The sequence below is a fragment of the Pleurodeles waltl genome, chromosome 11 (genome assembly GCF_031143425.1).
Source record: "Pleurodeles waltl isolate 20211129_DDA chromosome 11, aPleWal1.hap1.20221129, whole genome shotgun sequence".
In the NCBI taxonomy this organism is placed as follows: Eukaryota; Metazoa; Chordata; class Amphibia; order Caudata; family Salamandridae; genus Pleurodeles; species Pleurodeles waltl.
Window position 1 is genome coordinate 825,687,083 of NC_090450.1, and position 144,179 is coordinate 825,831,261.

Below are 144,179 nucleotides of genomic sequence, written 5' to 3' on the forward strand. Positions count from 1 at the left end.
TCACCATTGTAAAGCGTTTTTTTCAGTTTGTGTGCTGTGCTTCCAGTTTTTCTTTAATTTCAGGTACACAGCCGCGGGAGAACGTTCCCGCTTAATTCACAGCCGATTCCCTCTAGAAAATTTACTGCAGAAAGGTCTGCTCGCCTGCAAAGGGTCGGGTGGTGTCAGGATGCGCGTTGCGCGTCTTGTTGATCCGTGAGACAGATGCTCATGTCCCGGCAAGGAAACATTCTGCCCATGGCATTGCATACAAGCCCTGACCGCTTCAGAAGAGCCTGATGCCCCGATCCGGGCTCTGTAGTGATAAATATAGTGTGTCATTTGCTGGATCTAAAAAAAGAATGTAAGCTGATGGAGAGAAAGTGGAGGAAATCATATGACCCTGGCTGCAAAAGAGACTATAGGAATATGATTTGTTCCTTTCACCTGGAAATTAAGGCTGCACAAGCCTCCTACTATTCCTCTAGGATTGAACGCTCCTCCCACTCTCCTCAAGAGATTTTCTCTATTTTTGAGGAAATGACTAAGCTTCCTCCGGTTAATAACATAGTAGAGGGTTCTCAGGCACATAGGCGGTCATTCCTACTTTGGCGGGCGGCAGTCGCCGCCCGCCTGGCGGGAACCGCCAGAAGACCGTACCGCGGTCAAAAGACCGCAGCGGTCATTCTGACTTTCCCGCTGGGCTGGCGGGCGACCGCCAAAAGGCCGCCCGCCCGCCCAGCGGGAAAGCACCAGCAACGAGGAAGCCGGCTCCGAATGGAGCCAGCGGAGTTGCTGGTGTGCGACGGGTGCAGTTGCACCCGTCGCGATTTTCAGTGTTTGCCAAGCAGACACTGAAAATCAATGTGGGGCCCCCACGACACCTGTTCCCGCCAGCCTGGTTCTGGCGGTGAAAACCGCCAAAACCAGGCTGGCGGGAAGGGGGTCGGAATCCCCATGGCGGCTCTGCTTGCAGCGCCGCCGTGGAGGATTCACAGGGGCAGCGGGAAGCCGGCGGGAAACCGCCGGCTTCCCTTTTCTCACCGCGGCCTTACCGCCGCGGTCAGAATAGCCCCAGAAGCACCGCCAGCCTGTTGGCGGTGCTTCCTCCGTCCCCTACCCTGGCGGTCTCGGACCGCAAGGGTAGGAATGACCCCCATAGTAACAAACTAGCCTGTTTTTTTTCCAAAATAAAATTGATGATGTCCAGGCAACTCTTCCTAGTAATCTTTTTACTGAAGATGAGTTTGTCTTTGATCCCGACGTTCAGGCTCCTCCAGTCCCACTTTCAGTTTTCCAGCTTTTGACTAAAGAACTAGTAGACAACCACCTTGGCTCCATAAAACCCGGATCTCCTTTGGACCCCTCCCCTCCTTCTATTTTAGCTTTAGGTTCAGAAGTTATATCGCCTGTGCTAACTGACATTCTGAATGACTCGTTGTTACATGGGTATATTCCGCAACATTGGAAACATGCAGTAGTTAAGCCTTTACTAAAAAAAAAAAAGAAGAAAAAAAAAAAGAAACTAATCTTGATACAGCTTCACCTTCCAACTATAGACCAACTGCTCTTGTTTCTATTGCGTCAAAAATAATAGAGAAACATATCAACTCTCAGGTGTCAGGTTTTCTTGAGGAACATAATCTTCTTCACAATACTCAAATGGGATTTAGACCGCTCCCCACAGCACTGAAACAGCCTTGTTGGCTGTTACTGAAGACACTAGACGACGTGTGGATGCTGGTGGCTAGGCAGCAATCATTCTACTGGATCTGAGCGCCGCCTTTGACACAGTAGATCACAAGGTTCTTCTTCACGGAGCCTCTCAAATAGGAATCGAGGGCATCTACCTTAATTGGCTTTCCTCATATTTGAGTCAAAGAACTTTTCAAGTCCTTGATCAAACCTATTATTCTGACACTGTGCCATTGACCTTCGGGGTTCCACAAGGTTCGTCATTAAGCCCCACACTCTTTAATATTTATATGCCTCCCCCCGTGGCAAAGGTCGTGGAACCCCATGGGTTGTCTCTTGTGTCCTATGCCAATGACACCCAATTGTTTTTTTTTCCTTTTCTACTGGGACCAGCTCAGAATCTGCCACTCTCTCTTCGTGTCTGTCCGATGTTGCTAGATAAATGGCGAACAGCAAACTCAAGAAAAATGATGAAAAAAATGAGGTTATGCTGGTAGCAAATTCTTCTTGTCTGAAGCCCCCTGCCTTAGTGTCAGCTGGGCTAAATGATCTTCCCTTGCCTAAGGATAATATAAAGAGTCTAGGTTTTTGGCTGAACTCCAGTCTCACAATGGAATGCCACTTGAAGAAACTGGCAGCTACCTGTTTTTACTTATTGAGGACCTGTAGGAACATGTTCACATTTCTTCCCTTTGTAGCTAAAAGGCTCATTGTCCAGGCCCTGATATTTTCTCGCTTGGACTAGGGGAACGTTTTATTCTTTAGCTCCCTTTCTTATGTTTTAAAAAGCTTGCAGGTGGCGCAAAATGCTGCCACCCACCTTCTAATGGTTACCTCGAGACATCATTCGGCTAAATCTGCTCTGGGGTCCCTTCACTGGCTACCTATTGAACAGTGTATTAATTTCAAAGCCGCCTGCTACGTGCACCGGGCACTCCACAATAGGGGGCCGGCCTTTCTTAGGTGTATTCTAACCCCCTACACTCCCCAGAGATCACTTAGATCTTCTTCCGATTCCTTGATCAATACACTTCGGTTTAATATAGCAAGATGGGGACGTAGGTCTTTTGCCTTCAAAACGGGTCACTTCTGGAATTCTTTACCACTGGAACTTCGACTAGAGAACTTGGAACTTTTGTTTTAGAAAAAGCTCAAGACTTTTCTCTTTTCCTCATAGTCTGTCAGCTTTGTCTGTTTAATGGTCCTGCATCAGCGCTGGGAGGCCTCTGGGTAGCCATGCGCTCTACATATCTTTAATAATAATAATAAACAGTGGTAGAATGCCCAACATGGTCAGTCTTTAAGGCTTTTGAAGCTCTCTCTCTTGATCTGCATATAGCACGCAAACACTTTCTGGGGAATGCTAACTGTGCCCTCTCGGCCAGGGGGCGCAGATCCCTCCTGATCAAAGTTGACCTCAGGTTGGGGGATCTTCCATCTTCCGAGGAGGGGGCAATTGCACAAGGGGACCTATTCCGAGAGCAGTTAAAAGAACTGTCAAGGCTCGCGGCCACTTTCACCTCGCTTGACAAAGCTCCATCATCAATCAAAAAAGCTTTTCAGCGGTACCTTTTTATCACAGCCGGTCGTGGGAGAGGTGGCTTGATCAGTGGGTTCTATATCGAAGCCCCCACCAGAGGACATGCCCTCGCAGAGGCCCACATCTACCCCATTATGGGGAATTCTTCCCCACCAGACAAGGTGAACTTCACAGACAAGCCAAAGGGACATTCCAAGGTCAGCCTCAAGGACCTCAAGCCAGTGAGTGTTCTAGAGGGGAACTTCATACCTGTGGGGGGGATGGCTGGCTCAGTTCACCAAAAACTGGGTATTCCTTACGTCAGTGCTGGGTGCTCCAAACAATTCATGGCTTTCAGGTGGAGTACTACAGCTCCCCGTTCAGCCCTCATGTCCACACCCGTTGGCTTTTTCTCAGTCTCAGGAGGCCCTCGTGGATCAGGAAGTATGAGAACTGCTCCACAAGGCAGCGAAAACCACGACTTCACTTCTTGCAATTCCAATGGAGGGGACAGGTTTATGAGTTCACGACTCAGCCTTTCGGTCTCTCATCGGCCCCCTGGGTGCTTCACCAATATTCTCAAACCGGTGATGGAGCATCTCGGAGCAAGAGGCTTTAGATGGATTATTTACCTGGACGATTGCCTATTGATGGAACAATGTCCATTCAGATTGACAGACCAATTACAATACACTGTTTCCCTACTGGAGAGCCTGGGCTTTCTGATCAAGGCCAAAACAAAATCGCTCCTAATACCCTACAGACAAACAAACCTCCTGGGGTTTGTCATAATTTCTATAGAAAAGACTCTCAGTTTGCCATCCAGGAAGGTTTCCAAAATTCTCAAGGAATTGCGCAAGACAATCTTCAGATGATCAACTTCTCTTTGTCAGATAGCTTGGCTGGTGGGCCTTCTAGCCTCCTCTATTCAAGCAATCTTTCTGGGCCCTCTACATTACAGGGCCCTTCAGCGCCTTAAGACCTTCCATTTACGCAGGGGCTTCTCTTACTCAGAACAGGTTCCCGTGATGACAGAAGTGAAGAACGAGATGCAGTGGTGGCTATCTCACATGGAAACATTGAAGGGTCGCGCCATTTTCGGGTCCGACCCAGATATAGTCATAGAATCAGATGGCAGTGGCTCGCGGAGAGGGGCAAACTGCAGCGGCTGTCACCGGAGGAAATTGGCTTTCGGAGGAACAATCTCTCTACATCAATTGTCTAAAACTCTTGGCAGGGCCATTCGATGTTGGACCAAGGACAGGGTGAATTGTTCTGTCTTGCTCAAGATGGACGACCTGTCAGCGGTCCAATATATCAACCATCTAGGAGGCCCCAGATTCAAGGTCCTGGCAGATCTGGCCAAGGAACTCTGAGGGTATTGCCTAACTTACAATCTGTCACTGTGGAGTACCTTCCAGGAGAGTGGCCTAATATGAGTTTGTGGTTGTTAAAGCCAAGAGTATTTGCTAAACTCGATTCAGTTTTGAGTCCTTTCACTATCAATCGGTTTGCATCTCGTCTGGATCACCAGATTCCCAGATAAATAAGTTAAAAACCAGACCCACAGGCTCTGGCAACAGGCACCTTTCTTCAGGATTGGTCAAAAGCGAAGGGATAAGCCTTCCCTCCTTTTGCCATGATCACACATAAAGAGGCTCAAGTGAGCAGGCAAAGGGCACCGGTGGTCGTGATCACGCCCATTTAGAGATCACAGGTATGGTTTCCAGTTCTTCTGGATCTTTCCTGGGATTTTCCAAACCCTCTTCCCCAGGATCCAGATATTCTGACGGATCCCCTAGGCAAGACTTGTCCACTAGTCCTCCAGGGCCGTTTTACTTTCATGGCGTGGAGGATTACTGGGAGAGATGGAGTCCCGGGCCTTTCATCGGATGCTGAAAGACTGCTGGCCGCAGCCTGACCCGACAGCACCTCCAAGAGATATTAATTTGCATGGGCATCCTTAGCGTCTAAGGGCATGGCATACCATACAGTCAACTCCTATCGATCCGCTATATCTGCAGGTCATTTTCCCATTCAGAATCTTTTAGTGGGAGAACATTCTCTGGACTGCAAACTCCTGAGGGGTATTCGTCTCACTCTCCCACCGCAGCCTAGATAATCCAAATTGTGGGACATCAATGTGGTTCTTAACTTTCTTTCAATCAGCCCCTAGGAAGGCTAACCGAGTCGAAGGTTGGAGCAATGATTTTTCCTGGATTAGAGCAAAGCCCAAGTCCTTGAAAAGGCGTAGGGTCGCCTTGACGGACTTGTACGCTGACTGGACATCCGGGGCTTTCACTAGCCAGTCGTCTAGATAAGGAAAAATCTGTTGCTTCTTTCTTCTTAGGTAGGCTGCGACTGGGGCCAAAAATTGGTGAAGATTCGTAGTATCGAACGTAGCCCAAAGGGAAGGACCTTGAATTGGAAGTGTTTGCCGTTCACCACAAATCTTAGGAACTTTCTGTGTAGTGGATGAATGGGAATATAGAAATACGTGTCTTAAAGGTCCAAGGGCGCCATATAGTCTGCTCTGTTTAGAAGTTGTAGGATGTCTTGTAGGGTGACCATTCAGAATGTTTGTTCTTGAGATATTTGTGTAGCTCACGCAAGTCTTGGATGGATCTCCATAAGCAAGATTTTTTCCGAATGAGAAAAATGCGGGAGTAGACACCCTCCCCTCTCTGGGAATATGGAACAACTTCTATGGCCCATTTTCTCAACATGGTTTCCACTTCTAAGCTGAGCAGACAAAGATGTCTTTATCGAGCCGGGAGTAGAGGCATTAACGGATGAATCCGAATGAACTCTAAGAGGTGTCCAAATGTAATTACATCCAGCACCCATTTGTCCTTGGTTATTTGCTGCCAGCGCTGGATACGATGTTATAATATTCCATGGAAGACTGTAGGGGAAGAGTGGGGGAGAACCGGCTGAAGCAGTCATTATCTACGGGCAGTCTCTTTAGATTGTCATCCAAGCTTACTTTTGTGATAGGGTCTGGTGTAAGCCGCGGGGATGGCTCTCTCTGCTGATACTGTGGTTTAGAAGCCTGGAAAGTGGTGGGGTTCGATGGATATCTATAGTGCTGATATCCTCCACGAAATGAAGGTTGTCCTCTGCCCCTGGCTCCACGAAAAGGCACTTTCCTGTACTGCAGAGTGCCTAACGATCTGGCTGTTTCAGTGTCCGACTTTATAGCCTGAAGCGCGTCATTGACGTGCTTCCCAAAGAGCACCTCTCCGTCATAGGGAAGATCTAAAATTTTCGTCTGAACTTCGGGTCGAAGATTAGTGGCTTTGAGCCAGCCTTGACGTCTTAAAACAGCCGGCCCAGCAAATAGCCTAAAGCCCATGGCTGCAATATCAAGTGCACAATCAATAATTTCGGCCGAAGAACATTGTCCCTCCATGAGCACCTTTTTTGCCTCCATCTTGGAACTCTCTGAGATTTCCTCCAAACATTGAGACACGTCGGACCAGAGCTGTCTATTGTATCTACCAAGGAGCACTAGAGAATTGGCAGCTCTTACTACAATGGCACACATTGAGGAAAAACGCTTTCCAATGTTATCCAGGCGTCTCCCCTCTTTATCTGGTGGTGTGTTTAACGGTGTGGAAGGATTCCTGGAATGCCGTTGCACCGCCTGTCAGATTACAGAGTCTGGTTTCGGGTGGCCTGTGAGGCAAGCAGGAGCATCATTTGTGGACTTGTATGTTTTGTCTAACCTAGGCAGCACTGCAGGAACCGCTGTGGGATTCTGCATTATCTTCAAGCCTTGGCTCCAAACATGGTCAATTATTTGGATAGCACTAACTGTTTTTCTGTGAGGCTCCTTGAAATCGTACATGAAACAAACCTGTTCAGTAGCAGGCATTGATAGATCAAACCGCGTGGCTGCTCCTTCTAGCAGGTTATGAAAGCCACCGATATATTCCGCAGGAGACTCCACAACAGGTGTCGCAAGAGAGGCAGGTGCTGGAATAATATAGTCATCCCAGTCATCATTCATTGTATGGATCTCTCCTTCCTCAGTATCTTCATCCGCGGCGGTTTGCCCCTGCGCAGGCATAGATTGAGGAGAAGCTTGAGGCCTAGGCGGGTTTAAAAGTGGCAGCTGTTGAAACTGCTGAGGGGTTGGTGGTATAGCAGGAATTGTCTCCTGATGCCCCGATGTAGGTAGGGGAAGGATTCAAGCATGTGAATCTATGAAAGTTCCAATACTGGAGTAACTTAGATTTTGATTTAAAGATTGGTGTAAAAGTGTTGGAGGAGTTGTTAGTAGAAGATGGTCTATTAATGAGAGCAGACAAGTTGGTACCACCTGTTTCTTTACAGAATGCCATTTTAGTTGGGGGTCATACAGAAGCTACCATGAAGAAGAGGTGTGCGAAACTGTCCTTTTGGTGGCCCTCCAGGGACAGAGAAATAGACCAAGTGGTGAAAGAATGTGTCTTTTGTTCTAGTTCTGACAAAACAATGAAAGTGCGGACTACACCGTTGGGTCCCACAGAATTACCTGCTGCCACATGGGAGAAAGTAGGTATTGATATTGTGGGGCCTTTCAATACATCAGCCAGCTCAGCTAGATTTGCCTTAGTCATGATGGACTATTACAGTAAGTGGACGGAAGTCAAATTTGTGAGTGAATTTACATCAAAAGTGGGGAGTTTATAAAAGATATGTTTTTGAAGGAAGATTTTCCTGCTAGATTGGTGTCAGACAATGGAGTTCAATTTGTGTCTAGTACAGTAGAACTCTTCCAGAAAAGCAGTGGTGTTTAACATCTTAAAAGCTCACTATATCATCCTCAAACCAATGGCCTGTTTGAAAGTATAAATAGGATGTTGGGGGAATGTATCCAGTGGGCTGTTGCCAACAACTGTTTAGTAGTGAATGCGGTCAAAACTAAGTTATGGTTTTATCATATGCTCCAACACGCATCCACAGGAGTTTCACCATCTGAAATGTTGCATGCACGAAGAGGTACTACATGTTTCTGTCCAGCGTGGATGAACATATGGGTTAAACAGGGCAAATGGACAGATAAGAGTTTGATGTATAAAGTTGAATGTGTACAAGAAAAGGCACTTGGATGAGAGAAATAAGGTTAAAATGCTCAAAATTAAGGATGTTGATACAGTACGTGTGAAGAAACCTGTACACATGAAGAAAGGGGGATTCAAGTTTGGTCCACATGTTAAAGTTTTGGAAGTAAAGGTAACAGTGTACGAATGGATGGTGGTCAGTGGTGGAATCTCAGTCGCATTGTCATGGTGGAGGAGGCGGAAGAAATAAGAGGTGTGAATTAATGTTGTGAGGAGGTTGCTGAGGAGGACGCTGAGGAGGACAAAGAAAGAAAGAATAATGGTGGGTATATAAGATGAAGCAGTATGGTAAAGAAAGTACCCTGGTGTGTCAGGGTGTGATTTGTGTGTGGTGTAAGGTCATTTTAACATGTAATCGGTCTGTGTATGTATTAATGTGATATATAAAATGTTTGAAGTTGTTTAGGTTACATTATTTTAAGTTATATATAGAATTGACAAAAATGAAGATCAAGTATGCTGTTGTAGTTGTTTTCTCTGTAAAGGAAAAATCCATATGATAGCTACTAGTAGAATGCTGGGAAGTGGAACTTTGCTAGGTGTAGTCATGTTCTAGGTTCCCTTAAGAATGTATTAGTACAAACAGTTGGCAATTGGTGACTTCTGTGTGCCACCGGCAGCTCGTTGTATTTTGACAGCAAGTAAAGTTACTGTAAAAGTATCTTGTTGTCATGGTGTTCTTAAATTAATATAAAAACATTGATAATACATTTTTACTCAACTTTAATGAACTAGAAAATAAAGAACAAGTCATCCAAAAAATAGGGTAGATTAAGAAAGTTGGTCAGCAGGGAAAAAGAGTAATCCAAAAAACCTGAAAGACTTCAAAAGCTGCCACAATGGAAGATGGTTTACCTAAACTAGTTAACTGTCCGCTACACAAAGGTTCACTTATATTCTTAGAAACAAACACAATATGGTTAATGACACATGGGAAACCCATCTATAACTTTGAGATTACTGCAGGCACGATAAATATTATTGAATATAGCACAAAGTGATCATATGCAAATAAGACACAATCAGAGTTTTGTCATTACTTAGGACCTTGAGAATGCTCCAATAATTTCAACTTTTTGTATCCTAATTATTTGTAAGAACTATATTCCATTTGATGTAATTGCTTTGCCGTTATTATCCTAAGGATATTGACAGATCGGTGTAAAAAGTAACTAGTGTTGCATGCACAAAAAGATCTTGGAGCCTATTGACAAAGGTATTTTGGAGTATGTAAAATAGTGTTCTTTTATATACACTTAAAAACCTTGGTGCATTGGCCCCCACAACATTTAACGTAGGAATATTCAAGGATTATTCACATACAATTAATAATAATAGAAAGGACTGGCTCTTCACACTTTTTACAGGGAGTTGGCCGATTCGGGGCAGATTGACAAAGGCATTGTACAGTACGTAAAAGAATGCTTCTGTAGCGTTACTTTCCACACTTCTATGAATTGGTCCCCTTGTATCTACCATCTTAAGTTGCACTGAGGTTTGTATCTCTTTGTAAGTTATACCGTCTTGATGAGCTTTTGACAGCTAGCATATCTGTAGTAAACGTTTGAAAAAGTTACAATAAACACAACTAAATAAATATTTAAAATTAAATGTTTCAATACTTTCACTAGATGGCAGGACATGGGCTATAGGTACTTGGATGACTTGTATCCGGGGAAACGATTCCCCACTTATCAAGAACCTCAGGATGCCTTAAACTTGGGCAGTGGGCATTATCTACAACAATATGCCAAAATTGCATTAACAGCAAGGGAAATTTGGAGGTACTTTCTAGAGGTGCCTCCACGGTCTGAGACTTTGCAGGCGATATTGAGTATAGGTGAAGGGGAACATCTAGACCCTCATTTTGCCCGCTGGCCCTATTATGAATTTCCTGCTGGGCCAGCGGGCAGAAACAGCATTTCCACCCGGTGACACAGCAGGAAACAGGCCACAACATTGATGCCGGCTCGTAACCGAGCCAGCAGCAATGTTGGGGTGTGCTGGATGAGAGAGCACCTGGCATGCTTTTCACTGCCTGTCATTCAGGCAGTGAAAAGCGTGACAGGTGTCTATGGGGGCCCTTGCACTGCCCATGCCAAGTGCACGGTCAGTGCACCCTGGCTCCACCAGCCTTTGCACGCACACTCATCTTTGGCACTAAACCAGTTCTTTAAAAGAGATGTAGCTAGTTACTGTGACTGGAATGCTCTTCCACATTTACTCATGACACAACTGGACCTTGACACCTTGGGAAATCACTAAAAACTCACCTAGCCTCCTATATTACCAATAAATCAGATAACGATGGATATTACCTTCCCTGTTTCTGTTCTATCTCTAAACTTGCTGATCCACTTACAACTAAATCTTTAACTGAGGATCTCAACAATGTCATTCTTCTAGATGTCTAATATTTAATTAAAGTACATTTGATCCGTTTCCCGGAATAGCAGTGCTACAGGAAACTAGAATAAAATAAATATTGCCCCAAAGTGACCTCTTCTTGCAATAAACTAGCTTGAGTGACAACCTTTGACAATTAATATAGCTTGGTTGCTGAGGCAACATTTTGGCCTCGCCCAACTTTATTATTTTTAGTCAAAGTTTCTTTCTTTCTGTGTTTATCCATTTTTCAAACAGCCAGAACGAACTGCTGAGTAATTATTTTAATACTAAAGCTCTCTCTTTAGGAAACTGAGCTTTACTGTGCCCAGTTTACAGTAGATTTCATATGGACCAACTCCTGATAGTTGGGAACAGTCTCCTATTATGTTATTTTGTGCCTGTTTTTGTTGAGAGTGGCTGAAACCTGTGCTGAAACTGAGGCAGATGAAGGTTGTCAAGGAAGCTACGGCTCCTCTATCACATACAGCCCATCTTGTGGTTGTTTTTGCATGCCCCAGCTCCTTGGAATGTGGAAGCAGGTGGCACATTAGTGTGCTAACACAACGTCCCACAGTCTTAACAAGTAGGCTGGTCACTCTTTGTCTCATAATGAGGCTGTGGATAGACAGTTCTATATATTTTATGTGTAATGTACTTTGTTTTGTGGTTGTATTATTTCCTATTTAAATGCAAATGTATTTATTTGTTTTGTATTTGACTCAAACCTCACACAAAAAAGTAGCAAATATGTCTGAAATGCGATATCCATGAGGAAAATTAGTTCAATAAGAAATGCCTTTTATGGACATCATATCTTCTTTCCAATACGATAACCTTTAATTACTCTACTTTCATCCTCTGCAGTGACAGGGCTTGTATTAAAGTTGGGCAGTAGTCTGATTTGAAGTAATTCGGCATCCATGTGCATTGGATTTTAAATAAACACCCTGAGATAGGGGAATATTTGCATGAAACAGTACTATTCAGTCTATATCCCTTTTTTAATTAAAGCTCAACATATATTAATCCAAAAAGTCTAGCAACATGTGTGGCCTAGGACTGAACTAGCAATTTCAGAAAAAAAGACTCTAGATCGGACCCAAACTTTGCATCTTTATCAGACTAACATTCAAAGCAAATCATGTTAACACTGCACCCCAGTTCTCTCATCTTCAAAGGATGGAAAGTGTCTAGAGTTGATTTTGTTTGCCGTGTGTGCTACAGAAGAAACTATATAAATCAGTTACTTTTTTATTCAGCAATTAATTTTCTCTTTCATTGAACATCTATACATTCTAATAGTGACTAACATCTCTAAGAAAAATGAAGCAGCCTGAACATCTGGTTATTTCCATGAATATAATTTAAAATATTGTTTAATATATAAAATCCTCCCTCACAAATCAATTATTTTGACAATCATTACAAACCAAGGATTTGGTATTGAGATACTTAGAAAGACTAAGAGAAATGACAAGAAATATTGTCTATGTCTGCCTAAAACCTATCTCCAACATGAAAAGTAGTAAGAGATGAACTGGCTAAGGCACTGTACCCACATCCTATTTGCATACTGTCCAAAGGCAAGAAGTGATGACATTCAAAATAAAACAAAGTAGGTATACATTGTAGACAATGGCTCAGCGACAGGCCTCAAAGAGGTATTATATTATTATTATTTGTAAATATAGTGCTTAATGTTTTGTAAGGTAGAGCTTAAGGCTCCCACTGTTCAAGTGGGAAACCAAATTAAAATATATTTCTGATTTCACAGCACATGCCTTAAATACACCATCTTCTACAACATTAGTCTCAGAAGGCCACTGTACAATGCACAGTTAGAAGGGTGCAGCCTTCAATGCAGACAATTGTAGAGCAGATTCAGTTCTGTAGGGTTATCGCTGGTGGTAAAAGGCATGGTGGGTTGTTTTAAGGCTTTAACAAAGTAAGAAGGCTTCCTTGTTCTAGCAGCATTTTAAGGAATGTTTCAAAGGCCTTGAAAAAAAAATGTTCCCTGAAGTGAGTAAGTTATCTTCCTACTGAGCACCATTTCCAGGTTCTGGATGCTGGGAGGATAAGGTGGTCTCTAATGGGTACCTGCTGATAATCGCCTGCACCTCATTCCCAACACACTGACACCAGTCTTTAAGCTCTTGTTCCAGACTCTGCGCCCCTCGGATGACCATCTCTTGTCGAGACCAGAGCTCTGCTAATATCTTCTGATTCTGTTGAATTTGCTTCAGTCCTGCCCAATCTGACTGAATAAGACAAACTGGAATATTCCGCACTGCTGACTTTTGCCCTTCCATGTATTGATCAAATTCCTCTCGTGTTAAGTTTAAGGATGGAGCATCAAGTTTTTCGATAAATGCAACAGCACAGCACTAAAAACCAAAAAAAAAATTACATGTGTTACTACAACATACAATGTTGAACAAAGCAGTGTATATAAATACAGGCTAATACACTAGATAACAAAAAAAGAACAATGTGTCTCGCATTAACAGCAGAGGGAACAACGTATACACAACTGAATAAGACAGTAAAATATCATCGGAGACAAAATGGACCATAGTCTGACGTGATATTAAAGCATATCCTATTGTGATGCATACTTACACTAAGCAATAATGTGATGATGTGACTCATCTACAAGAGTAGAACAGGTAGCAGAAACAGCTAGCATTGTGCCATGCTTCGGAAGATCTACAAATGGATCCCCACTGAAACCAGAAGGATGGTGACCCAAACCCTTGTAAGCAGCAAACTGGACTACGGCAATGCTCTCTACGCAGGAACCACAGCCACGCTCCAGAAAAGACAGCAATGCATACAGAATGCCTCATCCTGGACATCCCCCGCCACTGCCACATCACTGCCCACCTGAGACACCTACAGTGGCTCCCCATCAACAAGAGAATCAGGTTCAAACTCCTCACCCACGCTCACAAGGCACGGCACAACACCGGACCAGACTACCTCAACAGATGGCTCTCCTTCTATACACCCTGAACAGACAGCTTTGCTCTGCCGACCTTGCCCTCGCCACCATCACACGCATCCACAGAACGACCGCCGGTGGCAGATCGTTCTCCCACCTCGCCACCAAGACGTGGAACACTCTTCCCACCCACCTGCGACAGACACAGGACCTACTTACCTTCAGGAGCCATCTCAAGACATGGCTGTTCGAGCAGTGGCAGCACCCTTCCCCTCAGCGCCTTGAGACCCTCAAGGGTGAGGAGTGTGTTTTAAAAATACTCTGATTGATTGACTAAGTTGAAGAATAAACAATAGGTATCCATTGTAGTAGTAGTGGGATACTATACAACACAGTAAACACAGGTCAAGTGGGCCATAGCGGACAAGATTGCTGACAAGAAAACCCTTACGAGCTTCACGGGCCTTGGCATCATCCTATACCACGTCGCCATTCAGGATTGATTCATGCCTGGAAGTACTGGGCGCTAACTACTGCTCGACTGAACTGTTCTAGGCTCCGAAGACTGACCACATAGGCACAGGCTCAAGCAACATGGCTAAAGATGGCAGAATCCCAGAGCTTGCAGTGGACCCGATACGTGCTTGCTTTTGGCCATAGAATAAATAAAGTGATAAGCTGTCCAAGGGCGTCAAATGACAAAGGAGATACAGTGATCAGTTCTTTACCCTAGCCAGGGCTCTGATTGCTTTCAGATGCAGAATCGAAATAGACAGTGGCCTCATTGGAGTGAACAAAGAGAGGCTATTGGAGCTGCGATCCTGGACATGGCTAATCATGAGGCCTCTTTCTGTTTGGGAAAGGGAGTGTGGCAATGTGCTGGCTGCAGTAGTGGAGTCTGAAAAGTGGCAAGATAGAGTGGTCTAACACGTGCTTAGCAACCACAATCTCAACGAGAAACAAATACAAGGTGACTGCATGCCATGGAGGAGATGGCACTGGTAAGCAGTGCCACCCCATTGTGAGATAAACTGACCCACAACCACCTGGGACCTACATGATTTAGAACACTTAGGACTGAAGGTTATTTCATTTGAGATTCATCTGTTACTCTGAATGGGTCCACTGACTAGTCTTGAATGTATCTCACAAATTACCATCAGCCCCTACGCGAGTGCGCAGGTGGCAGCAAATGTATTTATGATATACTGGGGTAAGGTTGAATAAAGCAACACCAAGCTGACACTTGAGGACAGGAGTTGGGGCACGTCCCTTTTCCTCCAATAACAGAGATGTTTGTCTCTTCCTCAATGCATAACACATTGATAAATGGTGCTGGCCCTCAATCTATAATTGTACCAAGATCTTACAGAAATAACTAATGGGATGGAACTAGAGTTATCATAATACACTTTGTTACAGAATATCATGGGCAAGCCAAGAAAGGTGAAGGGACTGCAACAAATGGATCAAGGCAATACCTGAGCTAATGCCCTTTCGTCACGCAACTTGAAAGGGACTGGGAAGAATAAAGGGCCACAAGCTCAAACACCTGCAACACTGGGCAAAATCTTGAACACCAGCATATTATGTAATCATGTATCTATATATATACTACTCTAATCCTACTGTACAAGAGGGGAAAAAAGTACTCTCTCAAATTTTACTCTGTCTGACCATCCCCCTATACCTATCAATCTGTTCTCCTTCTCCACTTGCTGACTCCTCTCAAACCCATTCTACTTCTATAATCTCCAAAATAACCCTTCGCAGACTCTTCTCTCCTCTACCCCTCCTGGCTCACCCCAAACCTCAGTTTGAGACTATGAACTCACAAACAACCCAACTAAATTCTCCTTTATTTATCGCTCCTTTGACTTATCCCAAACCCCCTTTAACTACTATGATCTCCGTAATACCTTTCTACAGACTCTTACATCCTCCATCTCTCCTTTACTCATACCAAACCTCATCTTACTGCTATGATTTCCCAATTAACACTTCTAGATTCTTCCCTCCTCTATCCTTCCATTATTCTATTCAAATCAACTAACAGAATCACATGTCCTCTGCTCATATTAACTCATACCTCCCTATACTAATACCATACTCATATTTCTCTATACTAATCTACCACTAATCCTTTTGGGTTCTGGAGCAGAGTGCTACTCACTGAAAAGCAATTTGACGCCTCGTCAGGGGTAGTAAGCGCAATATAAATATAACTACAATTGCTTGAACAGAAAGTTCAGCAGTGGGTTATGGTGATCTCCTGCTTACACAGGCTGTTCCAGACAACAATATATTTCCTCTCTGTAGATAATTACTCTGTAGTTACCCTGTCATACTATACAATGCCCCATGCACTGTATATCACTTAATACACCATGAGAGATTCATCAAGCATTACCTATACATATAATTTTCTTTTTTTTTATTTATTATAAAATATAATCACAAATCAATTGATTCGTATACAATATTTAAAAAGAAATGTAACTCATGTCACTCAAATTTAAATATGGCACATTCCCTTAAAAACTACAAAACACTATTATACAAAATTACTAAAAAACACACTTGAAACCCATAAAACTGACAGTTGAGGTTGAATAACAGGACAAGTTAACAGAGTAATTATCTACATAGGAGAACTATATTGTTGTTTGGTTTTGAGAACACTTTTCTCTTTATTGTGAGGAATCGCTCTCTTCTTTTGAAGTACGCAGGCTGAACTACAGCTGGCATGACTGATTACAAACACAGATGCATGAGCACATCACAAATATGGTACCTGGAATTCAGGGCAGAATAACAATTCTCGATTGGGTGGTGGGCCTGCCAGAATTTGCAGATGGCACAAGCTTGGTGCGATTTCTGGAAAACTGGCTGAATCAGACATAGACACTTAATAGGCCTTCAGCCTTCTATGATGCCAAAAGGGTGCAAAGTCCCTGATCGATGACCACCAACTAGGCCTACACTGTCCTAGATCTACAGTAGGGTGCATTCTTCACTGCCGCGACAGACACACATTATAAATGGCAAGGACAGCTGGGCACATTGTATTTAAGAACAGGAAAGTTATGCTGTTATTCAAATAAACTGTAGCAATTCAGACTCAAACCTCCTGGCAGTAAAGCAAGTAATTCAAGACTAGGGGATCTGGCCCATGCTTCTGCTCCCAGCACAAAAATGCTAGTGTATTGGCAAGACACTCTTTTTTGACAACCCAAAGGATGCACGGGAATTGGCGGAGGAACAGAGGGAGGACCAAATGGGAACTGCTGAGGAGTGTACAACTGCATGCAAAAGCCGTGGGCAACAACGTCCGTACAGTGGGCGACTAGGAAACCACCACAAGATCTGGTAAAAGCAGGTAAAAAAAGACATCTTAGCAACGACAAGCACATCCCAAGTTACACAACATACAGTGTAAACAGTACACCTGAGCTCTGGATGACAACTCAGAATCAGGCCTTTGGCTGACCCAAAATGAGGAACTACCGGATCTCACGCCTAGGACACCCAATGATCTGCTACTGCTAAAAGAAGTAGGCCTCTTGCTTTCTCTACAGCCGTGAAAGATAATGCCTTGACACTGGATGGTATCTCCAGGTGTGATATAGGTAAGGTGCAATGAAGAGAATGCTGCCTCGTACAGGTCAACAGGACTTCTGTACTATGGTACTCACTTCATCTCTCACCTTGTGATGCAAGAAGATTGGATAGCACTACATATTAGTTATGCTAGATATTGCGAGGACGACTACTGTTTAATAGTCCTGAGGGATTTGTTTTGTTAAGAGATCCAGGGTTAGCATTAGGTAAACGTTTGTGTGATGTTTGTTTTTTGATTTAGAGATGCATGAAGATGTGAGACTTCCATTGGAATGATGGGCGGAAAGGCAAGAACAAGAAAATAAACACAGAGCAGCTGAAAATAAATCACTGCTCAGAGACAGTCTGCTGAATCTCCTGGGTGAACTCCAGTGAACTCTGTAGATGCCCTACTGTGCAAGTGCCAGCCGGTGAGGTTTTCTCGACCTGTAGGCACAAGCTACAGCAGTGAGATCATCGGAGAGGAAGGGTCGATTTACAATGCAATTGATCCGATTGCATTTGGGGCCCAAAAACAGTGACCCTGGGAGGAGTTAGCAAAGCTCCATTCACTTTAATGGCTGGGGGTTAGGGTGGCCGATAGGACATCGAGGGAGTGGGTGGCAATAATTTGTGGGTTACACAGTGAATCAGGCTGTAGGCAGGGTGCAGTGGGCTGCTCTCCTGGCAGTAACAGGTTTTTAGTACTGTATTTGGCTTCACTTTGAAAAAAACATTATGGAGCTGAGCATGACAGAGCACTCCTTATCTCGACTGTGGAGGCCTAAGAGAGGGAAGTAACCAGCTATGAAAACAACTGCACTAGTGGACTAAGAGGTAAGTGTGCAGTTAAGCTTCTGCCTGCATCAGGGCCATTGTCACTCCGCCACCCCTCAGCCCCCATTAGCAGCTACAGTGGGGTGGGGTTCTTGATGAGCCTCTTCTGTCTGCAGCTCGGCAGACAACAACTCATAATTAACTTGGGAGGGTGAATGAGTGAAAGGAAGGATAGGTGGATGGATAGATGCATGGATGAATGAGTGAAAGGATGGACATAAGAATGGAAGAGTGAAAGGCAGGGTGTATGAGGGAAAGGTAGGGTGGATGGATGGAGTGAAGGGATGGATAAGCAAAAGGATGGATGAGTGAAAAGATGTATGTGAAAATGGATGAGTAAAACAATGGATGGATGAGTGAAAGGTACGGTAGATGGATGTCTGGATGAAAGAATGGATGAAGAGATGAGTGAAAGGGTGAATTGATGGACGGATGAATAGATAGCTAGATGGGTAAGTGAGTGAAAGACTGGATGGCTGAGTGAAAGGGTAAATGGATGGATGGGACAAAGTATTGATGGATGGGTGTAAGAATAGATGGCTCAGTAAAAGGGTGGATAGATGGATAAGCCAAAGGGAGGATGATTGATGGATGGATGGAGTGAAAGGATCAATAGATGTAGCGAAAAGGTGGATGTGTGAGCAAAAGGACGGATGGATAACTGAATGGATGGATAGATGAAAGGGGGTGGATAAGTAAAAGAATGGATGATTTAGTGGATGGACTCGTTTGATGGATAGGTGTCCCTGGACCCATGGCGGCTCTCCTTTATGGGCTCCACAGCTACACTACACCCTCCTTGTTTTGTGGCCCATTTTTATTTTATCAAGAGTAAATAATTATTCACTCTTGATATCATTAAAAAAATGTAACTCCGCTTCGGGTTCAGCAACAAACTGTGGTAGCTAGTGATACTATAGGATTGCTGACACAGGTGCATGAAGGTGCCTATGTTAGCCATCAGAGATACTGTTCAGAGCTAGTGAAAGCCCAGCACTGTGAGCATATGTGTGTGAGTTAAAGTGAGAGAGAGTCAGTGAAGAAATGAGTCACAGTGAGTGTGAATGAGTGACAGTAAGGACCAGTATGTGTGAGAATGAATGAGTGAGTTAGAGAGAATGACAGTGAGTGTTTCTGAGTGTTAATGTGTGTGAGACTAAGTCACAGTAAGTCTAATTCAGAATGAGTGGGCCAGAGTAGAATGAGTGAGACTGGGTGAATTAGTGAGACCAAGTGAGACTGAGTGAGTCAGAGTGAGACAGTAAACATAGTGCAGGAAAGTGTGAGAGACGCCTTCAAGAACAAGCTCTTTGGAACACGAGCGAAGGATTACGCTCCACCACTTTTAAAGGTCACCAGCCGATACTGCTAAAAGCCAGATATATGTATTTATAACATTGAATGTTTAGTGACTAAACTTTGAAGCTAAAAGGCTTAAATCGTGTACGTACATTGTGTAGAGAGACTTGCATTGCTTTCTTGCAAGAAAATATCACTGGAAACAAATGTATTAATTTGAGAAATTGTCAGAAGAGATAGATATTTAGAATGGCATTCTTCATATGCAAGGTGGCTCTGATATGGGTAAAACTTGGTATGCCATTTCCAAGGTGTCACTCGTATACAGACACTGTTGGGTGATATGTATCTGCTGTTGGGAAAATAGATGGAACCGATGTATTGGCTAGTATATATGTCCAAAATGCAGATAAATTACACATTCTTAGAAGGAGACTACAACTGTATTCATGATGTGAACATGGACAGCTCACATACCCCTTTGCCTACCTATCAAGTATTACATCCCACCCACGCCTTGGAGGAATGGTTCTGTAACGGAGACTTTCTAGATTCTTGGCAAATGTACACTCCACTTGCGGGACTATTCTTACTAGCCACATGACCTACATGTTAGGCTATCTCACGTTTATTGTACAACGTTACTCCACTATTAAGCAGTTTGTCCAAAATAGCATAGTCATACAGATTAAATGGGACAGTATTAGGAAAATAACCTGTTTATGATGTTGTTAACCCACATCTCTAGAAGACCCCATATATAGTGATACAATAAAGGAACGGATTCAACACAATTTCAATGAGAACACGTGCTCAACCCCAAATGCCTTGGTGGAATGGCAAAAGCTCAAGATGGCGATCAGAGGAACATATATGAAAAAAAATCTGTATGCGGCGTCAAAAGGGAACTGGAAATTACATCTTGAGAAGCAGAAATGAGACCCTTACTACTGACTGCCTCCCACAGATCAGGCATAGCTTTCAGCTAAGGAGGAAAAAAAAAGAAATTATACATCTTAAAGCGCGCATGATTCCTAGACTACAATACCTACGAGGCTAAGATACATGACAGGGACAGTAAACACTGCAAACTCTGTCGCTGGTTAATAAAGGGAAAGCAAGCCCAGATCAGCGGTATTCATAATTCTGATGGTGTGGAGTTCACACAAGAGATGAATTGTTCTCTTTATGAATATTATTTCACATACAATGACAAGGTTCTTGCTCAACCCAATATAAGAGAACTCTTGGACAGGATAGTGACAGCTGCTCTTACCCCATAACAGCTAGATTTGTTGAAACCGCTTTATTAAAAAGTGGAGATCAAAAAAGCTATCAAACTGCCCATAGAGGTCTATGCTACTTATACTGTCATACTGACTCTGAAACTACTGGCGATACACTCGCCTTCAAATGAAATGTTTGATGTTATAGAGGGAACACTGGCAGAGCCTTTGAGACTTTGAAAGGGACAGCAGCATTCTGAGTGGCACTTCCACGGCCTATGATGGGCAGAATCGCTTTGACCAAAGTGATGGGATTGCCTTGTTTTTCTATTCTCCTTCGTAACTATCCAATCAAATAGTTTTGAGAGCTAGACAGCATGTGTCTCTCATTGATACTGGCCCCTAACAAATGTAGACTGGCAACACGCATTCACAATTCACTCGCTTTATGATGGGATGGAGCTACCATAAGCACTATATGGTGACCAAATGGCTAGCAGAGTCTCTCACTGTTGTGCCCACTGGTTGGAACTAGGAAAAAAGGGGAATAATTACTCAAATGACCTATGCCCTTCATTATAAAATTTTAGTTGTCCCTTAGATATAGCATGGAATTATATACGCTGGGTGACTTGTATACTGATGGATTGTTCATACTCTTCTCAGACCGGGAGAACTCCTAATGGGCAGTTCGTGGAGCATATGACAGTACATAATGTCATAGAGGACCTTTGGGGTGTGGAGCTAGCTGAGGTCTCCGATAAATTACTACGGATAATGTTATATATGTGCAATGAGAGGAAGGTTATCACATTACTTCACCAAGTAATGGTAAGAGAAACTAAAGGGGACTTGGAGGGCCACCATGAAATCTGTTCTAGAGATGTGGGACAAGACCTAGATAAAGTGGAGTAAATATTGGTATTGCTCTAAACTCCAAAAGGATCACAGAACGTAGGATTAAGTTCGTACAATATAAATGTATACACAGAACATGTTAAATTCCTAAAAGGATGCAATATTGTGTAAGCATGTGTTTAATCGTATGGTGTGAACATGTACACACGGAGTGAACTACTGATGGAAATCAATACAAAAACTGGAAATGGTTACGGGGAGACTGAATATGTTTACCCTAGAAACATGTTTACTAGTTATAATGTCTAGACCAAAAAAGGAAGTAGTTGTTATAAAATTCATGGATTTGGCTTTCATTTTGGAGAAAAGCAGCATAGTGAAAAATTGGAAAGCCACAAATGCCGCTTCAGTTGAAATAAGGAAGAGTGGTGATATATTACGTGGAAAACATGGCATTAAGTGAGGAAAACAAAACAACTTAAAGGTAAGATGAAATGGAGAAATAACAGTAAGCTAGCTATCTCAAACTAAGGCACTGCTACCTCATAAAAGACCCATGCCTAGTACTGAGGCCACAAATCTTTAACATGAGTGTCGGCATCACATAATATCTCCGCTACACTCTGCATCAGCAAATCCCTTTTCCATTTTACAAAGGGTGCCCTACACTTGTAGTAACTAATAACCTGAAAACAGACAGCAGCCATCTAACCAGGGACCTCCGGGGAATTTTGTTTTTCATGCTTCGATACGATTAGAGTATATTTTGGGGGAGGAGAATGTTTCTCTATTAACCATTACATTTAATTATTTTCTCATCATTCTGGACCGTTATACTTAAGGCTGGCAAAAGCTGGGACGTACAGACAATACTGAGAAACACGGGCTGACCTTCACTTTTATATACTTTACTTGATGTGCAACATAATTGTTATGTGTGACTCTATTATTTGAAAAACAATACAATTTTTGTTTAAAAAAAGGTGAAGAATATTCTGGTGTCCAAGCTGAATAGGGTGAACGTTCTCCCACTCACTGTCTGCAATTCTGGCAATGTAATTGATTTAAATCCTACATGTACTTATTGCTTGGTGTTTCAAAATCCACCTGAGAAGTAAGCCTTTTACCCTCTTGCAATCCACCTACTTTTGCCAGTTACCTCATATGCCTTGGTTGTTGCAGTAGCTTGTATCAAAGTTTTCTGCTTTTGAGTTGCTATAGAGGGTGCGATGGATGATTTTGCAACTTTTGCACCTGCCATTAAATAGAACTTTGATCATCCAGATCGTCCAAATATTTGTTGAAGGCTCAAATTGGTCTACTTGAAGCAAAGTAATTCTTGTTCCCTGAGATTACCGTATCCAGCGTGCAGACATTGTATATAACCGTGGTGGAGGCCTCACCTTCATTCATAAGTCCTCGTGGTCTTGCACATTAGGCTTCCAAGTGGCTTTCATCTACATTAAATTCCCGATATGCCACTTCCCACTCTCTGCAGCTCAGCCTGGCACCTTACACCTCATCTGCAGGCCTCTCCAACAGAACAATGACTTGACAGATTAATTCTTGGATCTCCTCACTACCTCGTCCATCTAATACAGGCCCCCATCTCCTCAGTGACTTCAAACTCCTAGATAACTCAAGAATCAAATAAGAGACACCTACCTCAACCTCATTGGCCCACTCACAAAGTGAAGCATATTCTCAACATCTTCTCGACATCATCAACCATGTAGCGTAAACTTTACTGCCCTGGGACTTAATCGACTACCTAGCTGTCCCCCATCACCCTGCTCAGTGTCAAACCAATATACCAAGGCCAACGCAATAAACAATAATAAACCTTCACAACCTTCAAAGACTGCTCCATTGACAACTTAAAGCTCAAACTCCTCGATAGTGCTGCCGCTTCTACATGCAATGCTAACATCCTTCTAAAACAACTTCAATGCATTTCTTAAACAAGCATTGGCAATGGCAATAGGTCTGGCTTTAACGGAATCTAGTTATCTCAGACACTTTAATAGCATTCCAATGTCAACTGTGTGCCCCGAAAGGTTCAAGCATATGCAGCTAGATAAATAAACAAAATGATGACAACTGTGATCTGTGAGCAAGCACTTTTTTGGTGGAAGTGCACAACTTCGGCCCAATCAAAACATGTACTCCTAGCTCCCAACATATGCATGAAGACAAAGCCCCTCTCTAGTAATGCTGACCTAATAGTCTGACAACAGCTGTGCGGTTAAACCAGACCATATAAAACACGTGTACACCAATGCTGCAACAAAAAACACGCAAATGCAAGTCAAACTCTTCAGCAACGCAATGCACCAAGCTAAAAGACCTCAAGCACTGAGATTTCTAATACTTGAGTGAATCTCAACAAAGCCCTGTGTCTGCTCTGCATCACATTGATTTTTGATACACAGAGCTGCAAAGAACAAGCCGTCATGGTAGACCTGGAAAGTTGGTAGGGGTGGGGAAGAATGTTGAAAAGAGGACAGAAATCTACTGCTTCATCTGCAAAGAAAAGTGAGAATTATTTTCAGAAATCTAAGACGACGACATTTATCACTCTCCTTGATTTAAATGGTTATTCCTTGTTGCAAGGTCAATAAAAAAATTAAAAAATAACATTTATCTAACATTATGTCGTCTGGCCAAGCTCTGTCGCCATATTCCCTTAATGTCTATTTTTTCAAAATATTCTAATATTCCACCAATTAAACTTTCCTTGGCATGTCCATTGCAACACCAGCGGAGCAATTCTTTTAGGACTGTTTTTACCACATCTTGTGGCTTCTACTTTGGATTTACATCACATTTGCAAGGGTACCATACCCCTCAGCAACTGATCAAACATGTGTATCAGGGGAGCTGACTGCAATCTATTTAATTTTCTCAGAATTATGATATTCATACCACATAGCTCCCCTATCGTATTTCCTACTTACTTTTACTTTGTCTAAGTTCAACCGAGAGGATTTATATCCCCCAGAACCATTCCATTCACACTTTGTAAATTCAGATATGGGGCTCAAATCAATGTTTTCCATTACAGGTAGTCCAAAATAACCTCCAGCCTATCACTGACATATTTACAGTGCTCAGACATTTCCTGTTTCCAAACCTGACATTTTATTTGGTTTTTCTTAAATATTTGTTTTGTAAAAACGTTTGATTTACCACTGATGAAAGGTTGGTGTTCTTGATCTGGGAAACCATTCATTTGTTCAGCACTGCTCTTTGATTAAACCCATTAACCCACTAAACACCATGTTTATCAGTGAGCTCAAACTTTATTAGTCATTCCTCTGTAGTGGATACTATTTTGAGCATCATCACACCATGGTTTTACATTGCAATCTGTTGAGTGTTGTAGGAAGGTGACTCTATTTAGTGTACAAAAATGATATTCAAAGTGCAAAACGTCCAAGCAACCCCACCTTGGTTTATAGAGCTAAATATTAGACTACCTAATTCTATAATTTTTATGGTAGCTTGGTCGAGCAGTTAGGCCATTCTAGAAGAAGTGCTAAGCATTTGCTGTGCACAGTATCAATAAATGTGGACACACACTCAAAATAATAACTCACGACTAATTTACAAAAATACTTCAGATTTCTAGAACATTTTTAAGACCAAGATCATCAAAATTGGGAAGTACTTTTTGAACTACGGTGTTTTAAATTTGAATAATTATGCACCATAGGAATCAATAGAACACTTTAAAAATGCATACAAAATCAGGCAATGCATTTATCAATGTCTCCTTTTGTTTATAGGTCGAAGTCATCAAGATGTTCTATGGATCACCTGGGAATATTCTGTCAGTTCCCGGTTTCAGCAGGAGCAGCTGCTGAAAAGTCCTAGGAGCTGGTGCAGGACCACTGTGGGAGACCACTTGGAAAAGCAATGCACAGGCGGACGGACTTCAAGGTGAGTCCGGTGGGTCCTTTTAGAGTGTAGAGGTCGCAAGGGGAGCGGGACTCTTAGAGCACATTTTTTTTTTTTGGTGCTGGGCCCAAGGAGGCTGGGTGCAGAGCAGATAGGTGAGCCAAGTGCTGTACGCAAACCTGCCCTTGGAAGCAAGAGGCAGGTCACTTTTAGGGTGGACAGCAGGTCAGCAGGGCTTCTCTGGGGGGTGCTTGCTCCTAGTCCTTTGGGAGTCCAGAGTGGACTTTTCTTTGGGGTGTTCAATGTTGAGGGTCCAGTTTACCCTAGGCTATTTCACTGTTCAGCCACTGGAGGTCGCAGTGCCACCAAACTTGGCACAATTGCAGTGTTTGTCCTCCGAGTCCATCGGGTTGATTTTGGTCTGGCGGCTTTGTATGGTTCCTTGGTCGGCGGCCGGTCAGTGAACTGGACTTCACTAGTCTTTCGCTTTTTGGTTGCAGGGAGCGATGCCTTCACTTTGGAGGGAGATATTCGGCAATCTTCGCAAGGGTGGATGTCCTCTGCGGTTTTGTAGAGTCTGTCCAATGTCCATAAAATCCCTCAGCAGCAACTGTCCAATCCTGGTTGCAGCAGGCAGGATTTGGCGCCATTTTCTTTGTGCAGCAGGAATGCAGTTCTTGTACCTTGGGTCTACTTTGTTGCTGGCCTTCTTGTGTCCTTGGAGTCTGATCTGCAGGTCTAAGGGTACCCACTAAATACTGCATTTAGGAGAATCCCTAGTAGTGACCAATGGGCCATCTACTTTAGGGTGGCTACGCCCACTACATGACCACTTCCAGTGGGCAGCGGTCACTTCCCTATCCCCGATAGGCAGGGCAGTGAACATTCCTGGGGGAGGAAGCGTAACCCCGCTACCCAGAAATGACTTTGTTTTCTGAACCCAGAGAGCAAGGTGTCTCACCCCAGGGTTCCAGAATCCTGCCTGGTGGTGGCAAGCTGGTTGTGACTGGCCAGAAACCATGCCAGGGTTAGTTAGCTTTTGCAGGGGGCACCTCTAAGGTAGCTAATGGGTACATACTGGTACCAGTTAGGATTTATTGTTCTGAGTTGTTTGATACCAAACAACCCAGGGTTCAGACTGGCCATCATGTAGCTGGGAAATGCGTACTGACAAGTGTCCCGCACATGCAATTAAAATGGATGCTCGGTACACTTACTATATCCCAGGTTTGGCAAGGACACAATATGGGCATATTGCCCATGCAACTATGCCCACATGTGCAGTATAGTGCACACTACTTAGGGCTGAAAGGCCTGTCAGAAGGGTGGCATACCTATATTGGACGTAGTGTGTAGTAGACATGTCACACAGGCTGTGTAGTACGTTGAGGTTGCATTTTGGGATTCCACCATGACACTCAGCCTGCAATGGCAGTGCTGAGTGCAATTGGATGTATGGTCCCTGAGGGTGGCACAATCTGTGCTGCTGCTCTCAGGGGCCTACCCTTAGTACCTCAGGCCCTGGGTACCTAAGAACCATTTACCAGGGACTTATAGTGGCAGCTAAAGGTACCCCAGGGTTCGTCCCTAAGCCCGACCCTCTTCAACGTATACATGGCCCAGCTCGCTAATATCGCCCGATCCCACAACCTGAAAATCATCTCATACACCGACGACACCCAGCTGATCCTCTCCCTCACCAAGGACTCCGCCGAGAACTACCTCCACAAAGAAATGAAGGCCATCTCCGAATGGATGAAGAGCAGCTGCCTCAAACTCAATTCCGACAAGACGGAAGTCCTCATCCTATGCCCCCCTCCACCTCCGCATGGGATGACTTCTGGTGGCCTACCACTCTCGGAACCAGTCTGACTCCCACCGACCACGCACGCAACCTAGGATTTATCTTGGACCCCTTACTATCCATGACACAGCAAGTCAACGCCATCTCCTCCTCCTGCTGCTTCAACACCCTCCGCATGCTTCGAAAGATCTACAAACCCACCAAAACCAGAAGAATTTACCCAAGCCCTCGTAAGCAGCAAGCTGGACTACGGCAATGCCCTCTATGCAGGAACCACGGCCAAACTCCAGAAGAGGCTGCAACGCATCCAGAACGCCTCTGCACGTCTCATCCTGGACATCCCCCGCCACTGCCACATCACAGACCACTTAAAAAACCTGCACTGGCTCCCAGTCAACAAGAGAATCACCTTCAAACTCCTCACCCACGCTACAAAGCACTGCACAACACCGGACCAGAATTCCTCAACAGATGACTCTCCTTCTACACCCCGACCTCGCATCTTCGCTCCGCCGACCTCACCCTCGCAACCGTCCCACGCATCTGCAGAACTACAACCGGTGGTAGATCATTCTTGCAGCTCGCCGCCAAAACGTGGAACACTCTTCCCACCCACCCGTGCCAGACCAAAGACCTCCTTACCTTCAGGAAACTTCTCAAGACCTGGCTGTTCGAGCAGTAGCAGCACCTCCCCCTCCCTTCTACCCCCTCACCCCCCTTCTCAGCACCTTGAGACCCTCACGGGTGAGTAGTGGGCTTTACAAATTCCTGATTGATTGAAAGGTGTTGCCAATTGTGCTAATGCATCACAACAGTTTTTGGGAAAGTGATTTGACCTAGTGAAACTCGTTAGCAGGGGACCTCGGCAACAACAACGTTGACACTACATCCAATACCAGGCACAAAGTGGGGGGCTAACCATGTCAAAAGAGTCCCTTTCTCGCAAGTGCTGCTGTAGGAGTCCAGGATTTCACTGCTCTCAGATGGGACTGTCACTTGGTTAATCTAATTCTTTTTTTTTTTTTTTATAATTTGAGGATTTATACAGCAGCATATGTGACGTGTCCACATCAGAAACTATGCTTGTACACGGAGGTACTGAGTTCCTATGGACAGGGCAGACTTGTTTCCCTGTTTAACCCCATCGCTGCCAGGCCTTTTCCCCCTCAGGTGCCAGGCCTTTTTTGGCTATTTGGGGCAGTTTGCACTTCGGCCCTCATAACTTTTTGTCCACATAAGCTGTCCACACCTAATTTGCACCCTTTTTTTCCCAACATCATCGGGATCCTAGAGGTACCCAGAGTTTGTGGGTTCTCCTGGAGGAGACCAAGATATTAGCCAAAATACAGCGAACATTTCGTTTAAAAAAAATAATAATAATAATAATGGGGAAAAAAGGCTGCAATGGAAAGCTTGTGTTTTTTCCTCTGCAAATCAACAAAGTGTTTGCGGTGCTAAAATCACCATCTTTTCCCAGCTTTCAGGAACAGGCAGACTTGAATTAGAAAACCAATTTTTCAACACAATTTTGGCACCTTACTGGGACATACCACCATTTTTACTATTTTTTGTGCTTTTATCCTCCTTTCAGTTAGTGCCAGAAATGGATGTGAAACAAATGCTGGATCCCGGACAGCTAAACATTTCTGAAAAGTAAACATTCTAAATTCCACAAGGGGTCATTTGTGTAGATCCTTCAAGGTTTTCCTACAGAAAGTAACAGCTCAAATAAAAATATTGAAATTAAGGTGAAAAAAAAAGAGCCATTTTTCTCCACGTTTTTTTCTATAACTTTATCCAGCTGTGGCAGTTTTTTAAAGCAATATACCGTAACATCTGCTGGTCTCTTCTGGTTGCGGGGATATATAGGGCTTGTAGGTTCATCAAGAACCCTAGGTACCCAGAGCCAATAAAGGAGCTGCACCTTGCAATGGGTTTTCATTGTATACCGGGTATACAGCAATTCATTTGGCGAAATATAAAGAGTGAAAAATAGGTATCAAGGAAACCTTTGTTTTTCCAAAATGGGCACAAGATGAGGTGTTGAGAAGCAGTGGTTATTTGCACATCTCTGAATTCCAGGGTACCCATACTCCTGCATGTGAATTACAGGGCATTTCTCAAATCGTCATCCTTTTTACACACGGTCTACATTTAGCAGGAAAAAAATTAGAGAATACCCGCAACAGGAAACGCAATTGGATACATCACATTTTTACATTGAAATCTGACGTGTTTTTTTGGAAAGTGCCTAGCTGTGGATTTTGGCCTCTAGCTCAGCCGGCACCTAGGGAAACCTAGCAAACCTATACATTTTTGAAAACTAGACACCCAGTGGAATTCAGAATGGGGCTCTCACCAGGTTCTGTTACCCAGGATCGTTTGCAAACCTAATAATTTGGCAAATGAAACACTTTTTCCTCACATTTCGGTGATAGAAAGTTCTGGAATCTGAGATGAGCCACAAATTTGCTTCCACCCAGCATTCCCTGAAGTGTCCCAATAAAAATGGTAACTTACTTGGGTGGGTAAGTCTAGTGCCCGCACCAGGAAATGCCCCAAAACATAACATGGACACAACAAAATTATCAAATACAAAACTACCTGTTTTTGCAGGAGGGGCACCTGCGATTTTGGTCCTGGGCTCAGCAACCATCTATGGAAACATACCAAACCCGGACATTTCTGAAACCTAGACACCTGAGGGAGTCCAGAGAGGTGTGACTTGCATGGATCCCACAGTGTTTTCTTACCCAGAATCCTCAGCAAACCTCAAATGTAGCTAAAAAAAAATAAAAAAAATAAAAATAAAAATAATCAAATTATTCCCACATTTCAGAGTGGGATCACTGACCCGGCACAATTTCCTACCACTCAACATTCACCTCAGTCTCCCGATCAAAATGATACCTCACTTGTGTAGGTGGGCCAAGTGCCTGTGACACTTTTTAGACTGACAAGTGGGGCTGAATTTTTATCTGTATAGATGTGACAATGCAAGGTGGTAGGAATTTTGTGGATTTCTGCAGATTACAGAAGGTTCCATCACAAAAATATGTGGAAAAGGTGTGATTTCAAGCAAAGTTGGAGGTTTGCAGGGCATTGTGGGTAAGAAAATGGTGCAGGATGCATTTAAAGCACACCACCCTGGACTCACCCAGATGTCTAGTTTTCAGATGAGACCTAAGTCTCGTAGATTTTTCTACATGGCAGCGTCCCAAAGTCCAAAAAGTGCCGCCCTCACCATTCCAAGTGGGATGCTTGTGAGAGTTAGACAAGCTCTCATAGCCCAAATGTAAAACAAAACCCAAAATAATCAAATGTTTTCTTACTTGCCGTTGAGATAGGATATTTTAGTGTGCAAGGGGAGAGCAGAAAGACTGTTACCCCCCTTTAGTTGGGTTGGGGGCATAACCATGCCCATACTGGTTGGTAGCCACCACCCCACTATTTTTTTAATTCCCTGGCATATAGCAGGCTTTCTGCCCATCCCCGGGGAGTGGATTGGGGGTAATTGCCTCATCTGCCCAACGGTGGGCAGAACTTTGTCCCCATTTATTTGGGGTGGGGGTATGTCCATCCCCCCACCCTATTTTTTGAAGAAAAAAAAACAGAAAAAAAACTTCCCTGTTCTCTGGTGGGCTTTGATGGTCCTAACAAAAATAGGCCGATCTGCTCACAAGGGGGGCAGAAGTGGCCAACAGTAATGTGTCCCCATGGGGAGCGACCCTTGCCCAAGGGGCTGCCCACCAAACAAACAAACAGAAAAAAAACCTCCCCCCAGATGTCTAAGTGTTTTCTGCCCCCTCCACCCCCACCCCACAAGGGCCGACCTGCCTAATAGAAATAGGCTGATCTGCCCCCAAGAGGTGCAGAAATGGCCTAAAATAAATTTGCCCCCCAGGGGAGCGACCCTTGCTTAAGGGGTCGCACCCCATCTGTAGGAAAAAAGAAAAGAAAATCCCTGGTGCTTAGTGGTTTCGGCCGAATTAAAATAGGCCAGCCTAAAAAAGAATCTGCCGCCCAGGGGAGCGACCCTTGCCTAAGGGGTCGTTCCCACTTGTTTAAAAAAAAAAAAATCCCTAGTGCCTGGTGTCTAGTGGGCATTTCTGCAGCCTGATCGCTTCACGATCGGGCTGCAGAAGTGCTCAGAGAGACATAAAAGGCAAGGAAAAGCCTTTCCTTTCATGTCTCTGTGCCGCCTCCAGCCTCAGGATCGGAAGAGAAATGGAACCATTTCTCTTCCGATTGCGCTGCAGGCCTCTGATGAGGTCAGCGTGCAATCGTGCACTTACGTCATCAGATGTCAATGGGCGGGCAGAAGGGGGGTGAGGGGGCAAGGGTGTAAGGAGAAGCGATTCCACTTCCATCCCTACCCATGGGAGGGGGGGTAGAAGGCTCATGCGGGGAGCGCAAGCGCTCCCCCATGAGCAAATCCCCGGACGTAACGGTTACATCCTTGGTGCCTCAGCCAACGACAGAACCGTTACGTCCTTGCAGGGAAGGGGCTAAATAGTGGGCTACTCATCATACATTTGGATCTCGAGTGGTCGTAAGAACTGTGCAACAGGAGAACAGTTAGTGAAGGGAAATAAGTCACACTACATGGCATGATTCAAGGACAATTTAGAATCCAGTCAACTGAAAATGGATTCCATACAAAATTTTAACTACTTACACCAAGCAAAATCTGAAAATTTGCCTCTCGAGCTTGCTTTTTGTCATCAAAGGGAAGGTGGTCTGTTTGGCCCAAGAATGACAGGGTTTGAGTGCAAGTGAGCTGTGGCTATTAATTCCAAGAGGGCTGCCCGAAAGTATTATGCTGGGTGAGCACTGAAGGACAGTTTGCATGTTGACCGATCTGAGGTACTAGGATGGTACTTGGGGGTTTGTTTTGTCTAAATTGTCGAAGCAAAAGCAGGGCTGGTTAGAAAGACCAATTTCCAAGGGTGAAATTATGGAGGTAATTGAGGCACTGAAAAAGGACTCCTATTGAAAGCAATAAAATAGTGTCAGATGATCTTGCCCATCTGTAGAGATCTCTTCCATATTATGATCTAATTTCTCAATTACCACCTACCTCACAATTCGCCTTATGCAAAGATTTGATCATATTTTAAGTACATATGAGGGCTCTGTGAAGCAGGTTTATCATAACAATTCCTTGGAAATGCATACAGCAATATTGCAAGAGCTCATGATCCAAACAAAATCTCAACTCAATTCATGCATTATCCCTGAGATACATATTTAATGATGAAGGTAAACCCAGTTACCAGACTGGTAAAACAGTATCCAGCCTCTCCAGCCATTAGTCGCTTTTGATAGCAGAACCGTGTGATGTACTGAAGATTAGAATGGAGGCGTGGGGGGTTGGCTCTCAGAACAGCGTAGATGAGGCAAGAGAGGAAATCATCTGCAGTGGCAGGTTCATGGTTGGAAGACTGGATTGCTCTGAAGATGGAGTTGCTGGCCCTTGAGACACAGGACAATTTATCCTGAGGAGCCCTTTTCGAATCAATTTCAATCATTGCTGTAAATGAAAACAAAAACCTGTGAAAATGTTGCTCAGAGTACACTGCACTGTTAACAGCGGAGTAACCTTTATAGCATAGTTCCTACACTAGTTGCTGCTAGATATCCTTCCTTGAGAACAAATGCTAAAGTTTGTTTTAACCAGTTATTTCATTGTTGCCCACCATACATATTATATTAGTATAGATTTATTGTAGACACAAGTTTCACATTTGTTAACAAGACTTATTTATGCAGCATATTGATACTGCTATGGACACGAGAGTGAGTGGGTTTTCCAACTGATATAGACACAGTATATATTGGTACACAAGACATTTATAAACCAGCAGTGGCAAAGCCAATAGGTCTGGCTATGTCTGTCAGCCTATTGGCTTTGTCCACGGTTATTTATTTTGTCCTGCTGTTTGTAAAACTTAATTATTGGTGAAGCAGCCGGGCCCATGTCAATTTAAAAAAAAAAAAAAAAAAAAAAAAAAAAGACTGAAAGCAAAAATATTTTTGACTTAGAAAACAGACACTTCCAGTAGTCTACAGAACTGAAAGGAGCTACTTTGCATGCAGCTGTGCTTCTTGTGAAAGAGCAGAAAGTCATCTCTCACAGCGAAATTAGCCAATGGATGAAGTGGACTGACCCATATAGAATGCTGTAGTGGGTGGAAGAAACAGTTGAAGGACAGAAGAAAAAACTAATGGATGAAGAGCACTGGCTGAAAGAGCCTCTAAGTATGATATATAAAATTTTAGTAATATCAAAATGTCTTGACTAGGTCCTAAAAATGAGTTGAAGAATGAAAGCAGGGAATTAGATTCCTTTTCTATCTGTGGCACGGTGAGATACTTTCCTAGAAAGACCTTTTGGCACACAAGTAGGATTCCAAAAATTAAATGTAAGCTATCTTCTCCCTAAAACAAAAAAAATGATTTTGTGTCTAATCACAGTCAAACACACGACAGACTCCTCTGAATTAGGCTGCAGAATTACCATACTCTATCTAGACTGGGACTGCCTTGAGAGGATCATAAATGTGACTTTTTTAATAACATGTATTAAACTACTTTACAAATATAATGATTCTGTCCTACATTCAAGGAGTTAAGACGTGCAAGATTATAAAATATCAGACATGAGGGCAGAATCTGCTGTCTGGTTGGATGCCATTACTGTTGGAGAAGTGATTCTTGTCACCTAATGTATGCTCTTTTTTCTGTGGGTCAACAAGTTGGGAGTTAAACATTAAGAGATTAAGAAGATGAATTGTTTTCTTGACATTATTTTAAGAGAATAATAATGCACTGTACTTATCTTGCGTATGTGCTGAATCGGAACAGTGTTTATAACCGGCTTGAAAGACATGGAAATACGCATTCTTAAGGGTAAAAGCAAAAAAAAAACTGTCTCTTTTCTTGAAGGAGGGAAAATTATTACTCTTTGAGAGCTATTAGGTTTTTGAAATCTTGCAACCCTACAATGCCATTGGTTTACCCACTTATTTCCACATTCAGCAAATAATGGAAGATACATGTTTAACATGCTATTGTGGCAACAGTCGAGGAAGAAGGTTCAATGCATCATGTACCTGCAGCCACCTCCCTAAACGTACTAAATCGTAGAACCATGCTAGTGACTCCACCCCCTGCACCACGGGGTCCTTTCTTAGGATCTGATCATGGTATCAGAGAAGATGCAAAGTGAGAAAGTCCCAAATGCAGGAGCTTTGATGGTGCAGAAACCAGCCTCAAAACCATTGGGTCTTAAAACTAAGTAGTATGAGACCGTGATGTGGCCAGCATTAGATGTTTGGTCGGGAAATGTGCGATGAATGCACTAAAAAGTCAGTTCAGCAGTGTTAGACCTGACAGCCTTGGGGTGGTCATCCCCTAACTTTTTGGCTGCCTCCCTCCATTTTTCAGACCCTGTTTCTGCTGGTTTTAGGACTCTGTGCACTTTACCACTGCTGACCAGTGCTAAAGTGCATGTGCTTTCTCCCCTAAACATTGTGTAGTAGTTTGTAAAGTAGGCATGTTCTTAACAGTTCATCGTGAATGTTATATTTATCCACGTTTGTTTTATTTCCTCGTGTGTGCGTCTGTGCACGAGAGCATTCCTTTGTATTCTATTTGGAATGCATTGTTTGATTTACGAGTCAGTTGCTTCTCTATGCTTGCTCCTGTCAGCCAGCCTCTCCGCTGCTGGGAACTTTACTAAGAATAAACAAAACATTTTTCCATCTTGCTTTTGGAATTCCATTACAACATTTTGGCAACGAGCGTTCCTAGCAGTGCCAGTCACATCGGAGGAAAATTACGAGTTGGTTGAATTAGCTACTCACTTTTTATTTACTACAACTACGGGACTTTGGCTTCTCTTCAACTGTCAGTCGGTAGGAAATGGATGTTTGTTATCTTCAGCTACCTCCCTGATTTATTGACTTGCTCAGCGTGGGTCAGCAATTAAGGCTGTTCTCAGCTTGTAGCTTTCCTTCTAAGCTACGGGTTTACATTTCAAATTCGGAGCCCTGGCAGCACTTATTTAACAGCCAGTCTTCCGGCTGGAACGTAACTTACGTGACCCCATTTTGTTTTCTTTACATTGTATTCTTCAAATTAGTCACACATAACGAGACTTGAGTTTTGTTTTGCTCAAGATGTCAGAAACCTAATTTCATTATTAAACTATCAAAAAGTGAGTACCAGCTCCTATTTTTATTTTGTTTCTGATTTGATTATATAAATATATATATATACATATATATATTTATATACATTTATTTGTATTTAATAATGCAACAGTGTTGTAATCCACCTCCACCACTACAACAAAATCCAGGGGATGTACCCATGAAGTGGAGCAAATGGCATGGTTTAATTAATTATTTAATACTTTTATGATTGCCATTGATGGAAATTCGTTTTCTGCGACTAGGAAAAAAGGGCTACTATTAAACGTTATTGGCACAGAAGCTCAAGAAATATTTGATCATTTACCTCCACATAAACCACCTGAAGGAACTGATATAAATGATTATGATGTTTTTTCTGAAGCTTTGGACAGATTACAATTACATTTCACATTTGAACCAAATGTAGTTACAGAACGTTTTAACTTTTATTCACAGCACCAATTTTCCACAGAACCTGTTGAAGGATATGTGGCTGCTCTTCGCATTTTGGCTTCAACTTGTGATTTTGGTGCCATTACTGATCAATATATTCGGGATCAAGTTATTATGCACTGTTATAACAAAAAAATTCAAGAACAACTTCTGAGAAACAAAAATCCATCACTCAAAGAAGTAATAGAAGTTGTTAAAGGTATTGAAAGGCCAATACGATTGTGTAAGACATTAAATGATGACAAAGATAATTATCTTGAAGTATGTGCCATATGCAATGTCAACAAAAATAAGTACAGCAAAGGGTACAACAAAAATAACCTAAACAAATTAAAATGTATGCAATGTTGTAGGAAGTTGGCTCTGTATGTGCTATTTCAAAGTAAGGAATAGCATGCACAGAGTCCAAGGGTTCCCCTTAGAGGTAAAATAGTGGTAAAAATAGATAATACTAATGCTCTATTTTGTGGTAGTGTGGTCGAGCAGTAGGCTTATCCAAGGAGTAGTGTTAAGCATTTGTTGTACATACACATAGACAATAAATGAGGTACACACACTCAGAGACAAATCCAGCCAATAGGTTTTTGTATAGAAAAATATCTTTTCTTAGTTTATTTTAAGAACCACAGGTTCAAATTCTACATGTAATATCTCATTCGAAAGGTATTGCAGGTAAGTACTTTAGGAACTTTAAATCATAAAAATTGCATGTATACTTTACAAGTTATTCACAAATAGCTGTTTTAAAAGTGGACACTTAGTGCAATTTTCACAGTTCCTAGGGGAGGTAAGTTTTTGTTAGTTTTACCAGGTAAGTAAGACACTTACAGGGTTCAGTTCTTGGTCCAAGGTAGCCCACCGTTGGGGGTTCAGAGCAACCCCAAAGTCACCACACCAGCAGCTCAGGGCCGGTCAGGTGCAGAGTTCAAAGTGGTGCCCAAAACACATAGGCTAGAATGGAGAGAAGGGGGTGCCCCGGTTCCGGTCTGCTTGCAGGTAAGTACCCGCGTCTTCGGAGGGCAGACCAGGGGGGTTTTGTAGGGCACCGGGGGGGACACAGGCCCACACAGAAATTTCACCCTCAGCGGCGCGGGGGCGGCCGGGTGCAGTGTAGAAACAAGCGTCGGGTTTGTAATGGAAGTCAATGGGAGATCTAGGGATCTCTTCAGCGCTGCAGGCAGGCAAGGGGGGGGTTCCTCGGGGAAACCTCCACTTGATCAAGGGAGAGGGACTCCTGGGGGTCACTCCTCCAGTGAAAGTCCGGTCCTTCAGGTCCTGGGGGCTGCGGGTGCAGGGTCTCTCCCAGGTGTCGGGACTTAGGATTCAAAGAGTCGCGGTCAGGGGAAGCCTCGGGATTTCCCTCTGCAGGCGGCGCTGTGGGGGCTCAGGGGGGACAGGTTTTTGTACTCACAGTCTTAGAGTAGTCCTGGGGTCCCTCCTGAGGTGTTGGATCGCCACCAGCCGAGTCGGGGTCGCCGGGTGCAGTGCTGCAAGTCTCACGCTTCTTGCGGGGAGCTTGCAGGGTTCTTTAAAGCTGCTGGAAACAAAGTTGCAGCTTTTCTTGGAGCAGGTCCGCTGTCCTCGGGAGTTTCTTGTCTTTTTGAAGCAGGGGCAGTCCTCAGAGGATGTCGAGGTCGCTGGTCCCTTTGGAAGGCGTCGCTGGAGCAGGATCTTTGGAAGGCAGGAGACAGGCCGGTGAGTTTCTGGAGCCAAGGCAGTTGTCGTCTTCTGGTCTTCCGCTGCAGGGGTTTTCAGCTAGGCAGTCCTTCTTCTTGTAGTTGCAGGAATCTAATTTTCTAGGGTTCAAGGTAGCCCTTAAATACTAAATTTAAGGGCGTGTTTAGGTCTGGGGGGTTAGTAGCCAATGGCTACTAGCCCGGAGGGTGGGTACACCCTCTTTGTGCCTCCTCCCAAGGGGAGGGGGTCACAATCCTAACCCTATTGGGGGAATCCTCCATCTGCAAGATGGAGGATTTCTAAAAGTTAGAGTCACTTCAGCTCAGGACACCTTAGGGGCTGTCCTGACTGGCCAGTGACTCCTCCTTGTTTTTCTCATTATTTTCTCCGGCCTTGCCGCCAAAAGTGGGGCCTGGCCGGAGGGGGCGGGCAACTCCACTAGCTGGAGTGTCCTGCTGGGTTGGCACAAAGGAGGTGAGCCTTTGAGGCTCACCGCCAGGTGTGACAATTCCTGCCTGGGGGAGGTGTTAGCATCTCCACCCAGTGCAGGCTTTGTTACTGGCCTCAGAGTGACAAAGGCACTCTCCCCATGGGGCCAGCAACATGTCTCGGTTTGTGGCAGGCTGCTAAAACTAGTCAGCCTACACAGATAGTCGGTTAAGTTTCAGGGGGCACCTCTAAGGTGCCATCTGTGGTGTATTTTACAATAAAATGTACACTGGCATCAGTGTGCATTTATTGTGCTGAGAAGTTTGATACCAAACTTCCCAGTTTTCAGTGTAGCCATTATGGTGCTGTGGAGTTCGTGTTTGACAGACTCCCAGACCATATACTCTTATGGCTACCCTGTACTTACAATGTCTAAGGTTTTGTTTAGACACTGTAGGGGTACCATGCTCATGCACTGGTACCCTCACCTATGGTATAGTGCACCCTGCCTTAGGGCTGTAAGGCCTGCTAGAGGGGTGTCTTACCTATACTGCATAGGCAGTGAGAGGCTGGCATGGCACCCTGAGGGGAGTGCCATGTCGACTTACTCGTTTTGTCCTCACTAGCACACACAAGCTGGCAAGCAGTGTGTCTGTGCTGAGTGAGAGGTCTCCAGGGTGGCATAAGACATGCGGCAGCCCTTAGAGACCTTCCTTGGCATCAGGGCCCTTGGTACTAGAAGTACCAGTTACAAGGGACTTATCTGGATGCCAGGGTCTGCCAATTGTGGATACAAAAGTACATTTTAGGTGAAGGAACACTGGTGCTGGGGCCTGGTTAGCAGGGTCCCAGCACTCTTCTCAGTCAAGTCAGCCTCAGTATCAGGCAAAAAGTGGGGGGTAACTGCAACAGGGAGCCATTTCTTTACAAATGTGGATCAAATTTGCATACCTACAAATCAACCTGTCCTGCGCTTTATTTAAAGAGTTTTTCAAATGTAGTAAAACTGGACATTTTTCGACAGTTTGCAGATCTCAAAGGAATGTTAATTCGATTGTTGGAAAACAATTGGAGACTGAACATGGTATCCAAGATGTTGAAAGTGTAGTCTTGATGATTACAGAAGATAAGCCTAAGCAACATAATATTTTTGACACTGACATTGACAACCAGATATATCTTCCTCCAAAGGGCGAAGTTATCATTGATGGATTCTAAACTATAATGCTAGTGGATTCTGGATCACCTTTTTCTATCATATCTGAGGCATTTTTCAACAAAAACTGGTCTGGATGGAAATTGGAGAGAAATGGCATTAAAGCTTATGGTTACAGTCAGACAATAATTTATATTTTAGGTTATTTTGTAGCTTCTATTTCTTGTCATGATCACAATTTTTACGTAAAATGTATGTAGTTGACAAAAGGACAGCATATTTTGGGATGGAGACATCAAGGTAATCTTGGAATGGTTTTGGATCCATCTGCTGATGTTCCGGTGTATTGCATGACCATACAGCAAGGTATTGAAGTGATTATTTCAGAGTACAAGAATGTCTTTAGAAAATAATTGGGTACTGTTAAAGGATTCACACATAACATTAAATTGAAAGTGAGAACATTACCAGTCAGACACAAGTTGAGAGATGTTCCACTTAGTGTTAGGAAAGAACTTAGTATTTTGCTTGCTCTATTACTTAAGGAAGGTATCATTGAACCAGTAGACTCCTCTGAATGGGTTTCTCCCATAGTTTTAGTTAAAAAAAAGAGTGGGTCTTTGAGATTTATGTGCAGATTTGAGATCATTAAATAAACAAATTATTATTGATTGCCATCCACTACCAAAGATCCAAGAACGTTTTGCACTTTTGGGTGGAGCAAAATTTTTTTACATCTCTTGATCTCAAATCAGCATATCATCAGATTACTCTTGATGAGGAATGCAGACATTTAACTACATTTATAACTCCAGAAGGGGCTTTCAGATATGCCCGCGTGCCGTTTGGGTTGGCATCAGCTGCATCCGTATTCCAAAAGCTTATGCATAGGCTACTTGGAAACATGGATGGAGTTATGGCTTTTCAAGACCACATTCTAATTTTTGCCGATACCATTGATTCTCATAATATGAGATTGTCAAAAGTACTGTCAGTTTTACAAGAAAAAGGGATGACACTACAAATGGAAAAATGAAAAATTTTAACACAGGAGGTAGAGTATTTAGGACACACCATATCTTCGGAGGGTATAGCTCCTAAAGCTTGTTTGTTACAAGCTATAAAAGAGATGGGCATACCCTCTGATAAAGATCAATTAAGATCTTACCTGGGTTTGTGTGAATTTTACTCTAGGTTTGTGTTTCATTTTTCCCAAATAGCATTACCTTTAAGAAATTTACTTAAGAAAGGAGTAAAATGTACATGGTTGAGTGAACATCAGGAGGCGTATGATAAACTTAAAAAAAGCATTATTGAGGCCGCACCATTGTCTCAGTTCAATCAAAATTTATGTTGTGCTGTTTACGTTGATGCCAGCTCTGAAGGGTTAGGGGCAATACTTACTCAGAAAAATCAAGTCATAGAAAATACTGTGGCTTTCGCTTCAAGACCTCTTTCAGTTTCTAAATCTAAATATTCAACTATTGAGAGAGAAGCTTTAGCATGCATATGGGCACTGGAACATTTTAAAACGTATTTGTGGGGCAGAGAATTTACCATTAAAACAGAACACAAACCATTATTAGCGTTGCTAAACAGTAACGGTACTGGTAGAGCATCTTCTCGTCTAGTCAGGATTTTGTCAAAAATATATGAGTATAATTTCAAAGCAGTACATATTCAAGGAATTCTCAATTGTGTGGCTGACTGTCTATCCAGATTACCTGACAATTCTGTTAAATTGTTTCCTAAGACATTAGAAGAATGTGTGGTTGCTACTTTAGAAGATACTTTACCCCTATGTAAGGATGAGTTTTCCAAGGATGCCTGATGTAAGAGTTGTAGTGAGGATGAAGAATTACAAAAAATCAAAAATTTTGTAACAAAGAATGGCCTCGTGAAAGGGTATTGTCACCATCTGTGCAGATATGTTGGAAGGTCAGAAATTCAATTTCAGTATCAGGGAATTTAATATTTAAAGATGATTGTGTGATTCCCCCTAAGGCGCTTTGCCCCAATATTATTAAGTTAGCTCACGTAGGACACTTAGGGGAAACCTTAACTAAAAATAAAATAAGAGAAATGTTTTGGTGGCATTATATGGATAGGCAAATTTCAGGATTTGTCAAACAATGTGTCATTTGCTCTAAGTCTCTTGTCACCAGTAAATGTGTACCTGTTAAATCTGAGTTTCCAACAAGACCATGGAACAAAGAAGCATTGAATATTTTGGGACTGTATGATAATCTAGCTAGGTGCAAGATGTATATCATTGTACTTATTGATTACTTTTCTAAATGGGCAGAGGTCAAATAGATTGCTCAACCCACCACTGACAGTTTTATAAGATTTTTAAAAGAATGTTTTTTTAAGGAGGGGTTACCATCTAGCATTGTCACCGACAATGGTAAACAGTTCACATCCTTTAAGTTTCAGGAATTCATGAAAGTCAATAATATTTTGCATTTAAAAACTTTGCTTTATGCTCCAAATATGAATGGCCTTGTGGAAAGATTTAATAGGGTTATTGTGGAGGCTGTACAATCGGCCATAATCAATGGGTTTAATGTCAAAGAATTTGTTGAAGAAAAGATCTGGGCATATAATTCGTCCCCCAATTTGACAACTGGGTTTTCACCATTTTCCATGCTCAAAGGGCGTGTTCCACGCACCACTTTATCCCCTGCTTGGTTGAGAAAAGAATTGCCCCTTATTGACCTTAGAAAAATGTATTCTGAGGCTAAAACAAAAGTTGACAAGAAAAATAAGGGAGAATTAGACAAAAATAATATTGATAATACTAAGGTGAAAATTGGAAATTTTGTCAGGATCAAACTTCCTTATCGAGTGAGAAAAGGTGAGTCAAAGTTTTCAAAAGCATTCAAGGTTGTATGTGTGGGGAAAAACCTCAGTCAAGTTGAATAATGGTTCATGGTGGAGTCTAAGCAGAGTTGCTAAAGTCACAAATAGTGTGCAACATCTTTGTTTCTTTTTTTTCTCGATAGGTACAGTGTCTGGGGGTCCGCGCGACTGTGTCCGGCGTCTGTGGCGTCGGACTATTGGGAACGACTCAGTCAACGACACTATGATAGCCCCAGTTGGAGCTATTGTGTTTCTAAGCGCTTTAGTGGGATTTAATCTTTAAAAATTCATAACTTTGCTTGCATGCATTGGATTTTCGTAATTTTTACCTTATTCTATGGGGCTAAATATCTTTTTTCTATATCTGTGTAGTGCATTTTTATGGTGGTTTCACTGTGTTACTGTATGAGTTATTGCACAAATACTTTACACATTGCCTTCTAAGGTAAGCCAGCCTGCTCGGTGCTAAGCTACCAGAGGTTGAGCACAGGATATTTTGGGTTGTGTTGTGACTTATCCTAACTAGGGCTGTGATCCCTACTTGGACATGGGTGTTTATATCTGCCAACTAGAGACCCAATTTCTAACAGGGAGGAACAGTTCTAGGCTCTGAGTACCAGGCAGGTGATTTTAGAACCAATCCTTTGATAGGTGGCAGCCAGAGTAGAGATCTGAAAGCTGGGGTAATGTGCCTCGAGGTTTTCAAGCCACATGAATCTGGTGACAAAGTAATTTGTTCTATGTACGTTTCCTAAGGTTTTAGCTAGAAGCCCTACACAGTCTCCACTGCAGTAGCTGATGGTTTAAAAATGCCACAGCTGACTGAATTAGAGGGGATGGGAGGAAAGCCCTGGAAGAGGCCAGACTATGATCAAACGTTCAGGTTTATCAAGGCAGATGGGCAAGGTCTTGGTTCTTACACTATTCATGCAAAGCCGGCTGTCTCTCATTCATTCTTAGGTCGAGAATAGCAGTGCGCAAGCACTGCTTTTCTGACACGTTGTTATGTAGCTGGGCTTTTAACCACGCCCACCTCACGCCCACCACTATCACTCGTTCGTGGGTTTGCCTTTCAAAAATCCTTTATTTTCGTTAGTAACTACTTTACCTTTGTCTCTCCTTGGGGAGGTTTAGTTACCGCCTTGGCCATCGCCCCGGTACATGGCTAATTGCATTTTTGCCAATAGGCTTGACTGCAAGCAAACTTATTTTTCCTTTTGTCTGCTGCTTCACGCTGATGCCATGACCCTTTGAATTGGCTCGCTTATGTGAAACTCTATTACTTTTCCTTTTCAATTTATGTGGCATGAAGAGTCCGGTTAGGATTTGACAACGCTAATTGCTCGAACTCTAGCAAATGCGAGACCCATTGCATTGCAAATGCATGTTTATGTGTTGGAGACATTTATGCCTCTCAGTGCTTTTAAGTTTCCTAGTTCCATAAGCTTATTTTATTCAGGGTTTTTTCTGTATATTCTGGAATTTGGTGCACTGTTGATACTAATGAAAAGTTGAAACTACAAAACCGAGAATGCAAAAACGTAATCTGATTTGTGGGAGTCAATCAGCATGGACATAGGTAACCACAGTGTTCTCTTTTGTGCTGTCTTCTACAATCCACACGTGTCCATGAGTGTCATCGACATACTTACAACAGCAGAAGTTGTGGCTGTTGAGGATTTCTGCTTGGAGGGCCAAGCAGGCATTGAATGGGCCCTCCAGAAGGGGCGATTCTCAGGGGTTTTGAAAGGAAGGGGTTGAGGTGTACCTCATGAGTGCGTTTTGAGAGGAGTATCTGCTGCAAATGATGCCTGCAGGTCGCTGCATAATTTGTAGGGCTCCCTCCTAAATTTTTACTCAGGGCCCTGATTTTAAACATATATGTAATACACAGCTCCAAGAAGGTACTGTACCAGTATGTTACCATTTCAAGAGTATCAAGAGAATTCAGGTGCTCTAGGAGCATGAGAGAAAGCTGAAAAGGAGGTGAGAAAGAATAAGAGAAATCAAGAAAGACCCAGAGGGATAAATACAGACACGTACAGCAATAAGGGAGAGAGAGATCAAGAACTGGAATGAGGCAGCTGGGAAAGATGGTGAGATGTTTCAAGGTGTGCCCAATCCTTTCCCTGTCCTTAAATTGGATATGCAGCTAAGCTATGTACTGCTCATGGTTTCAATAATTTCAAAATGTCCGCAGCAGCACAAATGTATCACAAATATAAAGGAAAAACATATGTTTGAAGATGGCAAACATGCTTTTTTGACTGTAACTCTTGTTAAGGTCATCTTAACAGACCCGAAGTAAACAAAACAGCAATGGGTGGTATGCTTGAATTAATTTCAGCCACTGGTAATTACTTGGTCCGCATCGGAGTCCATCATTATTTTGCTCACCATGTCACCTGAGATTATACCCCGCTATATCCAAATCAACTTTGGTCCTGCTCCAATAGGAACAGTCTAGCTCAAGGTGCCAAGCCAGGTTCTATGAGAACCTTAACACGAGCAACCACAACCAATTTTGCCCTTGTTGGGGCTCATCAGTCAGGTGGAGATTTGTATCCTGCAGTGAACAGCACTAGCCATAACCTGCACAACTGGAAGCACTGGAAACAAAACTACTATTTCCTTTGCATGGCTACAAGCTGAGACTATTCATATTGCTGTATGCAGCAGTACCTACATTGCTGAAGCATAAATAGAGATGCAGCATTTTATGTCTCTTTAGCAGGGTAAGAACAGCCCAACTCTCCTTCTGGAAATCATTGCACCTTAACAATTTGTGTCAATGTACAGATAAAACTAGGCAAGTGGCCACACCTGCTTGTAAAAGGGAAACAAGCAGGACATTACAAGGTATTTTCTTATTTCTAGAAAAGTATCTGGTAACAGAAACCGTGCAGAGAAGAGAAGGTAAAACGAGGAAAAAGAAAATCACAAACTGTCAGCTCAAAACAGAAAATCCCAACAAAAACTATGGAACTGCATACAAATCCACAAAGTCTGTAAAACCACAACTAACAGAAAAATACAATCTCTAAGCCAGGAGAGCTGTGAACCCCCTGCTTTAGTAGCTCCAGCTGGGGTGGAGTTTGTGAGCCAATGGGTGGATGGATGGGTAAGGGAAAGGGTGAATGGAGAGACAGCTGGATGAACATGTGAAAGGGTGGATGGATGGTTGAGCGAAAGGGCGGATGGATAGTTGAGTGAAAGGGTGAATGAGAGATGGCTACATGAATGAGAGAAAGGATGGATGGATGAGTTAAAGGACTGATAGCTGAGTAAAAGGGTGGATAGGGAGGCTGAGTTAAAGGGTGAATAGAAGAGTAGATGTATGGGTGGGTACATGGATGGGTGGATTGTTGAGTGAAAGGATGGATGAGTTCAAGGATGTGAATGGATGGGTTGATGAATGGAGGGGTGAAAGTGGATAGATGGGTGGGTGGATGGGTAGATGATGGAGTGAAAGGCTGGATGGATAAGTGAAAGGGTGGATGGATAAGTGAAAGGTTGGATGGATGGATGAGTGAAAGGGGGGATGGTTGTGTGAGCAAAATGATAGATGGCTGAAAGGATGGATGGAGTGAAGGATGAGTAAAAGGATGTATGGAGGGCAGGTTTTAAGCCCCTTCTGTCTGCAACTCTGCAGACAAAGGCTCATAATCCATGTGAAAGGGTGGGTGGGTAAGTGAGAGGGTGGATGGATGGGTGTGTGAGTGAAAGGGTGGATGGATAGATGGATGAATGGGTGTAAGGATGGATAAGTGAAAAAATGGGGGATGAGAGAAAGGGATGGTGGATGCACTGATTGGCGAGTGAAAGTGAATTAATTAATGGATGGATGGGCAAAACGGTGGATGAATGGGTGAGTGAAAGGATGGATGCATGGATGAATGGCTGAGTGAAAGGATGGATGGGTTAGTGAAAGGGAGGATGGCTGGATGGAGTGAAAGGGTGGCTGGACAGATGAGTGAAAGGGAGGATGAGGGATGATGACGGTAAGGGAGGATCGATGACAAATAGATGGAGGGACGGATGGATGCCTGAAAGGGTAATTGGAGGGATGGATGACTGAAAGGCTGGGTGATGTACAGGTTTGATGGATAGGTTTGGATACGGATGGATGGATGGGCACACAGAAATGTGAAAACCTCGATAACATAATGCAAGGGTTAAATGGTGGATGTCCATGGGTGAAAGGAAGAATAAAAGCAAGAATAGATAAATGCTTGGATAAAGAGACAGGAGCTCTTTTGGGGAGAGTCACAATGATGCGCTTCACTTGTTTAGAACCATAAGAGGTTTGGTTCAAAGTGAGGGGTATTTTAATCTTCTGCCTACTCCCTTGTTCCAAGCATTTTACATATACAATGACACGTCCCAAACTGAGGCAAATAACCAGGAAGAAAGAAAAGTGATTATAGGAATGCTTACAATCAGGCCAAAACTGGCCTTGAGCTGCTTGTGTTCCAGTTCAGAAAGGACCTGGCATGGGAGTTCGAGCTGGACTGTTCGGAATGGAGCAACACCAAAACTGTTTTGCATATGGCTAGGTCTCATCTGAGGTGGCACGGTGAGCAAAAGAACGATGGGCTGGATTATTACCCCAATAAACTGCCAGTGGTTAGGATTACTGCAAGCATTCCTCCCATCACTTTTTATGTGTTTGATGTTATACCGTAAGGGTCCCTTGCTCACTGTATTACTGAAACCATCCTCTAGTGGCTGAAAAATCCAAATCAGGCTGAACCTGGTCTTGGGTTGCTTCCGTTCCGGTTCAGAGATGATCCGGCTTGGTAGTTCTGGCCTGGCTGTTCAGACTGGAGCAGGACCACAACTGATTTTCATATGGCTGGGTCTAATATGAGTGTGGCATTGTGGGCAAAAAAACGATGGGTTGGAATGCTAACCAGAGTGATTGCCAGTGGTTAGATCTATTGCAAGTGTTCCTTCTCTTAACTTTTGTGTGTTTGGAGTATGTCTGCTATTCAACAAAATTCCCTTTATTTATGCACAGAAGAATTTTCACTGCTTATTATGATATAGCTTTGCAATTGTCTGTTTCCCAGCATCATCTAGGACAACAGCAGTTCTGTGTAAATTCGAAGTGTGCTTCAAATACACAGTAGCCCTTAGCAACATAAGTGCATGCAGTGGTATTGTCTCCGCAGGCTAGTTGAAATAAGTACTTGTAGTGCCCCATATATCCAGCAAAACCAAAAGACACCCTGTGGGCTCAGTGATTCATTTTCCCTTTGAAGATGCTCCAGACTTATGAATTTCTATTCCTTGACAAGATCCCCAAGACATGTCATATTTAATGCTGTCGTTGCTGTTTAACCTTCGTCCCTGGTGTCATGGGGAGCCAAAGATTGTTCACCAGGAGGTCATGGGCTGCATACACTGCCTCCACTTAATCCTTTTCTAGGTGTATATGGAACATTTCACTGGATGCATTTCACCTCCTGGGTTTGCTGACTGGCTTCAGCACTATGGTCCTTGGTGGGCAAAGGAAACAAGTGGAGAAAAGCCCTCAGACTCTTAGCAAGGCTCCAGCTCACTCTTTGCGGTTTGCCAGCCTATGCCAATTTTAGCATAAGCAATATTAAGGAGTTGAAGAAAGGATGTATTGATATACCAAGGGAATATTGGTAAAGAGATACAGAAACCTACAGTGGACTAACATTTAATGATCGCAGGATATAGCCTTGCAGAGAGGGAGAGCCTAATTAGTGCATCACATATTCATTTAGCTTATCGAGCTCTATCCCATAATTGTCCTTAATCACAACTTGGGTCACCCAATGTACCATGATGTCCAGAAGTACTGATCACTCAGTCCATTGCAAAAGAAATTCCACTTCGTGACATGTGTGTCTTTGTTCAGCGGAAAAATGATTGACTAATTCCAAATCAACTCAGGCATAATGGGACAGAAGAAAATAAGTTACTTACCTGTAACTATAGTTCTCCAGTACTGGAATCTTTCATAGATTCACATGCTTGAATCATTTCCCGTCGTCGAGTTGGGATTCCCTGGTACCTTAGAAAAGATAATGTCTCCGTAGACATAATAAAGGCTTACTGCATTACTGTTAAGTAATCTATCCAAGTCATTATGTAAAAAGGGACTAAACTTTAGAGTCCACCAATCAGATGATCCCACCCTCTAGAACCCTCCTGAGAGAAGCTCCAGTCCCTCAGGTTTTCTAAGCACTAGTGCGTATCATAAAGAAATTGAGAGAAGTAAGGTGAGCTTCTCCGGGGAGGTGGGTGGGTTGCATAAGAATCTATGTAAGATTCCAATACTGGAGAACTATAGTTACAGGTAAGTGACTTATTTTCGTACTCCAGTATTGGAACTTTCATAGATTCACATGCTTGAATCAGACTATAAAGCAGTATTTACAGCACATTGCACTGACAATATATTATTAGAATTGTTGAAAGATACAAATGTTATCTGATAAAGCTCATAAGTATTCTAGCATGTAAAGATGCTGTTACTTATAAGCACAAATATTTATGTTCGTAAACAATTATAACTACATACTCAAAACATGGAGGAAAAAACAAGTACCAAAATATGCAATGTGCAGTACCAGAAAACAAGGATGGTCGGGAGGTAGAGATACCTCACTGTTACTGGAAAAGATGCTGCAGGACCGCCTGTCCTACAGCCACATCACCTTGAGGCATTGCATCCAGACAGTAATGTCTTGTAAACATGTGTGTTCTCTTCCAGGTAGCTGCTCTGCAAATGTCTTGTAGGGGTACACATGCAAACAATGCCATCAATGTTGAGGAATGGGCCCGTACTGAAGTTTGCAAAGGTCTTCCAGCTGCCTCGTGACAAAACTTTATAACAGCTACTATCCATCTTCCTATGCCTTGTTCGAAAGGGGTTGGCCCTTTCGCGAGGCGCTGTAAGTGACAAATAACTGTTTTGACTTGCAAAAAATTTTGGTTTTCTTCAAATAAAACTTAATACATCTTTTGATGTCCAGTGAGTTCTTTGTGCTGGAAATGACGGATTTAGAAAGAAAGTCTTTAAGATCAAAGGTTTGTTAATGTGGAAGTCCGCTGGTACTTTGGGAACAAACTTCGGATTTGTGCAAGGGATTACTCTGTCGTCTTTAAATTGAAGGAAAAGCTCTTGAATGGTAAGAGCCTGGATTTCGCTGATGCGTCTAGCAGAAGTAAGAACCAGTAGCAGAGCAACTTTCCACTGTAAGTGTTTCTATTCCGCTTTGTGAATGGGTTCAAATGGATGCCTCATGAGCTGAGATAGAACCATGTTGAGTTGTCAGGAGGGTGGGGGAGGTCTTACTGGTGGAAAAAAATCTAAACAGTCCTTTCAGAAATTGTTTAATTAACCTGGAGGACCATGGACAGAGATGTCGGGAACATCGGAAACAAGATATGGCCGCCAGGTGCACTCTAATGGATGCATGAGCTAATCCTGAAGATGACAGATGGAGGAGTTAGGGCAATATATTTTCTGATGGTGAGAATAGTGGATTTATCTGTTCTTTCTGACACCATGAACAAAACCTTCTCCGCTTCAGAGTGTATGTTTTGTTTGTGCTATCCGCCCTGGCCTTTGAGAGTATTCTCCTACATTCTGGGTGAATATTTAAGTGGGCACACTCATTGTCTTCAGGAGCCAAGCTGATAATTTCAGTGATTTGGGGTCCGGGTGCAGGACTGGACCCTCGTTCATCGTTAGCAGATTCGGTGAGATCTTCAGCGGAATGCGGTCTCTCTCCGAGAACAGGAGTAGTTCCGAGAACCAGTGTTGGCAAGGCCAATACAGGGCTCTCAAGATTAGTCTGCAATGTTCTCTCTTGATTTTTGTGAGCACTCTTAAAATCAGGGGAAACAGTGGAAAAGCGTAGGAAAATATTCCGTACCATGCCATCTAAATGGCATTCCCCCACGACCCCGGATGATGATCCCAGCTTGCACAGAAGTGGCATTTGGTGTTCTGCGGGGTCACGAAAAGATCTAGGTTGGGTTTGTCCCATTTCTTGATGACCTGGACGAGAGCTTCTTGATTCAATTCCCATTCCTGACAGGACGATGTTAGTCTGCTGAGGGCGTCTGCTGTCTCGTTTTGTCTGCCTGGTAGGTGTTCTGCTCTTAAACTTACCCCATTTTGAGTAGCCCAATCCCAAATACTTTGAGATTCTCGAGATAGATGAAGAGATTTTGTTCCTCCCTGCTTGTTCAGGTAATGCATTATTGTTGTATTGCCAGTTCTTATGAGAATAGCAGACTGTTTTATTCTGGGGAAGAAAGCCTGCAGAGCCAGAAAAACTGCTCTTAGCTCTAAGAAACTGATGTAACATCTTTGAAGAGTGCTCTTCCACCTTCCGCAGACCTGTAGGTCGTGTAGATATGCCCCCCATCCTTCCAGAGAGACGTCCATGGTAATGACCAGCGCGGGTCGATGGAGCAGAAAAGAAAGACCTATCGCAATGTTTGATTGTTTTGACCACCAGTGGAGCGCTTCGATCATGGGTGGAGTCACTGTGACATTGTCGTTGAATGACCCCTCCTGTTGTACCCATTGAAGATCCAACTCTTCTTGTAGGGGGCGCATTCTTAGGTGGCAAAATGGAATTAGCTGAATTCAAGATTACATCATCCCCAACAGAGATTTGTAACTGCATACTGAAATTAACTTTTTTCTTTGAACTCTGGTTGTTAAGGACATGAGCTGGGTTTGTCTTTCCAATGTAGGGAAGGCCTTGTCCCTGACTGTGTCTATTGTCGCTCCTAGGAAAGTAGTTACTCTTGCTGGAAAGATCTTTGATTTGTTCCAATTTAGAGTGAGACCCAGTTTGTTGAATAATTCCATTCAAGCCCTTGTTGTGAGCCGCTTGATTTGATTGTGCTTTTATGAGCCAATAGTCTAAATATGGAAAAATCTGTTGTTTTTGCTTTCTCACCCAAGCTACTACCGGAGCCAGATACTTTGTGAATATTGTGGGGGCAGATTTCAGGCCAAACGGAAGACCTCTGAACTGGAAATGGCTGCTGGCTACTATAAAGTGAAGGAATTTTCTGTGGGTCAGCAAGATTGGGATATGAAAGTATGCGTCCTGTAGATCCAGGGTTGCCATAAAGTCTCCGTGGTTGATACGGAGGAGAATGTCCTGCAATGTGACCACGCAAAATGTTTGACGCTTGAGATATTTGCTAAGGTCTCAGAGGTCAAGGATGGGACGCCATTCTTTCCAGTTCTTGCTTATTAGAAAGAAACTGGAGTAGAATTCTCTTCCCTTCAGAAGTGACCCTTTCTATTGCTCCCTTCTTTAGCATGGTCTTGACCTCCAACAGGAGCTGTTTTAAATGTTTTTGAATGAAGGTATGTGGAGGGTTTGATGGTGGGATTTGGGTGAATTCTATGGTGTGGCCAAATTGAACTATTTTTAATACCCACCGGTCCGATGTAATTTCTTGAAATTTTTTAAGGAAGTGGGATATTCTTCCCCCTATTTTCAGAATTGGTGGTGAGGAGGTAGCCGACTAGTCTCTTTCCCCTGACGTGCTCTACCCCTAGGAGGAGGTCTTGCATAGGACACTTGGGGTGGTTGCCTTTGTGAATACTGTGTCCAAAACTGCTGAGTTGCACAGGAGGGGTAACAAAGGTTTTGAAAACTCCCTCTATAAGATGGTACTCTTCGCACTCTGGAGCCACAAAAAGGCACCTTTTTAAACTGTAGGGTACCCCGTGATCTCGCCGTATCCGTGTCAGTTTTAATCAGTTGTAGGGCTTCATCTACGTGTTTACCAAAGAGAGCCTCCCCATCAAACAGAAGGTCCAATATCTTATTCTGCACCTCTGGTCGAAAAGTAGTAGACCTATGCCAGCCTTGTCACAGAACACTGCTCCACCTGCTGGTTGTCTAAAAGCAATGGCAGCAATATCTATTGCGCAGTCAATGATCTCCGCTGAGGTGCGCTCTCCTTCCAACAAGATCTTTTTGGCTTCAACCTTTGAATCTTCATGAAGCTGGTCCAGATATGGAACGATATCCACCCATAACTGCCTGTCATATCTGCCCAAAACAGCTAAGGAGGTTGCTACTCTCACAATAAGCCACGACAAGGATGAAAACCTCTTTCAAATATTGTCTAGCCTTCTTCCTTTCTTGTCTGGAGGTGCTGTAATTGGCGTTGATGGATTTTTTAACGCCTCTGTGCTGCCTGAGTTATTACTGAGTCTCGGATACCCAATTAGACATGCTGGAGCGCCTTCTGGGGCTTTATACTTTTTGTCTTATCTTGGTAAGACAGTAGTTACAGTGGCCGGGCTCTTCACCACTTTTAAACTTTCCTCCCAGATGTAACTCACTATGGGCATGGATCACACACTCTTTTGAAAGGGCTCCTTAAAATGATAGAGGAAGCAGTCCATTTGTTTGAATGGCATGTGTAGCGCAAATCTTTTCGCTGCCCTTTGAAGCATATTATGGAAACCCCCAATGTCTCCTGGGAGTGAATCCACAGGAGTAGGCGATGGAGATGATGGGGTTGGTATTAAATAGTTATCCCATTCCAAATGTATGTCCTGGAGCTCTTCTTCTTCCCTCTCCTCCTCTGAGGAGTCTGTATCCTGTAGAAAAGCACTCTGCGGGGTAGTTCTTGCTGATCTGGGTGAAGACGTAGGTCTCGGTACTGGGGTGAAAGGATGAGGTAGGGACGGTGGAGGTTCCATTGGAATTTTTTCTAACTGTGTTGTTGACGGAAATCTCTTTTTGTAGCCCAACAACATTAGTTGGAGATCAGTTATAAGACAACTTGGATACACACCATATCCTCTGGCACACCTCGTTGGTATCTCAGAGGAGAATAATATTGTTTGTCATACTCTTGGTCATATTCGTCTTCTTCCTCTTGATACTTGACGTGGAGCTGAGAAGGACTATGAGCTGCCCCAAATGGCCTATCGTCATCCGAATCTTCCTACAACAGATGGGCTGGGAGTAAGGGTGTGATCTTACTTGGAGTCGTAGGGTGTGGCGGTAACTCTACCTTTCTACTTCAAGCCTGAATTTTTCTTCTCATGATGATGGTGTCGTCGAGGAAGTCGTCTCTGTATGCGAGGGTTCGACCCTGGCCATCGTCACTGAAATGGTCATCAACGATGGTGTTGTCGGCGCCGTCGTCACAGACAGTTTTATCATCCGCGTTGAGTCTGGTTATGGATACCATCGACGAGCAGGAAGCAATAGTAGAAAGGCTGGAAACAGGTGATGTTGTTGGCGTTGATGCAGCCGCAGTATATGTCCTCGTCAACGACGACGACTTGGTTGATGGTGCAATTGTTGTCGACGGTCTGTCATCTGAAGGAGCTGAAAAGTTTTTTTTTATTGTAACTATTACCTTCAGTGGAGGTGTGGATGGCTCTGAAGAAGGTTTAGAAACCTCTTTTGAAGTTGAAGGCCGGAGTTTTTTCTCTGATCTTGATGAGGAAGACTTCCTTTCATGAGGTGATGTTGATAGGCTGCGGCCTTTACCAGACCCTTGTGATGTCTTTTTAAAAGTTTTAGAGGGCTGCTCTGAACCCTTTTCAGAATGAGGAGATCTCTGTCTTTTCAGAGACTTTTTGGAGGACGAGGAAGATTCCTCACTGTCTGAGACAGGAGTTTTCCTTGTTTTAAGCTTTTGCAGCCATTAAAGCAGTCTTCCCTCTCTATCCTTCAGAGTTTTGGAAGAAAAGGTATGACATACCTTACATTCTTTAGCAGAATGATAAGGATAGAGGCAATATATACATTCTCTATGTGGATCCTCAGAAAGCAGTCTTTTCTTCCCACATGTACTGCAGGCTCTGAAGAGACCTTTTATCTCCTTGTCAGACATTATTAAGATATTTTCAGTCCAGAAGTGTTGCGAGTGTGAAAAAACCCTCTAAGGACAAATAAGAATCTGAGCTGTAGTGGTAAAACCTATTCTAAACAGGAAAAAAGTGAGCAGAGCTCAGTGGAGACTCCCTAGCACATGCAGTAGAAAATCTGAGGTACTGAAGCTTCTCTCAGGAGGGTTCTAGAGGGTGGGATCATCTGATTGGTGGACTCTAGAGTTCAGTCCTTTTTTACATAATGACTTGAATAAATTACTAAAGAGTAATGCAGTAAGCCTTTAATACCATGTCTATGGAGACATGGGGGGTGATTCTCACCCTGGCGGGAGTTCCCCCCCTCCAGAATACCGCACCACGGTCATTAGACCGCTGCGGGTATTCTGGGTTTTACACTGGGCTGGCGGGCGACAGCCAAAAGGCCGCCCGCCAGCCCAGTGTAAAACAACCTTCCCACGAGGACGCCGGCTCCGAATGGAGCCGGCGGAGTGGGAAGATGCGACCGGTGCAGTGGCACCCGTCGCGAATTTCACTGTCTGCAATGCAGACAGTGAAATTCATTGTGGGGCCCTCACGACACCCCATACCGCCATCCTGTTCCTGGCGGGCGAACTGCCAGGAACAGGATGGCGGTATGGGGTGTCTGAATCCCCATGGCGGCGCATGGAGGATTCAGAAGGGCAGTGGAAAACCGGCGGGAGACCGCCGGTTTTCCACTTCTGACCGCGGCAGAACCGCCAAGGTCAGAATGCCCCCGTCATTTTAGCCCTGGCGGTCGACGACCGCCAGGGTTAGAATGACCCCCATGATCTTTTCTAAGGTACCGGGGACTCCCATCTCGACGACAGGGAATGATTCAAGCATGTGAATCTATGAAAGTTCCAATACTGCAGTAAATTATTTTCCGGTTCATGCACATAGATCAATATATCATCTGCATACAAATAAATATTTATGTGTTTCCCTGTCAATCTTAGATCTCTCCACAAGTGGTGTTGTCGCAAAGCACATACTCAGCAGCCAGAGAAAAAAGCATTGGGATAGCGGGCTGCCCTGCCAAGTGCCACACACAATGTTAAACTGGCAACCTGCCACGAATAAAGCAACGATTTAAAATCACAGTAGTGAAGAATTTATGCAAATAATGCACTATAAAGTGACACTATAAAGTTTGCTTGGTCATGCAGTAGTAGATGCTGCATGAAGGAAAAGAGGTTTAGTGCTAATTTTGCCTAGTATTGTAGTATGTGTGAGAAGTGCTAGGGCCTGTAGGACATACCTGCTTTACCTGGTTTCAGTAAGGTGCAAAAGACAGCTTCTCAAAGATATGGAGGCAGGAGAGCGACGGGAGACTCCCCCTTGGTAGGCCTTCTCAAATACCACAAGTATATGACAAGCCAAGATATTAATATACTCATTATAGAAATCTACTCCATATAGAGCCAACGTTTTTCAGAACTTTGCATCAACCATTCGACAGAAACACACAGGTGTGCTGCATATCAATACTTCAATAACTTAGGGCAAGCTAATCCACCTTTCTTCCATGGAGTCAACAATATTTTCTTATTTAGTGTAGTGCAGTTACCTACCTAGACGAAGGAGATCAGCTATTGGATGGTCCTCAGCTGTGTCAACATTGTAAGGTTAGGAGCGCCAGAGAAAGGTATAACAGACAGGACAGTATGTTCATTTTAATTACGGTAATCTGCCTTAGCCATGAGAAGTATAGTTTACGTCATTTGGCGTGGTCTGCCCTATCTGTTTTCTTTTTTTAAAGACGGCCTGTTTGACTTCAACACTTCCGCTTTTGTTTGTGATGTTAATTCCTAAGTATTTGATTGGTTTAGTAGTCCACTTGTTTGGACAATGATATTTCAGCAGCAATATACTCTCAGGAGAGGGGTTGATATACAGGATCTCAGACTTATTTATTTTGAAGCCGGAGAGCCTTTGAGAGTCATCCAATATCTTCCTAAGTGCTTGTGAAGTGGATTCAAGCACAGTGACAAGGACATCATATGCAGACTTATTTCCTGCTCAGCACAGCCAAATATTCCCCTTACTGAAGCTGACCCGGTTATCTGGGATACCAGAGGCCCCATGTCCAGGGAAAACACAATGAAGGCTAGGGATAACCTTATCCTATGCCTTTCTCGAGGCTCATCTCAGCTGATTCCATTTACTCTGATCCTAGCTGCTGGAGATTAGTATCTGTATCCATCATTGATTGGAACTCCATCCTTTAATTTTGATTCTAATTCTGGTCCTGTAGAGGACAGTTATAGAATTCCCCCCTCATCCAAATGTTTTTCTGCATCAAGTGCAATGAGGAGGGCTGGGATCACTCTCTGTTTTGCCTTCTCCATCAAATGTGCTATCCTATGGATACAGTTCGACCCTTAGGCCCTGTACAAATCCCATCTAGTCTGTCTCAACTAATGAAGGTATGATTTTTCTAAGTCTATTCTTGGTGACAATCTTAGCGTCAGTGTTTATTAGAACTATGGGACAGTAGGATTTGCACTCTTCTGGGTCTTTCAACTGTTTGCCTAGGAGTGTGATCTCTGCCCCAAATATCTTGGGTGTGGCATCTGTCTTCTAATTAAAAAAGATAAACAGATCTACCACTGGGCTAAGCAGAAGAGCCGCTTATTATTTGTGGAAGACAAATGGGAGTCCAGCAGGTCATGGTGCTTTCTTAGGGATCATTAGTTTAACTTCAGTGAGGATCTCTTGAGCCTGAGTGGACGCATCTAGTTCCTCCCCCCACTGTGGGGTGAAAGTCTTGCTTAGTAGTTATCAAGATACTGTCATATCTTCCTTATCCTTTGCATCTCCTGTACAATGATTCTTGTAGAATAATAAGAGATCTCTCTTCAGTCTTTCGCCCATTTGGGTCACATGAGTGAGGACAGCTTCTGTATACAAGATCTAGTCTTTTGTGCATTGCAAGTACCTTTGTTCCCTGTCTGCCAGAGAGGCAATAGTGGCCTCTAAGCCTTTCCCTTTAAACTACAAACCCATCGGTGTTACATTCCAAGCTGCATCAATTCTGCTTTTGGTTAAATTCTAGCACTAACTCTGTAATCCCTCCAGTGCTGTAGGGTGGCCACTCCTAGACTGCAAAATAGTCAGACTTCACTGCCTATAAACAGGGGTGACATTTGTGCTTTTGCCTGTGCCACGATTCCTTCTAGGAGAGGACAGCTTGCCAGGTGGACCACATGTCTATAGGTCGACTGACTTTGCCTTGTGCTTTCTCCACAATCTACGAGCTGTATGGGAAGCTGAATTTAGGGGACTGCTTCACTAAGGTTTTGAAAACTTCCATGATACTAGCCATGAAGTTAAACTCCTCTATTTCCCTATTTCAGATTCATAAGTTTAGATTATCTCTATTGGATCTGTTCACCAGAACATCTAATTCTGCCATCAGCCATTTGCTTTGAGATTCCAGGTGGCAGACTGAGGTGATAGTCAACTGACCTATGTCTGCAGACACCCATAACTGCGTTTGGCCGATTCTAGTCTTTGGTCTAGTGCCTGCAGGTCCATTTTAATCTCTGAAATGCGCTTACTGATGTTCTCATTTTTTTGCTAGGCCTACAAGGCATGCGCTATGATCATCCATGGTTGGCACTCCAGTTTGTTTTGCAGCCATGCTGTCGTTGTCCACAAGGAGATGGCGGTATGTGTTGTCCTCATGTGTCTCTCTGTTGGACTAGGGGCTTAAGTCCAAATTGCTTGTTTTGTTCCTGAGGTTTAACTGCAATTTCCCTGCTCCCAGGTATCCCTGTCCCTGAAGGCTGGTGAGCCTAACCATCATGATATTTTCTGTTTGGGCGTTAGTCAGCAGTTGGTCAGACTGATAAGGCCACACCACTTGAGCTGCCCCCTTGTTTGCACCTGCCCTATGCACTGATTATGGTACAACTGTTACCTACCTCAAGCCCCCATCACTTGGGTGGCAACTCCCAGCTAGCCTGTAATTATTCTCCCTGGACTACTGTCAGTGGACCGGTTTATTTTGCCCATAAATTCAATAATGATTTGATCTGTCACTTATGTTCCACACAACCACGCACTGCGACGGGGTCAGCAACTGTTTAATGCCAGGACTCCCTTCCCCTCTCTATGCAGGTGTCCTGCAGATTTCTCAGGTGCATGCTATTTAGATCTTGAGCATTTTCTCCAACAGACCTCTCTTTTCACTGTGCTTATTTACTAACTGGTCTGTCCCCAGGCCCACAAGCCAAGACTGCTGCCTGAGCACCTCACACTGGTGTGTTCTATGAGGAAAAAAACACCCTCTGACCCCACCCTGGATGTGGCAGTTTGCAGTAATCCCCTATGTATGAGCCCCCACCACTTGCTTGGCTGTCAAGATTTTCACTGCTATCTTCATTTTGCACTTATTCAGTGTGGTTAAACAGACCCATCTGACCTTCTACTGGTTCCATACCCCACTTGAGACCTGTCTGCAAGAACTTTGGTACACATTACAAAGACTGGCATTCATCAGAATATAAACTCCCTCACCATTGGGTTTATTTAATTAACTTATTCCCCTTCTGTATGCTTTTTAAAATTCAACAGAGTTTGTAAATTGTAATTCTCTTTCGCCTGGCTTTCTCTTTTGTGCACCTTCTTTTCTCAGCAAAGTTTGTCTTTTCATTGAGAATGATATCCCTTTCCGTACAAGTGCTACAGAAAAACACTGAAAGAAAATATTTCCAATATGTTTGATATGCACAGTTTCCACTTCATTTATTTTTAGTGACAGTATGACTGTGTGCACACTTTCATGCCACAAATGTAAATAGGTGTGGCTTATATTTTGCTCGGAGTGGCTTCATAAGTGATAGCAATCTATTAACAGCTGTGTGCAGATTTTGAACAGCAAGAGTGTATGGGCAAATCCTTGCGGCAGAGCCCTTACTGTCTAGCTTGCCATGGTAAGCAATGCTGGATGATAAGGCCCATGTCATCACCCTTTTAAAGAGATGTCTGGATGGTGATTCACTCACACGCACAAGATTCAAAGGACAAATACTTCCAAACTCAAACTGCATGGGCACATAGACAAAACTTTGCTTTATATTTGGGAAACAGGTAGAACTGTTAGAAGAATAGGCAGTGAAGTCTAGCTGCAGGGCCGATTGCTATGTTGAAGGAGAGGAAACTCCATCACAATGACAGTGTTATCTCCTCACCAACACAGTGATCCATCTGCCAGGTTTATATGCGGACCGTAGCTTTGACTACGGTGGTGACTACTCCATCACCTCTGTAGCTAAATGTTCTCAGACAGCCTGACGAAGTAAGGGCCATCAGAGAAATGGCTATATGTCCGTTGATCCAATTAGAAGGGGTGGACATATAGCTATTTTTACTGTCCGTCACTGCCAGGCAAAGGTTGGTGGTAAGGGACAGTAAAAAAAAAAAAAAAATGCCCGACCCCCCTCTCGCCATGGGACTACCACAAATCCATTCAGGATTTTCTTTTTGAAATAATAAGGATATGAGTTTGTTGCAAGGCTCTGTCATGTTGGCGAGCCCTGCATCAAACTGAAAAGAATTGACAGGAACCACTGTGATGGTGGTTCATGCCAGTGCTTTATAAATGACTGCAAACTCAACAGTTGTTTATAAATTATACAGACAACATCTCTATCAGGGCAATGGGTAATTTACTCTGCCACCCTGGCGAAGAAATGGGCCTTCCACCTTTAATTAAATCGGTCCCTAGGTTAATTCCTGAATCTGCAAGTAACAAAATAGCTCATTTATTCACACACCTGTTATGGCATAAAATATTTTTTCATTGACCTCTGGTTTCACCTCATCGAGTGGAACTCGAAGCATTTCAGGAGTAACCCAATGCAGAGAGCTAGAAAAGAGAAAGAACAGTGTATTAAAAAGGAAGGCTTGGGTCAGTATACATAAAAAATAAACTGAATGGTTGATAAGCTAAAAACTCTTCTTGTGTTGTGCAGTGACATACAGGCTATGAAATGTACTAGAATGTGAAGACAGCATCAAAACTAAGCTGGTGAGATTGGATGCAGGTTTCATGGTGGTGTTGCAGGGATAATTCTACCAGTTTTTTGTTCTTCCATTGACCAAACCCCTACCCCCTCCAATTAAAAACAAAAACAAAAAAAAACATATATACTTAGGCTTTCAGTCAGACCTCTTCATCCACTGGGCTCTTGGCGTGTTATTTCCCCTGTGCACAAAATGTCACTCAGTCTCTAAAATAAGTCCTTATCAGTGCCAGGTACTAGTGGGCCAATGTCACATTTATGACTTTTTGAGGCTTTAATTGTTGCCCAGATACTGTAAAAGGGCTTTCACCGCTGCATGCACTGCTCTGGATCCCGTGAAGGCATTGCTGCAGCACCCTAAATTGAATGGTCTTTAAAACTATTCAATTTGCACCTGCGGTGATGGTTGAATGCTTTTTGTTATACTGTAATAAAAATAATTGAAAGAAAACACGCAATGGTAAAGTCACTAGCTCACAACCGAAATCAGAGATAATGGATTTGCCAATGCTTATTAGTAAGGATGTGCTGATTAGCAGAAGTTAATATTTTTGACTATGTCATGGTGTTCATACTTTTCAAGATTTGCTCAGTTTAACATTTCTTAGTGGTGTTACGAAACCCTTTAGTTTTAGAGCTGTGCTTACTTGGTTTTATGTTCATCTCTGTTTAGGTTGTGGGTAGTGTCATGGGGCCCATCTCTTTTAAATGTAGGCTAATGAGCGTGGGCTCGGTTTTTATGGTAGTGTCATATCCTATTCAAAGGTTTTAAGATTTGTGATGGTGTCATTGGATACATTTATTTTAGATGTGTGACAATATTAGTTTTAGGTTTTACTGTAATGCCATGTGACAGTCTTTTAAACGTGTTGATGAGATTAGTTTTAGGTTTTTGTTATGGAACCATACGCCCATCTCTTAATATATGACAATAAGTTTAATTTCAGAGCTTTAATAGTATCCTGGGGCCCATTTCTTTTACAAGTGTGTTGATAAACTCAGGTGGCTGAAGCCACACACTATGGCCCTCATTACATTTCGGACCGCCAGGGCAGTGGTGGTGGTCAGTGAAGACTGACAAATTACAAGTTGGCGGGTTTGGCCGGAGCCAAACCGCTGTTACTTCTCACGTCCTGCCGCTTTTTGGCAGTCAACCGGCTGGAGATGACCACCTCCAACAAGGTGGATGCCGTAATACCGCTAGCAGTATTACGATGCGGGAGACCGCCGGGCATTATTATGGCGGTCGCACCGCTAGAAAAAGCTGGCGGTCTTGCACCCTGGCGAGAGGAATAAGTATTCCTGTCACCAGAATACACTCGCACACACTTCCACACACCCCCACTCACCCACGCAAACACGACATACACACCCATTCACACTGACATACATATACAAACACCACTGATATGCACGCATTCACTTTCCCCTCCCCGTCCAGCACAACCCCACATTCACGCCCCGTCCAGCGCATACCCACATTCACGCCCCCCGCACCGCATAGACCCATTCACTCCCCTTCCGCACCACACACACGCACTCACCCCATCCATCCGCATTCACCAACATACAAGCACCCAGCTCCCCTAGCATTCACAACACTCACACACGAACCCACCCCATTGTCGGATGATCACTTACCTCGTCCGTCGAGGAGGATGTCTGGGAGGGGACGAGTCCCGGTGCTTCCACGGCCAGCAGCGCCCAACCATTAGGACACCGCCACGCAGTATTACGGGTCATAATACCGCATGCGATGTCCTTCTGGCGTGGTGGTGCCGGCAGAGGAACCGCCTCTTCCCCGCCGACCGCCAGCACAACTGCTGCCGGATTTTCACCAGATTTTGGCTAGAAATCTGACAGCAGTCGTAATGCGGTGGCCTTAAGTCCGCCAGCACTAGCGGTCTTTCAGCACCCGCAGCTTTGGCGGACTCATAGAAGGACCGCCAAAGTCGTAAATAGGGCCTATGTCCCTTGGACTCTTCAGTCTTGCGTTGTGTTGATACTACTGCAATTCCAGAATCTGAGACTCATTTTATATACTGTAGATTATTTGAAAGTGTAGACCTCACCCGAGGGGTCCTACAAAATAAATAATTCAACCATCCTACAAAAAAATAATCTACAATTTGAAAAGGTTACGTACCTGGTTCCGAATTGCAATTTTCTGAAGTCCCATTGCTTACACAGACCCTGAAACGCCTCTCTGCACTGTTGTTTTTCCATGGAGATTACATTGTAGAATTTCTTTATCCACGAGTTTATATAATATCATAAACTAGTGCTTCCCAAACGTTTTAGAACCAAACCCAATTTTAAGAACGACAATCTTTCATGACCTACCTAGCTTTAATGGACATGAGGCATGCGATTGTTTAATGTAACTAGAGCATCATGTGGTAGCGCACTTTCAATTACAGACAGCACATTTTCCATTGAAATGGCCACTACATTTGCACAGACATACAGTTTTCCTGATAAAACTATATTGCACACAAATGATAGTGTGCGGAAATAGAGTTCAGTGAATATTTATCATTTCTACATCACCAAGTAAAGTGTCTTGATTCGTTTTGATCCTATTGAAATTTTTGTTTCTATCACACTTGAGAATTACACACATATGCTTCTTTTCTGGGTTCCTCACTGCTGAATGTGTAGTGGTCATTTACAGGCATTTACATTTTGTTGTATAAAAATGTAGCATCCAACAGTCTTTCCTTTCGCACTTTCTGTACCCCAGCAGAATTGATGCCTGTCCCATCTTGTTAAAGTCAGCAACCACCCTATGCCAGGTGGGGGCCACTGTGAAGTTAGGGCTGTCACTCTGGCTTAGTGAAGTCACCGACCACCGCATGGCAAGTGGTGGCTACAGAACAGTCAGGGCTGTTGTCCTGGAATGTCGCTGTGAAGAGGATTCCTGCTGGGGGATCATCCACAAGGGACCTGCCCAAGAATACCACTGCCAAGGTAACACTTACAGACTGCGGAGAGAGCCACAGAGAATACGTATGACATCAATGTGGGCTGAACAATTGTTGTGGTGGCCCGAAGTACCATCTGTAGAGATACCTATCTAGGCAGTAATAAAACAAAGATCACTTTCCTCCTTAAATAGGCTGCAACTACTGCCGTGCACTTTGAAAATGTTCATGGGGGCCGATTTTAAGCCCAAACGCAGCATTGTGTACTGATAATGTTCATGTCCCACTAATAATCTTAGACATTTCCTTTGATGTTGTGATACAACAATGTGAAATTAAGTATCCTGAAGGTCTATGGCACAAACCAGATGTTTTTCTTTATGTGAGGGTAGATTTGATGGAGAGCCAGCATGCTAAATCTTTTATTGGCAATAAACTTGTTTACCAATGGCAACTCTAAAATCGGATGATACTGTTTCATCTGACTTTTCTTTAAGACTAGGAAATACCATGGAGTAAAGTGATGTATTTTGTTGGCACTTTTTCTCTCGCCCACCAACTGAAACAGAAGGAAAATGTCACTTACCCAGTGTACATCTGTTTGTGGCATGTAGTGCTGCAGATTCACATGCTATGCATTATTTCTGCCATCTAGTATTGAGCTCGGAGTGTTACAAGTTGTTTTTCTTCGAAGAAGTCTTTTTGGAGTCACGGGATCGAGTATCTCCTCCTCTCGGTCATACTGTGCATGGTCATCGACTGTGTTGTTGGATTGTTTTCCCGCAAAAGGGTGTAGGAAGGAGTGGTAGAGTGTAATAATATAAATGTTCTATAAAAACAGTAAGTAAAAGTAGATGTCTATGCAAATGTAAATGTATATACATATGTACAAATAAGAAAACTACAACGACTACAGGCTTCCGGGGAGGAGAGAGGGTGCATGTGAATCTGCAGCACTACATGCCACGAACAGATGCACACTGGGTAAGTGACATTTTCTGTTTGATGGCATATGTAGCTGCAGATACACATGCTATGCATAGACTACAAAGCAGTTACTCTCTGTAGGAGTTGAAGTTGTTTGAAATAATGTACTTAAGACAGCTTGACCAACAATGGCAAGTTGCTTTGAAAATACATCTACACAATTATGTTTTGTAAATGTATGAGGAGTAGACCATGTGGCAGCTCTACATATGTCTGCCATTGGTATGTTTCCTAAGAATGCCATAGATACACCTTTCTTTCTAGTGGAATGTGCTCTAGGTGTGAATAAAAGTTGTCTTTTTGCCTTAATGTAACATGTTTGTATGCATTTAACAATCCATCTTGATAATCCTTGCTTGGAGATAGGATTGCCTTTATTGTTATCCTTCAATAGAGGATGTGGGTGTCTGGATGCAAAGTTTTGGCATTTTGTGTTTTCGCTTGTTGGGAATAGGTCTATTTCTGGTGTTCCCCACTTGTGAAAGCACTTTTGAAGTACCTAAAAGTGAATCTCCCATTTGTGTGTCTGTTGGTGCGTCCTGCTTGGGAGATCCGCCAGCTGATTGTGTATTCCTGGAATGTATTCTGGTACTAGATGAAAGTGATTGTGAATTGCCCATTTCCATATTGTTTGGGCTAGAAGGGACAGTTGAGATGAATGTGTCCTGCCTTGTTTCTTCAGGTAATACATGGTCGTCATATTGTCTGTTTTTATCAGAACAATCTTGTGTTTGAGAAGGGGTTGAAACGCTTTTAGGGCAAGGAACATAGCTAATAATTCTAAATGTTTTATGAGAAAATTTTGCTGTTTTGAATCCCATTCCCCTTGAATGGTAAGGTTGTTGAGATGAGCTCCCCAACCTATCATTGATGCATCTGTTGTTATTGTGGTCTGAGGCACAGGGTCTTGAAATGACCACCCCTTCATTAAATTGCTGAAATTCCTCATTGAAGGGACTTGAGCGTTTGGCGGTCCAACAACACTAGATCTTGCAATTGACCCTGTGCTTGAGACCACTGCTGTGAGAGGCACTGTTGTAGTGTTCTCATGTTTAGTCTTGCAAACGGAGCTATTGCTATGCAGGATGCCATCATCCCTAATAGTTTCACGACAAATCTTACAGTGTATTGTTAATTTGGCTGCATTTGTGGTATGAGATTTTGGAAAGCTTGTATCCTTTGTGTATTTGGATAGGCTAAGGCCCTTTGTGTATTTAAAAAAGCACCTAGGTAAGGCTGCACCTGTGCTGGCTGGAGATGGGATTTTTGATAGTTGAGAGTGAACCCCAGTGTATGTAGGGTCTCTATTTTGTATTGAGAGTGTTGTTGGCATTGTATAAAATTTCTTGATTTTATTAGCCAATCATCTAGATATGGAAAGACATGTATGTGTTGCCTTCTTAGTTAGGCTGCCACTAACGCTAGACATTGTGTGAATACGCTTGGAGCTGTTATGCCGAATGGTAGAACTTCGAACTGATAATGTTTTCCTGCTATCACAAACCTGAGGTATTTTCTGTGAGCTGGATGGATGAGTATATGGAAATAAGTACCTTTGAGGTCTAATATAGTCATGTAATCTTGTTTTTGTAGTGATGGAATGACGTCCTGTAGAGTTACCACGTGAAAGTGTTCTGACAGGATATATACAGTAGATTTAGAGATCTGAGGTCTAGGATGGGCCTGAGAGTGCCGTCCTTTTTGGGAATGAGGAAGTATAGTGAGCATACTCCTGTTCCTTGTTGAGAATGTGGGACCAATTATATTGCTTGTTTTAGTAGTAGCGACTGTACTTCTTGCTGTAATAGAACATTGTGTTCCGGGGACAGCTTGTGGTAACGTGGAGGAATGTTTGGAGGGGTAGAAATTAATTTTAGGCAATAGCCATTGTGGATAATTGACAATACCCAATGGTCTGTGGTGATGTTTTGCCAGTTGGAGTGGAATTGCTGCAGTGTTCCCCCCACAGGAGATGTGTGGGGTTGAGGGATGGTAAACAAGTCACTGTATAGATGGGGTAGTGGCTTGTTTTGAAGTTTGGAACTTGCCTCTGTTTCTAAAGTATTGGTCTATGTAAGATGCTCTAAATCCCCCTCTCTGGTATTGCTGCTGCTGTTGCCCTTGCTTTGCCTGGGAGGTAGAAGTGGATTGTGGCTTGAACCCTCCTCTGAACTGTTGTCTGCGAAAGGAGCCCCCATAGGGTGTTGGGTATAATGCTCCCATTACTTTGGCAGTGTCTGAGTCTTTCCTCAGTTTTTCTATGGCCATATCGACTTCAGGGCCAAACAAATGCTTTTTATTAAAAGGCATGTTGAGCACTGCCTGCTGGATATTTGGTTTAAAACCAGAAGAATGTAGCCATGCATGTCTACGTATAGTAATTACAGTATTGACACTTCTAGCTGCTGTATCTGCAGCATCAAGGGCAGACCGTATCTGATTACTGCTTATGGCCTGACCCTCTTCTACAATTTGCTGTGCCCTTTTTTGGTGTTCCTTTGGGAGGTGCTGTAGGAGTTCCTGCATCTTGTCCAAGTGGTCTCTATCGTACCTCGCTAGCAAGGCTTGCGAGTTGGCAATTCTCCATTGGTTGGCCGCCTGTGTGGCAACGCTCTTGCCAGCAGCATAAAATTTCCTACTCTCCTTGTCAGGGGGAGGAGCATCCCCTCATGACTGGCTATTAGCTCTCTTATTAGCCGCACTTACTACCACTGAGTCTGGAGGAACTTGGTGTGTAATATAATCAGGGTCTGTAGGAGCGGGATTATACTTTTTATCAATGCGTAGAGTTATTACTCTAGCTTTGACTGGCTCACTAAATTTTGATCTGCATGTTTAACCATGCCAGGTAGCATAGGAAGGCATGGATATCTTGAGTGGGTGGAGGATAGGGTGTTAAACAGAAAATCCTCTTCTAAGGGCTCAGTGTGCATAAGCACCCCATGGTATGCTGCTGCCCTGGAAACAACCTGCATGTATGCAGTGGTGTCCTCTGGTGGAGAAGGCTCAGAAGGGTATAAATCAGGGTCATTGTCAGGAATAGGATCTGCGTTGTATAGATCCCATGGATCAACTGTATCACCAAGTGAATACTGCGAATGAGTTGGTGAAGGTAAAGGTGGTGGGCTAGTGGGTGGAGGCGAAAAAGAAATTTGTGGTGAACGCGGGGGAGAAGTATGGACAGGTACTGGCTTCTCCTTCTGTTGTTAAATTTTTGCTGGTGGTTGAGCAGTGTCTAATTGTTCCTGAAAGGCCAGCTTCCTTTTGGTTTGTAGAGGAGGTGCAGTAACTATTCAGCCAGTCTCTTTATGGATGTGAATCCTGGATTGTCTTTCATCCATAACCTCCAGGATAGGCTGAATCTCAGTGTCCTCATCAGAAGGTCTATAAGATTGTTCCTGCAGTGATTTTGAGCTCTGTTTAAGATGGCTCGAAAGTCCTTGCTCTTCTGAATAAGATGATTTTTTCGGCTCCGAAGATGGAAGCTTTTTCGGTCCCGAAAATGCAGCTGGTTGTTTTGGCTCCGAAGCAGGTCGTTGAGGCTTCGACTCAGAGGAGTGAGGATGCTTGCTCGAGTCCGAAGCAGAACTCTTATTGGATTTACTCGACTCAGATACCGAAAGAGGAGTGGCCTTTTTCGGCGCCAAACCCAAAGGTCGGTTGACAAGAGTCTTTTTTCGGGCAGTGGTGTACCCAAGGCCTTCAATGATTTTTTATATGTGGGCGTAGAGGAAGACGTACTCACGTGCTGTCCAGCAGTGATAGGCCTATCTTCATCCGATTCTTATTCGGAGTCGGTGTCTCTTATGGAGACCGCTGTCTGCGCCTGTTCTTCCTCCATGATGTTGAGATGTTCCGTACTCTTCGACGCCATTTCCAATCTTCTAGCTCTCCGATCACACAGGGTCTCCTTGGATCGAAACAATCGACAAGCCTCACAATCTTTTTCATTGTGATCGGGAGAAAGACACAGCTTACAAACAAGGTGTTGGTCTGTGTAGGGAAATTTTGCGTGGCATCGAGGAAAACATCGAAATGGAGTCCGATCCATCAGGCTTCGACACAGTAGGCCCGAACAGGCCAGAGTTGGGTGAAATCTAGTTTCTGACTGTACTTTCGGTTAGAGGCTAGGTGGAAACGCGATTGAAACAATACCGACGATTAAGGGAGTTTTCTAAAGTTTCCGATTCAAAATCTCAGAGCGAGAGGAAACACGTCCGAACCAGACAGCGGAAAGAAAACAATCTAACAACGGAGTCGATGCCCATGCGCAGTATGACCGAGAGGAGGAGTCACTTGATCCCGTGACTCCGAAAAGAGTACAACTTGGAACACTCCGAGCTCAACACTAGATGGCGGAATAATGCATAGCATGTGTATCTGCAGCTACACATGCCATCGAACGAAGAGTTTCCATTTTTATTAAGTACAGATGTTTTCTATAGCAATTTTGGTGGAATGGGCAGTGGCATAATCCTGGAAATGAACTGAGTATTTCCTTTGAGTGATGTTTAGAACCAATCTGTCAGTGCTTATCACTTTCCACTCTTCCAATTTGAAAGTCACTGCTCCCACTACAGGGGTGGGTAACTGCAGGGACCACTGTTTTCTGTTACCAGGTGAATTGTTTCCTCTTGAATTAAATGTTTTGGGAGGGGGGGGGGGGTCTTTTGTTTGTGGTACCGCTTACGATGCTGCAGTCTTTGCAATTGCCTCTGATGTTGCTGGGGCTGGTACAGCATTTAAGGAGTCCGCCCTCTGTATTGCCAGTCTTTGGGTCTGTATTGTTGTTTGAAAATGTTTTTTCTGCTCTTTAAGACCAGAAGCCTTTTAGGATTTCGTTTCATTTTTCATACTAAACGGCTGTTCTTCAGTGTGTTGTCCAAAGAATGCTGATCCCAAAAAGGGAAAATTTGTGATCTTTAGTTACTCTTCAGGTTTTAAGGACCATCCTTAGCCATGAAGACCTTCTTAGTGGAATACCATTGCAATAGCCAGTTGCAGCATGCTCAGCAGAGTTTGACCCAGGGCTAATAAACTGACTGGAAACCAGGGATCTTCCTTAAGCATTTTCATAAAGGCTTGCTTCTGATGTTTTGGCAAATTAGAAACAAGTGATTTTATGTTGTCCCATATTTCTTTACATTTGTCTCTGAGAGATACAGTTCTGGAATTTTTAAAATGTGAAGGCCATTCCATCTTCGAACCTGTTACATTCAACCTTCTCCAGAGATGCAGCTAGTACTGGAGTGGATGCATGTTTTTGCACAATTGCAGTGACTATTTAAATCCAGCTTAGGATCAGTCTTGAGGAATTCTAGTTCTTGTTGAGAAGACATTTTTGTTTTAGAAGGCGAGTTATTGTTGCTTTGATAGTTGCTCAAGACCCAGGACAAGAGACAACAAATGACTAAGTGCTGCCCTTGTTTGGAGTGTCTCCACTATGACAGATACTGCTGGCTGGGGTATCTTCAAAGAAACATTCTGTTTCACCGCTGCGTCTGGTGAGAACATCCTGAAATGTTAGAATGTCATCTCTTGGAGAGACTTTGGATGGAGAATGAGCCAGTGAAGTCAGAGTGTAGGAGGAGAGTGATGAGACAGAATAAGGAGACTGAAAACGTGGAGTGCGAGATCTTAGTGTTCTGCTGACTAACGTGCTACGTGGTGATGTCGTCATAGTAGAAGAGAGCTTCCACTTCCTCCATGGAGGCAATGAGGTTGCTTTGGAGGTCTTCTGTGTTGGAAAGAGATACAGAGGCATTAGAGGTACCTGGACTGGGTCTTCAAATAGTAGTATCAGCCTCAGTGGACAAAGGGGGAGGAGGGGTTATTTCCGGGATCAGCAGCCAAACGAGGTTGATTGAATGGAGAAACCGTTGTTTTTACTCTTTTCTCACTTTTTCTGAGACTACATAGTTAAAGACAAGATACCATGCTGGACAGGGAGATAAAGAAATTTGTGAGCTCTTTCATGCTGATGGTGTGTGCGCCAAGGTTGATGTAGGTCTCGTTGATGATGACTGAACATAGAGCTTGAGTATCTGCTGAGTGGTGGTGAGAGGTTTGATTTAGAAGGAGATTGCGTCGTTGTCGATCTTGAAAATTTTGGCTGTTGATTATTTAGAATGCCATCTATGCCGAAGTGTCACTAAGCCATTCTTTGATGGTGAGCATGCCGGCCCGTCTCCTGACAGTGATTTCATAGGGCTTGGGTTCGACATTCAATGACCGCGAGTGGTGCCAGTGCCTGTCTCTGCCATTGGACCCTTTCTCTTTAGATCTCGCTCTGTGGGATCTTTTTCGGATGTTGGCAAACCTACAGAGAAATGTTGAGAGGCTGATCTTTCTAGCCTCTTGCATTCTTCTTCAGCCTTCATGTTCTTACTCATGCCTTCCCCGTACTTTACAGTTCTTTTCTAGACATTTCTTTACATATGTCACACTCCCCGACAGAGTGAGAAACAGGGCGGCAGTCCACATAGACCTTGTGGGCATCTGTACCTGCCTTCTTCCTTCCACATGAAGTACACTTGGAGAAAAGCTGTGGCATTCTTACTAAAAATGCTGATCAGGGACAGGAAAAAAGAGATTCGTCAACAGCAGATGTTAAGAGACAATGTGTGAAAATGTTAAAAATGTTAACAGTGATTTTCTGGGAGAAGCCTTTTATTTTTCAGAGGTTTGAAACCTCACAGGTGTTCAGAGATGCTGCTGTAGCAAGCCTGAAAAAAGAACAAATTCAAGGAGGCAACTGGCAGTACAAGGCACTGTAAAAAAGGAAGCCTCCCAAGTTCCTAAAGGGACGAGTATTTTGCTTCTTTACTATTATTGTAAGCCTACCAGGCTGCATTTCTATCTTCATGTACACAACGTTTAAAGGAAATTTTGCATGGCAGATGCTGCAACTCATTCTACTTTAAGGATTCCATGGCAATGTTACAGACATTTAGGAGAAAAATAAAATCTCTGCTAGACTTCCATTGTCTATGATTTTACATGAACTCATTAGTCAATGAATAAAGGCATCAATGATTAAAGGCATTCTACAATGCAATCTCTATACAAAAACAACTACGCAGGAAGATTTTCAGGGGCACGCAAAAACAGCGTAAAATACGATTTATCAACAAAGATGCCACAATGCACAAGTATGAATTATTTTTACACCAACAAATGGCAAACAATAAAGAAGTAGTACAAATCATAAACCAACAAATAAAACGCATGTACTAGAATTAGCAAAACTGCAGCAGATTAGAGGAAAAATTAAAAGAAATGCATACAAGAGGGGAGATACATTTTATGAAGACGTAGGGAAAGAAGGGGATCGAGCAGCAAAGAGCACTACAGATAAAACTGGTTTGTAAAACTGTGAAAGGCAGGCTTCTGCTGAAGTGTAGTAGGTTTAATATGGAGCCAACCAAATATCTTGTATTAGACAAACGAGCAGTGGTGTGGGAGGAATTATTTGTAAAAGGAGCTTTCACTAAAAGGTTTGGTTCTTCTTTTTGCCACTTCAAAATATCCACTTGCAAAACCTCTTTAGAGCTGGATGTTTTGGGATTTTGGGAATAGACCTGTAAAGCATAACAATTTTAAAATAGTTATGAGGTCTCTAAGGTAAAGCAATAAACTTCTGATAATGGAGTGTTATCATCATAACTGTGAATCTATGAGCTCAGCTCTTCTGCCACAGCAGGTACTGGAAGATCATAACAAAAGGCATATCCACCATTTACACTGAGAGAACAGTCTATTTTTCTGAAAGGTGCTCTTTGGTCTGTCTTTGAGATTTTCCAAATTTCATAATGTGCTTATTAGTTTGAGTACTCTTGGACCAATGTGTAACTATTACCGTATTCTTCTCTGAATGCTGAGATCCTTATGTTCGTCCTGTGAATTGTCTGGGCAAAAGACAGATTTATAGAGCCGGGTCATAACCATTTTTTCAATATAATCCATTAATCGATCACATTCCTCCGTAGGAGAGCCTAGAAAAATTGAAGATTATCAGACAAATCCATAGAATGTTTCTCGCTTGACATTAGAAGACAACAGTGAGGAACACTGAAATCTCATTCAAGGTGCAATATATTATATCTTAGAAGATAGGATATTGAATATCGTACAGTTGCCACACGAAAAGGTTATATGGTTTTTAAGTATATGTAATAGATATTTTATGAATGAATAAAAACATCACTTGCATCTACAATCAGAAAAAGGAAAGCACTGCTGTTTCATTGCGTGTATGATGTACTGTAGAAGACAGGGAACTCTTACACTTGTAAATATTTCATCACCAATAAAAAACAGATTTCAGAAGTACTCAGCCATTTCATTTAGACTGATTACGTTTGTAGAAATGGTAACATACAACTGATGATTCCCACCAGTTGTAAAGCATCTCACGTTTTGAATATTGTCTGTGTCAGAATTTGAGGCTCATTTAGTCATTAGGTTTCATTCAGCCTCAGGACAGTGACAACTTGGTACATGTATCAAAACAGTACCAATCACATATCTATAGGTATCATTGCCAGGCCTCATCCACAACTCTTTCCCAGTCAATGAATCATGCTTGTGCTATGATGAGTTTTAAATATGTGGTGTATTGCAGTAGATCCCGGATGAAGACAATGATGTACTACTCCCCTGTGATTACTTTCTCTCCATCACATGCACAGATATACACACCTATCATCAATACACACACCATTATCTCAACTCCATACTCATCTCTAACTCAGCAAGTCTCAACCCACTTTTAACCAGTCACTATCAGATGAAGTCTCCATTTCTTACTAACCACAACTCCATCCTTGCATACCCTGGCCAACACCACAAAATCAACTAAGTCTCTTGAAGGAATTGTTCAAGAGACTTAGTTGAATTATACCCTCGATCTCCAATGCCTACTACCACATCTGCAACCGCTATCTAACCCCCAATTGTACCCGGACAGCTTCCCAGCCTCAATTTTGAATATCTCCTAATATTTGCTCCATCATGACTGTACACCTGCTTGCTCTTGATGTAGTTAACTTCAGTTGCACCCAAAATCATTTGACGTTTCATTTTCCTAAAAAAATTCCTGAAATCGCCAATCCCATGTATCTACACTGCTTTAGCAATATAAATGCCCGGCATAAAGAGTTTTTTCAGTAATTCAGCCGTTTTCAAAAAAGCAGGTAAGTTTATTTCTGATTCTTTAATCATCTAGTATAAGAAAGGGCCTCTTTTGATATGGTCCCCCACCCCCATTTGCCTAGCATTTGATGTGGTTTCAAAGTTGCTAGTGCCCAGAGCCCCTGCTAACCAGGTTCCCTGGGCCAGATCTCTTTCTCAAAACTGTTGGAATGCATTGCCACATTTTAGGTGCCACTGTAAGTCCCTAGTAAAAGGTACAAAGGTACCCAGGACATGAGGTACTAAGGGTAGGCCAGATTGTGCCACCCTCAGGGACCAAGCTTCCAATTGCACCCAGTACTGCTGTTGCAGGCTGAGTGGCCTCGTGCAATTCTAAATTGAAAACTGACATGGCCCACAGCCTGACTACTATGTCCACTACACACTGCATTCAATATAGGGAAGTCACCCCTCTGGCAAGTATTCCAGCCCTAAGGCAGGGTGCACTATACTGCATGTCTGTCCATAGATGCAAGAGCAATATGCCCCTACTGTGTCCCTGCCAAACCTGGGGCTTAGTAAGTGAACAGAGGGGCCATTTTACATGCATATGCTGGACACTTGTCAGTACCAGGTTCACAGCAACATGATGGCCACTCGACACCCTGGGTTGTTTGTTACCAAAATGTACCCAGGGGCCACCTTAGAGGTGCCCCTTGCAGACTAACTACCCTTGCATGGTTGCTGGCCAGTCACAACCAGCCTGCCATCACCAGACAAGATTCTGGAACCCTGGGTCCAGAGAACAAAGCCCTTCCTGGGCAGCGGTGTTCCGCCTCCTCCCCAGGAATGTGCATAGCCCTGCCTAAGAGCTTCAAAGGGCTTACCACCCTTGAAACTCGACCCCCTGCCCTGCTGCTAGCAGCAGATGCCGACCCCCCCCACACCCACCATTGCAAACCCCCATTTTTGATGGGAGCTACAGCGGGAAAATGCACAAAGGACAGGAGGAGTGACCATTCCCAGCTTGCACCACCCCTAAAGTGCTACATGCAAGGTGAACCCTCCATTTCATTTTCCTCCATCTTGCATGAAAGAAAAAACGCCTTTCAGGGATAGGGAAGTGACATCTGCCCACAGAAAGTGGTCCCATAGTGGGTGTAGCCACCCTAAGGTAGATAACTCCTTGGTCACTACTAGGAATGCCCCTAAACGCCCACTAAACACAGTATTTAGGGGCAGCCCTAGACCTGCAGATCAGAATCCAAGGACACAAGAAGGCCAGCAACAAAGAAATCCCAAGGCTCGAGAACTGCATTCCTGGGGGTGGACGAATTTATTGTGAAGCCTCTGAAACATGTGTCAAATATTTTGTAGTCTAGGCCCACTGGTAAAGACCAACAGAAATATGTTCAAGTCGTTGTTCTTTATTCCTTTGGTATCATTTAACTGTTTTTACAGTGTGGGTATGTGTCGTGAGAATGTTCATTAATCTAAATTGAGGTATAATACTATATTTAATATACTTTCAATGATCTGTCAAACTAATGTAAAAAAATCAATTTATATTAATGAATGAATTTTATAATTTTGAAACAAATCAAAGTGGTTGTTATAATGTTTAAAAAAACAAAAAATAAAAAAGCCAATTGTGTGTCAAAGATCACGTTTTTGTATAAAATGTTGAAGTGATTAGTGAGGTTTCTCTTTCTTTGTGCCTACGTTAAATCCCCTTCCATGCTACCTTAAATTAAATTATTTTGACGGTATCCTTTTATGTTTGGTCAGGCAATCAAGTTCCACCTTTTCCGTGCAGTTACTCAGAGTCAGGGACTCCTCTGCTGCTTATCCAGCCTGATGCCTCATGTACCAGGGGCCCGAGGAGAACCTTAAAGCCACTGGGCTACCAGGGTCCTCAAACTGGTCCTAAAACGCCATGCTCTTTAGGTCACCAAACCTGGTGTGGGAGTGAGCTCATTGCAGTGCTGTTATTCCAAGAGGTACTTTTGAGACTGCAACTCACCCTCTGTGCCTTTGTTCAGCCAGGTTTACCCATCTTGCTTATGGGATTGTGTGCTGCTATCTGCAAGGCCAGAATCTTCATGGCGTATTTATATTTATGGCTTGTGGGGGTAGGGGCGGGGAGGGGATAAGACGGAAAAGGAATGGATAATTATCTTACAAGAGAGCACATGTTGGGTGTCTAGCTGGTTGTGCCACCAGGGCCGATGCTTGCTCATCTGACACACTGGTCTGGAGAACGGATGCCTTGCTGGAGCCTCAAAGCCAAGTGCGGTCTTGTCGGCCATGTTGACCAATCCTTGTGTTTTTCTACTTCATGCGTTGAATGCCTGGCATCTTGAAGTATTTATCTGCAATCTGGAAGATAAGCCTACAGAAATTCTAAAATGGAGCGGAAAACTAATAATGCTATGCACACTAGTTTAGAGAAGTAGTGTGGGAGGGTTTTGAGGCATTGTATAGGATCATCTCAAAGAAGATTTAAAATGAACAGGCCACTGGGGGAGCAAGGAGAATAATGTGGTGCATAGTGATAGCTGTAACGTGCACAACAAGGTGTGTTACCACTGTCCTGATCGCATCTGAAGTAAAGTATACAGCTCTTGAGGCTAAATCTCCAGAAATGCAAAGCTAGAACGGAAAAAGGCCAGAGGCTGGCAACCAAGAGGTGACTGCTTTCAGCGCATCCTCTGTGGAGGGCATGTGCCAGAAGAGAAAAGAGCGCAGAAAAAGTTATCTTTAGATGATCGATACAGTACAAGTGAAAGGGACAGTGCTTTGTTATATGATCAGAATGTGTGCACTGCAACAGTGCTTCATGTTAAGTGATCGGCATATGTACAGTGCACATTCTGCTGCTGGTAGTGTCTGGTAGTGGTGTTAGCAGTTCAGTGATCTCCACATCGTTCCAGGCTTACCAATACAAGCTGGAGTCCGAGTCAGCCTATGATGATGTTTTAAGGACACCGTGCTTAAGTGCTTTCTTGTTCAGATTTTTATGACATATTCATTGAGCTATGTGTGTATGATTTTGATGTTTAAAGCCGAAGGTTCTGCTAATTTCGTACACATCAGCTAGGCCAGAAGACAAGCCCACTACATGGAGCTATATCATTGTGTCTTGTTTATGGCAGTTAAATGCCAGGATAGCAGACTAAGTGGCGTATCAGTCCCTGGTTGGCTATATGTTAATAATTCTTAGCTGCTAATGTGTGGCATACCATGATAGGATGGGTTGTTAGCAAACTAAATGGCATATCTGATGTCTGCATGGCGTATCTGATGTGGTTTGCCTACCAGGTAGTGTTGGAAATGAGTGTGTTTTCTGCATCCCAATACCACAGACTTAATTTCGCTTTAGTACAACTTTTATATAGAACATCTATTGTTCTAGGAACACCTTGGGTGTGATATGTTGTACATATAGTTTGATAAGTAAGGTACAGCAGATTCCAGATTACAGAAACCAAGATGGGATTGGGAAAGAGAGGCTGTGGGATCATGGACTGTATTAGAAAGTGCATTGTAAAATACGTATGATTTGAGGCACCGGGAGATGAGTTATGCTGAAAAAGTGGTGCATTGACCCAGGTCTCTAGGTTCCAAATTGAGCCACTTAATCATTGGCTCACATATCCTCAAACAAGGGAGCAGAGGAGGGAGGAACAATCTGCATAAACAGAGAGACTGAAGCTGAAGCCTGGCTTTCGACTCAATATCCTGACACAGACCTGGCCGTCTTGTCTTCTGTTATTCTCAAAATGTTCTCCTTTTTTTTTTTAGTTTTCATAAACCAGTTTGCTTTTCTTCACGTTCTCATTTTTTTATACCTTTCACAACCTCATAGAGTTCCCTTAGAAAAACGGTTCTCAGATTTTTAAACTGTCTCTATACAAGCATTACAACAGAAATCCACCCATTTTTGCAAACAGTTTCGACTCTGGCTTCAGATCAATGTAGGGGTACCAAGGGGAGAAATTTCACCTCGCCAGCTCTCTTGTGGAACAGTGGAAGCCAACGTGTTTATCACTGATTGTAAAGTTGTGTATAATACACAAATGGACACCGAAAGAAGTGACTACCTAGGACAGTATATTTCGGAGTGTATTCTTTGATTCTCCATTCTGAACTGTCTTGCTTTCACGGCGGAGTACACTTTTCATTGTGGGGTTACAGACTCAGTTGTAGCGAGTCAAACCATCCAAAGTTAAACAAGCATTGAAAATGCCAAGATGTCTTGCTGTAAATGAATGCTGCTTGGTAATGTGAAGTATTACACATAGATAACATGGGAATGGACATGTATTTGTGTGGAAGCAAATAACTATACAATAATATTGCTGTAGGTTGAAAGGTCAGGTGAAAGTTGTATTGTACTGTATTGTAATACTATTACAAAGGTGAAAGTTGCACTGTCAAGCCAGACCGAAAAACCCACGTAGGTTGATGTCTTCCCTTCTTTCACCTGTGCTGCTGCCAGATACAAACACCATAAATTATCAGACACTTTAATAACATTATCAAGTTATATGTGTGCCCCTGAAAGTTCAAGCACAGCCAGTTGGATAAATGAACAAATGATCACAGCTGCATAAGGCAACCACTTTTTGTGGAAGCACACATCTGCCTAACAAAAGCATGTACTCCTGTCTCATAACACATGGGTGGAGCCAAAGCCCCCCTCTAATGTTGCTCACATATTTGTCTGGCAATATAGCTGGCAATAGCTGAGCCGTAAAGCCAAACCATGAAAATGATGACATGTCTCAACCTCATTTGCCTCAAATTAAATTAAACATGGAAAATAATTCAACATATAAGGGTGTTCTTACCTTGAAAATGGTTGATCATGCTCTGATAGAAATCCTGAACCATATCTGACTGCTCCTCTACCAGCATACCCTGTTAATGTATAATATGGACAAGATAGGACAAGTTCAGGAGAGACAACATCTTATACGAATCACATACTTCACCCTTAACGACATGAAATACAAATGAAAGCACTTGCTTATTAAGACCTTCAGCAATGTATGAAATGTATGAGAATGCCATCCTCTCTAGAGAGCTTCAGTATAACTTCCATCAATGATCATTAACAGTGAAATCAAAATGAGACACCATGCTCCTATGAAGGACCCAGCTTTTGCAACTTTTGTATACAAAACTGCCACATATCATGACCCTTACCACTGTGTAGATCACATGTTAGAATTCTCCTTTCATGATGTATGACATAAAAAAAAGTACTGACTTCGAATAATGATCAACCTCCAACGCAGCTAAGTTTCAAGGGCAGGGTTAGCTAGTACTATACATGCCAAGGTAAAAAGGCATTTTACCAATCCAGGCAAAGTATTAAGTTTTGGTTTGGTATAATACCATTCAATCCAACCCGCAAAAAGTAAAAGCAGCTTCTGATACATGTATTTTGCTCTCATAGTGCCTGTCACATAGCATACCTTTGTACAGACACAATAGGACACAGGGTAGAGATCAAAACCTATCACATCAATAACAATATAAATCTGACCACCTAAAATGTCTGTTTTTCTAGCAATTTTGAAGCAGTGGAATAGCACTGTGCTATCCATGATGAGCTAAACAAAAAAGTAAAGCATTTTGCAATGTTGATTAGCTACTGCTATCTATGCCGAGCTGAAAAACTAGACAACAGCATTTTACCCTTCCAGGGACAGTATTTCAGATTTGGTTTGGTGTAGTACCATGCCAGTAATATGGAATAAGTAAAAGCTGTTCCTGACACGTGATCATTGGAGCAAGTTAGTGAAGCATAGCTTTGCCAATGTAAAAGAGGGTCTCTGAGCCTATGTCATAAGCAAACCCTCACATGTTTACAGTGCAGGAAGGTTAAGTTATCACAAGCTAGGAAACTCTTGGGAGATCCTGAGCTTACGTGGAGAGCTGCTCGTTTGCGGAGAACAACATAAACAATGCTGTCTTCCCACCTCAACTGCCTGTTTTCCTAGCAAAGCTTTTACAGCTTATTCTGTTATGCACACAAGGGCCAAGGTCAGTGTAGTATAACAGAAACCCAATAAATAGACCTTCTGAGCATGGCCTCTAATGTCTGCTGTAAACTAGTTCTAGTACATATAGGCTTTTCAAAAGAAAAGCATGTCTGCAGGCTATCTTGGACAAACGTCTTAAATTTTCTTTCAAAACAAAAGATTCCTGTTATAATTAGAATTCAGAATTGTCACTCTTTAGCAAAACTAACAAAGGAAACTAAAATTGTAAAGGAAGAAAATGAGAAAGGAAAAGGTCACTGCAGTAAGACAGGCTATAGCCTTTGAATGATGGGAAAACTGACACTGATCCTTGAAGGAAGCACACAACACCAGTATCCATTCCTATCCCGTTAGTAGCAGTTGCTCCAGCTCTTTTGGATGGAGACTCAGGGTCCAATCAAAAAGACAATGAATGTCTCCATTTCTGTACCTGGAAAGGAAGGCCGCTTAAGATTTCCAACACTGAAATGACTGGATCGTTGCTGGGTGGATAGCACTGTATCCTTCCACTTCCATAAAAACTTGGTCTACTGGTCTTTGAAATACTGTTGCAGTAAAATTCATGTCTCCTTCGAAAATAGGAGAGAGAGGAAACTTGTCAGGCTGTTGAGTATTTTAACTTTTGAAGGCTGAGACATTACAGGCAGATGGAAGATAGTGTCTACTGAAAAGGAAACACTCCTGCTTTCTGGTTAGCCAATATCAGTATACCAGATAGACTGTACTAGTCTGTACTGGAGACTGGGGTGATTTGAGATAAATAACTTGCAACCCCAGGCGCATGAAAGTGATGACAGTATACTTAAAATGATCATGGCCCTGGTGAAGTGTAGGGGCTTTATCAACCAGTTATTAAAATATGGATAGACAAGGATTTTCATACTCCATAGATGTGCTACCATTATAGCCGTGCACTTTAAAAAAGTCCTCTCAGCAGACTTTAGACCAAACAGAAGGACCATTTATTGTTAAAGGTAGCTGCCCACCAAAAACCTTAGAAACTATGGAAGGTTTGCAGCAACTAGAATGTGACAACAGGTGCACTGAAGGTCTATGACACCCATCCAGTCTTCTCGATGGAATGGAGGACAGAACTGGTGGAGGGCTAATATGCTGAATACATTCTCAAGTTCTCTTTTTTATCCATTTATTGGCCAACATGAGGTTGAGAAGGGCCCGAAATTGCTCTTGGGCCTATTCTTTTGAAGCAGAAGTAATAGGAATAAATTTCCTTTTCAGACATGGGAACAGTCTCCACGACCTGCCTCTATAATAGACTGCTTATCTCATAAAGAAGAGGCTCTTGATAGAAATAATTTACTGCTCCTATGTGGGTCTTTGAACTCGAGACAGCAGCCAGTTTGTACAATATGCAGCAGCCATTTATCTTTCATGACCTTTGGTCACTCCTGTAGATGTTTCATGATGCGCCCATTTATTGCAATGGCACACCACTATGAACTAAGAAGAACACCGCGCTTTCACTGCAGCATCTGAGTGTTGATGTTTTCCTTTTCCTCCCAGTCTATGATGTTGCTGGTATTGCTCCTCTTTGGGTGTTGAGAAAACACCTAATTTCTGTATTCAACCTACAGAAGAAGTTCCCTGAAAACAGGATGTTGTGAATCCATTGCTGGGTTTTAGCTTTCAAACTGTTAAGGCACAGCTAAGAGGGACACCTAATCTCCACGCAATCACAATAATCCTGTACATCTATATTTGATAAATATGCACCAACACTTATTATTTTATTAGAGGCCATCATTCCTTCAGAGATGACCTCTTTAAAGTCCTTTCTTTTATTCTTAAGAAACTTGATGCCGAATCTATGCAGATATTTCTAAAGAGATCTATTGGGCCTTTCCAGTGTAGCAGCCTCATCTGCAACCTTGAAAGACAAAAATCACATGCTGCACATTTTACAACCCAAAAGTCTAGACGTTTTCTCTTTGTCGGGACAGAATGCAAATAAAGGAAAGGGGCATGACTCTTCCTTGTTGCCAACACAATGACTGAATCCATGGGAGAATCATCTCTGAGAAAGAGCGTCTTGCTCAGTTCTTCTTTATAAGAAGTGCTGAGGTTGTTTTCAGAGATGTAGGGGCAGGGGTGAAGGCCCACAGTAGGTTCAAGTAGACCTTGAACTAAAGGCTGCATAAAAGGCAATGCAGATATTTGAGGAAACAGCTTGAATATGATTCCCGTCTTCAATCGTGGTATAGCCATAGGTTTTTTTTAATTAGGCTGCCTCTTTAAGACTTCATGAAAAGTGTATATGGGTAGCCTTACCATAGGCAAATCTCAAAGTGTGAAAAAGTATCATCTGATGTAAGGTGATAATGGAGTAAACACGGTAGCTGCTCTAGGAGTGTGACAATCTTGAGGAGTTTGAGTTCTGTGTAAAGTACAGTCTCAGAGTAGAATGATATGCGACAAGAAAGTCAATATGGATGATGCCTGTGAGCAGAGCGAGGCATTCTGGGTGAAGATTTTCCAGGCAGAAAGGTAAATAGAGGAACATACCTACTAGCAGAGGTTGAGTCAGAGGAACTCCATGAGGAGAAGCAGCAGGAGAGAAGGTCATGGCAAAGCTGGAGGAAACAGTACCTACACAGAAGCCATCTGCAAAGTGGTAGTATAACTTCTTGTAGAGATCTGTGGTAAGAACCTAAGAGGAGAGTGTCTATGAGGGAAAGACAAAATCGGAGACCTCTACAAGAGAGGCAGCATTTCTGGTAGGAGAGCAAGAACTTGAGAACTCTGAATCCAAAGTTGGTGGCTATCATCTGGTTGGTCTTGAGACAAGTTGAGAGACTTGCTTGACAGTGAATGTTTCAAAGACGTGTATGTCAGAGGTATATCTGTAAATGTTGATGGTCTATTGGGCGCCTAGTAACTTGATGCGGCACAAGTGGCAACTCTACTTGGCCTCGATCTAAATGGTGACCAGGAGCGGTGGTGTCCGAAGTTCCTATACTGCTTTCTAAATCTACCTCTTCAAGACTTTGAAGAAGGTAGCCTAAAATAAGGTAGAATGAGCCCTTTTCCCTGACAATTGGCCCCTGCTTGAATAGATTCCTAATGGCTCAGATCTTCTCTGTGCTGAAGTCTCATCTTCTCTCAGCCCATCACAGTTATTCTAGACATCTTTTGACAAATAAAAACAGAGTTATGGATTCTAGCTCAAACAAGCAAAAATAACTGAAATATGATCGTTAAAATATGCAACAGTTCTACTTTCATGTCAAGTTTGCTGTAATCCATTGAGCAGTTTTACTGTAGGTGCATACAAAAATTTATATAGGAGCTCAAGTGGTAACTTAACATAAATGCCAACTTTGGTGTGGATCCATCCATGGGATCAAAAGTTATAGGCAAATAAAAAAAGAAAAAAATGCCCTTTTAGTGAGAAGAGTGACTGAACCACATCTATAACTGTAGCACCCACCACTGTACTATATATGTTTTTTTCACTGAAAAAAACAAAGGTTACAGGGACATTATAGTTAGGTTCTGAATTTACTCATACAAAACCAAAGAAATTCAGCAGTTAGAGTTATTTCAAGTCACTAAAACTCGTGCCCTACGATAACTATGACTCGCACCCTCGCCATGCACAGTTGTCTCATCAATAATTTTATTGCAAATGTTGCAGTGAGAATATGAAAGATGGCATAGAATATGTCATCAATGATATAATATGTGGAGTACATAGCTGTGCATGGCGAAGGCAGGAGTTATAGTTATCCTAGGGCACAAGTTTTAGTTACTTGAAAGAACTGTAGCTGCTGAATTTCTATGGTTTTGTCCGAGTAAATTCCGAACCTGACTATAACGCCCCCGTAACCTTTGGGTTTTTCAGTTGATTTCGATTTTTTAACATAAGGTAATTTACACTGCTATACGTGAAACCAACATCCGCCACGTATGGTCTTTGGCCGTGCAGGGCGGAAGTTGGCCACAGGCCAGGCCATGAGGCCAACCACCTATAAGCACTGAACTCTGCACCGTGCACAGCCTTCTCTCCTGTGCCCAGCAGGGGTTGCCCGCAAGGGCTGACCTGCAGCCAGTCCCTGCGACCAACCCCCTAACCGCCCAACCCCACGCTTTGCACTGCCCTTTGTGCAAGCACTGAGGCAGCTGGCGGTCTCTCTGGGCATGAGAGGCTGTATATGTAGGTAAGGGTGGCTGTCATAATGTCCGTCTCAGTGTGAGAGTGCATACATCAGCGTTTTAGTGGGTGCATCAGTATGTGCGTGGGTCTGTAAGTGGGAGCACCAGGGTGTCAGTGGGTCTGTGAGTGGGTATGTGATTGTCTGAGTGTGTGTGTGTATGTGTGTGTGTGTGTGTGTGTGTATGTGTGTGTGTGTGTGTGTGTGTAAGTGTGTGTGAGTGGGTGGGTGCGTAACTGTCTGAGTGGGTCAGAGTGGGTGTGTGAGGGTCTGACGGGCTGTGAGTGGGTGCATGAGAGTCTGAGTGGGTCTGTGAGTGGGTGTGTGAGTGTCTGAGTAGGTCTGTGAGAGGGAGCATTGATTGAAAGAAAGAGAGAGAAATAAAGTGAGAGGGAGAGAGATAACATTGTTAGGCTTTGATGTTTGAAATACTTAGAATGAGCTATTTGTCTCCAATTTAAAATACAAAATGTAATAAAAATGTTGGACTCGAACCCCCAAACCTCAGTATGAAGGTCTGCAACCTTCACACTGAACTATGTTTTTTTTTTTTTAGACCTTTCTGGGCTTTCTGGGACCGTGAGGGCCCTTATGGTCCCTAGTGATTCATTTATTTACTTTTATTAAAATGCCCTTATGGGCTACCTGGCACTGCGGGGGACGCCTTAAGGCTTCCCTCGCTGTGTCATTGCTTCAGCAAAGCAGGGAGCTGCTTTGACAGCAGTTCCCTGCTTGCTGAAGCATTTCATCTCTGTCCCAAGCACCCGTGCAGGGGACAGAAATGAAAGCTTCAGATTTTGACAGTCGGACCTCCTTTACAGGTCCCACTGTCAAAACCCCAAGTGTTTGCTGTGGCTTGGCTGCATATATAAAAATGAAATCCCCGGGAAGGTAGTGGTCCCCGGGGTGGCCATGGGTACCCCCCCCCCCCACCCGGATATATAAAAATAAAAGCCCTAGGGAGGTGGCAGTTCCCAGGGCAGCCGCGGACACCCTCCCCACATATATACACACAAACGTTTAAATGTTCCCAGGACCTGGCCTATCAAAAAACAAGCGCTTTCGCAGCACAAAAAATTATTAACTTTTTTTTTTTGCTGTGGGGGCGGTGGAGGGAGAAGAGGGGGATTTTGAGGTGTGTCCCTATCCTTTACTTATTTTCTGGGATTCGGCTCAAGCCGAGTCCCAACACAGATGCCAAAACTTCCTGGTTTGTAGTGCTGGCAGCCAATCAGAGCTGTGCATTTCGCTGCACGAGCTTGTCTGTTCGTGAATACTTCAGTGAATTTTCCTAAATTGCTCAAAAACTACTGAATGGATTTACACCAATTAACAAAAAGAACAATCTGCGTACCCACAGCTAGCTTTCTGCCAAATCCGGTGTAAATCCGTCCAGCGGTTCGGGCTGTAGACATGTTGACAGATCCTATAGGAATTAACATAGGCAGCAAGAAATTTTAAGGACCCTTTTTCTTGGCACCCACTTGACGGATCATCCCGAAACTTTCCATGCACACCAAAAATCACACGGCTCATTAACGGGTGCTTTAATGATGTTTAAGTCAGTGCATGGGTTCGAGAAATATTGGGACTTGATTGTGGTCCTGCTAGATAGGAAGCTGTACCATCAATTTAGGGTAGGAATGCTTCCATTTAATTTGTTTACTGCAAAATGGCTGGGCTCTACATCTGAGAATTGTCCCTTTTGCATGGACCAAATTGAGTCTGTGCCACATGTGCTGTTTGCTTGCCAGGCATATTCTCTGCCGCACTCTGTTTGGATGGCACCTGTGTGTAGACGACTGGGCACTTTAGTTATACTGTTGCTTTGGGGCTATTGAGATCAGACCCTTCCACATTTTGTGTCAGTGCTGTAGCAAGATTTTTGGGGCTGATGTGGGGAAATAGAAATCTGCTTTCAAACAATAAGGAGATTGCTTTGGCCTGTAGGATTCGGTTTGACATCAGCCCTACACCTGGGTTTTAGTATGGGAATGGTTTCAAGGTATTTTAGCTTGGGGTTGTATTCTTTAAAATTAATTTTAAAATGTTTTTATGTGGTTGTGAGATTTTATATTATATGATTTATAATGTATTGTGTGAATTTTATGGCTATGCTGAAATAAAGTTATATTTGACTCGACTATATACACATATAAACACACACACACACATATATATACATATATATACACAGGGAGTGCAGAATTATTAGGCAAGTTGTATTTTTGAGGATTAATTTTATTATTGAACAACAACCATGTTCTCAATGAACCCAAAAAACTCATTAATATCAAAGCTGAATATTTTTGGAAGTAGTTTTTAGTTTGTTTTTAGTTTTAGCTATGTTAGGGGGATATCTGTGTGTGCAGGTGACTATTACTGTGCATAATTATTAGGTAACTTAACAAAAAACAAATATATACCCATTTCAATTATTAATTATTACCAGTGAAACGATAACATCTCAACATTCACAAATATACATTTCTGACATTCAAAAACAAATCAAAAACAAATCAGTGACCAATATAGCCACCTTTCTTTGCAAGGACACTCAAAAGCCTGCCATCCATGGATTCTGTCAGTGTTTTGATCTGTTCACCATCAACATTGCGTGCAGCAGCAACCACAGCCTCCCAGACACTGTTCAGAGAGGTGTACTGTTTTCCCTCCTTGTAAATCTCACATTTGATGATGGACCACAGGTTCTCAATGGGGTTCAGATCAGGTGAACAAGGAGGCCATGTCATTAGATTTCCTTCTTTTATACCCTTTCTTGCCAGCCACGCTGTGGAGTACTTGGACGCGTGTGATGGAGCATTGTCCTGCATGAAAATCATGTTTTTCTTGAAGGATGCAGACTTCTTCCTGTACCACTGCTTGAAGAAGGTGTCTTCCAGGAACTGGCAGTAGGACTGGGAGTTGAGCTTGACTCCATCCTCAACCCGAAAAGGCCCCACAAGCTCATCTTTGATGATACCAGCCCAAACCAGTACTCCACCTCCACCTTGCTGGCGTCTGAGTCGGACTGGAGCTCTCTGCCCTTTACCAATCCAGCCACGGGCCCATCCATCTGGCCCATCAAGACTCACTCTCATTTCATCAGTCCATAAAACCTTAGAAAAATCAGTCTTGAGATATTTCTTGGCCCAGTCTTGACGTTTAAGCTTGTGTGTCTTGTTCAGTGGTGGTCGTCTTTCAGCCTTTCTTACCTTGGCCATGTCTCTGAGTATTGCACACCTTGTGCTTTTGGGCACTCCAGTGATGTTGCAGCTCTGAAATATGGCCAAACTGGTGGCAAGTGGCATCGTGGCAGCTGCACGCTTGACTTTTCTCAGTTCATGGGCAGTTATTTTGCGCCTTGGTTTTTCCACACGCTTCTTGCGACCCTGTTGACTATTTTGAATGAAACGCTTGATTGTTCGACGATCACGCTTCAGAAGCTTTGCAATTTTAAGAGTGCTGCATCCCTCTGCATGATATCTCACTATTTTTGACTTTTCTGAGCCTGTCAAGTCCTTCTTTTGACCCATTTTGCCAAAGGAAAGGAAGTTGCCTAATAATTATGCACACCTGATATAGGGTGTTGATGTCATTAGACCACACCCCTTCTCATTACAGAGATGCACATCACCTAATATGCTTAATTGGTAGTAGGCTTTCGAGCCTATACAGCTTGGAGTAAGACAACATGCATAAAGAGGATGATGTGGTCAAAATACTCATTTGCCTAATAATTCTGCACTCCCTGTATATGTATATATATATATATATATATATACATATATATATAAAGTTGGCCACACAAAGCAAATAGACAGGCAAAGAATTACCTTTTCACCTGTAGGTCTTTAATAAACCATGGCTTTGGAGGCCAGTGTCCTCTAGTCTTGGTAGTTTATCAGCACACAAGATACATCCGCCAGGGAGGCAAAGCTTACTGACAGTTTATTTTTACCTATATGTTTTCTAACTTTGTATTTACATTTTTAAATCTTAAATGCACACTTTGGACACGATCTTAGCTCCCGACAGTGGTTTTACTTCTCTTAAACTTGTTAAAGGAGCCCAGCATGGGTTGGGTGTCTCCTTTTTCTGTAATCCGGCATTGAGAGGTCAGAGTGTTTTTCACTATTACAGGACAGCCTACTTCTGCGAGGATCCATTTACATCTTGTGCTTAATGAGGGCCCCTGGGAAACCAACATAAGGCAAAACATTTCTCTATGGAGGCATTCTGTTTTTCAGGAAGGTGAGTATCATTGAAAAGGGCTCGAACAATCCAAATGAGCGTGATTTGACTATGTATTCAGTGCTTATGATTAACAGTTGAGACTGCTGAAGGACAACACTTTTGTGAACACTAGCAATGCATGGTCTATAGGGCATATGCATCAAACATCAACAGCTAGACTTTTTTCACTCACCTAAGATAGTGGCCAACGGATTTGATACATTTTTTGACTCAAGCAAGCTCTCGGAGGCGCCCTTTACTAGACTGCATTCGGACCTCCACTCCAGACCACATTATTCACTGATCAAAGGAGCAAAGAAGCTGGACCTGACCCTTTTTCTCTTCTAACTCCTTGAGTCCTCTCTAGTTGAAGGTCTTCAATAAACTTTCAAAATGAAATAAGATAACTGCCCATGACTCATTTTACACCCATGGCAACATCAGTGTGACTACTTTTTGATTACTGAGTTACCAAGTTCAATGCTTGTTTCATCTTCAAACTGGTAGGCACTAATAAGCTCTACAAGCATCAAATTGTAAAATGGGCAGACTTCACGGAGGTACACATTCGATTAATCATCCTGTGGAAGAGCCGCAATGATTTTAACCAACTTAGTATCTGTACACATCATGCCCCACAAGTAATATCTTCGAGTGTGCCTTTCACCTCCTATGCTTCACAAATGATTGCTTATTTAGCCTGATATTTACACAGGACACTGCCATGCAACTAGCAAGATAATGTTTTTTAAAAATATTATTTTCAGCTTTGATAAAGGCCAGGGCACATAAGTGGTGGAAGGGTGCTTGCTGAAGCTCTGATCTCTACAATATGAAACTACTTCTTATCATGTAAAAAAGTACACCAAGAACTTGAACTGTGCTAAAATAAATATAATATTTTATCAATGATGCAGGGTTCTTGCTCTTGTCTAACGATGAGACCCAAACAATAACAGACTACATGGCATGCTGCTCCCATTTCTACTGCAGACCGTTAGCACTAAAAAGCATCTCCTCCTTAAAGATTATACAGCACTGTATGACATATGAGACACCACTCATTTAACAGAGTCACTCAGTTATGCATGATTTATAGTGAAGAGCTGTGTTCCTAGTTGTCGGCACTGTATGGAACATAGGAGCCCGTATTCTCTGAGAAAAACCTTCAGGAGTGCATGGAGTGTAAGCGACAGCTCCATCTCTGCAAACCCACAGCATTGTGTGAAAAGTTGGCCACTAACTTTCAGAGACTCCTAGTACTTTATGGAATGTAAGAGGGATCTAACTTTCACAGGCATGCAACACTGGTTCGAACATACAGTGAGACATTGAGCATGCATGGGTCATGGGGTTTGGATTGCATCTACCAGAAGAGTCTTGCCACTGTATGCGATACAGTATGTAGACCTACAGAGGGAGCCTCAGCACTGCATTAAAAATAGTAGACTGCTTCCACTGCAATATTCTCAACACTGCACGCAATATAGTAGGGCAGCTATCTTCTTCACTGACTCTCGCATATGGAAACGATAAGTTCCCATTTAAAGAAACATACAAACGATCTCTCACTATGAACACATCTTTCATACATGATAAAGGATGAGAGTCTCTCTTCTAGAGATGCCTTGAACCGAAATTCTAAGCATTATTTTAACATGGTTCTACAAACACCAATCAGGCTGCTCCCTGACCCAAAAACTCTCTTCACTGAAGAGAATTCTCCTACAGTGCCTCCGAACTAGTCACACTTCCAAAAATCATTGGCATGCAGTAGGGCTGTGAACATTATTCCTGGTTGACATAAAATGTCATCTGCGTGCTTTTACTTGGTGGTCAGAAGTTTCTAAACCCACCTCTTTCGCTTGCATGCTCTCAATAAAGCTGACACATTGTTTCTGAATGAACTGAGTAGCAGGTTTCCTGAGAGATTTCAGAAAGTCTTTGAAGTCGCCAGTACCAATTGGAAGAGATGTCTTGGGAGCCAATGAATTTGGCAGCACATCTGCAAAAATATCAGGTAAGAGAGAACAATCAAGATCACTGAAGGACACTTAAAACATAGCCAATATGCTGTTTTGACCAATACTATATACTTTTAATTCAGCCCAGCTCTTAATGATGACTTATTGTACGTTTGTTTTCTGTTCATCTACTATCCATCATTTGCTAAAACTAGAATGACAAAGGTGGTCTGGGACCCAAGAAAAGGCGGACAGTTATCAAATTACGTGGTCTCTAGCCACCAGACAGCATCCGGGGACAATAGTGTTGAACCTGTTGGGTAGCTTCAAGTGCGTTCAACAGACCTTTAACAGACAGACAACTGTTGCCCAGGAGAACTGGCCCAGGAGAGGCCCATGTTCTGCTTACGGGCGAGAAATAACAAACCCCAATGCTCATTGCAGGGGGTGAGGGGGGTACCTCCTTGACCACATGTAAGAAACAGCTTGCATTAGATTTATGTATATTTTCTCCCAAATTAATCTTTAATGTACAAATCCTTCAAATTTTACAGAACACAAAGTTACCACTTGAGTGAAGATACTAGAACTAAAGAGCAATACCCTGGTAAAAGACGCAGAGGTTTTGCCTATGCAGGTTCAGAAGAGATAATGGAGAGGCAGGCCAGCCAAAAACCTGAACTGTAGTTGCTCATAAAACCTGCAGGTGATCCCGAATATCTAGCACATCACATGCAGCTTCGCAAACATGCAGCATCCAACAATTTGCATTTAAACAAAAGACAAATTTCAGATCATCTGCTCAGATATGTACAGGTGGCAATAAGATACAATTTAAAATGTTTGTTGCACTGCACAGGGGAGGTTAACAGTTGTGCCCACTTCTGATTACCAATCAGAAGGAAGGAAGGTGGAAAAAGAAAGGAGTGGTAAATGATAAATAATTGTTATTCGTGCTGTAAGTACCTCCTCTTTTGTAGTACTTTATACAAAGGCAGGATACCAAGTTTGAAGATCTGTTGCCTTTAAAACATACCTGCTTTTGCCGAGTTCTTAGTGCTGCTAAAAATCTTCTTCACAGTATTCACTCGCCTCCATTTTTCGCTGTTTTTTTTCTCTTCAAACTTGGCAAAAAGGTATCCGGTTGTGCCATCTGCTGGGCTAACCCTTAAACAAAAATAGAGTGATCATTGGACTTTGAGCTTCTTGGATTGGCTGGACCAGAAAATAGGCCTGGAACCAAAATAAGAGTTGCCACATTAGCTAATCAGAGAGCTAAAATGTGGCCCACATTTGTAAATCAGCACAGTTTTGAATTTGTAAAGAGGCATTGTATAGGTGTTTTGCGAGGTATGTGAGACTGTATGTATTTGTGCATGATGCAGGCGATGTTTATAGCAATATCAAAGAAATCGACAGTAACAACAGGCCCAACAGACTATATACAGGGCTAAGACTCCGTGTGTGTGAAACTCGTATTTTCTTACTAAAAACATCAGTGGGCTACAGGGTGAAGTGGTGAGATGACCATGGTTTGGGATGGACTGTTTCCATGAGGAACGGGGTCAGAACTAATTTACATTAGGTAAGCCTGTGTTTAGAGTGGCACAGTGGCAAAGAATGGGTTGGAATGCCACCCTGAGCAATTACCATTGATTTGACTAAAGTATTAGGAAAAGTCTTATTCCATTTTAAATTTGTTATATGTATGTATAGTTTATCATTTTAAGCAAATACTTGTATTTTTTGATTTTGTGATTTTATTCATGTTTAGTATACTTATCTGTTTATGTTAAGGGGTTTTAGATTGGATGTTTATGCGGTGTTTCTAGTAATGGTTTTAAGTTCTATCTGTGTTTTATAATATTTATAGATCAGCAAATGCGTTCTGGTTCACACTTTTATGGCAATCGCTGAATAAAGTTATTTGACTGACTGACTGACTGACTATTTCCAAGCATTAATTCCATCACCTTTAGGGTGTTTGGATACCGGAAGTATGCCTGAAAACTTGACACTGACGCAGCTTTCCAAGCCTACTACTGCCAATGCTTGTGAATACTAAAAAGTAGTACATTTGGACCCATTCAATGAGTACATCTATGGGTACAGATTTACTACTTTTTAGATAAACAGATATATATATATATATATATATATATATATTTTAAGATTGTGGTGCAAAAAATGAACAGGTTAAAATATCTTAGCTAAATTAGAGCCATGAGAAAACAGAGACCTAGACGACCCAACTTACAAACTAAAAATGCATTTGGAGTGGTGAATCATCCCAAACACCCCCACTGACGTTAAACCCTTGCCTGTCCCTCCTGAGTCTGGTAGTTCTCCCTGGGAACTCATGACTTCGGTCACATACAACAACAGACTGAATTTTCTGCCTCGGGATCACTTATTTGAAATGTATTCTCACAACATGTACTCTTTTTTGTTCCAACTGCAAGAATCCTTGAAGGTGCAGTTGTCAAATCTGTGCATAATGGCAGGGCTCCATGTCTCTAGCCTGCACCTTTTACAAATCTTTTTATCAAGTGACTGCTGGTTCCTTGTATTAAGCCAGAGTTGCAAAGTAAGGAGGACGGGCAGACAAAATAACAGGACAAACCAACTTGTGCGTCTGGCTTTAAAATGTCAGTGCATAAGTCAAGCCATGAAAACGTTTGGAATGTATATGTATAATAATGTATATTTTGCAACAAATCTAATGTAAAAATATGAAGTAATCACTTAAAAATTCAAAAAAGTCAATTTCTTTAATACGTGAAGAGTTTCACTTTAGTACATTAGATTATATCACGACATAGACATTTATAAAAAGGGATAGTTTTTAGAAACATTCTTGGCTTGCCCGCAACAATGCCTGTGGTGAACTTAGAAGCAAGTCAGTATTCATGTTAGCCCCAAACATGGCCTAGATTCTTCTTACAGATGAAGCAACATTAAAGCAAATTAAATCAAGTATGAGAGGTGCTTGTACAGAGTACATTCTGAATTCAAGTATTTAAAAGTGTGCTTATATGTGATAATAAAGGAAACGGAGGCTCTGTGAAATAAAATATCTGCCTAGGATCACACAATTTGGACATGCAGAGAAGCCAATTTTGAGTCCAGGTTATTTGGTTTTACATTGTGAAATTCAGCTAACAGCTGGGGATCTCAATCTATCTTCTTCTTGCTCCTGTTTATATCAGAGAGCACCATTTTGTCTTTTATTCCTGGCTCATTACAAGAACAATACAGAGATTGCAGGCAAGACTCAGAGCCTCCAGACCCAGCCACCAAGGCAAAAGTATATTTATTTGGGGGGGAGTTACAACCGAAACGTCAAGTTCCCCAAGCCCACAACTCCCCTTCACCTCCACTAGAGCCGCACCCTGGACCATAACCAGGCCCAACTACAGGCAAAAACCGGCCGTGACAGACAGGTCCTTCTGGCCCCGTCCTACTTCTCTACAGGCCAATCTGGCCCTGGCTAAAAGCATGCCAGTGCCTTTATGCGGGTCTGTCAGTCTCTAACCATCAGGTTTGTCAGTCTCTAACCATCTTACATCAAGTCAAGTAGGATAAGTATACAGTGCTCTTGCTGTCCATGGACAACTTCAAACCACTGGATGTTTACAGGAGGCAAAAAAGGAGAATGAATGTCACAGAAGAGGCATGAGATGGGTGAAGGGCGGGCTTGAACTTCCTCATATCTGAGTTACCTGTGTGACTGTGCTGTCGTTTCTGTTTGACGAAAATGTGTCGCTTTGCAAAAATCCCGTAGAAAGACTGAGTAGCTTTTCAATTTTATGAGAGGTACTCATGTGAAATGAGTGAACTATTTATGTAAGCAAACGTACTGCTACAACACCACATCTTTTATGCATGGGTCATGAAAATACAATTTAAGTAAGCAAAAGCTCTGCTATGTTACCCCGTCTTTTGAAACCGGTCTTGTAGAGCATTTTGCTGTTGCTGCTTACGACTTCGCTCACGCCAGCACTTGGAGCAGTAGCCATGCCATGCCGGGTTGCCATAATATCCACAGCCGTCCTTACACAGTAAGTCGGACTGGTCAAAGTGGATTCCCCAGGCCTCCGTGGCCTGACTCATCATGAGCTGAAATAACAAAGAAAGAGGAAAATTATGTTTGTTTCTATAAACATATATCCCTTGCCATGAACAAAACTGCAAGTAGATTTCGTTTTAATGTAATAAAACAACTATTTGAAAAGAAAGCTTTTAACATGAAAAGGTGTGATTCTGTTTAAAAAACGCAGACTTATTTAAAGTACTATTGTAAAGCAACTGTACAAGCGCAGAAACCTAAACTCGGGAGTCATTTACGGTGGCTGGCAAAATCTGATTCTTGTTGAAATAAAAAAGGGGTCTATAAGGAATACACAGAAATCGAGGTAATTATACAGGGCTCTCAAAGCATCGGGAGTTAAGGAACATAAAATTGTAAAGGCACAACTCTGAAAATTACAGAAGCTGCAACTAGAAGAACTATGCATACAAATGACTATGTAGAGCCGGCAGACCTAAAACCAAAACTGACAAATCCTTGAGATATGAAATACTGGGAGGACCTTGGACGAAGGAAAATGTATCCCTAAGACTAGTGGCGGTAAAAGGATTTGACACTGAAGGACCACTTCAAAAATCCCAACCCATGAAAATAGCCTATCCCAATGATCAGGGCGAGTAGCACGGTGTAAAGGTCATTGCCCAAGTGCTACACAGTGGGAAAACCTAAAACAGGTGGAAAGAAATAGCATAAAGCCAAAGTAAAAATGGAGGGTCTGCAAATAAAAGACCCTAAATCCTAAAGGTAAGGCATATTGGTATGGTAAGAGTAAATGGAGGACCCAAAACAGAAAGGGCATTATTACCTAAATGCTGAGAAATCTGTAAAGTGAATACTAAGTCACAGGCAAATGACAAAGCCCATAAACAGACAGAGTAATTAAAACTGAAATAAAGATGTATCTTCAATGGCAGATAGAGCAGAGGATCTAAAACTAAAAGTAATACGTTTCATGAAGACAAAAGAAAATCGGAGGGCCCAAAAACAGAGTTGAAATTGTACTCCAAAGGCTCCAGTAACCAATATCTACAAGAAAGGTGTATCCTGAATGCCAAGTAATGGGGTGGGACCTACCTCTAAAAGAAGACGTGCCTTAGTGAGCACCAAGAGCATAGGGAACAACTGAATGTAGGAAATATTTATTATGAAAGCAGACATATATGGAACAGATAAAACTAAAAAGAGGGGCTAAAGATAAGGTAGGGCAAAGGTCCTAAAAGTAGTAGGAAGAAAGGTATATCAAATGGTCAGCTAAAGCAGGAAGCCCAAAACTGAACTACCACATTTCTAAGGCCAGGGTGAGTTAGCTGACCTAAACTGAAAAGGCTTTAGTCTGCAAAGACCAGGTAAGCATGAGGATGAAAAACCTAAAAGGAAGATATACCATAAACATCAAGGATAGTGGGACAAAGTGCTTGACAGACAGAGGTATCAAACTGAGGAGAACAATAGGACATAAAACTAAAAGTGAGATATACCACATTTGCCATGGGGAACAGGAGTTGCTAAAAACTACAAGCATTGACAATGCCAAAAGGTCAGTCTTTAGAGGAATGTTGTATGGTAATGTGAAGCATTACAAGTAAATAGCATGGGAATAAATATGTAACTATGTGGAAGCAAAGACCTGTAAAATAATTTTGGTGAAGGTTAAAAGGTTAGGTGACATTTGCACTGTCAAGATAGACCTAACAAGCATTGGTAAATGCAAAAGGTTTTACCTATGTTATTAATAATACTTTTTTTGTTGTAAGTGTTAACTTGGTGAGCCTTTGTGTAATATAAGTTACTGACATTCTGTGAATGTTTTATGACTAATTTATTGAGAAAGGCAATAGATTGTGCATTTACTGGTGGTGCTATAAAGTGGGAAGATTAGGTAAAGAGTGGAAGACAAATTAAAAGAAAAACATGCATCCGACAAGCATGCTAGAAATGTGTGCAGTCACAGGCAAATTAGGTGAAGGGCAGAGGACAAACCAAAGATGCATAGCACAAGTGCTGTGGAGGCAAAACCTAAACAAGAAAAAGAGAATGCAGAGCTTGTGCAATAGGTATACAACTAAAGATGTCAAAACAGGGGTGTGTGCACTACAGCTAGGATTAAGTGAATGCATTAATGGTAATATAAATACTAAATGTTTTTATACAACAATAAGCAACCTTAGCAAAGTTTGATGGAAAATGTCACAAAGTTTGTCCACACATTTGCGTGAAAATTTGACTTGGGAGAGTTTATTTTTGAAAGCTGAACTTGCAGACAAAACCTCTGCATGAATTTACAATTGTGCATAGGAAGCCCAGTTAAAGGTATGCACGCATTTGTCAAATTAAATTGATGCCTGGAAACTGTGCCCGGTCAATATGGGGCTGCTGCCTGCATCCTTAAAGTGACCAGCATTCAAACCTGTGACGTGCAGTTTACAGACAGATCACTGTAATCCATTTATTAAGGAATTTTCAGGACAGAGCAGTTAGCATATAGCAGCTTTCAGAGATCAATGGCACCAATACACTGAGAATCAAAATCCTTCCTGGCAGCCAGGAGTGAAAGATACACACCGACCAACAATATGGGCATAGTGCCCGAGGCCCATCAGGGTGTGCTTGTATGCTTTTTGTGTATTCAGGTATTTGGAAAGGGCGGAAGTTAGTGGGCAGACTGGGAAACACACAAGAAAAAAAAACTTTCTGAATGAGAATCAATTTGTGTATTTTCAACAGGGAGAGCTAGGAACACCGTTTAAAACTAGGATGGCTGACTTGAAATGAAACTTAGGGGGCACAGAAAGAAATCAGCGGCAGAGAAACAGGGTCACAATGCAAATAAACAGCGTGCAAATAAGTTTTTTCTCCTTTCCTGCCCAAGACACACATTTACTTAAAGGCTTTTTTCAGAAGCTGTTCCCTAGGTTTTCAGAGTGGAAAAGTAATGCAAAACATTTGTGAGTCCTCACACTCTTATGAATGTGAGGCTTTTACATGCATTTGCAATCCCCCACCTTGCCCACTTTGGTACTCTTTCTGTGTCTCTGTTACCCATAAATTTAGATTATTAGGTAATTGTTACAACACAGAATCTCATTGTGTATTAAACTGAGAGGAACATACAATTAGAATGGGAAGGGCGGGGGAAAAGAAAATGGATGAGGGGAAGTAGTAAAATAATATACAGACTGGTTCGACCCATAGGTCAAGTAATTACAACACATCTCCTTTTTAACCATGAAAGAAATTCAGACGATACGCAAGACCTGCAAATAAAGAGACAGAGTACCAACAATAATTACAGTAGCCATTAACCATAATGGGTTATAACAGTTTAAGAAGAGAAAAACAAATACCAAATGTTAAGGTACCCTCGATACATTTTGAAATCTTTGTGCCATACAGGTATTTTCTTTTAGTATTTTCTACTCCTTGGGTATTCATGTTTGATTTAGTCTAATCTTGTGCAAATTGAGTCTAGATTGAGTTGTCTCTCTCATTTCTAAATTTGGAGATTGTGTCTATTCCCCAGGTCTGAACATTCTCTAAGGTGACAACATTTTTCCCCACTCTTAACACCCTCAATGGTTTGGAGAAATGGCTATTCCCTTTTATCCTATTTTTAGGAATTTTGACTTTCACCCAATCTCCCTTCTTAAAATTTGAGAATGTTGTGCAGTTATGTTAGTCATATTGTTGTTGATATATTTTCTGCTGTTGTTGGATCTTTTCCATGATCTGTTCCCTGGAGACTGCGGTTTGTTCTTTGTTATTAAGCCAAGAAGCAGGTAGTTTTATTTTAGGTTGTCTTCCAAAAATGTAATGAATGTACTTGTTGTGATGTAATGAACACACTTAGTTATAACACATCTTGTGTGGTTATCTATTCCTACTAGTATGAATTTTTCACTGGGAGATTTGTAGTTTAGTGGTCCAATTATATCAAGAGCTACTTGTGACCATGGTTTATGCAGAATTTGAACTGGTGAAAGTGGGGGTTTACGTGTACTCAGGATTTTGTCACTGTTAGCACAGTCTCCACAGTTTTTAACTAATTCGTCAACCATGGCGTCCATGTGAGGCCACCATTAGTCTTCTATTATTCTGTTTTTGTTAGGCTGCATCCCAAATGTCCCTCATAGGCTAGCTTGGTTATCTTTTCCCTCATGGCTTAGGGGCACACAATTTTATTTCCCCTACAAATACATTTTCCATTATCACTTATTTCCGTCCTCACTTCCCAGTAATTACTTATGTGGTCGGGTAATTTACTCTTATGTGTAGGCCAAACTTCATGTATGCAGGAATAGAGACTTTTTAGTTAATTATCATTTTCATTACTTGGCTCCCATTCTTCAGACCCTAGGCTTGACAAAGTTATCTCTAACACCATGTTCTCTGGAATTTTTTCTAACCCTTGATCTTGTCCCTCCAGAGTATTCCGAGATAGATAATCTGTAACTTTGTTTTGTGATTCTGGTAAATACTGTACTTTGAAGTTGTACCCTTCTAATCCCAGCATTCACTGAGAAATTCTGGGTGTAGTTCTTTCTGATCCCTTTGTCGAGAAATCAGGTTTGTGGTCTGATCTTATTGTGAAAGGGATCCCCCATTTTTTAAAACAAATAGAAGTGTCTTACTGCTCAGTAGCAGGCTAATGCTTCTTTTTCCACCATCGAGTATCTGCATTCGGCCCCTTTAAGAGCTCTTGATGCAAATGCAATTATATGTTCTGTCCCATTCTCTCTTTGTGTGAGCATGGCCCCTAACCCTTTGTTACTGGCATCTGTGGTCAAATAGGTGGACTTGTTAGGATCAAACTTTCCCAGTGGTGGAGGATTAATTATGGCTGTTTTTATAGCATTAGATGCTTTTTAACACATCTCGTCCCACAGCAATTTTTTACCTTTCTTGTGTTGGTTACGTAAGGGATCCCCAACACTGGCAAAACCTGCCACAAATTTAGAGTAGAATTCAGCAAGTCCGAGGAAGGACTTCAAATCATATTTGCAGGTGGGTACTTCTCGTGATATTGTGTAGCCTAAATACTCTACAGAGATTACCCCAATTGGACATTGTTATGGTTGACACGGATTCTTTTAATTTATTTAATACTGCCCTGAAAGTGTTATTATGTTCCTCAATGTCTTTTCCAAAAATTAAGATATCGTCTTGGAAACACGTAGTTTTGATAAAGTTCTTTAGTAAGTGTTGCATTATTCTTCGGAATGCAGCTGCCGCTGAAGCTAAACCAAATGGCATTCTTTTATACTGGAATGTTCCTAATGGGGTTACAAATGAAGTTAAATGACTGGATGGAGGATCTAATTCCACCTGGTGGTAGGCTGGGGAAAATGATCCAGCACACTAAAATACGAAGCTTTGTCAATTAGTGTGAGGATTTCATGTATCTGGGGTATCGGATGACGATCCACCCATATGTTATCATTCAAGTCCCCGAGGTCAACATATAGCCTAATCTGGCCCTTGGTGGCCTTGTAGGCAATTACAATAGGAGCCAACCACTCCGAGCACTCTATTGGTTCAATTACATTAAGCTCAAGTAACTTGTCCAGCTCTTCCTTGAGTGGGTTATGAAGGAGATGGGGAATTTGTCTAACTTTGTGCACAACTGGAGTTACTTTGGATTTAAATTTTAATGTGATGTTGGTAGCTTTTTTAATAATCCTAATTTATCTGAGAATACCTCAGGGAATTCAATGCAAACCTCCTCCCTACACATTGAAGGGGCTTACTACAAGGACAGGATTTAGACTATTGGGGTCCAATTTATGCCCAAGTCTTTTTGATGCTTCCATCCCAGAGGATTTGACGCCTTTTTGGTGATTTATACATCTCTTATTGTGCTCCCATCTTTGAAACAGATTATCATTTTGACCTACCCTCCAGCGGTATGGCATCTTCATTGTAGCCCCCAGGTTTCATGTCTAGTGGTTCTAGTAAATATTTGCTTTTGGGAAACACTGCATCAATTTTTTTCTAGTCCAATAAGGTGTATGGAGAACATGCATCTACAAATACTGTCACTGGTTCATTATCTAATAAAAATTTCACATGACGGAAGCTTCACATTTTTGTTCTCATCAGATACTGGGAACACAAACGTTTGTTATGCGAGTTCGTGCACACCCTGACAAAGTGTCCTTTTTTGCCACATTTTCTGCATATGGACGTTCTGGCTTGGTAGTGCATGTAGTTTGCGAGATGACCTATGTTACCACAACGGAAACACTTTGTTTTCTCATTCGTCGCTGGTTGTTTATAAAAATAATTTTTGTTGGTATTTTGTTTATGAAGGTCATCAGCTTTGTATAAGGTTGGACTTCCCAGTTTCTTTATAACATTCACTTCAGTAGGAGATGTTGGTTGTTTGTCAGAATTCGCTCTCATTTCTTCCATACACTTTTCTGTGTGTTCTATCCCAACAGCCACATCAATAGATTGTTTCAAATCTAAGTTCTGTGTAAGTAGTTTTCCTGTATCTTAGGATTGTTGGTACACCTGACCAATTGATCACGAATTAAGGAATCTGTTAACGTGTCAAACTCACACGTGTTGGATAATCCTCTCAAAGCATCAATATAAGATGTTACTTTTTCATTTTTGCCCTGGACCATCATTAAAAATGTGTGCCTGTCTAGGACCACATTTATTATTTTTCCCAAATGATCTTGTAGTTTTTGAAAGTCGCCTGATAAACATCCATTTGATCTTCTTCTTCATCCTCCTCCGTTTGAGTTATGTTTTCATATATTTTCCATCCCTCTATTCCCAAATTATGTAGTAGAATATGCTGTTTCCTTAATAGTGTGAATGTTTCTCCACCTATGCAAATTAAATAGGATTGAAACTGTTTAGTCCACTGTTTCCAAGACACAGTTAGTTCTCCTTCTTTGTTCAGAAAAGGTGGGGGCTGGGACATACTGGCTGCTGCCATAATGAACAGTACAAACTTAATTTACTATAGAGAGAATTAAGAGGGCAGGTATTTTGCTGAAATCACCTACATAATGCTAGTGCTTTCTATCTGGTAGCTATAGAATTCCTTTTTTCAATGCTTGTTTGTATAGTGAGCCTAATTGATGTACTTGACAGTCATCTTTTAATTTCCACAGAAGGTGGTTGTGGAACTAGCTGTTTTTCCTTTCATTTAAAAAACATTGCGTGTTCAGTAGAAAAACCGCCCCTGTGATGTACATAGAGTCCCAGAGTCTCTTAAGGATACTAGTCTGAGAAAACTGTGAAGGTACTGCAGTTTCCAGTAAGTAAAATGTTGGATCGATTTTACTTGGTATACAAACTTATGCTGAAAAAGAGAAATGCAAACTTCCCTTGCTGCGCTACCATTAGGTATGGCCTTAGAATGGCACACGTCTGAAATTATTTGCCTCACGCAACACTTGCCTTGGAATGCTGTCGAGGAAGGAAGCAGCGCAAAGGAGTGTCAAACATTTAACCCTTCAATGTACCATGTTTAACAAGATGCTAAATTACGGTGCTTCCAGTTATAATAAAAGTCAAAGGTGGGAAAAAGCTTGCGCAGAACGTTTCCTGGACACTCAGCTTTCACAGCAGTACTGATTATAAATAAGCGCTCTGTTATATGGTGAAAACCACACGTTGTTTAAATTAAAAAGTACAAGCAGATTCACAATAATATGAGTGTTTGTGGTTAAGCTCCTTTATAATGTCACAGTAATTATACTTTATAACAAGCCATTACACTTGAGCACTCGCTGCTCTAAAGCTTGAATTACAGCAGCTCTCCAACAGTTCAAAGTTGTGTCCGATAATTAAATGTTTATTTTTCTTCACAGTAAGAGTGGTGACAGGAAATAAGGCACACAGAAAGAAATGCTGAGCCATAAACATGAAATGCTTATAATTAACTCAAATCCCTAGTAATATGCGATCGCTGGAGTCAGTTACAAAATTCTGTACAGGCTGCAGGGTTCTTGAAAAATGCAGAGCAGCAATTAAAGTATCAGGAAGTTAGTATTTGGAGAGAAACTTGTATTTAAATGTGCCCTTAGGGAAATGATAGCAAACGCTAACAGAAATTGACTTACACTTACTTGAATAGCTTGAAGTTGCCAGTTAGTTAGTTGTACTGCCTTTTTACTATTAAAAGATGGTTCTGCTTTCATATTGATAAGTCCTGAAAAGTCAAGTTGGCGTGATGCAGATAATCTTCCTGACGTTTTCTCCTTCAGTTGTAATGATGAATGTAGACTCCCGAGTATAGTAAGTGGGGGGTGATGGTGTCGCCATCCCCTCACAGCTCGTCGTCGTCAATGTTATAAGTCCAAAGCACTACGTGGTTCTTCAGTACGTTTAATAATACACCATCAGCTTTTCAGTCAAAGAACCTCTCTCACATTCAAATCAAAACAGAATCTCAATGTGTATTAAATTGAGAGGAACATTCAATTAGAATGGGAAGGGGAGGGGGAAAAGAAAATGGATGAGGGGAAGTAGTAAGATAATATACACACTGGTTCGACCCATAGGTCAAGTAATTACAACAGTAATCTGTCACACAAGAAATATTCCTGCCATGATGATTCAATCTATCTGTGTGAGTCTCTACAGAATCTGAGTCGGTGAACTAGGGCCCAAGAATGAAAACGTGATTATGTTTACAAAAACATAGCTAAATCAATCACAATGAGCTTACGATTTTACGTTTAATTGTTGAAAAAGAGCTGTGATTCAGAAAACGTCTTCGGCCCGACGAATGTTTTCTTATGCTAATTATATTTGTTATGCTAATGTACAACACTTTATTGCAGCTATTTGTACATTAAAGATGTATTTAATATCTGCTGTTTTGTATTTATTCCTTGAAGATTCCTTATATAGCATCTTTTTCAAGAAAGGCTTGCTTGTATACAAATTGTTAAGGAATTACTACGATGAATGCAAATATGCCTTATTCAGGTTAATGCTGTGTTTAAATTTATGGAACACCACACTTTCCTATTTTATGCAAAGGTTGAACTTCTGACGATGAACGAATAATGGCAGCTGTGTTTACCACATGAATAAAGGCAGTGCTAGGCAATTTGCATAGGCACAAGAGCCTGGAGCAGCTAGCAAGCTGGGTTTGTGTCTCACTGTCGGCTCAACATCCTGTAAAAGCACGCCTGAAATGCGAGTACTAATACTAAAAGTTTAAATTAAAGATAGCCGTAGTAATTCCTAAAGAACGCACAAGCCTTTCTTGAAAAATATGCAATATGAGGAATCTTAAAGGAATTAATACAAACAGCAGATGGCGTTCAGCCAGTGGAAAACAGGAATTCTTTCAGCCCGTGGAAGATAATAAAAGCTAATCAATAAACAGTGTGCACTAATCACCAACCAAAAATGTTCCACCCATGAAAGGGAGGCGGATGAGAATGAGTACTTAGGCCATGGGAGCCTGATAAAAAAAAAAAATAAAAAAAAACAATGAACAGAGGAAAACAAAGCCTAAAACCAACTGAAAATAAGAAAAGAAAAATGACAAGCACACGGACCAATAAGAAGGGCAAGCAACGGGAAGATGGGATAGAAACCCCTTTTAAGATGTATTTAATATAATAGATTTCATAAGCACATCTTAGAGATGCCCCCTGTATCTTACCCAACCCTTTAGTGTAAGGCTGACCAGTCTGTGCCAGCCTGCCACTAACAGACAAGTTTCTGACCCGATTGGTGAGAAACAAAGCCTGATCTGGGTGGAGGTGCTTCACACTTCCCCCCTGCAGAAACTGTAATACTTGGCTGTGAGCCTCAAAGTATCAGTCCTCCTGTTACAGTGCCCCAGGACACTCCAGCTAGTGGAGATGCCCGACCAACGTAACAAACCCCACTTTTAGCAGCAGGTCCAGCAGGAAAATTAGGAAAAACAAGGGGCCATATGTACGAACACATTTTCCCATTGACACAGAATGGGAAACATCCTTTGCTACATCTGGCCCAAGGAGTGTCCACTTCAGCTGGGACCACCCCTAAGGTGTCCATAGCTGAAGTGACCCCCTCCTTGCAGAATCCTCCATCTTAGTTTGGAGGAGAGGGACCAATTGAGATAGGAATGTGCCCCGCTCCCCAAAGGAAGTGGGCACAGGAAGGGTGTAGCAGGGCTCGAAAAATCCACTCGACCACTTGCACTGGCGAGTCTTATTTGATCAGGTCGAGCTATTTTTAATACTTACTCGTTTCTGGCGAGTTGATACTGAACAGTTGTTCTGTCCAGTTGAAAAGTGGAGGGGACAATAAAAGATGCCTTTAAATCTTGTTCTTATGTCTCATTTGCTCTGTGTTCACAGGCAGAGGTCAAAAGTCAGTTTTTCTTACAATTAATTTTCATTCTGACTGCAGAGTTCCAGGACTTTGTAAGGTGAACTGTGTGACCTGCTGCTTAGAATGTAAAATAAAAGTATAAAGGTTGTCAGGTTTTTCACAACATTTAAATGACTAAGTCAACTGTGCAAACATTTCAAAACATACTTCAGTAGTTGTGAAAGCCCTTTTTTATATTTCTGTGTGATGAAAAAATATATTAATAGGATGAAAACAAATCAGAATACTTTATATGTTGATGTGCAAAGGATATGTTTTCTGAAACAATTTTCACAGATTGTTAATATACTATATAGTTTTATCAGTAGAGCTGCAAGTTAGTGGAGAGGTTTATGGACATTTCTTGGAAAGTAACTGTGTGTAGATGACCATGTTACCACATCAAGGTTTAGTAATATATTTATTAAAATTGAGTGTTTAAACAAACTGAGAAACACTCCAGCCCTGATGGCAATATTGTTAGTAAACTATAAGAAGTCCTAGGTTATGTGGGCTAGACCTCATGGGTATTTGGGCTAGATTCTTATGATTCATGCAGCAAACGTTCCTCTACTTAATCAAACAAAATAGTTTTTTTGTACTGCAGAAATGATGAGCTCACATATTTGAAGGTAAAATCATAAGTGGGAATTAAGAAAAGGCAACTCTGTAAACTATTTGCCTAGGATCACACAATTTGAGACCTGTTTACGGGTCAAGTACATTACAGTTAGGTCGAGTAGATTATTTAAAGTTACTCGACCTGCAGGTCTAGTATTTTTTTTATGATTTTGAGAGCCCTGGTGTAGCCACACTTAAGTACAGCAGCCATTGGCTCCTGCCCTCTGACCCCTGTTATGCCCCTAAATCAAGTGTTTAGAGGCACCTCTGAACTTTACTCAACAGATTCCTGGCGACCTCAAGAAGAAAGGAGGACTGCCAAGTCGACCCCAGCAGTGAAGCCTCCAGACAACAACTGGTTTGGTCCCAGTTCTACCGGCTTGTCTGCAGCTTCAAAGGCCCCTGCTCCAAGAAGGCAACAAACCCTGCAGGACCAGCGACCTCTACAAATCCCCTGAGGATTGCCTGCCCAGCAGAGGACCAAGAACTCCAAGGACAGAGGCCCTGTCCAGAAGAAACATCCAAAAAGGACTCCGGAACCGTCCTCGATCCACAAGCCCTGCCCACTCTGCACCCGACACATACAGCCAGAGTCCAGGTGACCCACCAGTCCTCAGAAGGTCCCCAGGTGATTCAGACCACAGGTCCACCCTGGGTTGACCCCTCTTGGCCAACACAACGACATCTGCAGCCTGAATCCAGAGGACCACCTGACCACGACCGAATCCGACCAAGATACCCAACACCCAAGGAGACCCCTGGACTGATGGTCCAGCAACGTCCAGTGGGTGCCTACCTACCTGTCCAGCCTTTATTTTCCCTGGACTCAGCCTGCAACATTTTTTTGTGACCCACCGGGGGTCCCCCTATTGAAAAGCACTGGGCGTGTTTGCACCCTGGAACCGGCCGCCCCTGGGCTGCTGAGGATGTGTATTTGGTGTAGACCTGTGCCTCCCCCTCCCCCACCCCTCCCGGTGTTGATCTAAACACCCCAGGCCTATGTCCTGGAACCGTGGGTACTTACCTGCAATCTGCTTTCTACCGAGCACCCCCAGTCCTCAGGATTTCATTGTAAACCCAATCCCAACTTTGACCTCTGCACCCAGCCGACCCCGTGTTGCTGGTGGTGCACTCTTAGGGTCAGCCTAAACTTTGACCTGTGGATGTCCTAACCCCTGAAGACTGGAATTGTAAGTAGTGTAATTACCTGTTAACTGTGTTAACACCCCCCGCATCCCTCAGGGCTCTACTGACTCCTATGAAAAATTGCAATGTGTCTACTTTTGAAATAGAAAAGTGTTACTAACTTGTAAACTGCTTTATTTGAAAAAACCAAACAAAGTACTTTTGATACATATGCTTGATACTTATTGACAACTGTACTTACCTGCAAGAAAGACCTTCTAGTTCTAGAAATAAAGTAACAAAATATATTTTGCTATTTTAAAACAATTGGCCTGGAGTTAGTCATCGAGTGTGTGCCTCATTTCTTGACTGTGTGTGTACAGCAAATGCTTTGCACTACCCTCTGATAAGCCTATCTGCTCGACCACAATACCACAAAGGAGAGCATTAGTATTATCGACTTTAGCCTTTGTTAAGCCTCTGGGGAACCCCTGAAATCTGTGCACACTATGCCTCATTTTGTTATAGTATATACAAAGCCAGCTTCCTACACGTGGTTTCTCGTTGAGAGAGGATTACAAATCCAGGATGTGCTGGGGCACCGTCGATGTCAACAGAATATAGACATGCCTGGGCAGCACACTGTAGTTTTTCTTTTTACTCTGACATATTTACATTACACAACACATTTTAACAATCTGAAACAAAGGAATATACAGTGATTTCATCAGAGTTATAGAGTTTTGGGGTGAAATGTCTAAAATAGGATTCGAAATAAAAACGCTCCAACAGTTCAATAGGCAGCTGCATCTGTTTTTGAACTCTGAGGGCAATTTGGTATTACAGTTGTGGCCACAGCGGTTTGTGGAGTCCCTTATGGAAAACATACAGCGTGGATTTTAAGTTAGAGGCTGTGTAATAGAAAGTGATTGTGCCCATTTTTACATGTGGGAGATAAAGCCTTTCTTTGCCTGAAGCTCGCACATAGGGATAGTGGCCTTGGCTTTGGTTTGCATGTATAGCTCGCCTAGGATGGTAACTGATCACATAGGATGCAGGTGCAGGGTACCAAAAGAACATAAACACAGAGTGGAGGGTGAACCCTCGACTCACTGTGTCTACTCTGTCTTCAGCGTGTACTGTGTTGTAAATTTAGAGCATACGTTGAAGATATTCCTTTTAGTTTTGTAAAGGACACATCCATCCAGTCTCTGCCAGAGGTACCCAACACAAGTGCAGACAGGCACAAATCATGTCAGTGTATGTCATCCACAATACAGTGAAAATTCACCATGTTCCAAAGACAGCTTCTTAGCTGCTAGACCACATCACATCCCACTCACGGTAAGCTGGAGGTTTAGAAGGTGAAGATGCCCTGGGTACTATAACTTATCTTGGTTCCATTGAGTTGCCACCTTTCATTCCTTTGATTAAAATGGGGTATAAATGCTGTGTTGGACTGGGTTAAATATTTGGGATTCCATGGATAGTGTCTTACATTCAAGGTCAGATTTGGAACCAAAAGCAGCCTGGCACAAATTATCAAGATATGTCCTATGACATAAGGAAAATGACTGACCTTTGCAATGGGAAAGATCATAACCACAACTACATACTACTTAAATTAGGTGATGGACTCTAGGATATCGACTATGTGGGATTGACCTAGCTAGACATCCGCGGTAATTCTACAAGACAGATCACTGAATACTACATTACCTCCCGTCCCTCCCTCGCCTTTCTTCTTAACCAATGAAGCCCCTTGCCTCCAATAGACCGCTCCCTCCTCTAAATAAAAACTCCCTCTGCCCCCTCCTCATCCTATTCTTTTGTGTCTCCATGTGGACTTACCTTCTTCCATCTTCTCCCTTCAAGGCGTGTCCTGGGAGGCTTCGCTGTTGGCTTAACTGCCATGAGCGGAGCTCTGGGTGGCGATTTCCTGGCTGGGCGTCATTTCCTGTCTTCTGTGTGGCTCCGGTTGGAACGCTGCCTGCAGGAGCCGTGACAGAGTCCGGCAGTCGTGCTGTAGCTGGGGCTGGGGCTGTGCTTCTAGGTCGGCGCCTTGGAGGATCTTGTCACGTATCGGAAGCATGGTGAGGGGGCGGTACAACAAGTTTTTCTTTATTTTTTGTGATGTGTGCTGGCGTCCTGGTTTGGGCTGTCACTCGGTTGCCTGCAGGTGCCACTCATTGTCTTGCTGAGGTCCCCTACGGCCTTATGCATGGCTGCCACGTTTTCGGAGTGCTATGGGTCACCTTTTCATTATATCAGTATACTTCTGGGTATCATTTCTACATCTGAGTGTAACTTTATCGCAGGCAACTTCTAGCGATGCAGACAGGGGTACTATAGTATTCCCTGCATTTATTGAGAATCCCTTACCTCAAGTTGTTCACCTGCACCGCCTTGTGGCCTTTGTTGCTGCCACTACTCGGGGCTTCCTTTGCTGAGTGTGGCCCTGGTACACTGTTTTTCCGCACTTTGGGACACTGTTCTTTTGCGTGTCTTTCTCTGGCACTGCAGTGATGCGGGCCGATGGCCAGATATGCATTATTCTACCGTGAGATGTGACACTTTTGGAGGAGCTACCCATGGTCAGGTCTCCATAACTCACTGCCAGTTGTGGATTCTGGTGCAGAGGTGTCTAATGTCCTTTCCCTGCTGTGCTGTCTTTCAGACCCATGGCTCTTTCTTTCTTTCTTTTGTAGGGGACTGTGTTTGGGTTTCTTTCTTTCATTCCTCTGCAGTCCTTCCAACAGCTTTGGCTTTGGGCCTACTGGGCCACCTGCTTCATGGCTTTGTATTTGGTGGTTGCCTTCCTGGTGGGCTGGTTGAAGTTGTGGCCTTCGGATGGGGCTCCGAGGGTCATCTGTGGGCTGGGGGTTCAGGTCCCTAACCCTCGTGCTGCAGCCTGTATGTTCCTGTCTCCCTTCACACTGCATGTTGTGGGTTTTCTTGCGGGGGTCTTTGTGGTAATTTTCCCTTCATTGCTTTTCAATGGTGCGTACTGTCGCCGGCTTCTGGCTTGTTCGATGCTCCTATTCCCTACATCCACAGCTCGTCCTTCTGTGGTTTGGATGGGTGCACCTCTTCTGTGGGAGAGGTATTACAGGTCCTAGATATTGTACCTGGTGCCTTTGGGCCCGGCCTGCTGCAGAGGCCCTGACTGGGACGGTGTGACTGTCCCTGCTTCTTCGGCCACTGTTTTGGGGCACACTCTACCCCTTGGGTGCACAAGTTTGTTTCCCGTATGGTGTTGGGGCCTCTTCTGGCACCTGTAAGGGTCTTCTTGTGGGTGTTCCGTCCTTTCTGGCGGCGAGGTTTGGGAGGGGCTCTGTTTTCCCGCTATTCTCCGCTTGCTGGGTTACCATGCCCTTCTGGTTCCTGTTGGGTCCTGGTTCTGTTGGTGGGGCAAGTTATTACTCTGCTTCCTTTCCATCGCATTCTGCAGTTGCTGTGCCTTTTTTTGGGGAGGGGTTGGTTGCTCCTCTGGACTCTATTTTTGTCTCCCCTGCTTGGCTTGGCTGCCTTTGCTCCAGTATACGGTGCTCTCTATGCTGGCACTTTTGTACTGTTCGCCACTGGTTTCGGGGCTGGTAATGCTGGGACACTGGTTTTGTCCGCTGGTCTTTCTCAGCTGTTTTTATGCCCTACTTGTTACTGGCCTTCATTCCGCTGGCTGTGGCCTTTGGGGTGGCTGCAGTATGCTCTGCTCTGTTGGCTGCTGTGGTACTGTAATGATATTTGTGTTTTGACCACTGACTCCACGTTGCACTTAGCCTAGCAGCACACCGTCACATTAAAGACCACCAGCTTCATTTTGCCTATTGACTTTATTTTAGCATTAGCCACCACCACGTTAAAAGCTGCAAGTAATTTTCCATGCTCACTTTATACAGTGTGCTCATGTTTTTATTCTGCTTGTTTTCGTGTTCTTTCCCACCAAGGGCTTAGGCTGATAAGAATGTACTAGGACGGCAGGGAACGGTTTTGTTTTGAAGGGGCACTTTGGGATTTTGGTCAAGACCCGACGTGTTCTTTTCAAAGCTGGCCTAAAGTAATCAGAATTTTTTTTTTTATAATAAACTCCTGCAGTGAGAGAGAGAGTTTCTAGAATTTTCCACTCCTGTTTGTTCAAAGTATAAGAGGCCGAGACCAGATGGACCGGGGTGTGAGTGATTCAGATCTCAGACAGTCAAGATGCTGAGGTGTGCCATCCTTCCTGTGAGTATAATTGATCATTCTCTCTACCACGATCGATTCTGGGATCTGGCGATCTGATGCTGATAGGAGGGAGATGATGCAGATGTGTCCATGCCTCATGGTGATGCATACCTTTTAATTCATTATTTGCTTTATAATATAGATACATACATTTGATGTGTATATTGCAGTGGAGAATCATATGCACATGTTTTCATTTCATTGCTGTGATCATTTTTAAATGTGCCCTTTCAGCATGCTAATCTTCCTTTATGAACCTTTGCGAAGTGAATTAATAAATGTCTTCTTTAGATTAAGACATGCATTCCAGAGATTTTGTCAGTGCATGAGTGTTTCAGCTTGGCCATTAAAGGAAGCAAAACAGGTACAGTGTCACGGGTTCTTGCAGCCGTTGAGTTGGCCGGCTTCCTTCTCCCGTGGGGCTCTCGCTGAGGCAATGGAATGCTTTTTTGGCTCAATGGTTGGCGGTCCTGTGGGTTGCTGCCTTTCTGTTTCTTCTGTTGTGGGTTGGGTGCTCTTGGTGAGCGATTCCCTGCCATGTAATCAGGGCCTTTTCTGCGTGTTTGCTTGTCTTGCCCTTTGGACGTGTGTCTGGTCATTGTTGCCTGTGGCTATGCTGTGGGCTTTGGTCCTGTTCCCCCTTCTGTTGTCATTCTCCTGCCTCCAGTTCTTGCAGCCGTGGCTGTTTGGGGCCTTATGTGTGATGCCTGTTTTTGGTCTTGAGGTTGGGGCTTCTTCCCTCACGTTTCTGTGTCTGTTGGTGTCAGAAATTTTTGCCAGCCCCGGTTGCGCTTGAGTCGGTCCCTGGGGCTGTTCCATGCTATTCCGCACCTCGTCTGGGATAGTATAGTTATACCCATACAACACACATTTACGTCCGGGTGTTGTCTACATCTGTGGGTCTCTGGCTTCTCTGCCCCTGCCTTTCGCTCTTCACTTTCTGTGGGATCTCTGGATTGTATTGGGGGAGCTTGCCTTTCCGGATTTGGGTTCTTCCCTGTGGCCTTGACTCATCACTCTTGTATTTGTGTTGATTCTACCTTTCATTTCCATGACGGGAATGTTAGTTTTTCGCTTTGTCTGTGGTCTGTTGACGCTTTCCCCTTTTTTGTGCCCCTGTTGGGGGTGCCCGTGATGGGGTCCTGCAGGGTCTCGGTTTTTGTTGTCCTGGGGCTTAGTCGTCTCGGTTTGTCCACTCCAGCGGGCGGCTCTGGTACACGGGGTTCTTTTGTGTCACTGTTGGGGGCTGGTGCTGTTCTTTCTCCTCTGCCTCTGGTGTTGGTGTCGCTGGATGCTGCTTTCTCTGCAATGGTACCTTGTTTTGGGTCAGTGCCTGCCCTGGTGTTCTGTGTTCCTTGGCCTGCTCAGAGGTCTTCAGCCCTGTGGGTGTTTGTGTCTGTTCTACTAGCTCTGGTTCGTTTGTGGATAGGCTTGTGGGGCCCAGGAGTGCTAACTTGGACAGACGGTCTGGTGCCACGTTCTTTCGTCCTTTGGCGTGGCGGGGCCCGTTCCACATGCTTGGGCATGCTTCCTCGGTGCTTTTTGCTCCTGCCCTCTGGGCTCGGTGCTGTCTCGGATTGCTGTTTACCTTCAGAGGGTGGACTTGTCCAGGTAGGTTCTGAGGGTGGCGCCTTTCCACTCTCTTATTTATTTCTCCCTGCGGGTGTTCTGGTGTTGGGCCTTCTTGTTTCTATTGTGTTCGGCACAAGGCTTATAATGGTTCCAGGGGCTCTTTCTCCCCAGTTTGGGTGCTGGCTGCGGCCTTGCCACAGACCTCGTGGTCTGTTTTGACCATTCCCCCTTCCCTGTTGGTCTGGCCGTTTCTGGTGCAGGGCTGTATGTGGCGTTCGGTGTTTTTGTTTTGCCCCATAGTCGACCCAGGGCGACTTTCTTTCCATTCTGGCATGTTCGGGTGGTCTAGTATGGGTTACTTCCTTTGCCAGTCTCCCCTCTTCTTTCCGGCTCTTCCTCTATGTGGTTCGGGTGCTTGCCTTTGTTCCTGGTTTGGTGCGCCCTTTCTCTGGTTGGGCTTTGCGGTTAGTGTTGGTGGCCTTTTATTCGGGTTACTTGGTTGCCTTGGGCTTTTCATCCTTGGTTTCGATTGGCCTCTATGGTGGTTGCATTGCAGCGGACCTCTGTGGTTGGGGTTGGCTGGGCTACGCCTTGGGCTGCCCCGTCTAGATTTGGTTTTCCTTTTCAGATTACTGAATGGAATCGTCTGGATTTTCTGTTGAGTCCGCTGTTTGGGCTCCCTATCTTTCCTTTGGTTCTTTCTGACTCAGTTGTCTGTTTCTTTTTCGCTTGCTACGTCTCATTGGTTAAGAAGGAAAGCGAAGGAGGGACTAGAGGTAATGCGTCCATTACTTACCGTGCATGGCAATACTGCTAGTCCTACTCCCTCGCCTTCCTTCTAGTTCCCTTCCACCCTCCCAGTACGGACCAACTGAGTGTATGGGTCGGCTTGTTTACATACAGGATGAGGAGTGGGTGGAGGGAGTTTTTATTTAGAGGAGGGAGCGGTCTTTTGGAGGCAAGGGGCCTTATTGGTTAAGAGGGAAGACAAGGGAGTAGGACTAGGATTAATGCCACTATCTGTAAGCAATGGACACATTTTTTGTGGAGTCCTGGGCTATGTATGACAGATGCTGTCTTGTTTGATTCTGTCCCTACTTAACCTTCTTTCTTCGACTAAGCTGTCGGTCTCATTCCCAGACCTGGAATGATTTTATGCACCAATGCTAGGGCAAATAATTGTATGTACGTTTGTAATCCTGTTTCCAATGCTCATAAAATGAAATAATTACTTAAATCAGAAATTAAAGGGAAACCCATAGGGTTCTGCCAGATATGCCACTGTTGGTGGTTGTGGTCTAAGGGTTGTGGCACAAAACCTAGCAGTTTGTTAAAAGACTGAGGCCTTTGCAGAAAGGGACTCTTTGGGAGTGAACACAAGAAGGACATTTGCTGTAAGGTTAAAATACCAAGGTATTATACAGTGAGACCCTTTTGCTTGTTCAGGAGTACACAAGAACATCCATACTGTGGTTTTAATCCACATCAGCCAGAAGTTTAAACCTCAATTTACGAGAGAATGTATGAACTGAACAAAAATATAAAAAGGCACAGGTGTTCTGTTAACATAAATGCAAACACACAGAGTCATCCGGTGACTAACTCTGTTACAGTAACTGCATTAATGCAAAACCTGAACCCTATTTGGAGGCATTGACCCTGATAAGAAATACACTTGAGGCCAGTGAGAATACACTGTGAGGCGACTCAGTGAAGCAATACACATTCAGGAAAGCTTGAGAAGCAATAGAAGGGAGTAGGCACGGTGTGGTAGGATATGGTTAGAGGTATGATACAGCCCTTTAAGCCCTCTTGATCAGGGCACCAAGGAGAACCTGGCACTGGTAAGGAGAGAGGACCAAGATCCCAAATGGAATCAATCAAAAATAAGCTAATTCTTGTTACTGTGTATCAACATCAGTACCTATAAACTGATATTACCTTAACAGCATCCCAAGCCCTGCCAGCCGTTGTGGGTCATGTTAAGTGTGTCCAAACCATGAATATTAAAATGTTTTGCCAAGGCAGAGTAACATGAACTTCGTAAGGTTCCACCCTGAGCCCGACCCTCTTTAACTCATAAATGATCTCTCTAGCCAGCATGATGTGCTCTCATGAAATCAATGTACTCTTCTAAACCGACAACATGCAACTTGTTCGCTCCCTCACAGACAAGAAGCAAAAGTACCCCGATCAAGTTTAGTGCCTGCATGGCTAAAATCACCATCTGGATGACGACCAACTGTCTGAAGCTGAACACTAACAAGGCCAAAATTGTGCACTTGGGGAACAGCACTTAACCATGGGACTCTACCTGGTGGCTAATAGAGCTAGGACCGACACCCACCCACACAAAAACCTTGCGATCACCTACAAATTTAACATGACCCTCAAAGTCAATTGCATCTCCACCTTAGGCTTCCATAGCCTGAAGATGCTGTGGAAGATTAAAAAATGGCTCCCAATCAGCACCCAAAAAAAACGTCACACACGCCCTTCTACCAAGCAAGCTGGACCACAGGGACATCTTCTGTGCCAAGATCAACAAAAAAAACTCACCAGAAGAATGCTAAGCATTCACAACTCACGGCCAGAATCACACTCAACCTCCCACACTGCACTCACATCACACCACACCTGAAGGAGCTCCACTAGCTCCACCTATGCAAACATGCACAATTGATACTCTTAAGGAAAACCAGATCTGAAGGTCAACCCTTCTCCTCTATTGCTCCTAAAGTGTGGAATGGCCTGGCTCTACACATAACAGACTCATTCTCTCTTCTTAAATTCTGCGTGAAGCTAGGTTTGGCTAGACTCACACATGCTCACCACCAGGATAACCTCCAGGGTAAAAGTGTGCTCTACGAGTATGTATAACAGAACATGCACGCTACAGACTTTCACCAACTGTAAGGCCACCTAAGAAATATGTGCTAGGAAATGGTTATGTAAATGCCCTACACATGGCTCACTACACAAAAGGTGAAGCTGAAAACTTCACAACATAAGAGCAGTGTAGGCTGTGGCAATGAAAATGCTTTTTGGTACAACAGAGAACGACCTTATGTAGACAGTAATTGAAGACGTTAAACGTCATGGTAGAGGTGTTCACAAGCATACAGTCTAAAGGGTTTTGAACAAATCCTTTGAGCAGTGGTCACTGGTCCAAATTTGTTCCTAGCGTTCACACACTACAGGGACTGATGTCACTGTCAAAACATCCTATGGTTTTCCCTCCAATTGGTTCCATTTGCTTCTCAGTGCTTTTCCAAATCACATTCATTTTATGTACTGTGCAATAAGTAAAACATGATCTAATAGTAGCTTTAACATTTAATACTTGTATGTATGTACTCTGTGCGTGCCAGTTTCACTTGCATTCTACCTACATTACAATCCCGTTGTTGGGTATACATCCTTTACAACATATGTAAATAAGGTTCTTCAACATAATAACTAATATCTCATAACCGTACGGTTTAACTACACTTGTAATTTTTATAACATCCCATATACTTTATTTTGTATTAATCTCAGTGGGATGTACATAGTGTTTGTGGTATGTTTTCTGTCTAAAGTTTTGCTCCTTTTACAGTCTTAAATTAAACCACTGCTGATTTGTCCCTGCTTTACACATAGCTTTCTCGGGAATTCGTAACCCCAAAGAACTGAGTGGCTTTTCTATTGTATTTTTCATACTGACCATTCATTGCCAGGCCCTCTCGTCTGGATTAATTCAGGTTTTATATTATAGCAAGGTTTGACGATGTATCCACAAAACCTAGTTCTACCTGTGTCTCATTACATTTGCATTTTGATTGATTTATCCGTCTTTGATCATTCCAGTTTCTGAAGGTGAATCAAAACAGCATAGCACTGAAATGTACAAATACAGACATGGACAATTTAAAGATATGAGATCTCACACACAGCGATTGCTATAATAAATTATCCAATTACGCCACTGGGCTATTTACAGAAAACAAAATTGACTCTGATGACGTCAATGGATTTTTCTTCTCAATAAATAGGCCTGTAACAATTATTACTTACCCGCCGTTTTTTTCTAAATCAGAATGACAACATATTGGCGACCTGTCCTCATGGTGTTGCCCAAGTAAGGACTCAAGGAACTGAAACAACAATGCATTAATACTAAAATATTACAAGATAACTGTCTGTCTTTTGTGAAAACTGTAGGTTAATTACACCTTGATTGTTTTGTTTATTTTATCATCGGCCTAAGCACTGATCACGCCTTTGCAGGGGTGGCTGGTGCTCAAGGGCTGCGCCCCTAGCCTTTTCTGGACTCTCTAGTGAAGCATATATTTAATTACATGATGAAAGAAAAACATTTTCTGCACAACATTTTTGGAGTGAAAGTTGTGCACTTTGAAAAGCCCCACTGCGCCTGCGTCAGTATGTGGCTGAAAGCTGCACAGTAGGGCTGACAGGGCTTGCCCACACAAAGTCCTTACGTTTTCTTAGAATGCAGTGACGTCCCTAGCTTATCTCCTCCTCCTCCACCAGAAGCCCTGATAGTAAACAGGCTGGAGCATTTTTTGTTCAGCCCGGGTTTCTGAAAACTTCATATCACTCCGATATTATTATCCACCCTTTCCTATTTACTCAAATGGTGGGGTGTGATCAGAAGGGTCTACGTACCAGAGGTCACATTTTACTGAAAGAATGTGGCATTGCGCAAAGAAAATCTCCTTTTCCTGCATTACAAGCAGTCTGTGGCAGGGAAATTGTATAAATACAATAAATAACTTCATCCAGGGCTTTCTGGGAGACAGGAGTGTGACCTGAAGACCTCAAGTCATAAATATGCCAAAGACAACCCTGCACACAAGTATGTTGGAGCTCTATCTTTTTTACAGACAATAAGAAAAAAAATCTGTTCTCTCAGCTCTCCTCTCCCTTCACTGCCTCTGTAGGTGATTTTGTCTCTCAAAGGCAGTAATGGTTCCAGTAATTTATCATGGCTAGTTATGCTCGTTTTATTTCTTCTGCAGACTAATGGCGTGATATGTCATTTTAAACATGTAATCTGCAGCTCAAATAAATGTGTATCTCTTATCACTGAAACTGCTGGATACTGGATGGGTGAGGCAATGTGTGTTTGTTTGAATAAGTGTTTGCAGGGCTTGACTGAGTGGCTGAGAAAATGTGGGTGTCTGTGTATAAGAGTTGTGTGAGTGGCAGTGGATGAGTAAATGGGTAGGTGACCAAAGGCAGTGGGTGAGTAGGTGAATGGAAATACATGGGTAGTGAGTCTCACTGACAAGGTGCAATTCCGTCCTGTATTTTTGCCCCACCACTGTTTTCAGTCACCAGCCACCACTGCGCCTTTGTATTTAGCGTATGGTTTCTGTCACAAATCTTTGAATCTCAGGTAAATTCTCCTCATGCCTTATAATTACTCCACTAATAATATCACTAGGCTATTTCACGTCATTCCTACTTTCTGTACATTATCTGTGTAGGTAGTGCTGCTGTTGTATAGAACTCTGAATTTGCTTATTTTTAAATGACTAGCTACTCGACATATATCCCGTTGCCATCTGGAATACCGTATGGCGTTCTCTTTCTATAGAGAAAGGAAACATTACACACATCAATTGAGAGATTATGTTAGGTATGGAGACACTGCTGTACAGCGAGTAAGGAAGTTATCGTGTCCATAAAACACTGACGAAAAATAAGGACGTGCCATTTAGTGCGACTTCTGGTCAGGAGTGAGAAAATATTTAGGACAGCCACTTGTAAATTCAATTTTCAATAAATTAAACACGAAAATGGTTCGTGGTAACAATCATTAAAGTCTTATGCCTCAACGAAGCCAGCAAAGGTTAAACGGTACAAGACTAGCACTGGCTAGGGGGTGGGAGATAATATTCATATTAGGCACTTGTGCTGCTCTGTCGTGAACCAGACACCGGAATTAATTCGGTTCAATCAGCCACTATGGATGCTCACAAATTCGGCCAAGGTCTGCGGGTAAAAATAGGCAGAACTGTGGTTATGTATAAACGCAGTACTATCCGGTCATGGTTCAACATATTCAGACTATACGTTTCACACAAACTGGTCATAATACTCAGGAAAGACACAGCACGCTTCAAATCTGAACACATTTCAGAGTCTTGATGACTATAAGCATAAACTAAGCAAAGAGCGCACTTGTCAGCTACTTACACGGGCCGTCCGTGATTATAGTCTTAATGTCCGTGGACCGTTGTTGATCTGTTAAGAGAATCATATGTCCATGATTTCAAACTTCCGGGTTCCGCAAAGCCAATCCCACTGCTGAGCATATGCTAAAAGTCACCCGAGTGTGGGCGGGACTCGTAATATGTAAAATGATTTAGGATTGGTGTTTCGGGGCATCTCAGCCAATCCTGTATTCCAAAGTGTTCTTTAACAATGAGTCAGTGGGCATGCACTGTTGCCGTTTGTGAGCACGGAGATGCCTGCTAATCGATTGGCGGCATGTGTTTATAGAGCGTGTTGGCTGGAGGTGGCACACATGCCAATAGACTCTATTCCGACGGGAGGCTCTAGAATTTCGTAGAAAAATTGCTTTATTTTGGTTGTCTAGGTCCTGAAATTGCCTCCGTTTCAATAGATGTCAATGGGGAAATTAATTTTCCCGATTTTTTTCTTGAAATCTCCTATTTTCCTCTTTCGTGTATGAGGTGGCGTAAGCCTTGCTCTTCTGCAGGAGGTCTTGTTCGACCATCGAGCCACATTTTTGTGTAACTTCCGCGTCCGTTTCCCTCACATAGCGCCCTGGGCGAAATTAAATCTGGCGCCCCGTCCTCTTACTTGTCATCTTTAAACGTCAGTGTAAAATTACAAGTATGGTGGCGTGCCCAAAGAAAAAGTCCAAACGTAATGTCTGATGGTCTTGTGTCTTGTTTATTTCATCTCCAAATAATAAAACACTTTTATATTCTTAAAGTTGTCATTTCGTTCAAGAATGAGCTGATTAACGGCGTATTCATTATCAAAAGCAAAATAATTCCTGTGTATGTCCAGAATAAAGGTGTCAATTCAGCGGAGTCGCTGTAGTGTAGAGGGTCCGTACGCTCTCAAGCAGCATAAAGAACCACACGGACACAGGTGAGTAGACTCGGGCTTTTTTTTATTAGCATGTTCACCTGACTGGTGACGCCTGTGTTGGAAGGGTGTGGGGTGGGTGTTAAGGCCGTCCATCATTAAGTGGCTGGAGAACAGCTACCTTCGAAAGAGCATGTGTGTGCCCAGCAGGACATAACATTCCTCTCAAACTAATAAAAAAATAAAAACAAGTCCTAAACAAAAGCAAAATTTAGACACCAATGAGTATCTCAGTCTCTTGAGACAATCCGCAGTTTGGCATTGGATAAGTGGAAAGGTGTAGCTGGGAGCACTCAGACATCACTGTTCTCATCCATGGTTTAACCAGATGATTCTGGGCATGAACATGGTGTAGGTGGAGCATGGATCCTTTGTCAGCAGGTTGGTTGTGTTTAAGTCCATTTATGCAGTGTTGGTCAGTCCTGCCAGCTCTCATAGTGCTGGAGTTGGTGTCAGTACTTCAAACAGGAGTGCTTCAGGAGCATTGGTCGAGTCTGCTGCAGAGGTTTGCCTTAGGTTATCCTGACCCCATGAAGGACAATCCCACAAAGAGTGGGATGACATCGTCAATGTTTGGATGTCTTCCACTGAGGCCCCGGTGCCTCTTGGTACCTTGTTGGTGGAGTCACTTCCAGACCACCTCTCATGCCGGGATTCCCTTGAGGCACTTTTGATGGGTCGCCACAGAACCGTGTGGACTACAGTGCTGCATGTGGTTGCTGAAGGACTGTTGACAGAAACCACAGCCATGTCAATCTTGCAACCGCAAGGGTGGGCGACACTTAGTCGGGTGTGCTTGCCAACAGGACATAGGTGCAGGTATGGCCTAGCAGAGAATCTCTGGACAATTGGTCCTTCACGGTCAGGAGTGCATCCTTGGTGTCTTTGTGGTTTGCAGGTGTAAGGCTCCACTTTGGTGGTGAGATGCTCCTTTGGTGGTTCCTGTGATGCACATGGCAATCACAGCGTTGTCATTTAACGACATACAACAGGTGGCGATGACTTGCATGGAGTAAAGGTGACTGGAGGGACTTTACAGCCACATGGCTCATTGCATAGTTGGTGCAGTTCTTCGGCATGTGTGGTTGCTAGCAGTGATGTCATCTGCTTCAAGCAGGCAGTGACAGGTGGTTGAATTTTCGCACTGTGAAGTGAGGGGCAGATACACGGTTTGTGAATGCGGGCTGCTTACTTTAGGTACTCCCACAGGGCTGTCTCCAGTGACGTCGTTGCACCTAGGGGGCTGGCTTGTTGGTGCACTCTAAGGTTGTGGTAGAGTCCTCAGTCTTATCAACCTTGTTCATTCCTCCTGCGCTCCTGTGGTCGTCATGTTCTTCAGTGTGACAGGTTTGTCACACACCTTTCTCTGCTCTCCTTTTCATTTCTTCTTTGCAATATGGCATGGTGCCATGGACTCTTCTTCTGAACAGGTCTGGTCAGACCCACTTCTCTCTTCTTTTCTGGTTCTTGCTTGTGTCCAGTCACCTGTGTGTTCTCTCACATAGTGAGAGATGTCGTCAGGCCACGTGTCGCCACTTCTCTTTGCGTGAACCTCTCGCAGGTCCTGTCCTGTCTGAGGACTAGGCATTTGTACCTCTTCATGTTGCTGTGGTGGCAGCTTGCCACTCTGGGTGTGCAACTCTCTTTTTGCCTGTAATGGGCCACTGGTGACTCTGTCTTAAGGCATTGTGGGGGAGACATTCTGTGAATAGTCTGTACCGCTGTGGGGCAGGCTAGTGCAGTTGAGGTGAATACAATCTCCTTCCTGGATTCAGGTCACACTGGGCCTTTTCTCCCCTCTTGTCTATGGGGAGCACTTGTGGTACAATACATGTGTGAGGTAAGTGGCAGACAATTCCTTACTTGTCTTGTTGCTGGAGTTGTGCCAGCCTTCCTCCTCCTGGTGTGCTGGTATTCTTCCAAGCTGGTATAGCACATCTGTCATGTTATGTCTCTTTTAAGATGCCCTCTGCTAGCTCTCAGTATGCCTGGTCTTCTCTCTTGTAGTGGTGGCCACTTGGGGAAGCGTACGTTGCAATGAGGTTCCCAATGGGTCATCTGTTAAGAATGCCAGGGGTGGTACCTTTACCCACTAGAGGGGACAGCAACAACGTTGTCTTTATATGTTAGAGGCAGACGGACACACCCCAGCTAGCAGTACAGAGGAAATGGGGGCCCATCTGCTCAATACTGGTGCCTCAACTCACAGTGGAAGCAGAGTCGAGGCATGGAGTTGCTCAGTTTGTGTGGGGGAAGGTTGCTGCCATGCAGGTTCGTGTTTGTGCCCTAGACATCCTGCTGATGTCAACTCTCCTGCCGATACTGCTGCTACGGACAATTAGTTTCTGTGCAGCGGGGCTTAATTTGCAGTCTCTTTATTTTCACTCAGGGCTATTTCACGGGGCATTACAGGCTTAGTATTCATGCCGGGAAGCATGGCGGGCTGTTTTCATACGTGGGGTGTGTGTTGCAAGCCACTGCTAGGCTGTGGAAGTTTCTCTGATGCTGCGGGTCTCGTGGGGCCTAGAGATGCCGGTGCAGGGGTTTGCACAATGCAGGAGCGACCTTGTGTAATCTTCCTGCTGGCGAGGTGCCACAACTGAATGCCACCTACTGGGTCATGCAGTGGGATGCCTCTAGCCATGTGGCGACATTTCTTCTGGTACACCGCACATGGTGCTCAGTAGGTAGATGGCAGCTACTATGCGGGAAGGGTGTTCGGTATGCACCTCCTGCCTGTGCAATCTCACCTCCCTCTTAACTGTACTGAGGGACGTTGGGTGAGCACAGGGCTGATTCTTCTCGTATCAGCAAGCTTCCAGGGTTCCTTTAGCGCCGCTTGACTTTCAGGCACACTGCCCCAACGTCAGACTTACTGCCTGGGTGAAGTTCGTCAGGGCAGCTCTGTTGACTCCAGCACACGCCATGTGCGTCCCTCAGCTGCCTGGTGCTTTCAGATACAGCACCTCGTCACCGGCCATGCTGCTGTTCATGCGTCGCTCTCCCACCTTGCAGGGCCATGAGGTGTTGCTTGCTTTCCCATTGGTGGTGCCGCTCCTTTCCCTGTCGTACCATGAGGGGATCCTGGGTGTATTCTGCTACCAGCTCTAAGTCCTCATTATCATGCTGGCTGCCACTTCATGCTGTCCCTCAGCAGGTGGGCAGCAGCAGGGGCAACAGACTGTGGGAGACAAACAGTCTCTTCTCTCTCCAGTGAGGAGATGGTTTCCCCTCTTCTAGGGGTGATGTCCTTGCTTCCCCGGGTGTAGGAGGCTGGCCTGGTTTGTAGTAGGTACCTTGGGTACTTGCACCTTACACCAGGTCCAGTTATCCCTTATTAGTGAAATGAGGAAGTGTTCTAGCAGCTTAGGCTGATAGCGGTAGGTATAGCAGAGCAGCTCAGGCTGAACTAGGAGACATGTAAAGCTCCTGCAATGTCACTTAGAGTTACACAGTACTTATACACAAGTAAAGACAATACTCAGTGTTACCAAAAATAAAGGTAGTTTATTTGGGTGACACAAGGCCAAAAATATCTTAGAGGCAATACTCCTTCTGGAGGTAAGTATTATACACAATATATACACTAGACATCAAAATAAGGTAAGTAATTAGACATAGGATAGTGCAGACAATATGAAATGTTATAGAATGCAATGGGAGAAAATAGGTCTAGGGGCAACACAAACCATATACTAAGAAAGTGGGGTGCGAATCACAAATTCCCCCCTAGACAAGTGTAGTGTGTAGGGAATCGCTGGGAGAGTAAGAATACAGTAAAGGTACGTAAATTACCCCAACCCAGAGCCCAGGAAAGTAGGAGTATAGGAGTAAAGTACTGCAGGTTTCCTTAGGACACACTACAAGTCATGATTAGAGTTACTGCAAGAACCAAGCAAGACTGCAAACAACAAATGGTGGATTCCTGGACCTGAAGACCTGCAAAGGAAGGAGACCAAGTCCAGAAGTCGGAAGATGTTTCAGGAAGGACAGGAGCCCCTGACAACCCAAAAGAGGGTGCAAAAGATGAGTCGGTTGGACGAAGACTGCAGAAATGCACCCAAGGAATATGTCAGTGGGTTCCTGCATGATGCAACGGATGTCCCACGAAGAGATGTTGGATGCAGGCGGGTTTTGGTGCTGTCTGGACCCAGGAAGGACCTGGAGGCCTCACCTCAGTGTGAGGAGGGGGCTCTCAGCACTCCAGAGAGTCCTCAGAAGACCAGACATCACCCACAGGAGTCCCAGGACACAGGGACAAAGGTGCAAAATGCTGTCGGTGCAGCACTACAAAGGAAAGTCCCACACCGCCGGAGGTCAACTCAGCGAGTTGAGTGTCGCAAGATAGAGTACTGGGGACCTGCGCCAGGCCGTGCATGAAGGAATTTAGCAAATAGTGCACGAGGCCTCAGGAGGTGAAGACGCAGTGCACAGGGGTACTGTCGTACTTGGGGAAGGCAAGGTCTTACCTCCTCCAAATTGGGACAGCAGGACCTCAGGACAGTCTGTGTCGAATGGGGTCCACCACCTGTGTTCCAAGGAGCATGCTCGTCGCCAGGAGAGGAGTCCAAGACAACTGTTCGTCGACTTAGAAGGTGCCTGCATGAGCAGGGAAGTGACTCCGATACTCCACGGGAGATTTCTTTGGTCCTTCTGGTGCAGGGTGAAGACAGGTAGTCCCCAGAGCATGCACACCTGGGAAACTGTTGCAGTTGCTGGCTGGAGCTGAAGTTGCAGAGGAAAAGTAGCCCTTCTGGATACTTTGTTGCTATTACAGCGGTTCCTGGAGCAGTCTGCTGTCAATCCGAGGTCAGAAGATGAAGTAGTAGTTGCAGAGGATTCTTCCTGGAAACTTGCAAGTAGAATCTGAAGAGAAACCTAAAGGAGAGACCCTAAATAGCCCTGAGAGGGGGTTTGGCTACCTTATCAGGTATGGACCTATCAGGTGGGATCTCTTACATCACCTGCTGGCACTGGCAACTCAGAGGTCTCCAGAGTGTCTCCACACCTTGGAAAACAAGATGGCTGAAGTCTGGGACACACTGGAGGAGCTCTGGGCACCACCCCTGGGGTGGTGATGGACAGAGGAGTCGTCACTCCCCTTTTCGTTGTCCAGTTTCCCGCCAGGGCAGGGACTGGGGGTCCCTGAACCGGTGTAGACTGGCTTATGCAAGGAGGGCACCATCGGTGCCCTTCAAAGCATTTCCAGAGGCTGGGGGAGGCTACCTCCCCAGCCTGTTACACCTATTTCCAAGGTGAGAGGGTGTAATACCCTCCTCCCAAAGGAAATGTTTTGTTCTGCCTTCCTGGGACTGAGCTACTCAGACCCCAGGAGGGCAGAACCCTGTTTGTGAGGTGGCAGCAGCTGTAGCTGCATTGCAAGCCTCAGAGAGCTGGTTTGGCAGTACTGGGGGTCCATGGTGGAGCCCCCAGGATGCATGGAATTGGCTCCCCAATACCAGATTTGGAATGGGGGGACGATTCCTTGATCTTAGACACCTTACATGGCCATATTCAAAGTTACCATAGTGAAGCTACATATAGGTATTGACCTATACGTAGTGCACGCGTGAAATATCATCACTGCACTCACAACGTTCTGGGAATTGGCCCTGAACTATGTGGGGGCACCTTTGCTAGTGCAAGGGTACCTTCACACTTAGTAACTTTGCACCTAACCTTCAGTAAATGAAGGTTAGACATATAGGTGATTTATAATTACTTAAGTGCAGTGAAAATGGCTGTGAAATAGTGTGTGCACTATTTCACACAGGCTGCAATGGCAGGCCTGTGGAAGGGTTTGTCTGAGCTCCTTATGGGTGGCAAAAGAAATTCTGCAGCCCATAAGGATCTCTTGGAACCCCAATGCCCTGGGTACCTAGGTACCATATACTAGGGACTTATAAGGGGGGTCCAATGTGCCAATTGAAATTGGTAAATGAAGTCACTAGCCTATAGTGACAAGTTTAAAAGCAGAGACAGCATAAGCACTGAGGTTGTGGTTAGCAGAGCCTCAGTGACACAGTCAAGCGCTACTGACAACACACAAATTAGGCCATAAATTATGAGCACTGGGGTCCTGACCAGCAGGATTCCAGTGAAACAGGCAAAATCATAGTGACATACAGGTAAAATTGGGGGTAACATGCCAAGAAAGATGGTACTTTCCTACACAACCCCCGCCAAACTAGGGACAATAAGGCTAACCTTGCCCAGATGAGTCTTCATTGTCTAAGTGGAAATATCTGGAGAGCCCATTTGCATTGGAGTGGGTACTCCCAGGTCTATGTTCCACTGTAAAGTTCATACCCTGTAAGGAAATGGACCACCTCAACAATTTAGGGATTTCACATTTCATTTGTTTAAGCCATAATAGAGGTTTGTGGTCTGTTTGAACAATGAAGTGAGTCCCAAACAGGTAGGGTCTCAGCTTCTTCAAAGACCAGACCACAGCAAAGACCTCCCTTTCTATGGCAGACCAACGCTTTTCTCTAAGGGTCAACCTCCTGCTGATAAAAGCAACAGGTTGATCCTGGCCCTTTGAGTTAAGTTGTGGTAGTACAGCCCCTACCCCTAATTCAGAAGCATCTGTTTGGACAATTAATGTTTTGCAGTAGTTTGGGCTCTTCAAGACAGGTGCAGAGCACATAGTCTGCTTAAGATCCTCAAAAGCTTTCTGACAGCAAGCTGTCCACAATACCTTTTTAGGCATTTTCTTAGAGGTGAGGTCATTAAGAGGGGCAACAATGGAGCCATAGTTCTTAATGAACCTCCTGTAATACCCAGTGAGACCTAAGAAGGCTCTGACCTGGGTCTGGGTAGTAGGGGAAGCCCAGTCCATAATGGTCTCAATCTTCCCCTGTAGTGGTTCAATCTGTTCTCTGCCTACCAGGTGGCCCAGATAAACCACTTTCCCCTGCCCTATCTGGCACTTTGAAGCCCTGATAGTTAGGTCTGCCTTTTGCAGGGCCTCCAAAACATTCCAGAGGTGGACCAGGTAGTGACCCCAGGTGGAGCTAAATACAGCAATATCATCTAAGTATGCTGCACTGAAAGCTTCCAAACCTTGGAGGACTGTATTCACCAGCTTCTGAAAAGTGGCAGGTGCATTTTTCAAAGTAAAGGGAATATCAGTGAATTGATAATGCCCTCTTATGGTAGAAAATGCAGTTTTTGCTTTAGCATCCTCTGACAATTTGATGTGCCAATACGCTGCAGTCAAATGAAAGGTGCTTATATACGTGGCAGATGCCAGTGTATCTATTAGCTCATCTGCCCTGGGTATAAGGTGAGCATCAGTTTTGGTTACAGTATTAAGACCCCTATATTCCACACAAAACCGCATTTCTCTCTTTCCTTCTTTGCTATCCGGTTTGGGGACAAGCACCACAGGGCTGGCCCAGGGGCTATGAGAAGTCTCAATAACTCCATAGATCTAACATATTCTGGACCTCAGTTTTTATGCAATCTCTGACATGGTCAGGCTGCCTGTAAATTTTACTCTTGACAGATAAACTGTCTCCAGTATCAACTGTATGTTCACACCAGGTAGTTGTACCAGGTATGAGAGAGAAGAGGTCAGAAAACTGTCCTAGGAGATTTTTGCAGTCCTCCCTCTACTCAGCAGTGATGCAGTCTGCGAGAACCACTCCTTCCGCTAAGCCATCAGCTTCAGTGTTGGCAAAGAGGTCAGGGAGAGGGTCACTCTCTTCCTCCTGCCCCTCATCTGTGGCCATGAGCAGGGTTAAGTGAGCCCTGTCATAGTAAGGTTTAAGGCGATTGACATGAAGTACCCTAAAGGGGCTACTGGCAGTGCCCAGGTCCACCAGATAGGTGACCTCACATTTCTTTTCCACAATGAGATGGGGTCCACTCCATTTGTCCTGGAGTGCTCTTGGAGCCACAGGCTCCAATACCCACACCTTCTGTCCTGGGTGGTACTCTGTCAGGACAGCCTTTTGGTCATGCCATTGCTTTTGGAGCTCTTGGCTGGCCTGAATGTTTTTAGTGGCCTTTTTCATGTACTCTGCCATTCTAGATCTTAGGCCAAGTACATAGTCCACAATAACTTACTTTGGAGGTTTTAAAGGTTGTTCCCAACCCTCCTTAACAGCAAGAGGACCCCTAAGAGGGTGACCAAGTAGGAGCTCAAAGGAGCTGTAGCCCATGCCTTTTTGGGGTACCTCCATCTAGGCAACAAGGAGGCATGGCAAGAGGACATCCCATCTCCTTCTGAGTTTCTCGGAGAGTCCCATGATCATGCCTTTGAGAGTTTTATTAGACCTCTCAACCAATCCACTTGTTTGTGGCTGATAAGGGGTGGTGAACTTGTAGGTAACACCACACTCCTTCCACATTGCCTTGAGGTATGCAGACATGAAGTTACTACCTCTGTCTGACACAACTTCCTTAGGGAAACCCACCCTTGAGAAGATTCCCAGGAGGGCTTTTGCCACTGCAGGAGCTGTAGTGGTCCTTAAGAGGATAGCTTCTGGATACCTTGTGGCATGGTCCACTACCACAAGGATGAATGTATTGCCAGAAGCTGTTGGAGGGTCAAGGGGGCCAACAATATCAACCCCTACCCTTTCAAAGGGCACCCCAACCACTGGCAGTGAGATTAAGGGGGCCTTTGGGGTGCCACCAGTCTTGCCACTGGCTTTGCAGGTGACACAGGAGCGACACAACTCCTTTGTGTCTTCTGACATATGGGGCCAGTGAAAATGTGGAACAAGTCTGTCCTATGTTTTACTCTGGCCTAAATGCCCAGCCAAGGGAATGTCATGAGCTAGAGTTAGGAGGAATTCCCTGTAATGGAGGGGGATGACCAGTCCCCTGGTGGCATCAGGTTTAGACTCCCTTGCTTCAGTATAGAGGAGATTATGTTCCCAGTAAACTCTGTGGCTGTCACTGACATACCCATTCTGCTGTTTGACAGCTTGCTGTCTGAGACCCTCTAGTGTGGGACAGGTCTTCTGTGCCACACTCAGTTCCTCCCTGGCAGGCCACCCTGCACCCAAAAGCTCAGCTGTATCAGCTTCCAGCTCCTCTGGTGTAGGTTCTGCACAGGGAGAAGACTCTGCCTCATCAAAAGGGAAGTCATCTGGAGAGGGAGGGACAGTGGATAAGGGTTTGCCCTTCCTATCCCTTGTTTTTGGGAGCACTTGGTCCATTGTTCCAGAATCCAAGTTTCACTGTCCTCTTTGCTTCTTGGCCTGAGCCCTAGTAAGAGCAAAGAAATGCCCAGGAATGCCCAGCATTGCTGCATGGGCCTCCAACTCAACCTCAGCCCAAGCTGAAGTCTCCAAATAATTTCCTAGCAGACATTCTACTGGTAAGTTAGTGGCTACCACAACTTTCTTTGGACCAGTAACCCCCACCCAGTTGAAATTCACAACAGCCATGGGGTGGCTAACAGTGTTGGTATGGGCGTCTGTCACTTGGTACTGATGACCAAGTTGGTGCTGCTCAGGGGCAACCAGTTTCTCCACCACCATAGTGACACTGGCACCTGTGTCCCTGTAGGCCTCAACCTGAACACCATTTATTAGCGTTAGTTAGCGTTAGTTAGTTGCCTCCATATTAAGGGGACAAGCACCTAAGGTGGCAAGGTCAATGCTACCATCAGAGACTAAAACAGCCTCAGTGGTCTCACTAACTAGACCAACCCCCACTACATTACCAATGGTGAGCCCAGCTACACTCTTTGACCGGCTATTAGTAGTGTTCTTCCCACCATCACTGCTATTACTAGGGGCACTAGTGGAAGCAGTGGGGGTTGTGGTGGTGGGAGGTTTGGTGTTTCGTTTTCGACAAGTGGGATCACTTGCCCAATGACCTTTGGCTTTACAGAGATAACACCATGGGTTTTTCTGATTGTGAGAAGAGGATTTGTGCCCCCCCCCCAGAGGATGTTTGTGGACCTGATGAAGACTCAGAAGATGTTTTATCTTTGCCCCCACCCTTGTCCTGAGACTTATCATCCTTCCTCTTGCTGTCTTTGTCACCCCCTGTATGAGCTTTTCTGCTCACCCTTGTTCTGACCCATTTGTCTGCCTTCTTTCCCAATTCTTGGGGAGAGGTCAGATCTGAGTCCACAAGATACTGATGCAACAAATCAGACACACAATTATTCAATATATGCTCTCTCAGAATTAAATTATATAGGCTTTCATAGTCAGCCACCTTACTGCCATTTAACCAACCTTCTATGGCGTTCATTGAACAGTCTACAAAATCGGTCCAATCCTGTGATGACTCCTTTCTGGTCTCTCTGAACTTTATCCTGTATTGTTCAGTGGTTAATCCCAGACCATCTAAGAGTGCACTTTTGAGAATATGGTAGTTATCTGCATCATCCTCCCTGGCAATAAGTAGTCTGTCTCTCCCCTTGCCAGTGAAAGATAGTCACAGGATAGCAGCCCACTGAACTTGAGGGACCCTCTGAACTTTACAGGCCCTCTCAAGTGCAGCAAACCACTTGTATATGTCATGTCCATCCTTGTAAGGAGAGACAACTTTATGCAGATTTATTGAATCAAATGAGGGTTCCCTAACATTAGAATTCCTGAAACTGCTGCTGCCACCAATGGGAATTAACCCCAACCCCTGCCTTTATTTTTCCACTGCCAGGGATTCCCTGTCTAAGGCCAGCTGTTGCTGCTGTAGCCTCAGTCTGGCCTCTTCTAACCTCAGCTTTCTGAATTCCTTATCTAGGGACTGGTCCTCAGGGTTAGAATTGTGGGATACTTCTGAGACAGAAGTAACATTAGAATTTGCAGATGCTTATCTTTCCCTAACTTGAGCCCCCCTAGTGACCTGGCCTCTAGGTCTGAAGGGAGCCTACTAATGTGTGAATCCTTCCCACTCCCAGTTACACTAGGGGGTTTGTTGACAGAAAGATCAGTGGAAGGACCCTCCCCAGGATTATCAGAATGCTCCTGTGAGCCTGCCTGGTGGGAGTTTTCCTCAACTTCCCCATCTAGTTGATTCTGACCAGTGCTAACTCCCTGGTCATCCTTCAGGAGAAGATTTAAGAGGAACTCCCTATTGGGGTTCATCCCAATCCCCCAAACTTCTTTCAATACAGAGACCCCTCAAACTTTTAAAGTTAAGATTCTCATGTTGTTTTCACAACTCTAGGGGTAGCTTCTACAGAAGACATATTGAAAGGGAAAAAGTTTAGGAAAGTGAGTAAAAAGTTAGTAGACTAACAGATCTAATGTTTTAGAGAAACGAAGAAAAACTTTTCAGCAACTTTGTAAAACATTTGCAAAGTTTAAAGAACTTTTTAGAAAGTTAGAAATCACTTCTAGGTATAGATTATATATAGCTCTAAGTATTGGAGCAAGCTTTTCTTGTGAAAAGCACCAGCAACAAAGTGGTAAAGCAATTGTAAGTACTTATCCCACTGCTGCACCATCAATGTAGGAGGCTGGTCTAGTTTGTAGTGGGTACCTTGGGTACTTACACCTTAAACCAGGTATCCCTTATTAGTGAAATGTAGTAGTGTTCTTGCAGCTTAGGCTGATAGAGGTAGCTATAGCAGAGCAGTTTAGGCTGAACTAGGAGACATGCAAAGCTCCTGCAATACCACTTATAGTTACACATTACTTATACACAAGTAAAGACAATACTCAGTGTTACCACAAATATAGGTAGTTTATTTGGGTGACACAAGGCCAAAAATATCTTAGAGGCAATACTCCTTCTGGAGGTAAGTATTACACACAATATATACACTAGACACCAAAATAAGGTAAGTAATTAGACATAGGATAGTGCAGACAATAGGAAATGCTGTAGAATGCAATGGGAGAAAATAGGTCTAGGGGCAACACAAACCATATGCTAAGAAAGTTGGATGCAAATCACAAATTCCCCCCTAGACAAATGTAGTGTGTAGAGAATCGCTGGGAGAGTAAGAATACAGTAAAGGTAAGTAAATTACCCCACCCAGAGCCCAGGAAAGTAGGAGTAAAGTACTGCAAGTTTCCTTAGGACACACTACATGTCGTGATCAGAGTTATTGCAAGAATCAAGCAAGGCTGCAAACAACAAATGGTAGATTCCTGGACCCGATGACCTGCAAAGGAAGGAGACCATGTCCAGAAGTCGGAAGAAGTTCCAGGAAGGACAGGAGCCCCTGCCAACGCAGAAGAGGGTGCAAAAGAAGAGTCCCCAGTTGGACGAAGACTGCAGAAATGCACCCAAGGAAGATGTCAGTGGGTTCCTGCATGATGCAATGGATGTCCCACAAAGAGATGTTGGATGCAGGTGAGTTTTGGTGCTGGATTCGTCCAACAAGCCTTCGTTCCGGTAAAGTCGCATTTTGCGACTCTACTTGAGGAGGAAGAGGGGGCTTTAGCACTTCAGAGAGCCCTCAGAAGACCAGACAGCACCCATGGGAGTCCCAGGACACGGGGACAAAGGAGGTGCAGAATTCGGTTGGTGCAGCACTACACAGGAAGGTCCCACGCCGCCAGTGGTCAACTCAGTGAGTTGAGCATCACAGGATAGAGTACTGGGGACCTGGGCCAGGCTGTGCACAAAGGAATTTTGCAAATAGTGTGCAGAGGCCTCAGGAGGTGAAGAAGACGCGGTGCACAGGAGTACTGTCGTACTCAGAGAAGGCAAGGTCTTACCTCCTCTAAATTGGGACAACAGGACCTCAGGACAGTCTGTGTCGAAGGGGTCCACCACCTGTGTTCCAAGGAGCACACTCGTCGCCAGGAGAGGAGTCCCAGAGAAACAGTCATCGACTTAGAAGGTGCTTGCATGAGCAGGGAAGTGACACCGTCACTCCATAGGAGATTTCTTCTGTCCTTCTGGTGCAGGGTGAAGACAGGGAGTCCCCAGAGCGTGCACACCGTGGAAACTGTTGCAGATGCTGGCTGGAGCTGAAGTTGCAGAGGAAAAGTAGCCCTTCTGGATACTTTGTTGCTGTTACAGCGGTTCCTGGAGCAGTCTGCGGTTGATCCAAGGTCAGAGGATGAAGTAGTAGTTGCAGATGATTCCTGCTGGAAACTTGCAAGTAGAATCTGAAGAGAAACCCACAGGAGGGACCCTAAATAGCCCTGAGAGGGGGATTGGCTACCTTATCAGGGAGGGACCTATCAGGAGGGGTCTCTGACGTCACCTGCTGGCACTGGCCACTCAGAGGCCTCCAGAGTGTCCCCACACCTTGGAAAACAAGATGGCTGAAATCTGGGACACTGGAGGAGCTCTGGGCACCACCCCTAGGGTGGTGATGGAAACGGGAGTGGTCACTCGCCTTTCCTTTGTCCAATTTTGCACCAGAGCAGGGACTGGGGGGTCCCTGAACCATTGTAGACTGGCTTATGCAAGGAGGGCACCATATGTTCCCTTCAGAGCATTTCTAGAGGCTGGGGGAGGCTACCCCTCCCCAGCCTGTTACACCTATTTCCAAAGAGAGAGGGTTTAACACCCTCCTCCCAAAGGAAATACTTAGTTCTGCCTTCCTGGGACTGAGCTGCCCAGACCCCAGGAGGGCAGAACCCTGTCTGTGAGGTGGCAGCAGCTGTAGCTGCATTGCAAGCCTCAGAGAGCTGATTTGGAAGTACTTGGGGTTCATGGTGGAGCCCCCAGGATGCATGGAATTGTCTCCCCGATACCAGATTTGGAATGGGGGGACGATTCCATGATCTTAGACACCTTACATGGCCATATTCGGAGTTACCATAGTGAAGCTACATATAGGTATCGACATATATGTAGTGCACGCGTGTAATATCGTCACCGCACTCACAAAGTTTCGGGAATTGGCCCTGAACTATGTGGGGGCACCTTTGCTGGTGCAAGGGTGCCATCACACTTAGTAACTTTGCTCCTAACCTTCAGTAAATGAAGGTTAGACATATAGGTGATTTATAAGCTACTTAAGTGCAGTGAAAATGGCTGTGAAATAGTGTGTGCACTATTTCATGCAGGCTGCAATGGCAGTCCTGTGGAAGGGTTTGTCTGAGCTCCTTATGGGTGGCAAAAGAAATTCTGCAGCCCATAAGGATCTCCTGGAACCCCAATGCCCCGTGTTCCTAGGTACCATATACTAGGGACTTATAAGGGAGGGGTCCAGTGTGCCAATTGAAATTGGTAAATTAAGTCACTAGCCTATAGTGACAAATTTAAAAGCATAGAGGGCATAAGCACTGAGGTTCTGGTTAGCAGAGCCTCAGTGACACAGTCAAGCACTACTGACAACACACACATTAGGCCATAAATTATGAGCACTGGGGTCCTGACCATCTGATCCCAGTGAGACAGGCAAAAACATACTGACATACAGGTAAAATTGGGGATAACATGCCGAGAAATATGGTACTTTCCTACACCGGGTGGGCTACAGCCGCAATGCTGATGCTTTCCTCTCCCAGCACAGTAGTTGAAACAGCACAGCATCTGAAGTCAGACCCTTCGTTGCCATTGTAGAGTTTTGGGCCAGTAAGCCCTCAGGCAGCATAAAGGACCACGCAGACACAGGTGAGAAGGGAAGTGAACTGAGCCAGAGCACTAAAACTCGGGCTCTTTTATTATCAGGGTCCCATGATCGGTGATGCTCATATTGGATGTGTGTGGAGTGGGTGTTAAGACTAACCCCAAGGAATGGGTGGAAAACAGTTAAGTGCAAAAGGGCACATGTGCGTACAGCAGGACACTACAGTCGCAAATACCAACTCATTATTTCCTTATGCCGCCAAGTGACTCATCAAGTTGTCAGTTTTAGGATTAGTTGTTTCCCACCACAAGAGATCGGATTCATCCTGGTTTAAAAAGGTGAATGTTCTTTAACTGGTGGGCAGTGAGGACACCATAGATAAGCTGGATTTGGTCCAGAGCCCGGGAGTATCAGACTGCCCCATATCCATGAGGACATTGTTCCACCAGGGATGCTATCTCGGACTAGCCTCCAAAACATAAGGTCCGTGGGAAGGCACAATGTGGTGCTGTGTGACGTGTGATGGTAGGCTTCCAGGAATTAATGGAGGCACTATTCTAGATTGTCCCTCTGGTTTATCCCAACTTGGAGTACTTTATTCAGCATATGCATGAAGCAATCCACTTCTGCATTGACTTGGGCCACTAAGGTGTGATTGTCCAGTGCTGAATCCCTAACTCCTTGAGATATTCCATGAATTTGATCCCCTGGAACACGGCCCATTCCCTGTATTGATTTCGATAAGTAGGCCAAATGTCACAATCACTTTAACTAGGATAGGCTTGAGTTTAGGAAAGGATGTGGATAAAGTTAGCTCAATGACTGAATACTTGGAATGACTACAAATACCACAGTGATCCGGCCATAAATGAAACTCCCAAAATACCTGCTCATTTTTGTACAAGGCTTGAGGTAGGGGTCTTCTGCGAATGCTGGAGCTGGTTTCCTGCCATATCCTCCCATGATCTTGCAGGGTCCACAATGCCAACTCTTCCCTCGACCATGTCGTTCATGCCAGGGAACCACAGCTTCGACCTAATCCCCCTTTGCTGTCTGGGGTGTTGGGGCAGTCTGGATAGCATCGGCCTTCCATGGATTTCCTTTTAGCTCTTCTTTGGGGAATGCCAATCCAAAGAACACAATGGAGGACTACAAAAACGAGCAATTCTCTGTAGAGTCAACTCATGGCTCGCTAACCTTGACAAGGGGGGGTCAGAGTCTGATGGGGTGATCCACCACGGTGAGGAATATGTTATGATGTCGTAGTTAATATTTAGGACTCCTGATAGAGTTTCTCGGATCACATTTCGAAACAACTTGGCTGGTGATATGTTGAAGTTGAAGCGTCAGTAGCACCGTAGCTAGAGGTAAGTGAAAAAAGTAGTTATGTATCAGCTTGCGGGGGTCAAGCTCCAGTTGGTAATAGCCGGTTATTAGATCCAGTTTTTATACCCAATGGGCCCCATTCAAGTCTGTAATTATGTTGTCCATGTTTGGCCTTAGGTGCCATTTCTTCTTGAATACTTTGTTTGGAAACATCATGTCAGTGCACAGGTGTATTGCTCTGATCTCCTTGAGCTTTGACATGGGTGAAAACCAAGGTGTCACTCTAGATACTTTCTAGATTGCCTCTTGCTGCTCCAGTTTGCAAAGTTCCTCTTCCATTAATGGGTGAAGGTGAAATGGCACCTACTTGTGTCGCAGTGCCATGGGGCATGCTGCTGGATCAATGTGCATTTTGACCTTATTGACTTGCAGGCGTCTTAGCTCCTCAAAAAGCTGGGGAACGTCCTTTAATACTTCATCAAATTGGGTATTGTCTATATGCTTTACAAAGAAAACCAACCACAGGTTTTCCATCGTATGGCAGTGGTCTACTCCTTATATGCATATACTTTCATGCCGGTTGGACGGAGGGGGTTGGGCTAGAGTACCCTGAACTGATTCCAGTCCATGACATTGACTGAAGCCCCCGTATCTGTGAGGGTGTGGATGACCTGATTGGTGATCATTATGGTGTACATCGGCAGTGGACTTTTACCTCAACCTTTCTGTCTGGTGTATGAGTCAGTTGTTTCTGGCTTCTGTCACTTCTTTGGCAGATGAAAGCAAAGTGGTTGGGCTTTTAACAGTGTGAGCACAGCCTTTCTTGTGCTGGGCATGCCTCAGGAGCACGCAGGTGTAAGCCTCAGTTCTTGTACTGCCCTGGCTGGTTGGTTGTCCTGACGCTAGTAGCTTGAGCTCTGGTCTTCTAACTACTGTGTCGATCGCCTCCTCCTTACATTGGTAAGTTGCCCAGGTTAATGAGGTGTCAAACCATAGGTCAGCTCCACTTTCAGGTCCTCTGCCCAGCTGTTGGAAAACTCATGTGACTGTGCCAACATCAGTCTGTTTTCAGTTTTTCCCGTTGCAGAAGGAAGAGATGTCATAGCACCAATGAACGGCACCCTTTCATCAGTCGGGCTCTTAATTCCTTTGACTGGTTGTCACACGTGCTTGCAAGGACCTTGAGTCTCATGTAGAATGCATCTTTAGTTTTGTCCTCTTGTTGGTGGGCTTGGTGAGTTTAAATCGCACAAAGTTGGGGTTATTTGGGGATCAAAGGTTTTAGTGCCACCAACGTAGCTTCATAGTCATAGTCGTCTCTGCCCATGCCAGATAGGTTGGCAAATAGCTTGTAAATGTCCTCACTACCCCGTAAAGCAGTGGGGACCGCTTCAGAGCACTCTCTGTTTCACCAGTTGAATGGATGTGAATGTTTAGTTGCCTGACCCATATTTTCCACCTCAGTGCAACTGGGTCCACCAATTCACCAAAGTGTGGTAGCGCGGTCCTCAACAAGGGTATCCTTTCTCCCGCAGGCAGAAGTGTTTGTCCTAGTGGTTGTTGTGAGTCGTACCCCAAAATACCTGTGTGTGTGTGTGTGTGTGTGTGTGTGTATGTGTTGGGCAGGGAGCAGAGAAAGAATGAACTGTTTACCCACGTGCCCTTTGCTGGGCCTAGGTAGATATCTTCAGTTTTTTTCTGTAATGTGTCTCACTGTCCGATACCATGTCGCACATTAGTAGAGTGTGCTTGTTTTGTTTTCTATTTTTTCCACACCTGTTTTCCTCCTGTTTATTCGTCTAATAATTGTCCCATTGGGCAGTGTCAGAGTAGTTCATAGGGCCATAGACAGTCCCTCACACCATGGATGAAGGCCTTTCCTTGTCCAATAGAGACCTTGAGTTTGGAGGCCACTCCATCCCCAGCTGCAGGTAGATTGCCAACAGGTGGCGCCAATGCATGGGCTCTGCAGGTGCGTTATAGCATTTGGGCAGGGCTTGTATGTACCTTGAGCTCTTTGGACCACTCCTGATCTCAGCCAGGGTGTTACTGAGATGGGCTTAAAAGCTTGCACGTGCTGCTTCCTGCTCCGGGAGCCTATAGCACTACAGCGACGGGTAGGCTGCACCGCCTGCAGCTGCCAGAGCTAATAGGCTTCCTGCCCCTAGGCGTCCATCCCAGACATCTTGCATGGGTGTGCTCACCAGCCTCCTCACTATTGTGGGGCTGGTGAGACCTGGCGAAGGGGCTACCTAACTCGTGGCAAGCAGGACCCTATGACTTCTTTCTAGATTTGATAATAACATTGCTTCTTGAGAATGACGTCTTTGTTGGCACAAGCTACAGGAATTCAGCATACCATCTTATCTTCCAGCAAACAATGCCACATTTAATCCTTTTTTGCTGGTATCTACTCCTATTTCTGTGGTCCACCAAATCCTTGGTGAATGGAGAGCTTGGTTTCAAGAGTTTGCAGGTATTCTTAAACTCCTCAACACACAATGCCCTTTACGACAGAGGGCTGAGGGAAGGAGATAGAAGTTACAGGGATGCACGTTGTGCTTTCCCATACAAATCACTCAGAAAGCAAACGTGCCACTTGGAGGCTCTCATATTTGAGATCCCTAAACTGTATATGGAGGTAACTCCCTGGTCCAGGATGTTTACAAAGTCCCAATTACTGTAGACAGAACCTAGAGGGTAAATTATAAAAATATACAGGATGGCCTCCCCTCCTGGCGCCCCCATGTCATTCTTCATCATCGGCAATCCCGCGCTAGCCAGAGAATTCTTTAGTGGCAAATGGGCCCTTGTAGCATGCTGAGGGTCAGTGCAGGGATAATCCAAAGGAGGGAGGGAGATCCAGATAAAAATCCTGATTCCCTACCCAAGGTTATATTTACATTTTATTAGAGTGCCCATAGGGGTTGACATGTTTCAGCCTGAAAAGGCCCCAAAAAAGGGGTCCAGGGCATTCCTCTGACCGTAACCCTATTTTTTCCTACATTATGTCCCTGTCTATGTGTCACGCACATGATAGTGCATATACAGACATACAATGCCAGTTCATAAATCCTGGTAGGAGCTAAATTTTTGCTTGTGGACAGTTTTAGGGTCCTGAAAAAGACATAAAACATATACATAAGGTCAAATTGAAGTATTTATTTAGAAAAGAGACGAAATATATCTAAAACTAAACCACAGAATACAGGACATACTTCAGAAAGAGGCCATTAAGCAATCATGGGCCTCTAAATTTGTGCTGTGCCTCTCTTGAGTTCACATGCATGTGCGTTCTGACACTACAAACAAATCATTGTGTGCATGTGGCGTCTCATAGGAACAGAAACAATGTGCAGAACACTCATGCAAAAAAGTGAGTCATGTATTAAGAGGTATATTTGGCTTCAAAGCTGCCCCGTAGTCTATGAGACAACCACACCTCATGGTGGAGAAATAAGGGTGGCCTTGTAGTCACACTCTGCCGGTGGTCATAGATATGTAGCGAGAATAAATGAACTTGATAAGTATGAGGCCAATGCATTATATCAAACCAATATGGATGCTTAGCAAGAATGAGCAACTTACTTCGTCAAAGGTTCCACCCTGCTCTGATGCTTATCATCGCGTTTCAAGGTCTCCTCCGCATCAGGCTGGGAAACCTGTGCTCTGTTGTGTGGGCTCAGGGCGTGGCAGCGTGCTCTATGACAGGCATCCTGTGTCCACAATACAAGGAATGTTGGGAAATGTAGTAAGCTTAAAACGAGCATATACAGCGTGCCTGTGAAAAAACTATGGGGGATCAGAAGGGGGCCCAAAACCCAGGACCTAGTAACAAAACAGCATACTCATTGAAGAGTTGAAGACAATGGGGGTGATTCTGACCGCGGCGGACGGCGGTCGCCGCCCGCCACGCGGTTCCCGCCGAAAGACCGCGGCGGTCATTCTGGCTTTCCCACTGGGCTGGTGGGCGACCGCCGAAAGTCCGCCCGCCAGCCCAGCGGGAAACACCCTTCCCACGAGGACGCCGGCTCAGAATTGAGCCGGCGGTGTGGGAAGGTGCGACGGGTGCAGTTGCACCCGTCGCGAATTTCAGTGTCTGCTAGGCAGACACTGAAATTCTTTTTGGGGCCCTAATACGGGGGCCCCTGCAGTGCCCATGCCTTTGGCATGGGCACTGCAGGGGACCCCAAGGGCCCCCGCGGCACCCCCTACCGCCATCCTGTTCCCGGTGGGAGAACCGCCAGGAACTGGATGGCGGTAGGGGGTGTCAGAATCCCCATGGCGGCGGAGCGCGCTCCGCCGCCATGGAGGATTCTCAAGGGCAGCGGAAAGTCGGCGGGACACCGCCGACTTTCCGTTTCTGGCTGCGGCTGAACCGCCGCGGTCAGAATGCCCAGCGGTGCACCGCCAGCCTGTTGGCGGTGCTACCGCCGACCTCCGCCATGGCGGTAATTACCGCCAGGGTCAGAATGACCCCCAATGTATTCAATGGTAAAAAAACATGACAATGTTGAAAGGAGTATCCATGTGTAGTATTTGAAAAAAAAACGTATTCAAGTCTGCTGCATGTACGAACGCGTAAGGTTCTCAACTAAAAGCAGGGGTCGGTCTGAAGAAGGTCCAAAAGAGGGCATTTTGTTTCCAACTTTATTTATCATTTTCAAAATAATATACAGCAGTGCAAGCAAGGCAAAATAAACCTCTTGGGAATGGATGTGCAGTGTAATGGAACACAGGTTGTTATGCCATTAATTGTGTTTGCCCACCAACTTTGTGTTTCACCACTGCGCATATTAATTGTTCAATGTTCACCAGTAGCACATTACATTTTGTATTTAGGTTAGCTGCCTATTGGCTTTAACGTTGCATTAGACATTACATTTTGTATTTAGGTTAGCTGCCTATTGACTTTATCGTGGCATTAGACATTGCATTTGAGACATTGCAGATAAGCTGTGTTTTTCCACATGGTAAACTAAGCTTGTGTTTTTCTCTCACGGAACCCTAGCATGATAAGGGAGCGCACATTTTGTTTTTTTCCTCTCTACTCAGCCTTGGGAGGGGGAACGAGCTGTGGAGACTTGGCCACCCTCCAACGCTTGTTTTTCTTTTCTCCCAACTCTGATTTACAGTAGGCAGCAATTTTTTTTATAATTCTTCTCTAAGGGGGGGGGGGGCTTTCTGGAAAGTTCTCTATTCAAAGGATATAAAACAGATGACTCTGTTCGGTAGCGTGGAATTCCGAGTCCTCAGTCAGGAGCGGGCGCCAGCTGCCTGACGTTGTCCCGTGTGGGTGGAAAATCTCTTTCTCACAGTTGAACAGGAGTCATCAACTTGCAGGCATGAGAAAGATGAAGAGCAGTGATAGGCCTTACTACGGTGATGAATTTTGACTTTTATTCTTTGCTTTGAAGTTATGCTATAATATAATCACATATATTTGCTGTGTACATTGCAATTGAGAATCACTTTGATATATTTTCCTTTCATTGCTGTGACTACTTTTAATCGTGTGCCTCCAACCTACTAATCTCTTCTCTCAGGAACCTCGTGGTGAAGTAATAATAAATGTCTTCTTTAAACTAAGAAGTGCATTCCAGAGATTGTTTTCAACTTGGTCATTAGGGAATGCAAAACACAGGTATATCCTTTGATAGTAAAATCATGACAGACCTGCTCAAGTACAAATATGCTGATGGGTAACAGGAACATAAACAATAGCTCAAAACAAATGTCATCAAGTATTTCTAAGCACAGCTTTTAAAATGAGAGTGAGGCCATGTGCGTATCACCCATCTGTGAGGTGTTGAGAGTTAGGGAGAGTGGCATCCAAAGTGTGCAAATAATCCCTCAACGGCTGCCAGACATCCCTAGGTCTAGATGTTGGGGGCTGTAGGGACGCATAAGCTTCGTTAGTATTTTCGCAATATGAAAGGCTTGTTAGCCATTTCGTAGTGGCGGGTACATGGTTGGTGTCCCAAAGAAGTGCTAGCTCCTGTTCGGCCAATAACAATGCGATAGTAGTGAAGCGCCTTACAGGTTTGGGTATGTCTCCCAGGTATCCCAAGAGGGGAATCAGCGGATCAGGACAGAGGGACAAGCCCACCATCCGTGATAACCGGCCATACACATCATACGAAAAGCAGCTAATATAGGGGCATGTCCATATCATGTGCAGGAAGTCAGCAAGGGGCAAGCGGCATTTGAGGCAGGCGGGGGAACGGGAAGGATCAATACAGGCTATTGCACTTGGTGTAATGTATGCTCTTTGCAGGAATTGTGAGAGGGTTAAAAGACAAGCATCAACTTTGGGCACAGCACGCTGCCCATATTTTCTGGGATAGGGGTCACCCCAAGTATGCCTCCCAGGCTTCTTTGAGTTTTGCATCTGAGACAGGGAGAGTGGCAATGCATGCTCGATAGAATTTGGCAACCAGACGCACCCCAGAGTCCACTGTGATGACCATAGTTAGAGGGGTAAAGTCCGCTGGGGTTAAAGGGTATATGGGATATTGGGCTCGCAGGGCACTTTGTAAGCGACATAGCACAAAATGCTGTAAGTGGGTGGCATTGGCGAAGCGTGCATGCTCAGTGCATGAAAAAATATGATCATTGGGAAATGCCTCACCTAAGGTATGAATATTCAACATTTATAGGGTTTGCTGAACTAGCGCTTCCTGTGGGATAAGGAAGGATGGGTTATTTATCAGCGTCAGCACAGGAGAATATAGTGTGTCACCCTGGAGTAAGCGGACAAGCTTGCACTAGGCCCAGCTAGTGGTGGAGAGTGTCTGAATGTCCCTAGGATCCAAGGGGGCTCCCTGAGGCAGGAGTGTGTGAAATGGGACAGAGGCAGCCAAATCACGCTCTGGAATGGCATAGGGAATACGCGCATCGGAATGGAACCAGTGGTGCGAATAATGGCATTGTGATGCAAAATAATAGAGTTGAAGATGGGGAATTCCAAAGTCCCCACACTCATACGGGAGGGTAAGAATCTCCCATCTAATGCGGGGGTGTCTATCTGCCCACACAAGCCGAATGAGCAAGCTGCAAAATGTAGCGAAAAAAGAGTTTGTGAGCGGTATGTGAATGTTTAAAAAGGGGTCTAAAAATTATGGGAGAACCACCATTTTAATAAGAGAGATGCGCTCCTCCATGGACAGTGGGACCCTCACCCATCGATCTATTTGGGCGGTCAGCCTCTCAATGGCAGATCCATAGTTAAGGTGTATACCCTGTTCCCTGTCCCTCTGGATATGTGTACTGAAGTATTTCACAGGATCATTGCACAATTTTAAGGGGTATTCCATTTGAGGCGGTGTGGGGCTATCAGTCAGCGGGAAGAGCTCTGATTTACCCCAGTTTATGTGCAGCCCTGAGAAAGTGCCAAAACGGACTATTTCATCCAATATGGGTTTGAGGTTCGTTTCAGGTTGACGGATAAATAATGTCATCTGCATAGAGTGAAATGAGGAGCGGTCTGCTGGTGAACTGTAAGCTTCTGTGAATGTGCACATCCTGCAGGTGACGTACCAGAGGGGCCATTGCTAAAGAGCAGGGGGGATAGCGGACATCTCTGTTTAGTACCCCACTTTATGGGGAAAGATGGAGAGAGCGTCCGGTTCAGGCGCATGGTAGCTGTAGATTGTGTAAATATAACAGAGAGAGATCAGGGACGCTCACCCTCCGAATATTTACGAGCCCTCATGTATTTATCCATGTAATTTTCCTCTCTTTCTGCTAGTTTGTTGAAATCATCTATGAGGGTTTTACGCGGTTGTGAGTGGAATTCAACATTCTTCTCCACAGTTTTGCCATCAAGTTCCGCTAGTTGTCTTTCCACCTGCGCGAGGCTGGGGCGGATGTCGCGCAGCACCCCTGGGTGCTTAGATATGCAGAATCTCCTGGCGTATGCCTTGAACGCGTCCCATAAGATCGCTTGAGTAGTTACAGAGCCCTCATTCAATCGAAAATACTCTACAATTGCCTCCTTCAATTCAGTGCCAAATAGTACATCGTGTAGTGCCATATCTAAGAACCACCAGGTTCTCACGGCACCCCAGTCGCGGCGACATTCAGTGTGATCTGCACTAGTGAGTGGTCTGATACTGTATGGGGGAGGTGCTGAATGGTAGTGACCCACTGGATGATCTGGCTGGTTAAGAGCCAGTAGTCAATGCGCATCCAGGTGACGTAGGGTGCAGAATAAAAGGTGTGAGCGCGCATATTGACGTTATGGAGTTGCCAGGGGTCATGTAATGTATACGTTTCACAGATAGCTCTTAGGATCCTGAGGGCTGAGGGTTTAGAGGCCGGAGCATTGGCAGTAGTGTGCACCGTAGGATCCCCAAAACAGGGCTTTTTGAACGAGTGGGGTGCTCTGTGTTCAGCAGGTTGATATAGGCCAACCTAAAAAAGGAAAGGGGGAACTAGGAGAAAATTAAAAGCATCTTTGCAATAGCTATCAGACATATAACTGAGGCACCTACTAATAGTATGTGCAATAATCAAAGAGATCAACTGGGAATGAATAATTGCTGCTCATCATTTCACACGGGAGTGAGCAAGATGTGGCTAGGAACCACTCAATATGCGTGACTCATGTGAGTAAAGACTGCCCCAGAGAATTAGGATGCCACACAACCTAACATGGACTTCCATCCATAAAATGTTACCGCCACGGTTGCACCATAGCTACAGGGAAAACTTTCTACAAGATAAAATATTTATTTATTTATTTATTAACAGTGCATAGTGCAGACCTAGCTGCAAAATAAACAGCTTCACGAATAACAGGTGACAAAGAGCCGGTGCACTGGTTCTTGATAGTTGGTTCCAGTTTCTTGGCACTAGGCATGACATCATTTGTTTCACTTTTTAGGATTTTTGGACCACTCACTCTTGAGTTGCACAGTTTGTCATTTCAATATCTGGGGAAGAGATGTATCACTGTGTGTGATCCAGGCAATTTAAAGTTAATTTTGAGTTCAAGAGCCAGTTATTATGGGTCTCAAGATTGGACTAATGTGATGTGATCTTTTTGCATCTTTGACACAGGGCATAATGAGTGAAGAATGGCTTTGATGGGGGCTGGGATGGATTTCGGGAGACTGAGTAAAGCTTGCCGCATCCAGGTGAGAAGAGTAGGGGCTTCACCTATTTTCTGAAGTCAGTTTGATGGATGTGCAGTTTTAGTTTATTCAAAATAGTTTGTACGCACTTTTTGCAATTTTCTATAGGTGTAGTGGTATAGTAAGATTTTGATGTCTGGTGTACCCAGTAATTTGGCAGCGAGGATTAGATTGAGAGCGAGACCATACTGCGCAAGTTATGAGTAATGAACTATTGTACTGAAGGACACACTGAAGGAGTGTTTCATGAAATTCTGCTTCCTAGTACCATTGCGTGTTCCACACCATGACCTATGTTTTGTTGCATATGGACAAAGCTAGCTATGGCTGAATTTAATATTTTCTGGTGTCTCACTTAAATTGCACATTTGTATATCTGCTTCCCATCAGTTCTGAATCCTTGAATAAAGTCAGGGGGTGTATTCCTTTCTCATTGTTGACTAACCATGCACAAACCTCCCATGTCTCAGATTTCAGCAAGGCTGAAAATATACTTTTCTACCTGGGACTACCAAACACCTGTCTGAGACAGCTCTGAATAGAAAATGTCTCTTCTCTGTTGGGTGTATAAATGAAACAAAACACGAAACTGACTGAATTGTATTCGTTTAATGGATTGCCGCATGTTAAAAATGGAGAGGGCATTTTGTTGTATGCCATTCCTCCTAGTTTTGACCCCTCCATTTTGCCCCAATTGGACTCATCGTGCCCCACTTGGACTCAAATGCTAAAGGGTGGAGAGGAGAATTGGTATATTCAGTTCAGCAAGTAGCAAAAGATATTTACTTGTATGCTGGTCTCAATGTCAACAATGGCAACTTTGATTGCTGCAGATTCTACCACG

The 144,179-nt window shown here is 43.7% G+C and overlaps 1 protein-coding gene across 1 annotated transcript; it reads right to left on the reverse strand.

The window, feature by feature from the left end:
- Nucleotides 1-9,007: 9,007 nt before the first annotated feature.
- Nucleotides 9,008-117,602, reverse strand: LOC138266187 (rab5 GDP/GTP exchange factor-like). Its single transcript, XM_069214666.1, has 9 exons — nt 117,494-117,602; nt 93,257-93,441; nt 90,359-90,489; nt 89,215-89,363; nt 77,751-77,820; nt 71,624-71,759; nt 59,606-59,697; nt 32,431-32,687; nt 9,008-13,073 (listed from the first exon to the last, which is right to left on the reverse strand). The coding sequence occupies exons 2-9, from the start codon at nt 93,436-93,438 to the stop codon at nt 12,726-12,728; spliced, it is 1,365 nt and encodes a 454-aa protein (XP_069070767.1). The 5' UTR covers nt 93,439-93,441; nt 117,494-117,602; the 3' UTR covers nt 9,008-12,725.
- Between the last annotated feature and the right edge of the window lie 26,577 nt (nt 117,603-144,179).

Coding starts and splice junctions, on each gene's coding strand:
- LOC138266187 (XM_069214666.1), bottom strand. CDS start 93,438: ATGATGAGTCAGGCCACGGAGGCCTGGGGAATCCACTTTGACCAGTCC. Junction 90,490..93,256: donor GACCGGTTTCAAAAGACGGG/GTAACATAGCAG, acceptor TTTTTGTTTAAG/GGTTAGCCCAGCAGATGGCA. Junction 89,364..90,358: donor TAAGAACTCGGCAAAAGCAG/GTATGTTTTAAA, acceptor ATATTTTTGCAG/ATGTGCTGCCAAATTCATTG.